At 39.2% G+C, this 121,563-nt stretch overlaps 5 protein-coding genes across 5 annotated transcripts; 2 read left to right on the top strand and 3 right to left on the bottom strand.

Annotated features, from left to right (window-relative positions):
• Positions 1-6,500: 6,500 nt before the first annotated feature.
• LOC137258459 (sodium- and chloride-dependent glycine transporter 2-like) lies at positions 6,501-21,248 on the top strand. The gene is made up of 13 exons (XM_067796145.1): positions 6,501-6,760; positions 6,913-7,044; positions 8,316-8,589; positions 9,346-9,478; positions 9,968-10,102; positions 12,077-12,180; positions 12,342-12,466; positions 12,650-12,762; positions 13,588-13,716; positions 14,711-14,810; positions 17,411-17,511; positions 17,734-17,901; positions 18,792-21,248. The coding sequence occupies exons 1-13, from the start codon at positions 6,625-6,627 to the stop codon at positions 18,909-18,911; spliced, it is 1,770 nt and encodes a 589-aa protein (XP_067652246.1). The 5' UTR covers positions 6,501-6,624; the 3' UTR covers positions 18,912-21,248.
• A 5,870-nt stretch (positions 21,249-27,118) lies between these two features.
• Positions 27,119-47,423, top strand: LOC137258075 (sodium- and chloride-dependent glycine transporter 1-like). The gene is made up of 13 exons (XM_067795628.1): positions 27,119-27,367; positions 28,207-28,338; positions 30,487-30,760; positions 31,271-31,403; positions 31,636-31,770; positions 31,958-32,061; positions 32,807-32,931; positions 34,687-34,799; positions 35,996-36,127; positions 36,641-36,740; positions 41,449-41,549; positions 43,055-43,222; positions 44,299-47,423. The coding sequence occupies exons 1-13, from the start codon at positions 27,196-27,198 to the stop codon at positions 44,443-44,445; spliced, it is 1,836 nt and encodes a 611-aa protein (XP_067651729.1). The 5' UTR covers positions 27,119-27,195; the 3' UTR covers positions 44,446-47,423.
• A 3,824-nt stretch (positions 47,424-51,247) lies between these two features.
• Positions 51,248-58,888, bottom strand: LOC137257627 (sodium- and chloride-dependent betaine transporter-like). The gene is made up of 4 exons (XM_067794956.1): positions 58,569-58,888; positions 58,284-58,415; positions 56,553-56,826; positions 51,248-53,428 (listed from the first exon to the last, which is right to left on the bottom strand). The coding sequence occupies exons 1-4, from the start codon at positions 58,702-58,704 to the stop codon at positions 53,419-53,421; spliced, it is 552 nt and encodes a 183-aa protein (XP_067651057.1). The 5' UTR covers positions 58,705-58,888; the 3' UTR covers positions 51,248-53,418.
• Positions 58,889-63,175: 4,287 nt separating this feature from the next.
• Positions 63,176-87,640, bottom strand: LOC137257624 (sodium- and chloride-dependent glycine transporter 2-like). Its single transcript, XM_067794953.1, has 13 exons — positions 87,449-87,640; positions 74,514-74,645; positions 73,830-74,109; positions 72,214-72,346; positions 71,788-71,922; positions 71,373-71,476; positions 70,898-71,022; positions 67,834-67,946; positions 66,845-66,976; positions 66,045-66,144; positions 65,652-65,752; positions 64,907-65,074; positions 63,176-63,663 (listed from the first exon to the last, which is right to left on the bottom strand). Exons 1-13 carry the CDS (start codon positions 87,630-87,632, stop codon positions 63,487-63,489), a joined length of 1,884 nt encoding a protein of 627 aa, XP_067651054.1. The 5' UTR covers positions 87,633-87,640; the 3' UTR covers positions 63,176-63,486.
• A 10,849-nt stretch (positions 87,641-98,489) lies between these two features.
• LOC137258321 (tubulin alpha-1A chain-like) lies at positions 98,490-100,854 on the bottom strand. Its single transcript, XM_067795956.1, has 3 exons — positions 100,557-100,854; positions 100,171-100,393; positions 98,490-99,735 (listed from the first exon to the last, which is right to left on the bottom strand). Exons 1-3 carry the CDS (start codon positions 100,557-100,559, stop codon positions 98,606-98,608), a joined length of 1,356 nt encoding a protein of 451 aa, XP_067652057.1. The 5' UTR covers positions 100,560-100,854; the 3' UTR covers positions 98,490-98,605.
• Positions 100,855-121,563: the final 20,709 nt, after the last annotated feature.

The raw sequence follows: 121,563 nt of genomic DNA, 5'->3' as shown, positions 1-121,563 counted from the left end.
TACAGTAAAGTATTTTTACCTTGTGTTGGGTAAAATTATTGTAAAAGGCATGTTTTGAATTGCCGCTCCAACATGGGACAACTGTGTACACTATCCACAGAGGACAACACTGACCGGCAGCCAAACATACAGTATATTCAACAAAATGGCCACAGCTCTGTAACAGGCACATTGATTGATGGCATGAATCATGTATACCCGTGAAATAATTGATAAAGTTTCCCTTTGCTGTTGTACATTATATAAATGTAGACATGAGTTATATACCAAAACACCCAGTATTACATAACAAATACATAAATAGGACTTGTACATTAGAGAGAATATCCATACAACTGAGTGACAGATGCTGTTTATCAATATTGGTAATTGTGCAATCCCAATATTGGTGAAAAAAAAGAGTAAATAATGGCTGAAATATAAATGAGATATATGACACACATGTAATATGCAATTGTGTGAGTGTACACACATACATAACATACAATGGGGAAATGAGGATGTAATTACTGTCTCTGTAAGATACGTAACCATAAAAACCTTGCCTCAAAGTCAAACACACCGAGCTGTACTGGATCATTTGCCCTATTTGCATGTATGCTATGGCCAATGATAATTCTTTTCCATCTAAGTGCATAAAATGTAACGAGGTTCTAGTACTACAAATATGTTCCAACATGAAATGTAACGTGGTTCTAGTACTACAAATATGTCTCACCACGAAATATATTGAGGTTCTAGTACTAAATTTGTGACGCAGCAGGAACTATAACGAGGTTCTAGTACTACATGTGTCCACACATGAAAAGTATCAAGGTACTGGAAGTAAATATGTAACCCCACATGAAATATAACTGATAACCTGAGATGAAATGTAACGAGTCGTGAGTAAATATGTAACACAATACATTTAAACAGAGATTACACTTAACCATTTCTTTCTTCAAAGACTGGCAGAGGTTAGGAACCGTTCTTAAAATATGGCAGTGGGAGGGGATATGACCACCCCAAAACATAAAAGGTGTCCACCCCTAGCATAAATTGTGTAAGGTTCCTCAGACTGCCAACACCTAGGTGCCTGTGACATGCCTCTTACAAAGACTTTGAAGAACAGTTACTGCCATCGGTATTTTGACGGAAATGTTATGTCTTTGCTGGCGGACTTACGTTTCTCTGATACTGTACGCTGATGCAGGGAAAGTAAGGGTCCCTGGTTATTGACTCCCGTTCAAAGCGTTACGCGGTCCAAGTTTCTATCAACCTATGTGGTTGACATGAACACCTTGAAAGAAGAGGTGTCGCCAGCCCATAGACACTTTAACTCAGAGGATGAGTGGAACGAAGATCCTCGGTAGTGTGAGCAGACCAAGTAGACCAGTGAGTCTGTCAGTTTATATCAATCACAATAGTTCAGCCATGTGGTGACAAGAACCTATTGTACATTGATAAGGAATATGTGTACAACATAAAACAGCCAGAGTATCACAGTTAGATTTAAAACGAGCGTTAATTGTTCAAATTATACACTATACTGACTATACACACAATACAAACAGGATAAATAATGAACACCTTCATAAGATGGCAAGACGGCATAAAAATGGGCTGTTGATTGCCAACAACTGAAGGTAGATCACCATACTAGGGATCACGGGAACTTACCGTACATTTGCTCCTTGCAATGGGCCGAAGCTGGATTTACACCACCCCTTCAAATGTTATCAATTTAGACACATCTAGCCTATCCATACATTGCAAATACACATGTGCTACAATTAAAAATGGTGGAAAGCTTTGATGTACTTTGATTTTTTGGGACACATGTACCCTCTCAGGAGGACAATATTTCAACAGTACTTTAAACCCCCTCGAGGATACAGCCACTAGCATTTAATTACTAATTCAATCACAAACATTACTTACAAATCAGTTAACAAATTTAATTCTTTTTAAAATGTTGTAATTAAATGAGAACTAACGTTATTAAAAGATCCTTCATAGTTCGTGATGTAAAATAACTATCCCTGTGATTGAAGGACTGTATGTGTGCACAGACACATACATAGGCAGACACAGAGAGGTACCAATATCATCTGGAAAAGATTCTACATTGTCATAAGAAGGCCAAATAGTGATGAAAAGAGTATTGTCGTCAAGAGTTTCCTATACGTAGCATGTCGAGAATGGTTGTTTTTTGTATCCAAATGCGAGCTGAAGAGCCTGCAATATGCCGTGGATATATCCCATCAAAACACCACAGCGCCTGTGAACATCCGGGTTAAGATTCATCTTCAGCGACTCGTGCTTGTCGTAAGAGGCGACTAATGGGATCGGATGGTCAACCTTGCTGCTTGACACATGTCATCATGTTGATCATTGAATTGTCTGATCCAGATTCCTCCATTATTTCCAGACCGCTGGAATAGTGCTGAGCGGCGCAAAACAATAAAACCAACCAAACCAAACATTATACAATTCAGTTTTTAAAACTATGATATGATTCCTGGGTCTAACATGATGCTTATACAGTTTAAATCCTGACCGTGGACAATCTGTTGTTATGTCTTGTAAACGCTTCCCATCAAAATGCTAAAGAGAGAGCATATTGTGTAGGCAATTTCTACAACATCTGTTTCCAAATGCAATAACATGAATGTGAATATATAGAGTTGATAAACAATGGATTGATAGCGATACCAGTTATTTAACTGCTTCTCTGCCCGACGCATGACTAACTCTTCCTCTTTCAGATACAACACAAAGTATTCCCTCTACTGAAGCTGAACTCTTTTGAGGATTTTTTAATATCATCACAGATCAAAGAAAGTTCAAAAGTACAGCATGTAAATATGGAGATGGTTCTTCAAGGAAGTTCGGAAAGAAATACTCTGCATCATCTTTAAGTTGCCCATAAAATCGACATACATAATGAAGGTGCTGTATACTTTGTAATGATAAATATAGCATACCTGATATGAACAGACTATGCAAGTCCACCGTGTTACTTTGTAATGATAAACATAGCATACCTGATATGAACAGAATATGCAAGTCCACCGTGTTACTTTGTAGTGATAAACATAGCATACCTGATATGAACAGAATATGCAAGTCCACCGTGTTAGACTAACAAGAGTCAAAAGGCAGTTAAAGTGGGCTGATATCATGCAAACATAAAAACAACTTACCGTGAAAATATATTTGCATTATCGTACAGGCTAACAACTGAGGAATGTAACATTTCAAAAATGCTGGGCTGTCCAATGAAACAAGGCAGTATTTAATTAGGAGATAAACATCTTGTGTTGGCCAATTTCCGGGTGTTATTGAGTATTTGAAGCACGGGAATGCATGTGGAACCGACGGAGTGAGTCGGAGGTTTCAAATAAAAATCCCCGTGCTTCAAATATTCAATAACATCCGGAATTGGCCAACACAAGATATTGATCGACATTGTAAACACAAAAGTAAACCAAAGGGTTTTACTGTCTGCACTCGTTTACATCGGGTAGGGGTAGAGCAGTGAAGTGTCATCAGCAGGCCGTTTCAGCCGGTTCCCATGGTAGCATCTGGAGCTGCTCATTTGTGACGTCATTCTAACTTTACATCACAATATGATTTGAATAACGTCACCACTGTTGATGACTCAACAAAGCAATTGTTTGCGAGGTTTCTACGTGTCAATACGCAGTGATAGTCTTACAGTTTCCGGGAATCTAATCCCATTTGATCAAGTTTTTCAGCCAATCAGATTACAGATCACAGTGACTTTTGGTTTACAATAGATATGGAACGGTTCACGTACAAGACAATGTTTGAAACATATCCAGAACTTAATTAATCATCACTGTATTTTTTTAAAGATGGGTTTCGACACTTACACAAACCTTGGGCAATGGTGACCTCGAAGGAAGGACATGAGTTTTTATAGCTCGTTTAAATCTTTGAAGCATAAAAAGCGACAAAAGCGGAAACCATGTTGAATTTATTATGTTAAATGCTCTTTGAGAAAAAGCATATCTGTACAAATATGGCCGTGGAACGGTTAATGCTCTATTAACTGGTGAATGGTGAAACGAACCACTGGCATGTTATGCTTACAGGGTTATAGAATACAAAAGATAAACGACATTTATCTAAGAAAAAATTAATGCACTCAGGGATCAAAATCACAGATACTTTGTACATATGCATAATTGTTAAGCAGTTATGATAATTTCCGTTGCATTCCAGGATTATTTCGTTTACGCCGATAACAAAATAGAAACTTCACAAAACGTAATTTTTAAAAATAATGAATATTTTTTTTTTCTGATGATACATCTATGTATCCGAAATGGGATCCCTATCTTTTGACTCCAGAAAGCGTTAGCAAACCCCCTCATTCGTCGTGCCAACGACGTTACTGCCAAATCAGGTTTTACACGTGCAGCGGATCACGTGATCTTCGCATCGAAGTTTTCTTCATTTGCACGTGGTTGCACTGGCCTCAAGAATTGCAAAAAACACTTTTAAGCCACAGTTCTAACTTTAAATGCCACGATTGTCAAATGTGCAACGTGAAAGTGCCGTTGGCATGTTGCAAGCGGGAAGATCAAATACTGACGTAGCAAGAGCAATGGGATGCAGCCGTCCTACTGTGGCTGACTTGCGAGGTCATCTACAACAAACTGGCACCACTTCTCATAGCCCAAGGTCGGGTCGTCCACATGTGACGTCACGTGTGCTTTCTGTGGGAAAAACCGTTCCCCACTTCTGGTCATCCGTGAAAACCTCAGGGCTGCTGCTCACCGCGACTAGGTGCTCACCCCTGATGGAACTGATTGTGGCACTGTCAGTGCATCGAGTACATCGCACAGACCTCAGCAATAAAATAATAACAATTTAACCATCTTACCATCTCTTGTTCTTTAATAGTGCCGTGAAGAAAGAATGTGGTGTTTCTTTTTTGACTCAGTATATTATGCTTAGCCGCTGTGTTATATTGAGCAAATCTCCCGAGTTCTCCATAGACCGTAAAATTAGAGGTTGAATTTCGTAAAGCGCTTGCCAATTTTAGAAATTGCAAATGGATGTTTTTAGTTGTTTACATTTGCATATGCCCAAGTTTCACAGCCATACAAAAGAATTGGGGATATCATAACATCAAATGCCTTAATTAAACAGCCAGACGGGATTTGTATATTTTGTTTTGAAAGACAAAGCATTACTTTGTATGCTCTTGCTGCAAGGTGTTTGATTGACAGATTAAATTTCCAACTGCTACTAAATGTAAAGCGCCCAACCAGTCAGAAAACGACATATTCGTGCGAGGTACGAATACACACACACGCACACACACACACACACAAACCGTATGCTTAAAACATCCTCAGCATCGCCATCATGAGTTAGTTGCTAAAATTCTTTTGGTACCATGCTCATGATCCGGCTGGTCAGAGTGCTGAGGGGAATCTCTATCAGGTTTTTGGTTCTTTTCATAATCCTCGCAGGTCCTTTCAAACTGATAATTTCAGTCTTTTGCAGAAGGCTTTCAGCTTATCTGTGTTTTGCATGACTCCACATCCAGCAAGGCAAGTAAGTAACCCTACCCCATACATCTTGCTTTGGCTTCACCGTTACGTGCGACCGCACCTGCCGAATAAAATGTGGACACCTATACTATCCCAAAATAGAAACGCATAGGAGATTTGTATTTTAAAAAAATCTATTAATTACCGTTTGGGTTCAAACAATCGTCAAAATATGTAATAAAAGTGTTGATAGCATGTTTGTAGACGATTGCATATGTAAACAATCGATGTTACCGGAAAATGTTGATTTTGATGAGATTTAGAAATGCATCGCCACAACGCAACAGAAATCGCCCTTCAGTTGAAACTGTGCAGCAAAGAACATTCACTTTCTGGCAATAAAATTCCAGATTACTTTCAGAAATTCGTTTTCGTTTTGAAGGAGTTTTAAGGTCAGATCACAGCGTCACGTCTTGACTCTGCGACACAGAATATCGTCATTGAAAGAACGCATGCTGGAGATTACCAGGCGTCTGAGCAGCAGCTCATTGCAGCCAAACAAGTACGTCAACCAGGTAAGGTCACAGGTAACAGACCTGGTGAAATACTTCAAAGTTTACAATGGTTTATAAGGATTATCCGCTGAAATGTTAATAGACGGATGTTGGAACGATAGGTAGTGAGATAATAGTTATCAGCCATCACTTTCTCAAATCTTCTCATTCTGTCAATTAATTAATGAGTCTTACTAAATGTACCACCTGTTCTATTGATTTACATCGTATTACCTATGCATGATTTGTATTGAAAAATAACAATCTAATTCATTGTTTCTTTGTAACGCTGTGTGTTAAAACGACCAGCTTTGTCCACTCGTGTTAGAAGCAAACGTTAATATATGAATATGTATTTATTCATTGTATATTACAAAGATTCATATGGCTCAACTATTTCACATAAATGAATATATGACGAGTATACCATTTCAGTGTTTCTGGCCGACCAAACGATCAGACCGAACTTTAAGCTGAAGGGCATACGATCGAAAGAGCAACCCACATAGCTGCCCTTTCATATCTCAGGGGTTTGAGCCGAGTTCACTCGTTTCACGATGCCTGAGGAAAGACTGGGATCAAAGAAAGAAACTTGGGCTCAGAAGAGAGAGGGCATCTTGTCTATGCTTGGTTTCTGTGTTGGATATGGGTCGCTATTGAGGTTCCCTTATCTTTGTAATAGAAATGGTGGCGGTAAGTGTATTACTAGCTGAAACGCAACTGTCTACAAATATAACACGAAGATGATATCATTAAAGAATGATTAATGCATGAATGCAATTCTCTTACGGATGCATTAAATGTTTTACCTGTAGAACTGTTGTTATCAGAGACACATATTGCAGGTGCCTTCCTCATTCCATATTTCTCTGCTATCATCGCGTGCAGTGTTCCGTTGTTTTTCCTGGAGGTTTCCATGGGACAGTTCACCAGCAGAAGTGTCACTCATGTCTGGGTTGTGTGTCCTCTTCTCAAAGGTGACCACTTTCATTTTTTATGCACCACGTAAGCTCACGAGTGTCACAAAATGTACAAAAATGAGAATTAAACGCGTCGAATCATTATATTGCGAGAGCATGCAAACGAATGTTTTGTGTGTGTGTGTGTGTGTGTGTGTGTGTGTGTGTGTGTGTGTGTGTTTATCTTACCCACATATAAATGTCGCTGTCTGATTAGCTGGCTGATTATAGCTCTTCCATTATTTTCAATGCACACAGTGTACAAGCAAGGTGTATTGCAATACACCCCACTGCCAATAGCAAGTCTTTCGGTACTTCGTGGTAGTTATCTTGAATAACAGTGCGTCAGGCATCAGGCGGAATTACATTGCAGCGACTTTACTGAGACAATAACTACGGGAACAAAACAGCAAGATGTAAGATTCGAATAGTTTGATTCACACAGGTTGGCTGAAGTGTACGATCCCATACTCATGCTTCAAGTAGTTCAAAATTCGGGGACCATGGGTTGAGGTACCCTCGATGTTCTTTTTTCTTTTTCTTTGTTTTGTTTTTTTTATTGTTTGTTATTTTTTTGGGGGAGGGTGTTTGTGTTTCTGTGCTCCTTGCCCTCGATGTTCCTTCTTGTCCGCCCTCCGGCTCAGGGAACATAAACATCGAAGGTACCTCAACCCATGGTCCCCGAATTTTTAACTCTCTCTCTGTGTCTGTGTCTGTGTCTGTCTGTCTCTCTCTGTGTGTGTGTGTGTGTGTGTGTAATCAATAGAAACCATATTACATAAGCAGTAAAGTTCATATTGTTTGAAACTAAAGAACGACAATACACTTACAAGTGACAACGTGAGACAAAATACCCGTAGTAGTGACAGCAAAACTAGCACCTAGCAGCAGTTGTGTTTCCAAATATCCATATATCTGATTTTAATATTAATGCAAGATGATTGAGCCTTCCGTTTGTTGAAGAGCATATTCTAAAGCACTTTCTAAAAAGTAGGTAGCAACAGCACTATAAGTCCCCATCGTCCCTCATATGGTATTCTACCTTCAGTTGCTGGCGATCTATAGCCCATTTACATGTTTAAGTGATGAAATATTACCAAAGTGGTGACTTAAATCTTAACACACTCACTCCATCCAGTGCTGAATATGTCTTCGTTATTCTGGAAGCTTCTATATTACCCTTGCCTCCATAGGTAACGTAACGTACCAAATTCCCCAGCACATTCGTCCACTGAATCTTCACAATGCATCTACAATATTACAATATACATGAACCCCTATCGTTCCAGGAATCGGAATCTCCCAACTGTTTACACTCATCGTCGGGCTCATGCCCTACACATTAATCATGGCCTGGGCAATGTTCTATCTAAGCCAGTCGTTCAGGTCTTCCTTGCCGTGGACAACCTGTAACAATAGGTGGAATACCCCTATGTGTACCAACAAGGTAGCCAATGGTTCATCCGAAGTCTACTTCAACAGTACTGTGGAGCACCAACTTCTGCGAACCGCCGTTTGGAGAAAGCCGAACTCAACTCTGACTGCAGCTGAGGAATTCTGGCAGTATGTTTTGATCGGTCTTGTTCAAGCTTCTGATGCTTATCTCTAAATTAGGTAGGGCGTGCAATTTAAAAATATATATTAACATACAGTTGATGTAAAACTTAACGTCTCATATTGATTGTTCATAGTGAGTGAATGAGTTAACATTTAACGTCACATCGGCAGTATTGCAGCCATATCGTGATTGTTCATAACTAAACAGATCATGGTGAATAATTTCCATTGCCCTCACCTTTAGAACAATCGTTAATGTGTTTGTTTTTATCATTTCTGAAAGGTCCATTTCACCAGTAGGAATGATTTCTCGCCATAACGTAACGTTATCCATTATCATATGAAATGAGCAAACTGAGGGTCGTTTCGGCCGTAAGCAATTGCGTCATTTCGTTGTTTGTTGTTTTACACCACCCTCAGGAATATTCTGGCTATACGGTGGCGGTCTGTAAATAATCGAGTCTGGACCTGGCAATCCACAGATGAGCAGCATAAATATCGCTCTATGCAATTACGACGTGTCCTGCGACTAGCATGTATTGCTGTTTCTTCCCCAGGTCCATAAAATATCGACAGACAAGATTGAGTCAGAATAACTAACTCGAAACTACGAAGGATAATGTGCACATCCAGAATTAATGTTACGAGTCCATTGCCAAGACTCAGTGCACCAAATATTTGACCATTATGCCAGGTTTAGATCAGTACTGTTCATCTCTCTGTATACGTCCACAAATCCCAAGGAAACGTTAATGTTGAAAGGTTCAAAGCCCTTGGGGTGTCAACTGGGATCGACAACTTTGGGTCTGTGCAGCCCCACCTTATGCTGTGTCTCCTTTGTTGCTGGACCATTTTGTTCCTGTGTTTGATGAAAGGTGTGAAGTCGGTAGGGAAGGTAGGCTGCTAAAAGTATGCTGTTTTATCGCTACCTCTGACTAAGGTGCTTCTATAGTGTTGATGGTATCAGTATCAAGAGAAGTGTAGAGACGGATACGTGTATCATTAAGGAGTCGCTTACATCTGCGACACGTGTACAAGTGGGATAACGTTCTCTTTCACTAGTTCCGTACATACTCGTAGGTCAATACCCGAATTCTCAAGCTGGCACCGGCTGTCAAAATAGCGATAAACGTAGCCGCAACACGAGCTGCTATGCGTGATGTGTAGTTTTACAAACAAACACACCACCTGCAAACAAAGAATGACGTTCACCAGTTAAATCATAGCCTGCCTATCGAACTAAGATTTGGTTCAAGGACCGGAGACGGCTTCGAAATTCTGTATTCCAGTACAAACTACAAGATGTAATGTTGTGTTTTTTTCGGAAATGGAGGGAATGATTTTCGTATTCCATTTAAAGTTAGCCGTAACATGTGAGTTCTAGGTTGCTCACGTGACTGCACTGACGCCGTACGTTCTCCTGACGGCGCTGCTGATCAGGTCGTGCATGATGCCTGGATCTGTCGATGGGCTTCGATATTTCATCAGCCCCGACTTCTCGCAACTTGGTTCAGTTAAGGTGAGATAAGACGCGTAAGAAATGAATTCTCACCGCAAGTGAATTATGAGAACAGGTGTGTGTACAACATCACACCTCGTGCATATTGCCCATACCCCTACTATTAAATTCAACTTCCTTTCTTACAATGGCAATTTGACGTTTGTAATATCAGTTATTTTTACTTGGGATCGTTTCTTTTGCCGGTTAGGTAAAATGTAGTGGTTGTTCAGACAACATTCCCTTCAAAAACAAACTGTACAGAATTTCACATTGCCTTCTTCGCACGCATTTCGGTACCACTATAAAACCCCATGTTATGATTACAGTTGAAAACTTGTTCCCACCATCGAGTCTACTAGCTTTAAGAGAGTGAATGATCCACATCGGCAATATTTCATCCATATCCTGGCGAGAACATATTTGACACTGAAATAGAACATGTGTATAATATAAACCTGTCTTTAGAGGGCAGTAAAACAACTAGGATCACAATGACAACTAAAACCAGTATATAAAGTTAAAACTAATAGCATTATTTGGGCAGTACAATATAAAACCTGGCCATAACTCACCATCACCTGATCATTGATCCTCATACTAGGGACCATGGAGACTTACTGTACTTTTGATACCTACATGGACCCTAGTTTGATTTATATCAACTATTCAGCCGCATGCGATTATGATCAAAATGAGTCCAAATTAAAATTAGTACTGCTGGTAAATTTAAATTTCTTTTGAATGTTTCGGGACTTAAGTACCTCCTTTACGAGAAGATCATAAAACATATAACGTTTGGAATAGTGCAAAATAAAATGCTGACTTAAAAGAGAGTCCACGTCTAATTATATTAGTTATAGGTCAATATCATCAAAAGAAGAAAGAGGTAGGGCGGTAGGATATGCTGTGAAACATGATTTATCGTATGAATGTGACAATTCCCTGAATTTAGTTTTGTCATCTACAAAAGAAATCACGGGTGCAGCACTTGCAGGTACTTGTGGTTTTGGAGAGTGTTCACATCTGAACTCAACATTTTCTTACCTCTACATTTGTATTCTGCCCAAGTTTGTTTCGTGGGCATTCTGGACTTTGACCTGTAAAGTTACGCATGAGCCCTCCGTTTCCATGAGTCAATCATATCATTATATTGATGCGCTCGTACAATATCGAGATACGTAACCGTGTCGGGTTGTGGTCTCCGTCCTAGTGAGATAGTTTTGGAGTGAATGAGTTTAGATTTAGACCGCTTTTAGCAATATTCCTGCAATACCCCGGCCAAAGACACCAGAAATGCGTTTCACACGTACCCACGTGGGGTATCGAACCCGGGTATTCAGCGGGACGAGCGAACGCTGAAATCACTAGGCTACCCCACCCGTACAGTCTCAGAGTGAACGTCACAACAGCAGGTCTGACAGAAGTATGGCATATTCTTGGAGATATCTGATTGAAATATGAGTAAGACAATTACATTTCTAAAACATGGAACTCCTTCAATAAAACAACAGCATCAAAACATTACCAATGTATATCCACAGATTACATTTTCCTTGAGCAGATACAGTGTGATACATGATAGTCTACCTTCTTCTACCCCGAGCAATAAAATTATCGCACAGTTTCTGACGTATTCGAATTACAATGGTCATATCTGGACGAGACCGCTAATGACACTCCACCAGACATTTAACCCATTATATTTATACATTGAAATATTGGCAAAATATAATTTGATTCAAGGTTATTTTCATAGTATACTATGAAAGCATAGATCTATGTAATAACTATGATACATGGTAAACGTCTTATGTAATTAAATGCGGATTAGGAAGCAAGAACTGAAACGTATCGAAGTGAACATATGAACCAGATGTTTTTTTCAAAGAAATGTAAATTAGACGTTTTGCACAGGAATAGTTAAAGTTCCTCGAGTCAGAAAGTTCAAGCCTGATGTTTCATCACATTTACTAGTGTATATTTCCATTACAGGTATGGTTAGAAGCTCTTCTCCAAGCCTTTTATTCCATGGGTACAACGTTTGGCACACTGATCACTTTAAGCAGCTACAACAAATTCAACAACAATTACATCAGGTGATTCCACATTGTACGCTATTTTAGTTGAAACTTTCATCATTGTACAACTTAATAATCAATATATATATATATATATGTGTGTGTGTGTGTGTGTGTGTGTTACTGGCATCCCTTATCCCTTATTCATTATCATAGATTATTTTGTATTCATGGTTTAGAGACGTGGCACTGCTGACACTCGTGGGAGAGGCGACCAGTATATTCTGTGGATTGGTAATGTTCTCTACTCTTGGTTTTATGGCTCACGGGGCAAAGATACCTTTGTCGGAGGTAGTATCTTCAGGTAAGCCATCCATAACGAAACTTTAGATGTAAGTCTACATTTCATTCTCGCGATATAGTGACGTCCCAATTACAACGTTTGCAAGGACAACGTGGGGTTTCCTAAAACCTGTTGATTTTAGATTCAACGAGAAAGTATTTAATTGTGTTGTCGTTCCATTGATTTATATTGTTCCGTTGACAGGAATAGGGCTTGGTTTCATCATCTACCCTGAAGCTTTAGCCCAGCTACCTTTGCCACAACTGTGGTCAGTCCTGTTCTTCCTTACGCTGCTATCTTTGGGAATCGACACAGTGGTAAATACATTATTCACAGTTCTTGATTAGTATATTTTCGAGTTAATAATAAAATATCGACATGTACATATGTAACGTCATTTCTTTGGACACACGCTACATATATATTATATTGTCCTCTATAGATAAACTGTTTTAGGTCTAATTACTAGTGTTACATTCTTTTCTGTTATATTCTAGTTGTTTTACTGTCCTTTGTCGACAGGTTTTTATAATGCACATATATTCCATTTCGGTGTTATGTTCCCGTCACGATATGGCAGAGACATTGCCGATGTGACGTTAAATATTAACTCACTCAATCACTACATTAGTGGATTCGTTGTCATTGTTAGTCCCACAATTTCTGAAAGAGGAGAAGACCCGTCCTTCAACTTGGGAGTATCTGTCACTTGGGGAGGGATGGATTGGGGAAATACGAATTATCTTGTAAGTTACTACTTGCCTTACCACTTGATAATTCTACTTACATTGCATCGTATCCATCACAGACACTTTCCTTGATTTCACGCAAAAGCTACATAACACATCACCGGTTACATTGTTTTGGCTCATATCAATGACATTGTTGACAGTGCCGTGACCGAATCTCCCGTATAATCCAACCTTTATATATTTGTTATTTGGATACGGTTTTTAGGTACAGATATACAGAAACAGTTTTCATGTTCTTTTTTACAACAGTTCCATTATATTCCATTACAGTAATGAAGGTACTGTAAGTACTCATGGACCTTAGTACGGTGATCAACCCTCAGTTGCTGGTTATCTATAACCCGCTCTTAGATTATACATATAGTAACATATATTTTGCTTTTTTGACAGTTTGGATCACTTGAGTCATTGATAGCAGTACTTTCAGAAGCGTTCCCACGACAGAAGTTCAGAAGAGTTCATATCACAGCAGGAATATGTGTTTTTTTCTCCCTTCTTTCTATTCCGTACACAACGAGGGTAGGCTGTTCATCCAATTGTATATTTAAAGACAATCCCTCCAAAGAAAACCTTATTTCATATATGAAATATTAATCATGTTAAGAATATTATTACAATCACAGTGTTAAATGAGTTTCTGAAACATGTTTCATCTCAACCCGGTCAAGTTATTGTTCAAAATTGAGACCTAATTATAATTGGATGAAGATAAACTGTTACGGTTAATATATTGCCATGATAAAGTTATAAGACTCTCCTCTGAACCAGCAAACTCTAAAACTAGACAAGTCTAAAATATTCAGTAATACAGTATAATATATATAATATTGAGCAAACAATGACCAAATGACAATAAATCACAATACAGATTTCTAAAACAATGCAGTTGAGTCACAAATCTAATTAATGGGTCACAAATATCAAATATTAGTTCACCAGAGTCTTGCCATTTACAGTGAGAGCAGAAATACTAAATGGGGCTTGATTACAATGAGAGCAGTACGGCATGACCTTAAACGACGAGCAAACAGATGTATCCAGTGAAAGTTCGTGTGTGCCCGTCAACACAACCAGCCTTTATGTATACTGACACAGATTCTTGAACACGCCAGCAAAGCGTGACTGTAACAGTTTTTCCCCAGAATCTTCTCGATCGGCCTCGTGTTAAACTTCAGTCAAACTACATACTTTTAAAAAAGATTAAATCAAGGGAGACAACTCTAAGCACTACTTAAAATGTGTACCTCTAAAATACTGTTGCCATTGAACATACATGAAGCAAAATGTGACCCATAATAACCATCACCTAATAAATGATTATACAAATTAAAAACAAAACACACCCTCGTAACAAAACTAACAGGCAAACGAAACGATACCAATCCAAAATCATTGATATTACTTAGCGAAAATCCAAAGAAAAAGAAAAGGAGAGTGAATTTTAATAAGATGTGTATGGACAACATGCAGTTATGTTGTCCGCCATTATATATTCCTGCTCCCTTTCTTTAAGGGTGGAGTCTACCTCTTCCAACTGTTAGACTGGTACGCTTCCTCCTTCAGTGTGCTGCTGATTGGTTGTCTTGAGTGTGTGGTAATCAGCTGGGTCTATGGTAATGAATATTCAGGTTATTTGGTTTCCCGTTTCTAATGATGCAGCCGCTGCATTGTGCACAATACTAGCTAAAACAATAAACCCAACTGTTAATTTATCAACATGGTTGCCCTGAAATGTCATGTTGTTTTGAAACGTGATCTCCACTGATGACAGGCCGCAATGAATGAAGTCAAACAATCATGTTCAAGCCCAAATGAATGCTAGTGAGTACTAGTACCAACCGTGACGAAGTAAAGGACGCCTGTATATGTTGGGAAGTTTAACAGTCAGTTTTCTGACAAGTTTTGCTGTCCTTTTGACGTTGAATGCTGCATGGCAGCTAACATCAGACGTACAATCATGTCCTATCACTACCAGCTACAAATCGTCGGGGCTATCACACACCTTCCCTCAAACACGGCCCATGCTTTTGTGTGCTCGTTGGTGTTATTGCGAATGAATTACTGCAACAGTCTCTTGACCGGTATATCAAACGATAAGTTCAAGAGGCTGCAACGTGTTGAAAATACAACAGCCAGTGTTATAACGAGGTGCAGGAAATCACCCAACTTTACTCCTCTCCTGAGTCTAACAAACCTTAGAAGGAGGTGACGTGTGATAACCTTTGAGATTGACCAATCAGAACATACCTTACCAAATCGTGCCCCTCTGGAAGGATTTCGTATTGGCTAAGGACATACAACAGGAATGATAACTACTCTATGCCTGTTTGATTCCAGTGGCACTTAATATCACCGAAGTTCTCATACAGTATATTGCTGTTTTTGATTGTTTCGTTATGTTTTCTGGTTTGTTTTCTTTTGAGTTTTTTGTTTCCTTTTTGTTTCTTTTTTTTTCTTCTTTTTTTTTTTTGAAGATTTAAACCTCCTTGACATAACAGAAAAAAGAGAAAATCATATCTGTTAAAGACATATTAATACCAGAGGTTCACGTTATATGTCCAGTTATATTCCTGAATAAGGTTTTATGATCACAAAGAGATTTGTCTTATTGAATATGCAAACAGTTTATAAGGTAAACAAAACAGTCACATTAAATCCACAGGAGATAACAGAAAAGATATGAATGACAGATAAAATATTCCTAGAGATAAGAAATATATGTCAAGTGTGACAGATGAAATTGATTAGTTACATACAGATATAATATTATTGACTTGAAACTGGTAGCGATTTATGATTACATTTCCTAAAACTGTTAGAAGCGCACGCACAGTGACCATAATTAGCCCGTACGATTGCCAGAAATACACTCACTTGGAACAGTGAGAGCCGTTACATCAACACGAGTGTGTATTTGAATTTCCCATCGTCAGTCGCATTCTTCTTATCAAAAAGTTCGCCTTAGACAGCACAGCAATGTTAGCTTTGTTCGTAGTACTTTCAGTATGACGATATATGATATTTTTTATTTTTTTATTTCTAAGCCATAACATAAAGTCATAAACGATTTAAGTAGTCGGGATTGCTTTTTGCAAAGAGTTGTGATCATTACGCGAGTGCTGACTGGTTTGTCATATTTTGGCAAAAGAAGCATCGAGTGGGGGACGAGTGATCTTGCAAGTTACGGAAAATGGAGAGTGCTGACCAGTCATCCCGACAGTGGACATTCGCACACACCTTTTGAACTTTTACCTCAAGAAGGTTTGAACCCGAACGATTGAGAATGCTATTGTCGGTACGATCGCTAATTGGTGGTGCATATGGAATACAGTCACTGAAAAAAGTGTTGATTTTTTCAATATTAAAGGATGCCAGAAATATCGGCTAATGGTCACCATGTCATCAGAGAACCATAAGCGTATATACTGTAGGTCAAATATCTTTGTTACATGCAGGTTGTGTTTGTTGAGGGATCAGTGACTGGTGAATTTTGTATGTCCCGCCACACCCAAAACAGTAGCCGTTGTAGGACTGAGTAAATCCGTTCGGCCGTCTCGCGTTTGATTGGACAGTCATAGGTCGCTCAAAGGTTCCCTGACGATACCTCCTCCTGGTCTTTGTTAGATCTAGTAGAGCAGTGTAACAAGCGATGTTGAGACGGTTTAGCGTTATGAGCGCTATATCACCTACTGAATGGAGTTTGGCGCATTATAAATGTACTTGTTATCAATATTGATTATAGTCTGACTTTTCATATGGCGTGTTATTCCATACAGACGGTGATAAGAAAGTCTATTTATAACTTGTCACCTACGATCGTACAAGTATGTGCGTTGTGACATTTCAAAACAAACAGAAATACTCGAGAGAACCATTTACCGTCCAGCCTCCTTAAAATACATTCCCTTTACATATACCGGTTACGTATACAGAATTCACTAAGAGATGTAAAGGTACCTTTTCCACAATCCCCAAGGTTATTTTTGTTTGTTTGATCGGCATTCCAAACGTTGATGAGTCAATAACGAAGCACAGAATGTAATGAATAGATCATTCTTGTATAGATCAGCGTTTCCATGACAATTAGGAATTTATCTACATCGAAACGTCGCTCAGATGTGCGATAAACAAAAAGTGACCATCCCTACGATTCGTTACAGATTCGTCATGTGTAACATAACGAATTCTGTGTAACACTGGACGTTCACTTTAGGTTCCAAGCGGTTCAGTTTGGACGTGGAAATGATGCTTGGGCGAAGAACCCCTGTGGTGCTGAACATTTTGCTATCGTACATCACCCCTGTCATCATGTTTGTAAGTAAACCTAGTCTGTCTTCAGGAACTCCCCGCCTTATCAGTTTCGTTAGGTTAAGTCTCGGATCTCTTGATGTTCGACACGCCCACCGACAGCTATTGACATCTCCATACTGTTCTCCTATCACTTTCTGTGAACTACCCTCCGTTTCTCGGAAGACTCTGATCGCTTTTCTCTTGTTATCGTGTCGCCCATGATGTTAATTCCTATATGTTTCTCAGGCAGGTCTGATCCTGTCTCTCTTCAAATACGACCCACCTAGTTACGGAGCCTACGTATATCCTGTTTCCGCCAAGATAGCTGGAATCCTCATGGCAGTCTTCATGGCTGCACCGGTACTGGTGGTGCTGATCTACGAGGTTGTTCAGAAGGATGGGACGATCATGCAAGTATGTTTCTTGAGTGGTGTGCAGTAAGTTTCATAGAGTGAGATACGATTTCCAAAAAGTCAGAACTAGTGAACACATTTATCAGTCAAAGTTCATGTCTAAATGTTTGTGGTGGTTTGATTTAGATATTAATGTAAATTATTTAAATTGAGATTGCAGATTGTATCTAACTGATTATATACCCTCATTTATTAGACAATGTTGTCAGTTTTGACTTTTGTAGCCCCCGTTTCGGCCATACTCTCTTTCTTCACGTGTTAATCTCGCCATGTGTGTTTGACCAATGGTTCACTCTCACACAGCCTTCCCAAAAGGGTATTGTTAAGACAAGATTACACCATGGGTTGGTGATATATACGAGCCAGGTAATTAGCAGTAGCTTATGAAGCGTCGGCCTTTCTTCATGGGTTGTAGTCTGTAGTATTTTATTACCATTTTAACATTTTTAGCCACTATTTTCTAATATATTTACAATTTAGCCACAGTTTTCGAAATGCAATCTTTTTGCTTCAAGTGTGAATTTATTTACATTTTGCTGAACCACTTTCTTTGTTGTGTAACATATCACTAAGTGATTTTGTATTTCCTACTGTGGAAAATGGGAAATGTTACTCAAGCTGAGGCTTATAATTACTTATAATTACTTCCTTTGTCATATCACCCCATAGTTGAACAGGTAATTAAATGCCTGGTTCCTCTGTGTATATCGGTGAATGATGTAAGATCATTGTTTCGCGACTAACAATATGTTTCCAAATTAGTGGTGTGACTGACCAATACATTTTCAACAACTTTACAACAATCACTTTCGCTAGCGGCAAGAGAATTCAGAGAAGAGTATGCTTGGAAGTCAGTCGAACGTTCACGATTGCCCTTTTAATGTTTTACAGCGTCTGAAGGTAGCAAGTCAACCGTCCCCTGACTGGGGCCCCGCTCGGACAGAACACAGGATAATCTATCTTGAAGGAGAGCTTTCTCAACGAAGGATATATATTAATGACACCAACTGAAGGGCCTGGTTAGGCTGCATAAAAAAATAAATGTTTCTCTTTTTCGAAAAAAAAACGAGGGCGGTAAGACTTTTTAAAATTTTTGATGGGAAAAAAGTGACGACGGAGGAACACATTTGTAGTTTTTCTCACAGAAATACAGCTTGGGAAGTTTAGCACGTTTCAATGCGTTGTAGATTCAGCCACACTCGTTCTTACATATACACTGTTTCTTCAAATGGATGATCACACAGAAACATTTGAGATACATGTGGTGTCACCTTAGACCAGCGAGTTTGTTCACAATTGCCCCTCTTCACACAGAAAGGAATGGGTGCCGAATGGGATATGTCATGTGGCTATAACCTTCTTGCGTCTAGCAGGCAGCTTGTGTTATCGGGGGTAATACTGATACAAATTTGCAGCGCTTTGAACATGCACTAGTGCATGGAGTCTGGCGCTCTACATATACACTGTATTATTATTCATATGTTTTACAGATTAAAGATAATATGCGGCAGAGAGTGTTCTGATGATCCTGGCACAGTCAGGCTGGTAAGGTTCATCATCAGCCGAGGACCCTTGCCCTCCGGCTCTGTTCTCCGCCAAGACAGCGAATGGGACTTCTCCCAGGAAACGCTGGTCAGTCGAACCCACCAAGGACTTTCCGAAGAATATGCGGACTCCCCAACACTGCAGCCTCCTGCATTACCCAGAGTGTCAGAAGGGCACAGAGAACAATGGGGAGTCTCACGACAGTGTGCTTGTGGTGCAAGCGAGACATTTCAAATGCGAGGTCCGCATATTTAGCATACTTTTCCTGTATCTTGCCAAACTCATTGCTGTCAAAAGGGACAGAAATTCAGTGATATATAGTAAATTCACTGACTTTATTAAACAGGACAAGGTTTTCTGAGGCTGTATATGGACCTGTTCCACGGAAACATTTTCCATAACGCCATGGAACATGTTCAGGGTCGTACAATGGATGGATCTCGGAGCCAGTCATGGCGGAGACGGTAGTAAAAGGCCATGCCATCATGTCTTTTAAGATATGCTCTTTGTGCCAAGGAAGGGTATCCACTGGCATGGTGTTGAAAAGTCTCTGTAAATCCATTACACAGTCGACATTTCATGTTAATATTTTGTTTAAGGCCACTTCACTCATATTTCAAATTGACAGGAATCAAGGAGAATTAGGCTGAAAATATATTTCCAAAATTCGAACTGCAATCGGAAGGGAATGCCAACATATACAGTTTTTTCAAGCTTTATAAGAATGAGACTCCCAAATGTTATCAGTCGTTTCAGTGACAGGTGTTCACGTTTTTGTGTGATTCGGCGGCGTTCTGATGACGTCAGAGATCATTTGAGGAGTATTCGGGACGTTCTGACTGTATTCCAGGTTACAATCGAGCTGTATTTCAACTTCAGTCGAAATATTCAGATACATTTGAAGAAATGTACCTGAAGTCCAGCACTAATCGAGATACATTGCAACTCATTCGAGGTGCGTTTGAGCCATTCTGACAGCATTTGGAAGTGGTTGTCTTCTCTATTATTCCTCGAATGTATTCAGAATGCTTAGAATGCAGTAAGAATACACAGAATGCAGTTCGAATCCACCTCATATGCCGTTCGATATTTTTCCACTTCAAATGTACCTCGAAAATTTTGAACATGTTCAAAACACTCGGGCATGTTACCATAAGACATGACACAATTAGTTACATACTCCCGGAATCCAGTAAGAAGTTTTAGAATTCTGTTCGAATTTCCAGGAATGTCCAGAAATTTTCATTCCGACAGCATTCCGGCACATTCCGGTTCATTCCGCCTCAGATGTGTAAAGGGGTTATTAAGAATCACATTTTGGCAATTGCGAGTTGGAAGCTACTGGTATTCAAATACTGAACATATAAACAGCGTGATTCTTTGTCAAAGCCAACGTGTACACATTTACACATGCAGTATTAAGAAAACGCACCCAAACCTAACTTTCACTCTGAAAGAAATATTCTTTGTGGAAAATCATATATGCTAAATGATGAAGCGTTTCAATCATAAGTGAGGCCTTCTCTTTCCAGTACTCCAATGACTTTAGAATGCATTCATAATTAATTGCGTCCCTTGTCTGGTGATCTACCCTCTGTTGTTGGCAATGTACAGCCTGTTTTCATATTGTATTGTCTAAATAGAGATATTAGGTTTAACGTTTATGAAGTTTATTTATTTGATACTGGCTTAATACCTGTATATCAAGTATATCCTATGTACCACAGTTTTGTACGTATGACATTGGAACCTTGGGAACCAGCAATAAAATTAAGAATATTTTATGATTATGTGTAAATGCCACTATGCGTTTTATTTACATGATGAAATACATATAGATATGCAATTGTAAGCCACAGTTCCATACGTTGCAACATTCCTTTCATTGCCTAAGGTGTTACCCGAAACAGTATCAATGAAGTGATGATATCTGTGCACGGTATTACCGTTATATCGTGTATCGTATTGAAGTGATGATATCTGTGCACGGTATTACCGTTATATCGTGTATCGCATTGAAGTGATGATATCTGTGCACAGCATTACCGTTATATCGTGTATCGCATTGACGTGATGATATCTGTGCACGGTATTACCGTTATATCGTGTATCGCATTGACGTGATGATATCTGTGCACGGTATTACCGTTATATCGTGTATCGCATTGAAGTGATGATATCTGTGCACGGTATTACCGTTATATCGCAATACGTTTTACAAACGACACATATTGCAATACTATTTCTGAGAACCGGTATATTTGAGGTTATCTTTATGTTTTAAATTAAAATTTCATTCACAACAAAATTTTCACTTCTTTATTCAATGACAAAACGGCATAATGTAATGCTAAAAAGAAAATAGAATCCCTGACTATGCAACTTAGTTTTGATATTGCTGTTTTCAGAGCCATATATAAGACATATGTTAAGGGACTAATGGAGAAAATAGGATCGGTATGTATAGTTAGTGGTACTTACTGTCAAACACTTAAGTTCAGAATGTATCGCAATACGGGTGCCTGAATATGTTGCAATAGAATTTTTCCGCCAATACACAGACATACTGCGCGATCAAATCATTACTGGCACTTGCTTACATCGTGAGGGCTAGCACAGATTAACGTCGCCTTAACATGGCTAGCTCTCACAGACACCATATTCTGATATGGCCCATATTGTAAGTGGATTGAGTTCATGGTACCTAACTCGGCTTATGTTGTATACGATCTCCAAGACAATAGTTTTCAATTATTTTTAATTATATTTAAGAAACAGACTGGTCAGGGTCATAGTGTTTGTGACGGGGAATATTGTAAGACTCAGTGAGGCCATGGTGTTGCTCAAGACAACCGTATGTATAACGTCGGCTCTAAAACTGAGTCATCTCGCTAATTCTGCCTCGTGGACAAACACCAAACACCAGATAACAGTTTTCCACTCAGATCAGACATCCTAAAAGTACTAATACATGCCCATGTTCAGAGCATTATGAGGCAGAGAAGATTTTAGACAATAAACATAAAACATGTATCGCTTCAGAACTAAAAATATGGGTTATGTTTCCTAGTAAAAGAATGCTCCCACCATCAGTAACATTTCAAATTGCTTCGATCTCTGACGTTGCGTACTGGATAAGGAGGTCCTACAAGGCATCTTTTTCCATTTTCACAGTAGCAAAGTAGTGTGTGTGTGTCGGGGGGGTTCTTTGTTTTGTTTTGTGTGTGTGTGTGTGTGTGTGTGTGTGTGTGTGTGTGTTTTGAGCATTTCCCCTAACCTTCAAAATCTTGCATTAGCCACTGTGATGCACATATCTTACGTGGTAGGACACTTTGTCACAGAGAGCGACAAGTACTTTGCATTGAAATGGTATCATATCAATAGTAAACTAACAAACTATACAAAGCACATTGTTGCCTATTCTGCTTCTAATTTCCGTTATAATTCATTCCAAGCACATAACATTAAGTACCAAAATTGCATTTTTCGTTTAACATCAGTGTTATTAGATGTACCATGCACATCTAATTCGGCGGCATAATTTGTTCAGCAAGCTTTTTTATGATTTTTTAAATACTCTTACTGACATGTTTCCAAAACGATATCACTGTTTTATAGAACAAATCCAATGCCATACAAACGGTAGAATCTAGCTCATGTCTGTAAATATATCAGTAATAAGATATCTATCCAAACCGTACAACATCCCACCAAATTACAGCCAAAACTTTAGGCTGAAACAATTAACAATTACAAATATTACAAAACGTTGAAAGGCTGACAAACAAATCACAGAAACCGGTTGTTCGTTGTTTAACGCCGTCTTCAGATTCCAGCAATATGACGGCGGTCTGTAAACAGTCGAGTCTGATCCAGACAATCCAATGATTAATAGCATGAGTGTCGTCCTACGCAACTTGGATACGATGACATGTCAACCAATTCAGCGAGTCTAACCACCCTATCATCTCATTAGTCGCCTCTAACGACAAGCATGGTTACTGAAGAGAAATTCTAAACCGGATCTTCACTACTCTGCGTACTAGAGATTATAAGCACAACTTGGTTATAACATATCCCCATTTCACACTTAATATTTTTATCATTCCGTCCTTGCGTCCGTCCGCCAGTGCGACCATGCACATTTCTCTTTTTCCGGAACAGAACTTCAAAACCGTTCACTTTTTCTTCTCCAAACCTGGTACATAGATAGATCTGCTGGTATACTGGTGCGTTTGGGTAGTTTTTGAATTCTGAATAAATTATTTTGCGTTTCCATGGCAACAAGTTTGACTTTGACTGAATTTGGTGGTAGTGTTCTTTTCTGGAAGAGAACTATAAAACCTTTCAATATTTCTTCTTCATAGATTTGTCTGGTTGTGCATTGTGGCCTTTTAGTAGTTTTGGAATTCTAAATAAAGTACTTTTTCGTTTCCATGGCAACAATTTCGACTTTGACTGAAGTTGATAGGTGTGCTCCTTTCCGGACCAGAACATCAAAACTGTCGACTATTTCTAAACCAAACTTAGCACATAGATACATCTGGTGGTGTACTAGTGCCTTATTGTTAGTTGTTACGAGAGTGTATTTTCTGTAAATTTTAATATTGATTAAGTGATAATTATTATTGGGACATATTTCGTATCATAAATGTTTAGTGTTTTACGTACATTGGCAGCAGGCTTCAGGGTAGCACTTTAAAGTTACGTCCCTTTGAGTTTGTTTGTTTTTATTAGTAGAGCGTACTTCCAGGAGACTACGAGTGAATTCTACGTTAATGGCGACGGTCGTATGTGCTCGAACGTTCAGGAAACAGTGACTATGTATATAAAGCCTGGTAGATGTGTTGACATACATACATACATACATACATACATACATACATACATACATACATACATACATACATACATACATACATACATACATACATACATACATACATACATACATACATACATACATACATACATACATACATACATAAAAAAGTCACTGTGTTCTGTAATCTGATTGGTTGAAAAACATGATCAAATGGTATTAGATTCCCGGAAACTGCAAGACTATTCACTGCGTATTTACACGTAAACAATTGTTTTGTTGTGTCATCAACAGTGGGGACGTCATTCAAATCATATTGTGACGTAAAGTTAGAATGACGTCACAAATGAGCAACTCCAGATGCTACCATGGGAACCAGCTGAAACGGCCTGCTGATGACACTTTACTGCTGTACTCATACTCGATGTAAACGAGTGCAGACAGTAAAACCCCTTTGGTTTACTTTTTTGTTTACAATGTCGATAAACATCATGTGTTGGCCAATTTCCGGGTGTTATTGAGTATTTGAAGCACGGGAATATTTCATTTGAAACCTCCGGCTGACGCCGTCGGTTCCAAATGCATTCCCGTGCTTCAAATACTCAATAACACCCGGAAATTGGCCAACACATGATGTTTATCTCCTAAGTAAAACTGTTTCTCTCTCACACAGCAAGACTTCGGTGAGGTGGCATTGACCCATTACTTTAGTTTGACTCAGTTGTATTGTACATGAAACCTCAATTGTGAATCCTTTGTACATTGCCTTTGGTTTAGCTCAATACAAAATTATTGAACATTTCAATTGACTTCTCAGTGTTATATTTTGCTGGTTCTGAGGGGATTTCTTCTACCTTTTGTTTTAACCTAACATATTTTTTGAATTTCGCATAAATACCTTTTGTGTTTTCATGGCAACAAGTGTTACTTTGACCGAATTTGGTGATAGTGCTCTCCTCCGGAAGAGGACTGCCAAACCGTTCACTATTCCTTCACCACACTTGGCACATGGATAGATCTGGTGATGTAGTGATGCCGTTTTGTAGTTTTTTGTAATTCTTCACGGAATAAATTATACGGTAGCTTCTCTAGGTGCTGAGAGAAATGCAATATTGATTTATAGAGAAGGGTGGCGTGATACTGTGCGTTAAACATGAACCTTCGATGAACATATACAATTTAGAATAGATACTGAAAAGCATATACGCCCCGCGCTTGGATTCAAATCTTTCGGAAACTCCTCCGGTTGTCTATAAATGCAGACGTTCTAGTGCATACTAACATTGTTCGAATCACAACGTTCGATGTTTTGATGAGTTAGGATTAACGTATATTTCAAATTTGAAATAGGCGAATTGTAGAAATCTATATTTCTACGCACGTAACAATTATGTACGATTGCTATAGTCTAGATTTCTATTTTTAAAATCATTGTCAAAACAGTGTATCGAAACCCTGTAAACTGAACAGGTCCACATTGTTTGCTGAGATTAGTTAACGTTGCATCAGTGACCTTACCACCAATGCTGACACCTTACAGTTTCCTAAGCCTTGTCTCAGCCCTACGTGTCATTTTCATCTGCGAAGCCACCTGCCGTTCACATTCAAAGCTTCTTGCGGTCAACTTTTTGTATTTAAGGTAAGCAGACAATGTATTTTCAGAACAAAACAGGAATGCCATCTGTTGACTAATATTTCAAACTGAACACCATTTCCAAACAAAATATAGCAACCAACGGATTGTGATCTTTTACAGTAAAGGAGTGAGTGAAGTTCGTTTTGCCGACATAGTTGCTGGGGGCTTATTCTACCCTGGACCTTCACGGCCCACCAGCCGATCCCGTTAGTCGCCTCTAACGACCAACATGGGTCGCAGCTGCGGAAGACCATTTCTAACCCTGGGCCTACATTGTCGAAGCTCTCTTTGCGCTAAGATAGTCGTAAGTGTCATATATTTACATTGTAAACCAAAAGTTACTGTGTTCTGTAATCTGATTGGTTGAAAAACATGATTAAATGGTATTAGATTCCCGGAAACTGAAAGACTATTCACCGCGTATTGACACGTAAACAATTGTTTTGTTGTGTCATCAACAGTGGTGACGTCATTCAAATCATCGCCGTCGGTTCCAAATGCATTCCCGTGCTTCAAATACTCAATAACACCCGGAAATTGGCCAACACATGATGTTTATCTCCTAATTAGCATACGACTCTCTTAGCGCTAAGAGAGCTTCAAAATCTAGGCCCTGATGTCAACGGGTGCATTTATCTATAGATACATGTAAGTTTCGTGTAAGATGAATAATCCATAAAATATGTCAACAGATATATATTTACATCCTTATCTAAACAAAGAAATGATCTGTTATATAAAACCAAAGGGACCGTTGGTATAGTTGCATAGGAAGCTGGACACATCACCATTTATTTATTTATTTATTTATTTTTCTATTAACTGATCTTTAGTGTCCTGACGGTAGTTTGTCTTTATTTTTGTCTGATGGTGGAACATGCTTTACACAGTTATGAATGATGTTCCCAAGTGCTTAAAGCACCTGCTATTTATGGATGACCGATGTCGCACAGAACCGTGCGTTCATCAATAAATGCGTTTAAGATCTATCCTATAGAGCCCTATGGTATAGTTACACAGGCAGGTGGACACACAACCATGTATGTATATTTCTATTTACTGATCTTTGGTGTCTTCAATTTCGTCTGATGGTGGAACACGCATGAAACAGCTACGAATGATGTTTCCCAGTGTTTAAAGCGCCTGCTATTTATGGAGGAACAGTGTCTCACAGAACCGTGAAATCAGGTTGATTTGACAGCTGCGCGCCTGGTCATGTTTGACAATATATGGTTGTGTGCGGCGAACAGTAAAGCATTCGTTATTGCAGAGTAAACTTTACTCATTCGACAATGTCAAAGTCTGAGGGATTGGCCAAGGGAAATAGCACGGAAGAGGAGAATGAAGGTCCAAAAAGGGACACGTGGGGGCAGAAAAGAGAGTATATTTTGTCTATGCTGGGCTACAGTGTTGGATTTGGGTCGCTGTGGAGATTTCCCTACCTTTGCAACAGAAACGGAGGCGGTGAGTGATATTATGCTTTTGGCGTTGAATAGCATGCAAAGCACAAAGACCTGTTTCCGTAAATTAAGTTCTTTATATAATAAATAAAACATAATTAATAAAATACCTTTATTGGTTGACAAGATACATGACTTGGATGCTAATATGAAGGAGTTGAACATGTATATGCTACAGGTTAGTCGTAAAATGACTAAGACATTCAATTATATCGTGAAATGACTAAGGGGGTGAGCCATTCGTCATTTCGTGTAACAACAATCAATATACTTCAGTCATTTCATGAAATTTCATTTCATCTGCTTGTGGTGGACATGAGGTTAATGAGGTGTAGCTGCTCTGGAGACAACAAGTATCAAACAAACAGGTGTAATTGCTTCGAAGTCAAACTGAAGTTCAACAGTCGCTTCCAATACAGTTTTACAGGTTGTGATAATAAGTAATGTTGAAATTGTATAGATTACGCTATCAGCTGAAATTTCATGACATTATGTCGAGTATTCTTACACAAAACGATGCGAAATGGCTGACACTCTTCGTCATTTCACGATATGACTTAACATATATATATATATATATAAACCATGGGTAGAGAGGCCGCACTTCTTCCTCATCACGTTTTCAAACAAGATATGGGCCGGACGGGCGGATTGTACTCTCACGTTTTATTTTACTTTACGTCGAAAACCCATTGATTTCTGTGGAACTTTACACCTTTTCTAAAAATGTTCATTTTGATACTCAAATCGCGCTTTCACTTGTGTAAAGTATAATCTCGGGTTGAATTTTTGTGTTATGCGGTTATTAGAAGAGTAACTAGGGTATACTTATCATTCCAATAGGTGCCTTCCTCATCCCATATTTCACTGCTATCATCGTATGTGGCATTCCTTTATTCTTCCTGGAGGTTACCATCAGCCAGTTCTCCAGCAGGAGTGCTACCCATGTCTGGGTTCTGTGTCCACTGTTTAAAGGTAAGCTTTGTCGGTTGATATATAACAACACTATATATAGACACTATTTCCTAAATTTATACTCGCAGGTTTGAGTGAGTGAATTTAGTTTTACGTTGCATTCAGCAATATTCCAATACAGTATATCGCGGCGGTCTGTAAAGAGTCGAATCTGAACCAGACAATCAAGGGATGAAGAAACCGAGTATCGATCTGCACAAGTGAGAACCGACAATATGTGTCAACCAAGTAAGCGAACGTGACCACCCGACCCCGTTAGTCGCCTTTTGTGGCAGGTATGGGTTGCTGTAGACCTATTCTTCAACTATACGCACGAAAGGTTAATGGGGGTAAGAGGGAAATGCACAAACATCTGAATCGTAAGGATGCAGTGTTCCAGTAATATAGTCTATTCATTCATGGACACGTAATTTGTGTCCATATCCTCGTATTATCATATAACATAATATTCATTTATGTAATATACACACACCAAAAAGCATATACTGACGGGAAGGTTTCTGCCCAAGTGTGTACATCATAAATTCACAATAGAGAGCTATTACTTTCAGGCTCCCTATCCTCATTGTCTATTGCTGTAAACCAATGGTAATATATTATAAAATAATGCAGGAACCTAATGTGGAATAGAACAAAAACATGATTTAGATGAACTACTTGAGCTCGAACTCTAAGGTGACCTCCAATAATTCAGATCCTTGACTTGAAAGTCAATATACAGTCCTACAAACATTTTAAGACTTAGGCCTTTATGATAAATTGATAACATATGTCCCATTATGAAACAATCAATAATAAATTTTAAATAATGTGAATTGTGAAATGGTTTTTCAGATCCAGGGGCTGTACTAATAAGTCCAAATTGGTTCGTTTGAGGCCACATAACTTGAGCATTTGGTAGCATATTTGGCACTTTTCGAGACACTTATAGAGATACCTCCTCTTGTATAACGCTACATGAAACCAATTGAAAATGGTGTATTTGGCACTTTAAGAACATTTTGTGGCTATGGAAATTAAGGGCAGATAATTCAAGGGGAGCTAACTCCGGATGACCAAATATATTGTGGAATCTGAACCATCTGAACCGTGAGATACTGCACCTGTATATACCGGTTTACTGTTATACTACATACCTTGTGTGTGTGTCTGTGTGTGTCTGTGCGTGCGTGCGCGCGCGCTCTAAATATCATATCGGAAAATATGTTGACATGTTGAGTTGACATGTTGACATTACTGCAAGCATGTAAAAACACATCATAATGACATTGATTACACAACGTTTCTAACCCCGTTTATACATAGGTCATGATGATGTGGTGTCGGACGCTTGTAGTTGTGGCAACGTCCATAATGTAACGCACGATAATTAACTGGAGTAGGCTTTGAGTATCCATTAAAACCTTCCTATTCAATCCTGACGGAAAAATCAGACAGTGCTGTACATAAAGTGGAATACAAATCTTTCATTCATAAAGAAATCCCACTGACTTACAATTCAGTTTGCACATGCATGTTCCTTCGGAATTGAAGTGATAGTTTAACTTGCAAATATATAATATAACATATTTTCTTAACGGTCAATGTATACTGCAAACAGGATTAGATCATAACAAAGTTCCCAGTTATTTTCAATTAATCTCATTTCTTCGGACCGCTACCAACAGAAGGTCAACACATGATTGCCATAGGTCAGTTGTGTAAACGCTTCAGCGACAGTTTGGGGTGAAAGTGGGAGCAACGCTTTACCCCTATATTTTACAATTTGTAAATAAATATATGGCGTGACTGTCGCTGACATGCGTGTAACTGCAGGTTGTCCAGCTTGAGCTGATCATGTGAATACTAATGCAATGCTTGACCGTGTCACAACTGGTTTATTATTGTGGAGGGGTGCACCTTTATCAGAGAATTTTTCAATATGTACGAACGGCCGAGACAAGGTCGCTGTTTGATATCTAAGTGTCGAGAAATCGTTAGCAATGTCCTAACTTTCTTTAAACAATTAGCTCCCCTATTTAACGAAGTTACCTCGACCAGCCGTTTGTGCCATTTAACCTCCCGGGTCATGTATATGTAGAGTAGCTCAGGTAAAGCTAAACAACCTGTAAATGCATGCTTATGATTATTAATTCAATTTAAATTCAGGAATTGGCACCACCCAGCTGATCAGTAGCATTATCGGATCCATGCCCTACGCTGTCATCACTGCCTGGGCAAGTTATTATTTGAGCCAATCCTTCAGATCGTTATTGCCCTGGACAACCTGTGATAACTGGTGGAACACACCTGTCTGTATTGATATGCTCACCAACGACTCAAATGAAGTCATCTTCAACAATACCGTGGAACAACAACTCCTCCGCAGCGCTGTATGGAGAAAGCCAAACTCGACCATGACGGCGTCCGAAGAGTTTTGGCAGTAGGTTCTCCTGTATCATATATTGTCCATATTTATTAATATATTGTGCATTCAACATTTGGCAGGAGGCAAATACATGTATTTTTGTGGGATGTAAAGCATTTGCTACAAGATAATTGCAGTGTTGTGAACTCCCCAAAATTTCAGCCAGGTTGGAAAGTTGCCAGTTCAGAATTTTCTGGATTAAGAAAAATAACTGGAAGGTAAATAACAGGAGAGAAACTACTTAATGTTTTCAATTCCGTTTCAATCAAGGTTTCAGTCATCATACTCAAAGTCATATTCGCCCAAGACCATCTGGCATGCACCGTCTTAAAAGTCACCGTCCGGTCGCTAAACAGGCAACGCTGTGAATTGTCTATGCTTGTTAAAATGCCCCATATTCCCTTTTACCATTGCAACGTCCTGGTTTGTGAATGACACATTGCTAAACACCTATCGTCCAAATTAACCCAGTACTTTTCCAAGCATACATTGCGATGTTGTAACTTCACCTCCTTGTGTTTGAAGGTTCAACACCCTCCGTGTGTCATCTGGAATAGATGAGTTGGGATCTGTAGAGCTCCACATGCTTCTCAGCCTCTTATTTTCCTGGATTTTAGTGTTTCTGTGCGTGATGAAAGGAGTGCGGTCTCTCGGGAAGGTAAATATGAGCGAGAAAATCGGTAGTCCAATGTATCATAAGGAACCGTTCATAGTTCATGGCTGGGTGGGGGTGAGGGGTGTGGAATGTTAATTTATATATGGAGTTGCATGTATAATGCGAATAAAATTAATGTAAAAAGAAACTGTAAATAGAATATTGCTAAAAGCGGCGTAAAACCAAACACATTCACTCACTTTAACAATTAATCCGCATCAACAACTTGATTCAGGTAGTATACGTGACTGCTGTGATGCCATACATCCTCTTGACGGTGTTGCTGATCAGGTCATGCATGATGCCAGGATCTGCCGACGGACTTCTGTATTTCCTTCGTCCAGACTTCACACGACTTGGTTCAGTGCAGGTATTCTGTATTGGATTGTTTCTGTCAACTACATGCTTGTTGTCTTCAGATTGTGGGATTTATTCTTGACTTATCCATTTCGGGTTCGCTTGTTGTATGTATGTGAGGAATTAGCCTGTTTGCCACACCAATGAACCATCGATCCTATTAAATATAATCACATAATTAGTGTATATGTTCATTACAGGTATGGCTTGAGGCTCTCCTCCAAGCTTTCTATTCCATGGGTCCAACGTTTGGAACACTCATCACCATCAGCAGCTACAACGAATTCCATAACAACTGTCTCAGGTAATTCCAGTCAGTTGTCATATACAATATACCCAGGTTATAATGCACCGTTTGTCCAGGGTAAAGTATGACATTATATCCAAGGGTGACATTATAATAGGGTAGGGCAGTTAGAGTACCTTTGGCTTCAAAGACAAGTCGTTACTTTGTTGTTCGATTTTCTTCTCTTCTTTTCAGTTTCTAAGACAGACAGTGTAATTTATAAAAAAATGACTTTTGTTCCAAATACTGTTGGCGAATTGTGTCTAGGATGGCACCATAAGCAGGTTATGATTAGGACAGTAAATTCGTTCTGTGATAAACACGGCATTATATCCGGGGGCACTATATCCAGGGTGGACTGTATCTTGTACCAACGGCGTGCTATATGTATAATTAGTAAATATGTGAGCGAGTGAGTGAGTGAGTTGAGTTTTACGCCGAACTCAGCACTATTCCAGCTATACTGCGGCGATCTGTAAATAATCGAGTCTGGACCAGACAATCCAGTGATCAACAACATCGACCTGCTCAACTGGGAAGAGCAAGTCTGACCACCCGATCCCGTTAGTCGACAAACATAGTCGCCTTTTATGGCAAGCATGGGTTGCTGAAGGTCTATTCTACCCCGGGACCTTCACGGGTCCTTAGTAAATATGTGATCAAGGCATCGCGATATGATTAAAATATTCAGTATACCATTGTCTTCACGTACAGTGTATATACAATTTCTTGCTTGTATTTATTCTTTTGTTCCGCATTTAAGAGACGTGGCGCTGCTGACGATCATCGGTGAAGCCAGCAGCATTTTCTGTGGATTGGTTGTGTTCTCTACCATGGGATTCATGGCTTACGAGGCTAAGATCCCTATATCGGAGGTAGTCTCCTCAGGTAGCCCTGCGTAACTATATGTCATCCTTTGTGTCGGTTACAGTGTACAGTGGAACAATGGAACATATAAATAGGATATAGAGAGTGTAAAAGCCGTTTGTGGGGTTTTCTGGAACTGTTCCAAGCAGACTTCACGTAGGATCGCCGACTTGGTTGATTGCATGTCAGCGTGCATGGACATTTGCTCATCTTATCACTGAAGTTTCTAGTCTAGTTGAATTAGTTAGAGTGAGTGAGTGAGTGAGTTAAACGTTAACGTCATCTCAGCAATATTTCAGACATATAGTGACGTGAAACGTTGTACATATACAAAACGTCGTTAAATAATCAGGCATTGAAGGACCATATAATAACCAGAGTATCACAGATGGCGTTTAAAACCGGAACGTAACTCCAAAAGTATTCTTACGAAGGCAATAAAACGGGCTACGCCGATTAGTTAGAGGCCGTCCGTCTTAAAGTATACAAAGTGTCGGGTCCGGTATTACACTATTTCTTATGTTGGCGTACCTTGCACGAATTATCCGTCCTTTAAGTGTAGGATGACCCGCGGGCACTATTGAAAAGTAAACCCGCTTCCTGCGTGCAATGCCCAAGGGCCGAAGGCATTTACCAAGAGAAGAGGGCTTACTTTTCAATAATGCAGGTCATGTATACCTAAGATATAACCCTAACGTGTGCTTCTCACTATATATATGGTCATCTCTTGTTTTCCCAATAATAACAGCATTTGAGGTTTTTGTTTTGGGGGGACAGGTGTCACCTTAGTAAAACCCCTCCCAGGGTTTACCTTTCCTAACTTTATATGAACATCAACATTCAAATGATACACAAGTGTTTGAAATCAACTGAAAATTGTCATTCAAGATTAAAGTCACTATACAAAGGTGTTCCGAAACGGGTTTGGAACAGAAATTCTCTCAACCGTAGGCAGTTGCTCTGCCACACCGCCACCGGGCCGACGAAGGTGGAAAGTTTAAATTATCTACTTATAGTTGTTGTCATTAAATTGATTTTACGCGCGCTTCAGTTATTGTTAAGTAGGTTCATTAAATGATAATCTACATTGTAACTACCCATCATTGACGGTATATATGTTAGAGAAAACACTTCCCGGTTTTGGTAGACAATGTAAAACTTCGGAGACGAGTTTTCTCCTATACGTATAACTTAAATATTTGGCATTCAATGATGAATTCAACTAGGATAAGACTGGCAGCTGACGGCTCGCCTTGCACCCACAATACATGCGGTAAGCCGTCTTGAAACACATGGTTCGTACCGAAATTCTAATTTTCATACTTAATTCTTCACAGCTATCCTTCGTAGCCTAGTGGATAAAACCGCCAAGTCAGTAAGCGCGAAGGGTTACGGGGTCAGCACTACATGTTGCAAGCTGTCAATTAGGTCATATTTTAGGATTCTGTTCAGTGATGACAAGACAAGGTCGTGTCAATCTTCAAAACATGAGATAAATCAAAGTTCCGGAGCAGAGGAACGTTATCCAGACAATGCTCAGGTCAGAGGGACAGTATTCAGATAATTGTCCGTGGAAGCGAGATTGTATCAAATTTCAGAGACATTACGAAACAAGTGTCCAGCGAGAATAACAGTGTTACCCCACTGTTGGTTTATAAAATTTAATCTGACCTCTGAGTGCTAAAACAAGGTTAGTTCATTGGGCGTTCTGGGGAGGTTTTCTACATAGATTCTTCACGCCTCCATTGTTACAGTTTCTATTTCCACTTTTTCCAGGTGCGGGACTAGGCTTTATTATCTATCCTGAAGCTATAGCCAAGCTGCCTCTACCTCATATGTGGGCATTTCTGTTCTTCCTCACACTGCTGTCTTTGGGGATAGATACACTGGTAAATGCATTTTCAATGTACAACATTTTAGTATTAAACGGCACATGTGTCAGTCAAATGATACCAGGTGTTCGTGGAATTATTAAGAAACAGTTTACGTTGTATATTCATCATAATGTGCATCCACGGTATACCTGATCTAGCACCCAACCCATTCCCATTCACATGATAATCAAATATCCGACGTATAATTATTGAAATATGCTTAATTCTTTCGATCATATATTGCAACCACAGTGCATTTCAATATTATTTTCTAAAGATACGTTTTTCCTTTAGCAAGGCATCCTCGATATCTCCAGGGTATAGATTCCAATGAACCTCCACTAAACCATAGATGCCTCTACGCCCGATAAATTTATTACCTCCCTTGACTGCCTTTTCATCCAATCTGGTGTCTACGGTGGGAAGTTGAGCGATTAAACTTGACAACACAAACCATCCACAGGTTCTCTGAAAGAGACAAAAAGCATACTTGCAAATATACGTTTTTCTAATTTTTGGACCTATCAGTTTGCCTGTATGATTTCCCGCAAATCTGAGTCGCACTGCGAACACACCTTCGTAGCTGCAACCCCTATCCTTGTTGATCCTGGGAAGCTCGGGTGTAGCGGCAGCATAGCTGAGTGAGAATGCGGAGGCAAAGGGAGGTGATAAAAGTATCGGGGCTCGGAGATGCATGCAGGGTATAGTAGGGACTTAACGGAACGTATACCCAGGACATATCGAGGATGATAGCAAGGAGAATGGACGATTCTTGTGGCAACTGGTCTATATAGTGCTGTCTTGCATTGTGCGTTTGACATTCCCAAAGCAAGGAAGCTGTATATGTGAAAGTACTTTTACTTTCAAATCGGAGACCTTTAAGTTTTGTATTATTAGCGAGTCTTTGTGAATATGAAACAAATTTACGATCATGTTTTTAATTTGTTGTTTGCATATTCAGCTAGTATCTCTTACTCGTGTACGTTTTGGCAAATATCTGTAACTGCCCGGCGTTTTTAACGACGTCTCGAAGGTGACACAGTATTTTTATGTCACTTGTAATTCATACACATGAATGAATGAGTCAAAATGTAAAGTCACGTCTTTCAGCCATATGTTGATCATATACATGAATACGACATATATTTGTGAAAAACAAACACGTAAGCAGATGGTTTATAAACTGCGTGTATCTGGTCATTTTATCTCAGTTTGGGTCAATCGAGACAGTCATAGCTGGAATAGTAGAAGCCTTCCCTCAACATCTCAAGAAGAGAAGAGTGCTACTTTCGGGCGCAGTGTGTCTAGGCACATTTCTACTGTCTATCCCTTACACGACAGAGGTGAGCTATGAAACGAATGTTTTAAAGGGACATGTCTTTCCGTGGTTGATGTGTTATTGCTAGAAAAGTGGAATACACAAGTAATAAGATGACAAAATAACATGGCGTGTTGTAAGATATATTTCTTGAAAACTCCGCGTATCAAATATTTCATGATTCATATAAACGCATTAAACATTGCATGCAGGACAAAGACACCACACGTATCGCATGTCACCATGCAAGTGCCGTTCTTTTTCACAAACTGAAAAGGCTATGCCTGTCATATACATTCTTCGTAATAGGTGAAGAGCGCCCGGTATTTCAGGGTTTTCAGTTTCTTCTTTTAGCAACTGCCAAAAAGGCACCCACCGAGGGGGCAAGGAAAAGCACAGAAACGTTGTGAATGCAATAAAGAATAAGTTGACATCCATAATATTTCACTTATACTTGAATACAAACTTCTATATGTATCTAAAGAACATCAACTGATGTATTTGTTTTACATAAACACATGTATCTTATTCTGCTCAGGGTGGAGTTTATCTCTTTCAACTGCTGGACTGGTATACATCCTCATTTAGCGTCCTGCTGATTGGCTGTTTAGAGTGCCTGATCATCGGCTGGATCTACGGTATGAAAATAATATTCATGTTTCCTGTAGAATTCATTATATTTCAGTAACACCAAACACTGGGTTCTTAGTGCCCGCTGAAACCAACTAGGGGTCCATTCAACGAAAATGTCATTTCAACCGTGTTACTGCAAAAGGTGTACGTGCGTCCCCCTTTTGTGCAATGGTCATGATTTATTTCACATGCAAAGATGCAAGGGAAAAGTGTACTGTTCTTAATTGGCACTGTCAACAAGACGGTAGCTGGAGTTACATTAACGGTTTTTCCATGTATATATTTATTAAAAGTAAACTACAAATACCAAATGAATTGAGTATGGCGACAATCTTGACCAACCCAAACCCTAGCCAGACTGCAGGTAATACCATCTGTCTGTGTTCCTGGATCAAGGATAATATAGCAACGGTCACCAGACACGGATGAAGTGATAGCAATAAAAGCAGTAATTTCAAGTGAAACGGTTGCACAGCTCGTTCTGGTTAGCTGGCAGTTGATGAACTGTATCATTGTGATGAGAACAATAATTAGAAGTATGGATAGTGTGTGTGAGTCTGAAAGAATTCATGTCATGGCTCACTGATTCAAGACAACTATAGGTTTTATTAGTGAAAATGCAATAGTGGACGGTTTCTTGTCATAGCTATACTGTCCTGAATCTGTAGCCATGACAGACTGAAAGCGTCATTGCATGTCTTCTGTTACAAGATTCGTGCTGATAATCTCCCCATCGTTTTGCCCATCATCCAGTATTACATTTGCATATTTTGAAGAATGTAATTGAAGGAAGACCAAGCAATGCCTGCTGGGTCTCGTAAACAAATATGAAATCATTGCAAACCATACGTATCTAGACTTGTGATCACCAAATGAAATGGTTCAGTGGTATCAAATCATAATACGCATGTATACACAAAGAACATACTTAAGCAACTCCTGGCATATCTCACATTGAATGAGCCCCTGTACAAACCTGCCCCAGTTAGGAAGCTACTTTACACGACAAATAGCGGAGACAGCCCTTTCAGAGTATCAGTAGGCTGATAGGGGTATGAGGAGGAAAGCGCTGGCTGTCATACATTCGACCTTGTATCGTATAAGACGCAGAATGACATTTTGAATGTTCACACACACTAAAAATTCAACATGAAACATGGTTTATAATCAGTCATCTTTTTAAAATGAGCAATTATCATAACATCAACATGGAATTGAAAACAAAATGTTTTTATGAGTCACAGGGTCATATGGATCAGAAAACTCAGGTTTTATGTACGTGTTGAAAACCTTTCATTGCGAAAATACAGGGGTGCCTAATTACATTCTTTGTGCACTTGTTTGAAACAGCAGACTACATGGTCGGCACACAGTGGAAGCAAATGTTAATACAACTTCTATCTCAATCATTGTGGATATAATGTTTGTCTTAGATTTCTGTACAAACAATGACTGGTATATTATATAGTTACGTCAGTGATCAAACACTACCGATTTCGTGGCCCCAAGTCTGAAGTTTTGTAAGAATGTAATGTTCGGCACATTTTGTATTGCAACAAAATTCAGGTGGACAGTGTACGTTACACCAGAGCAAATATTTAATGCCGACTGCTACCCATAAGTAACGTGATGAGAAAAATATAAAAGAACCATTCTCTGATTACCTGCAACACGGTTTCAGAGAAAGCAGTAAATTGAAATAATTTTATATAGCTTAAACTTAACCACTGCCTTTTCTAAGATATGGAGCCTGTATATACCAACCCCACCAAAATTATACAAAATCATCAGATCACAGCTGCCGCTTATCTCAATCTTCACTGAGGTGTCTATACGGATGCTTAAGGTATGACTCTTATTTGATGTGATAGAATCTGAAAGAATGACGCGAGACGTCGAAGCAAAAGAGGCTTGGTTAGTTTTCTTTAGGGGTTTATACTTAACTGTGGCTGAGGATTGATATGCTGCACATATTCCATGTCTGTTTTATCTGCGATTGAAATGTATTGGCTTTTAAATTCAAGTTTTAACAAACTTTATCATGGTTATTGATGGTATTTTAAATTCCGATTCATGACGCATGGACAACATTAGAATTGATCAAGCCTTTCGCTCAATATTTTTCCAGACTCCGGATTCTGTTACTATCAAAGAATATTTGTTGAAAACGCCATGGTAGAATGGATTCTAAAATGTGTGTTTTCAGTGTGTGAGCGTGCTCCGTGTCCAAATTCAGTTTACCACTGGACATCACAGTAGATTGAGCTCATAATTCAATGTATTGGTTCACGTGAACGCTCCCTTTACCATATTTGTGATGTAAATTGTGTGTTGAAACAGTTGTTAACATTTAGGAATAATAATTTAAACACTTTACGCCAAACAGTTTCATTTCATATATACATATATATTAATAAATATATTTATTCAAGGCTAAGTAAGCAGTTGCATATTGATAAAGCTTTTCCAGATTGTAATAATTTACATTGTTTTATCATATTGTTGTTGTTTTCGCTTCGTCACGCATCTTTTCGACCTATTATGCACATAGTAATTGGATGTTTTCAGTATTATGAAGAGAGTGTTGTAATTTGAACATGGTGTACCCAACCTGTTGCACCCATGTGAATAGTATTATTTTATCAATCACCGTTTCAGTTTTATTACTCGCCCGTGGAAGATACCAAAGGTTTAATGACAATTAGTTTGGATTAAACGTACTGTTTCACACCATGCCTCTCTAAAAATAAATAAATACCTTTCTCTCAATACATCATCCCACTGGGATTAGATAAGCTACCATATAATTTATTCCAAAATATATTGCGTATTTAGATTGCAATATTGAATTGAAAAGTCCAAATAAATTCATGCAGTGTCGTGATGTTACAAGATAGAACTCAGTCCTATGCAAAATAACGCTAATGTCTGGCGCAGAAAACATACTTGCAACTTGTTTTTGAAACCAGTACGGCTTACATCACCGCCAGTTTTCGCAGCATGGAGTATTGTTTACATTCCATACATGGCAAGTGTTCTGCATCTGGAAAATGCTTGCCTCGAAGTTTCATTTATCGATTTCTGGCAGGCCGTAGGGTATAATAAGTCTTTTATTGCATTAATAGCAAGCTACAGTGAGTGCATATGTCCCAACATATATACCATAGGCCAAAATATCGTCGAAATTGTGCCTTTAAACAATTCATAATACCAAAGTGAGTGCATATGTACGGTGGTAAATATTCTAATAATACGTTTTCATTCATGCTGCATTTATAAATAATATGCAAATATTATAAAACCCAGAGCTCCAGATCAGTTTTCAAGCAGTTGGGTATTTACTTCAATGCCGGTTTATGTATGAGTAGTTGGACTTTTTATTAGTAACTAGCACTTTGTATAATGCTTCTCAATTGACCTGAGTTTTTAGTAATAGTTATTTTGCCTAATAGTTGCAAATCATTTCCTAACGCTAAGATTTAATTTGTATTTTGACTAATCAAACATTTATAAATCAATATGGTCCTTGAAGCAGTCTACAACATTGAAATCACGTGACGACTGCAATAAAGTGACTACGTCTTTAATAGTAACTATTTTGCTACCACTGATGTTCAGACGCCACGACGAATTATCAAACGAAGGCTGTCTAGTTAACTGAGTAACATGCGCATGGTATTGTATAAGTGATTCTTATGTTTTCGGGTTTTTTTTGTTGGTTTTTGTTTTGTTGTGTTTTTGTTTTTGTTTTTGTTTTTTGTGTGTTTTTGTTCTTTTCTGAGTTTTTTTGTTTGTTTTTTGGGGTTTTTTGGGGGGTTTTTTTGGGGGGTGGGGGTGGTTGAAGGGGGGGTTGTTTATGTTTTGTTTTGTTTTTGTATTTTGGGGGGCATGTTTTGGTTTTGTTTTTTTTTATTTGGTTGTGTTTTGTTTTGTACTGTTTGGGTTTTTGGGAGGAGTTTATTTTTGCTTATATTTATTTTTTATTTTGGTTGGTTTTTTGTGTTGTTTTTTGTGGTGTTGTTTTTTTGTTGTTTTGTTTTGTTTGTTTTTTGTTTTTTTTGTGGGGGTATTTATTTTGTTGTTATTTTTTTTTTTCTTCTTCTTTTTTTTTTTTTTTGGGGGGGGGTAATTAATGTATTGAGTAAATGTGGTTTTAAATGGTCGTCAAAGGGCAGTAAAACAACAAGATTATCACAAACAGATCGGATAAGTATCAGATAATTAATAATGAGTTTGTTCAGTATTCTTTGTATACAGTACAGGAAACTGCTGGGTGATTAGAATGATTATACGCAACGTCTGTTGTCCACCCAAGTCACTACCACAACATCCAGAAGAAAATGGATACTTATTGACGCGTCACTGTTGAACCTTGACACCTGCCTAGATCACGCGCATGCTGTTGATCACTGGAGTGTCCGGTCCAGACTCGTTTATTTACAGACCACTATATACCTGGAATATTCGTGCGGCGTCAAATTAAACTCGCTCAATTAAATCAGAATTGGGCTGTACTGCATGACTGCATGATTGTAATGGATCCCTTTTTAAGCATTAACATGTTCTCGGAAAAGAATTGTCTTGAGATGCCTATATGTTTTAGAATTGTAGAACATATGTGGCAAACATATGAGTATTAAAACACTCGTTGAGGCACTGTATTACAGAGAGCATATAACAAGCGATTTGTGTTTAATGTTAAACTTGCTTTAGGTTCCAAGCGGTTCAACCTGGACGTCGAGATGATGCTTGGGCGACGAGCCCCTGTCGTGCTGAGCTTCACGTTATCCTATATCACACCCGTCATCATGTTTGTAAGTAAATCTAGTCTATAGTCTGTTTGCAGTGACAACGTATTGATGAATTTCAGTTTAAACAAGAAAAGGAAATCGAATAAAGTGAAATTAAGAGTTCGTACTCTCATAATTTTACCTTGCCAATTGGACATCTAAATCTCAGAATTTTATTCAACTAAGAATAAAGTTGTTTAATAGTTTCCAGTTGCTTTATTTGTTTGTATTACAAGGGGGTATGCGCATTAAATGAAACATCGAGAACATGTAGGGTTGGTCTGCATTGGTTTCACTGTTCTAACTAGTGCTCTTACTCCCTGTAATACAACCAGTGATAACAATTTGAATTGATGATCATCTTGAACCAGCTCTCTTTTCTCTTCTTCCATGTCAACAAGGGACGTCGTCTGCTCCACAAGGGAGATAACTCTTGTTGTAGTCAAGTTCATTCTTGAACATACAGCCATAGTGGGCACCTTACTGTATTATGTAACACCTGTCTTAAAATTCTATTATCAATTTTTAAAGATTTCTCAGTAATTTCTAGAAAAACTATACCTCTAATGTATACCTGTCAACCATTGTTTCGGTCATTATAGTTGTTGTTTATTTACTTTTGGCTTTAATCTCTTTGTTGTTTACCCACACGCTCACACATATTTCATCTGTGTCACGGGGTCTATAACCGAGTCTTCAACAATCCAGTGATTGATCTAACAAATTTTGATACGATGACATGCATAAATAAAGTCCTGATCACGACCACCTCATCTTAACCACCTGTTGATCGCCTATTACAATATCCATATGCATTAGTGACTGGAGACGAGTTCTAACTTGGGTGTGAACAGTGAAGGAAAGATCTCTGGATAGCTGATTTACGTAGACTTTCGTAAATTCTCTTTGGACTGTGTATGACAATGCTGCTATCACACGAGACCTTCCGGGGCCATTTTAGTGTCGTTTCCCTTGGATCTCCTTGTTGTCTCGAAGTACCGATTCCGCAGAACTATGAGGCAGATATACTAACTGCAAGGAAAACGGACATCTTGAATCACTTATCATCTCTTAAATACATATAAAACACATCTTAAAACACACAAGGAACTTCAAGTAGCATCATTCTATTGTTCTACGAGATCCATCTACTTCATGGAGACCTCCGGGCTGCCGAAGCAGCATCTATAGAAGGTTGTACGGACTTTCTATAGATAGTCACTCGGACCAGATACATTTTCATAAAGCGCCTCTAAAATTCCTCAGAGAGTACCTGTTTCCTAGATATGATGTATTTGAACACATGCAACAAAACACAAACTACCTAAGGAAATGTGACGGGTGTTCTTTTCACAAGACCAGTGAACGAACAAACTGACTAGTTGAAGATCAGATTACTTTTTGAGAATCTGGATTTGTCATCACGCATATTTCAATGTCTGTTCCGTGGAAACATGGGTGTTTAAGTGTAGATATATGATCCATATAAATATCCTCAAACAAGTTAGCTGTAAACGTTTCTTCCACAGGCGGCTCTAATCCTGTCTCTCTTCATGTACGACCCGCCCAGCTACGGGACATACATATATCCTGTCCACGCCAAGGTGATAGGAATTCTTATGGCTGTTTTCATGACTGCACCGATACCCATCACACTAATCTACCAAGTGGCACAGAGGAAGGGGACCATCATGGAGGTATATTTACCCTTATATGCGGTGTGCCATAGTCTATATACAATACCCGCTCGTTACAGAATACCGCAGCTTGTTAGGTTGTTTTATCTACCGATTGATGAGCGTAAACGCAGTTCTTTATAGAACGTTATCAAACGTGAAGGACCTTCATTCATAATAAAATTAGAAACTTGACACCCAAACTTGGTGTAATAATTGTAATACAGGTAATCTCTTTGAGTATTTTATTCTTCAATACACAGGGCAATATTTCTTTTTAACATTGCCGTACTCCTTAGGGGCAACCCGCACCGGGGCCATGTTGGTGGATGCAGGATGTGCATTCTCCGACTGAGGACATTGTACGGATACATACTGAAGGAGACTTAACGGTCCATTCCATTGCTTTGCTTACTTCTACGGGTGAAATCCTCTAATGACGTTTCAAAATTCCTGCTAATAATTCAAACCATCGGAACAACGACCTATTATAACATCGCTGTCAATTGTCAATTCACAAAACCAGAACAGTTCATATGCAATCCCGATTTTATGGTACTTCCGCGCCCATATTGGTAATAGTCTACTACAATGTTTCTGACAGCCGTTAATCATAGGCAAAACCTTGATTCGTCTTTAAACACTGTGTACTCCCTGGCCGTCTAGGATCACATGAGTCTTCAAGCCTTGGTTCAGGTAATATGTTGGGGTTTTTTTTTACTACACAATTCGGCCTGAATAACGGTGGTATATTGTGGAGAACACTTATTGTAAAGATGGGACATTGTGTGGATGTCGATTTGTTTCGGCTAGCTACTCTAACTGCCGAGACTCATTGTACTACACGGGTGCACATACCTCCCCGCCTCCCGTCTCCCTGTCTCCTCCCATGCTCTGCGTGATGCCCATTCTTTGCGTGACATTTCACTGTGATGAAATATTGTGTTGAAATGCTACACCACGGTTCGCTACATTCCAACAACTATGGCTCCAGATGATCATACTTTTTGTTGGTAGGATATATTCACAGATATCGTTTCGACTCGTTGGTTTTAACTAATCTGAATTAATGTAAATACTTTTATTCTGATCTTCAGCGTCTCAAAGTCGCAAGTGTGCCTTCTGTTGAATGGGGCCCTGCTCGAGCCGAACTCAGGAAAGTATATTTGGAAAGAGACAACATGCAACGAGAGAAACTTGTGTTGCCGGTTGTCGTGGAACCCGCTTCCCTGGAAATGGAATAGATTAACTGTAATCGGATAGATAATTTTCTAAGATATAAACTGTTGTACATACACTCATATATCTAAGCTATTTGATGATGTGTAGGACGTTTGTGAGTGAATGAATCATCGCATCGCATCGCATCGCATCGCATCGTAGCGACTTAGATCCCCTGACTTTGTTATTCATACAACCTCAAGGACGCACGCTCCACGCACCCACTCACGCACGCACACACACGTACATTATACAAACCTGACTTGTTTCTAATGAGGAGTTACGGAGTGACTTTTATCAAGCACGAGAACCAGTAATGTTCCAGCCATTTCAATATCAGAAATCAAGTTTCAATGCTCAGAGATCGGTGTGACCAGTTGGTCATGAAACTTCCTTCTTCTAGGGGTATTCATGTCCATATCGCGTATTCCAGAGAGACTAACGCAAGAAATGGAGCCATTCTTCTCTGATCCACCTCTGTTAAGGGATCGAGCTGGCAGTATTCAAATGTGGTTGCTAAGTGTTCTATAAGGGGGATCATGCTGGACAAGCAAGACGTCCCTGAATGTGGGCTGAAGTGGAATGTCATGAAGACGTGCTATGTGGGGCTTTATGTAGTCCTGTTGAAGATAAAACAGGACAACCACTGGACTGATAAGGTGGTCTGTGTTACACTTTCCAGAGAAATTTCCTTCCAAAACCTTGGTCTTGGCCTTGGTCTTAGACTGGGACACGGCACTAAAAGCATCGTGCCGCCACCACTAAACGGTTCAACGTTTGAAACACAACAACGGGACTTTTTGTTCTCTCTGCCAATGTAGACTCGAACACTTTCATGGGCTCTGAAAATCTTGAATCTGCTGTTTGCAAGTTTCTGTTCTACCGGTGTCGGAGTGTTCGAGCCCATAATCTCTGCCGGGTGCCCAATATCGGCTGTACGCTTCGTAGAGATGAGAAAGCATTCGTAGATATGAGAAAGCATTCGTAGAGATGAGAAAGTATTGTGGTTAGAACTCGTATTATATCAATGTTCTCCATAGGTTTACTATAACCCGTGAACATCCGGGTTAGAATTAATCTTCAGCAGCCAATCCTTATGTAAGAGGCGACTAACGGTCAGGCTCGCTGATATGGTTCACACAGTATACCACAGAGAAAATCTAGTAACCAGCCACCATGCATGACTATAGGATGAGCGTAACATTCAGGAAGAAGAAACATTTAAATTAGATCGTTATAAGATCACATTAGATTATGCTTCTCCTACATTTCTTAGAGGAAAATCACGAAAATAATGTTTCCATGAAGCAGTGTATAGTGTTATCGATAACCACACCTGTGAATGTTGTGATAAACTCCCAAGGGACCTTACTGTGTAATCACATATAGAGATGCTTATTGGTACACCACCTGGATTTCTAAACCTTAGTAGCTCATATTTCTCTATGTACCTTTTCTACTCGTATTCTTTAATAAAGGTTTGGATTGTGGTGTATTTCATGATAGCTGGGGCATCGGTATGATATTTCTTTTAAATAAGGGTCAAGAAAAAATCCAAAGAGCAGAGGCATCTCTCTCTTGAACTGCTGTGGTAACGCTTTACATCAAGTATAATGAAAACGTTTCAGAATCTGGTTAGATATTCATGAACTAACTGATGAATCTTGAGCTGGGTTCCCCCCAAGTATTCCACTATAGACCTGGTATCTACTCTATAGACCTTACGCGCAAAATCTGTGAGTGAGCACAAAGGCAGATTTTACTGCGGAGTTTCAAATTTTAAAAAGGACTTTGACCTAACTGACAAGAAAATCGTTGTGTTGTGAACGGTGTATGTCATAAAATCTACTCAAATGCTCATCTGAAAAAGCAAGTGTTAATGGTGTCATTCATATGCCAAACTCTTTCAGGACTCTTTCAGTTAGAGTGAAACAAGGGTGTATTCTAAACCCTGTGTTATTTATATTGTTTCTCGACGATCTTGTACATGAACATTATAAACTCTGTAGTTGTGGTATATTTGTTAGCAAGAGTATTAGCGACATCATGTATCCAGGTAGGAACCACGCAGGCAGCAAAAGTACTGTAAGACCCCATGGTCCCTAGTATGTTGATCTACCTTCAGTTGTTGGCGATCTATAGCACAGTGTTATATTGTATTGTTGCATGTATGATTATTGTTTGATGATACATTGCTAGTTTTAGGCCTTAGTCCGTTATAGACTAGTTATCTTATTGCCCTTTGTCGGCATCGTCACGATATGGCTGAAACATTGCCGATGTGACGTTAAATATTAACTGACTCACTCCCTTTGTCGACATACAATTATATTATCTAATCTTATTTTCTGCATATACAAAAAATATTCTCATAACCACGATGTGCCCGAGATAATGACGACGTTAATTTTAACTCATTCATTCACTTCATGTTGATATTTGTAGATGATGTTATTTTCGTTTTCCACTGTACGCCTATAAAGACAGTTAGATGTCTTATTTGAGCAGATTGTTAGTGGTTATAGCCTCATAGGAGGTTGAAGTACTGTAAAATCATTATTATTTTACAATCGCCATCGGCTGAAGGGATGATGTAAATCCATGCAGGTAGCAAAGGCACTGTACAACCACATGGTCCCTCGTAGGGTAAGCCCGCCGTGATATTGCTGGAATATTGCTAAAGCGGCGTAAAATTAAACTCAGTCACTTACTCGTAGGGTAAGACCTACCTTCATTTGTTGGCGAGCTATAGCTTTTTCTTGTATTATATTGTCGCAAACAATAACATAATTTTAAAGCAAGATGTTAGTAGTTTTAATACCTCAAATGGTGATGCACTACTTGTTTTACTGTCCTTTGTTGACAGATTATATGCTAACGTATAAACTTTTCTAGTTACAATATGGCGGAAACATTGTTGATGTTATGCATACTGAAAAACAATCAAAGCAAAGCTTCCCACTCCAAATGTACCAGCAAACACAATAAATGTTGGCTGTCATTACTCGCATTTTTCCACAAACTGCAGGTGCTTGGCTAGAAATAGTGAGTGAAGGAGTTTAGTTTTAAGCCGCACTCAGCAATATTCCAGCTATAAGGCGGCGGTCTGTAAATAATCGAGTCTGGACCAGACAATCCAGTAATCAACAACATGAGCATCGATCTGCGCAACTGGGAACCGATTTATGCGTCAACCAAGCCACCGAGCCTGACCACCCGATCCCGTTAGTCGCCTCTTACGACAAGCAGAGTCGCTTTTTCTGACAAGCATGGGTAGCTGAAGGCCTATTCTACCCCGGGACCTTCACGGAACAGGCTAGAAATAAGCCAAGAGGTCTGGATATGTTTCAAGTCACCAAAACATATTGATCAAAAACCTAGTAACAACACTTATTTTCCTTTGATACCACGTTTTGTTTCCTTGAGCTCTTTTCTCAAACCATAGGTGCGAATTTCTCAGACGTAGGGTTCACAAATCATACAGACTGAGACATAAATCCTTGTCATGAAAACCTATATATATTTACATGAAGTAAGGGTAGGCCAAGGTAGAGTGCCTCCTGATGTAAGAAGGGCCCACTGAGGGCCCTTGCACGATGTGGCCTAGCCTTGTCGTCCATGAAGAGTACCCTTGTGTATAGACGATGATCGTCGGAATGTAGTACAACAACCCAGTCTGTAGTGTCAGTGATTTTGCCTAGTGATTACAAGGTCATGTTCACAGAGGCATCCAAAGAATATCAATGAGCCCCGCCAAACGGTACTTGCTCCAAGATATTCAGATGCGATTACGCATTCAGCGTTGGAAAACCTTAAGGACCATAAGAAATCAATTTTCGTCCGCCCAACCTCTTCCATTTAACGGAATTGCAATATTTCGAATAATACAGGGGGTATCATAGCATCAAATAATCTCAAAAACCATATTGCATTACATTACTTTAAATAATGCTATGAATAGGTTGATCAAGACCGTTTTGAGCTTCAACTGCAATAACGCTTAAAGCTTGCGTCCATAGTATCTTGATGCTAAAAACAGAGCTAAAAATATAGCCTTGCGTAACTTTTACTCCGTTCTGCTGAAAAATGAGGTTTAGTGTATTCATTTTCGTTTTCACAGCAATGTGTACACAGCAATCATACGTAAACGTCACAGTAATATATATGTTAAATTGCTAAATTACGATAAGATATTGCCCTCATTTTCGTGTTACCTTGCCCAGTTTATTCACATGTGGCGAGTGGACAGTGTCCACTAGCGAAATAGTGGAACGTCTTAGCCAGCAGCCATGTTTGTGCTGTTGCACATATAGAGTTTCACTGCATCAAGCATTTAACAATATTCCAGCAATGTGACACCAGAAATGGCTTCACATATTGCATTCATTTGGAGAATCGAACGCGAGTCTTTCGCGTGACAAGCGAACGCTTTAACCACAAGTCCCACCGGGGTGTACATGAATGTCTGTCAGTTCCGTATATAAAGCGGTGTACCCCACCTGTACCGATACGGTGCAGATATAGAAGTTCATCATGCAATGCCACTAAAACAGTATTTCTTATTATATGCTTAAATATCCCGACACCATTCGTCTACTTACAGAAGCGCATGTAAAAGGATCAAGTCGACTAAATGGTGGCCATGGCTCGGTCTCTCTCAGTATCATAATTTTGTTCGTCGAAATGGTAGTAAATTGTGTGTTGAACTTAATTTTCCCTAAATGTGTTATTTAACCCTACATAACAGCTTACTGTTCCAAAACTTCCACACATTTTCATTGTGTAATATATTTTCATGCGCTGTGTAACAGCGAATATGTTGAACGTGCCGTTGAGCTCGATGCGAAGTCATCTTACTGGAATATGATAATATCATACTGTGACACTGTTTGCAATGCATCCCTTTTTGCCTTCGATGATTATCAGAAGTAGAATGCAGACTCGTTATAATTAGACCCCAGAAATATATTTGCTGACACGCAATATCTTGTTCATGTACGTACAACATTACTTACATATTACCTTTGTTGGAGAAATACAGGCTAAACTGGTCCAAATTGAAACTTTGAAACTGTTTGAATACTTCTATGATGCATCAAGTGCTGTATTTCTAAGTTTTCATGTCCATGGACATCCTTTCGTATAATTATATACAACTTAGTCGGTAAACATGTCGATCCCTATATCATCTATAGTATTAAGCTGTGGTAGAACCAAGCGCATACAGTATGTTTCTTTAAAGTGTGAGAGTGAGTGAGTTACAATTTACCGTCACATCGACAATATTTCAGCCAGAGCGAACATTTAAGTGTTTTACATAGTAAATTAGGGTTAGTCATAAAGACCTGTCATCGAAGGACAGTCAAACAGACTTGAATATCACAATATCAAGAAATACAACTACCAGAAATACAAGCCACAATACAATATAAAAAGACTGTTGATCGTCAACAACTGAAAGTAGACTACCACACTATGGACCATGGGACTGGATCTTCAAAGTGTTCTCAGAAGGGAAAAGGGTCGCCCCTGGTTTGAAGTTGCAATATCTGACTCGGTGATATCAAGACCTACTCAGGTCCTACTCACTGTTCATTTGGTGCTACCGATGTGTATGCCTACACTGCAGTTGAAGCCCCAGTAATAATACAACTGCGTACAGGTCGTCGTCAGGAAAACACACCTACATCAGTCTAGCCATATCTCCAGGTTTCATTTCTCGCCCACCGTTTCTTTTGTCCAAGTTGCATTTGTCGTTACGCAAAGGGCACTCTTTGAAAACATTGTGGACAAAGGGGCGACATAAAGTGTATAGATAGTCTGTGTTCTCTGCATTGTAAAGTGTAACATCGACTAGGACGAAAGTTAAAGTGAAAAGAAACTGGTTATCTGGCGGGATCATTGTGATTCTCAGTACCGTAACTCTAAAGAGCATAGCTATCGGTCCTTCAAACCAAACACAATGTTGATATACAGACTGCGTGATTTCTGAGTCATGTGAGTGAGTGAAAAGAGTCAGTGAAAGAGTTACAGTTTGCAGCCACATCGGCAATATTTCAGCCATATCGTGACTAAAGAGGTATTACATTAGCAATAACTAATATACATCTGGCAACTAAAAACAGTAAAACAACCAGAATATCACAATTTGGGGTATTACAGCCAGAATTAAACATTATGTGATGGTTTGGTACAACACAACAGAAAATACGAGCTACAGATCGCCAACAACTGAAGTAAGATCACTATACTATGAACCATGGTTACTCACAGTACCTTTTCTACCGATATGGAGCCTAGCTGGATTTACGTCACCGTCAGATTTAGCCATAAATTACAAAAAGGTACGTTTCTGATAAATCTGATGTTTGAAGTTACTGCATGCTTGCATCTTAATAGTGGTTTAGAGTTGCCTCCCTTGATTCAATCTTTCGTAAAAGTATGTGGTTTGACTGGAGTTTAACACGGGGCCGATCGAGAAGATTCTGGGGGGAAACTGTTACAGTCACGCTTTGCTGCAGTGTTCGAGAATCTGTGTCAGTATACATAAAGGCTGGTTGTGTTGACGGGCACACACGAACTTTCACTGGATACATCTGTTTGCTCGTCGTTTAAGGTCATGCCGTACTGCTCTCATTGTAATCAAGCCCCATTTAGTATTTCTGCTCTCACTGTAAATGGCAAGACTCAGGTGAGTTAATATTTGATATTTGTGACCCATTGGTCATTGTTTGCTCAATATTATATTTATTATACTGTATTTTTTATACTGTATATTTTAGACTTGTCTATTTTCAGAGTTTGCTGGTTCAGAGGGGACTCTTATAACTTTGTCATGGCAATTTATTAACCGAACAGTTTATCTTCATCCAATTATAATTAGGTCTCAGTTTTGAGTGAGTGTGAGTGAGTTGATATTTAACGTCACATCGGCAATATCTCAGCCATATCGTGACGAGAACATTCAACAATGAAAAAGAGCATATATACATCATAAAACCTGTCGACGAAGGACAGTAAAACAACTAGAATATCACAATTTCAATTAAAACTAGCATGGAACGTTAAAACCAATAGCACTATTTAGACAATACAATATAAAAACAGACTATAGATCGCCAACAACAGAAGGTAGACCACCACACTAGGAACCATGGGGACTTACAGTACCTTTTCTACCTACATGGACCCTAGTTGGATTTACACCATCCCTTCAGCTGCTGGCGATTGTACGAAAAGTTAGCCGAAATTAAAATGACATGAATACTACTATTAAAATCCTGGTAGACTTAAATTTTCTGTGAATGTTCGTGGACTTGCGTACCCTCTCAGGAGGACAATAATTTTACACTCAGTTTTGAACAATAACTTGACCGGGTTAAGATGAAACATTTTTCAGAAATTATTGTTTTTGTAATAATATTCTTAACATGATTAACATTTCATATATGAATTAAGGTTTACTTTGGAGGGGTTGTCTTTAAATATACAATTGGATGAACAGCCTACCCTCGTCGTGTAAGGAATAGAAAGAAGGGAGAAAAAAACACATATTCCTGCTGTGATATGAACTCTTCTGAACTTCTGTCGTGGGAACGCTTCTGAAAGTACTGCTATCAATGACTCAAGTGATCCAAACTGTCAAAATATATTTTGAAATATGTTACTTAATATATACAAACCACAATTCAATATTGCAGTGAGGGATTAGTGAGTGAGGAAGTTAAAATTAAACCTGTAATCAAAGGACTGTGAAACTACTAGAATATCACAGCTCTGAAGTTAAAACTAGTAATCACAAAAGTCTTACGCTTAAAATCCTGATAGTTTTTAATTTACTTTGGGAGTTTGGGGACTTACGTAGATGCGATAGATTGATTAAACGCAAAACACAAAAGGTCCGAAGACATCCTAGGGGTTGTAAATGCATGAGTAGTGAAAAGAAAGAAAACCATTCTTTGCGTTTTGAACATAATGCAACTGTTGTGAAAAAAGAACATGAAAACTGTTTCTGTATATCTGTATCTAAAAGGTGTAACCAAATAGAGGTTGGATTTAACGGGAGATTCGGTCACGGCACTGTCAACAATGTCATTGATATGAGCCAAAACAATGTAACCGGTGATGTGTTATGTAGCTTTTGCATGAAATCAAGGAAAGTGTCTGTGATGGATACGATGCTACGATGCAATGTAAGTAGAATTATCAAGTGGTAAGACAAGTAGTAAGTTACAAGATACATTCGTATTTCCCCAATCCATCCCTCCCCCAGTGACAAATACTCCCAAGTTGAAGGACGGGTCTTCTCCTCGTTCAGAAAATGTGAGACCACGTGTGTTATGAGTTAAAACAGATATATATACACTAACAATGACAACGGCCCCACTAATGTAGTGAGTGAGTGAGTGAGTGAGTTATTATTTAACGTCACATCGGCAATATCTCAGCCATATCGTGACGGGAACATAACACCGAAATGGAATATATGTGCATTATAAAAACCTGTCGACAAAAGGACAGTAAAACAACTAGCATATTACAGAAAAGAGGTAAAACTAGTAATTATACGTAAAACAGTGACCACAGTTGTGGCAAAGGTAGCTGGGCTAAAGTTTCAGCGTAGATGATGAAACCAAGGCCTATTCTGTCAGCGGAACAGTATAAATCAATGGAAGGACAATACAATTACATACTTTCTCGTTGAATCTAAAATGAACAGGTTTTAGGAAACCTCACGTTGTCCTTGCAAACGACGTAATTGGAACGTCACTATATCGCGAGAATGAGGCTTACCTGAAGATACAATCCACAGAAAATATATATACATATATATATATGCATTGATTATTAAGTTGTACAGTGATGAAAGTTTCAACTAAAATAGCGTACAATGTTGAATCACCTGATGTAATTGTTGTTGAATTTATAGTAGCTGCTTAAAGTGATCAGTGTGCCAAACGTTGTACCCATGGAATAAAAGGCTTGGAGAAGAGCTTCTAACCATACCTGTAATGGAAATATACACCAGTAAATGTGATGAAACGTCAAGCTTGAACTTTCTGACTCAAGGAACTTTAACTATTTCTGTGCAAAACGTCTAATTTACATTTCTTTAAAAAAAACATCTCGTTCATATGTTCCCTTCGATACGTTTCAGTTCTTGCTTCCTAATCCGCATTTAATTACATAAGACGTTTACCATGCATCATAGTTATTACATAAATCTATGCTTTCATTGTATACTATAAAAATAGCATTGAATCAATTATATTTTGCCAATATTTCAATGTATAATATAATGGGCTAAATGTCTGGTGGAGTATCATTGGCGGTCTCATTAAGATATGACCATTGTAATTCGGAGACGTCAGAGTGAGTGAGTTTAGTTTAACGCCGCACTCAGCAATATTACAGCTATATGGCGGCGGTCTGTAAATAATCGAGTCTGGACCAGACAATCCAGTGATCAACAACATGAGCATCGATCTGTGCAATTGGGAACCGATGACATGTGTCAACCAAGTCACCGAGCCTGACCACCCGATCCCGTTAGTCGCCTCATACGACAAGCTGAGTCGCCTTTTATGGCAAGCACGGGTTGCTGAAGGCCTATTCTACGCCGAGACCTTCACGGGTCCGGAGACGTCAGAAACTGTGCGACAATTTTAATGCTCGGGGGTAGAAGAAGGTAGACTATCATGTATCATGTATCACACTGTATCTGCCAAAGGAAAATGTAATCTGTGAATATACATTGGTAATGTTTTGATGCTGTTGTTTTATTGAAGGAGTTCCATGTTTTAGAAATGTAATTGTCTTACTCATATTTCAATCATATATCTCCTAGAATATGCCATACTTCTGGCAGACCTGCTGTTGGCCAACGTCACTCTAAGACTGTAGGGGTGGGGTAGCCTAGTGATTTCAGCGTTCGCTCGTCCCGCTGAATACCCGGGTTCGATTCCCCACGTGGGTACGTGTGAAACCCATTTCTGGTGTCCTTGGCCGGGGTATTACGGGAATATTGCTAAAAGCGGTCTAAATCTAAACTGATTCACTCCAAAACTATCACACTAAGACGGAGACTACAAGCCGACACGGTTACGTAGCTCGATATTGTACGAGCGCATCAATATAATGATATGACTGACTCATGGAAATGGCGGGCTCATACGTAACTTTACAGGTCAAAGTCCAGAATGCCCACGAAACAAACTTGGGCAGAATACAAATGTAGAGGTAAGAAAATGTTGAGTTCAGATGTGAACACTCTCCAAAACCACAAGTACCTGCAAGTGCTGCACCCGTGATTTCTTTTGTAGATGACAAAACTAAATTCAGGGAATTGTCACATTCATACGATAAATCATGTTTCACAGCATATCCTACCGCCCTACCTCTTTCATCTTTTGATGATATTGACCTATATTATTTACCAGCAGTATTAATTTTAATTTGCACGAACTTTGATCATAATCGCATGCAGCTGAATAGTTGATATAAATCAAGCTAGGGTCCATGCAGGTATCAAAAGTACAGTAAGTCTCCATGGTCCCTAGTATGAGGATCAATGATCAGGTGATGGTGAGTTATGGCCAGGTTTTATATTGTACTGCCCAAATAATGCTATTAGTTTTAACTTTCCATACTGGTTTTAGTTGTCATTGTGATCCTAGTTGTTTTACTGCCCTTTAAAGACAGGTTTATAGTATACACATGTTCTATTTCAGTGGCAAATATGTTCTCGCCAGGATATGGATGAAGTATTGCCGATGTGGATCATTCACTCTCTTAAGGCAAGTAGACTCGATGGTGGGAACAAGTTTTCAAGTGTAGTAATAACATCGGGTTTTATAGTAGTACCGAAATGCGTGCGAACAAAGCAATGTGCAATTCTCTACAGTTTTGAAGGGAATGTTGTCTGAACAACCACTACATTTTACCTAACCGGCAAAAGAACCGATACCAAGTAAAAATAGCTGATATTACAAACGTCAAATTGCCATTTTGAAAAAGGAAGTTGAGTTTAATAGTAGGGGTATGGGCAATATGCACGAGGCGTCATGTTGCACACACACCTGTTATCATAATTCACTTGCGGTGAGAATTCACTTTTTACGCGTCTTACCTCACCTTAACTGAACCAAGTTGCGAGAAGTCGGGGCTGATGAAATATCGAAGCCCATCGCCAGATCCAGGCATCATGCACGACCTGATCAGCAGCGCCGTCAGGAGAACGTACGGCGTCAGTGCAGACACGTGAGCAACCTAGAACTCACATGTTACGGCTAACTTTAAATGGAATACGAAAATAATTCCGTCCATTTCTGTGTGGCTGCACAGACCCGAAGTTGTCGATCCCAGTTGACACCTCAAGGGCTTTGAACCTTTCAACATTAACGTTTCCTTAGGATTAGTGGACGTATACAGAGAGATGAACAGTACTGATCTAAACCTGGCATAATGGTCAAATATTTGGTGCGAAGAAGCACCGTGTCTTGGCAATGGACTCGTAACATTAATTCAGGATGTACACATTATCCTTCGCAGTTTCGAGTTAGTTATTCTGACTCAATCTTGTCTGTCGATATTTTATGGAGCTAGGGAAGAAACAGCAATGCATGCTACACGTCGTAATTGCTTAGAGTGAAATTTATGGTGCTCATCTGTGGATTGCCTGGTCCAGACTCGATTATTTACAGACCGCCACCGTATAGCCAGAATATTGCTGAGGGTGGTGTAAAACAACAAACAACGAAATAACGCAATTGCTTACGGCCGAAACGACCCTTAGGTTTCAAATGATAATGGATAACGTTACGTTATGGCGAGAAATCATTCCTACTGGTGACATGGACCTTTCAGAAATGATAAAAACAAACACATTAACGATTGTTCTAAAGGTGAGGGCAATGGAAATTATTCACCATGATCTGTTTAGTTATGAACAATCACGATATGGCTGCAATGTGACGTTAAATGTTAACTCACTCACTCACTCACTATGAACAATCAATATGAGACGTTAAGGTTTACATCAACTGTATGTTAATATATATTTTTAAATTGCACGCCCTACCTAATTTAGAGATAACCATGAGAAGCTTGAACAAAACCGATCAAAACATACTGCCAGAATTCTTCAGCTGCAGTCAGAGTTGAGTTCGGCTTTCTCCAAACGGCGGTTCGCAGAAGTTGGTGCTCCACAGTGCTGTTGAAGTCGACTTTGGATGAGCCATTAGTTACCTTGTTGGTACACATAGGGGTATTCCACCTATTGTCACAGGTTGTCCACGGCAAGGAAGACCTGAACGACTGGCTTACATAGAACATTGCCCAAGCCATGATTAATGTGTACGGCATGAGTCCGACGATGAGAGTTAACAGTTGGGAGATTCCGATTCCTGGAACGATAGGTTCATGTATATTGTAATATTGTAGATGCATTGTGAAGATTCAGTGGAAGAATGTGCTGGGGAATTTGGTACGTTACGTTACCTATGGAGGCAAAGGTAATATAGAAGCTTCCAGAACAACGAAGACATATTCAGCACTGGATGGAGTGAGTGTGTTAAGATTTATGTCACCACTTTGGTAATATTTCATCACTTTAACACATAAACGGGCAATAGGCCGCCAGCAACTGAAGGTAGAACACCATATGAGGGACCATGGGGTCTTACAGTGCCGTTGCTACCTAGTTTTTAGAAAGTGCTTTAGAATATGCTTTGCAACAAACGGAAGGCTCAATCATCTTGCATTATTATCAAACTCAGATGTATGGATATTTGGAAACAAAACTGCTGCTATTAGCAGTGCTAGCTTTGCTGTCACTACTACGGGTATTTTATCTCACGCTGTCACTTGTAAGTGTATTGCCATTCTATAGTGCCATCAGAATATCTTTGCAGATTTACTTCGTACTTCGTAAACTTAGTTAATGCTATTAAGTGAATATAATTTCTTTTCTGCCAGTTACTTTCACGCTCAGAAAAGTTATTTTATAGTTCCAAACAATATGAACTTTACTGCTCATATAATATGGTTTCTATTGATTACACAGCGAGAGAGAGAGAGAGAAAGGGAGGGAGAGAGAGAGAAAGGGAGGGAGGGAGAGAGACGTCTGCTAACGATAAAGACACGTTCGGACGAACATTGTGGGATGCCGCTATTGATTACACACACACACAGACAGAGACAGAGAGAGAGAGAGAGAATTCAAAATTCGGGGACCATTGGTTGAGGTACCTTCGATGTTTGTTTATGTTCCCTGAGCCGAAGGGCGGACAAGCAGGAACATCGAAGGCAAGGAGCACAGAAAAAAACAAATACACCCCCCCTCCCCCACCCCAAAAAACAAAAACACAACAAAAAATCCACAAAACAAAACAAACAAAAATAAAATAAAAAAACATCGAGGGTTCCTCAACCCGTGGTCCCCGAATTTTGAACTGCTTGAGGCATGAGTATCGGATCGTACACTTCAGCCAACGTGTGTGAATCAAACGATTCGAATCTTGCATCTTGCTGTTTTGTTCCCGTAGTTATTGTCTTAGTAAAGTCGCCGCGATGTAATGCCGCTTCTTAATATTTGCAGGGACTGCATCTGAACGTTTTGTCAGAATTTATTTATTGGAATGCAAAGCAAATGTTTTCGTAGCCATCGCTAGATATGGCGTACGACAGAAGAAGAAAAAATTAGAGTTATGTCCCTTCCATCGATTTGCTTTCGTGAAATATCGGTAATTTCCGTGCATTCGTTTGCATGCTCTCGCAATATAATGATTCGACGCGTTTAATTCTCATTTTTGTACATTTTACTCCTGAGCTTATGTGATGCATAAAAAATTAAAGTGGTCACCTTTTTGAAGTGGACACACAACCCAGACATGATTGACACTTCTGCTGGTGAACTGTCCCATGGAAACCTCCAGGAAAAACAACGGAACACTGCATGCGATGATAGCAGAGAAATATGGAATGAGGAAGGCACCTGCAATATGTGTCTCTGATAACAACAGTTCTACAGGTAAATCATTTAATGCATCCGTAAGAGAATTGCATTCATGCATTAATCATTTTTTAATGATATCACCTTCGTGTTATATTTGTAGACAGTTGCGTTTCAGAAAAGTAATACACTTACCGCCACCATTTCTATTACAAAGATAAGGGAACCTCAATAGCGACCCATATCCAGTACAGAAACCAAGCATGGACAAGATGCCCTCTCTCTTTTGAGCCCAAGTTTCTTTCTTTGATCCCAGTCTTTCCTCGGGCATCGTGAAACGAGTGAACTCGGCTCAAACCCCTGAGAAATGAAAGGGTAGCTATGTGGGTAGCTCTTTCGATCGTATGCCCTTCAGCTTAAATTTCGGTCTGATCGTTTGGTCCGGATGTTATTGAATATTTGAAGCACGGGAATATTTCATTTGAAACCTCCGACTCACGCCGTCGGTTCCACATGCATTCCCGTCCTTCATATACTCAGTAACACCCGGAAATTGGCCAACACAAGATGTTTATCTCCTAATTAAATACTACCTTGTTTCATTGGACAGCCCAGCATTTTCAAAATGTTACATTCCTCAGTTGTTAACCTGTACGATAATGCAAACATATTTTCACGGTAAGTTGTTTCCATGTTTGCATGATATCAGCCCACTTTAACTCCCTTTTGACTCTCGTTACTCTAACACGGTGGACGTCTTGCATATTCTGTTCATATCAGGTATGCTATGTTTATCATTACAAAGTATACAGCACCTTCATAGTGTATGTCGATTTTATGGGCAAAACTGACAACTTAAAGATGATGCAGAGTTTCTCTTTTCGAACTTCCTTGAAGAACCATCTCCATATTAACATGCTGTACTTTTGAACTTTCTTTGGTCTGTGATGATGTTAAAAAATCCTCAAAAGACTCCCGCTTCAATAGAGGGAATATTTTGTGTTGTATCTGAAAGAAGAAGAGTGGTCATGCGTCGGGCAGAGAAGCAGTTAAATAACTGGTATCGCTATCAATCCATTGTTTATCAACTCGATATATTCACATTCATGTTATTGCATTTGGAAACAGATGTTGTAGAAATTGCCTACACAATATGCTCTCTCTTTAGCATTTTGATGGGAAGCGTTTACAAGACATAACAACAGATTGTCCACGGTCAGGATTTAAACTGTATAAGCATCATGTTACACCAAGGAATCATATCAAAGTTTTAAAAAGTGAATTGTATAATGTTTGGTTTGGTTGGTTTTATTGTTTTACGCCGCCCAGCGGTTTGGAAATAATGCAGGAATCTGAATGAGACAATTCAACGCTCAACATGACGACATGTGTCAAGCAGCAAGGTTGACCATCCGATCCCATTAGTCGCCTCTTACGACAAGCACGAGTTGCTGAAGACCAATCTTAACCTGGATGTTCATAGGCGCTGTGCTGTTGTGATGGGATATTTCCACGGCATATTGCAGGCTCTTCAGCTCGCATTTGGTTACAAAAAAACAACCATTCTCGACATGCTACGTATAGGAAACTCTTGATGACAATACTCCCTTCATCACTATTTGGCCTTCTTATGACAATGTAGAATCTTTTCCAGATGATATTGGTACCTCTCTGTGTCTGCCTATGTATGTGTCTGTGCACATATACAGTCCTTCCATCACAAGGGATAGTTATTTTACATCACGAACTATGAAGGATCTTTTAATAATGTTAGTTCTCATTTAATTACAACATTTTAAAAAGAATTAAATTTGTTAACTGATTTGTAAATAGATAAATGTTTGTGATTGAATCAGTAATTGAATGTTAGTGGCTGTATCCTTGAGGGGGTTTAAAGTACTGTTGAAATATTGTCCTCCTGAGAGGGTACGTATGTCCAAAAAATTCAAAATACATTAAAGCTTTCCACCATTTTTAATTGTATCACATGTGTATTTGCAATGTATTGATAGGCTAGATGTGTCTAAATTGATAACAACTGAAAGGACGGTGTAAATCCAGCTAGGCTCCATTGCAAGGAGCATATGTACAGTAAGTTCAAGTGGTCCCTAGTATGGTGATTTACATTCAGTTGTTGGCAATGAACAGCCTACTTTTATGCCGTCTTGCCATCTTATGAAGTTGTTCATTATTTAGCCTCTTTGTATTGTGTGTATAGTCCGTATAGTGTATAATTTTAACAATTAATGCTAGTTTTAAATCTAACTGTCATTCTCCGGTTGTTTTATGTTATACATATATTCCTTATCAATGCACAGCAGGTTCTCGTCAAGGTACGACTGAACTATTGCCGATGTGACGTTAAATATTAACACACTCACTCACTCTAACTGTGATACTCTGGCTGTTTTATGTTATACATATATTCCTTATCAATGCCCAATATGTTCTCGTCACGATATGGCTGAAATATTGTGATAGATATCAACTGACAGACTCACTGGTCTGGTTGGTCTGCACCACCGAAGATGTTCGTTCCACTCATCCTCTGAGTTCAAGTGTCTGTAGGCTGGCAACCCCCTGTTCTTTCAAGGTGTTCATGTCAGCCACGTAGGTTGGTAGAAGCTTTGAACGCGTAACTCAGTCAATAACCAGGGACCCTTACTTTCTCTGCATCAGCTTACAGTATCAGAGAAACGTAAGTCCGCCAACAAAGACATAACATCTCCGTCACAATACCGATGGCAGAAACTGGTCTGTAAAGTCTTTGTAAGAGGCATGTCACAGGCACCTGTTGGCAGTCTGAGGAACCTTACACAATGTATGCTAGGGGTGGACACCTTTTATGTTCTGGGGTGGTCATATTCCCCTCCCACTGCCATATTGTAAGAACGGCCCCTTAACTCTGCCAGTCTTTGAAGAAAAAAATTGGTTAAGTGTAATCTCTGTTCAGATGTATTGTGTTACATATTTACTCACGACTCGTTACATTTCATCTCAGGTTATCAGTTATATTTCATGTGGGGTTACATATTTACTTCCAGTACCTTGATACTTTTCATGTGTGGACACATGTAGTACTAGAACCTCGTTATAGTTCCTGCTGCGTCACAAATTTAGTACTAGAACCTCAATATATTTCGTGTTAGGACGGGTTTTTTTTGTTGTACTAGAACCTCGTTACATTTGATGTTGGGACATATGTGTAGTACTAGAACCACGTTACATTTCATGCACCTACATGGAAAAGAATTATCACTGGCCATCGAATACATGGAAATAGAGCAAATGATCCAGTACAGCACGGTGTGTTTGATTTTGAGGCAAGGTTTTTATAGTAACGTATCTTACAGAGAAAGTAATTGCATCCTCATTTCCAAATTGTATGTATGTGTAAACACAATTGCATATTACATGTGAGTCATACATCTCATTTATATTTCAGCCATTATTTACTCTATTTTTTACAAATATTGGGATTGCACAATTACCAATACTGATAAATAGTATCCGTGACTCAGTTGTATGAATATTCTCTCTAATGTACAAGTTCTATTTATGTATTTGTTATGTAATACTGGGTGTTTTGGTGTATAACTCATGTCTACATTTATATAATGTACAAAAGCAAAGGGAAACTTTATCAATTATTTCACGGGTATACATGATTCATGCCATCAATGTGTCTATTACGGACATATGGTCATTTTGTTGAATATACTGTATGTTTGGCTGTCGGTCAGTATATAGAGTGTTGTTGTCTGTGGATAGTGAACAACAGTTGTCCCATGTTGGAGCGGCAATTCAAAACATGCCTTTTACAATAATTTTACCCAACACAAGGTAAAATTAATTTACTATAAAAACAGTTAAGGATCTTTTTAACCCTGTTATATTAGTTCTCATTTAATTATTGTGTTTTAAAGGAAATTGGTTTCATGGGGGTGAAGTACTGTAAAATCATTGTTCCCCTGAGAGGGTACGTGAGTCCCCAAACGTCAGTGTAAACATGCCATGATTTTTTAATGAAGAATTCTTGTTATTTTAATTTTGGCTTACATTTCTTACACTCGCCAAGGGATGATGCCAATCCATCTAGGGTCCATTCAGGTAGCAAAGGCATTGTAAGTCCCCATGGTCCCTAGTATGGTGACCTGCCTTTAGTTGTTGGCGATCTATAGCCTATTTTTAAGTTGTGTTGTCCCATATAGTTAAACTATTTTAGATTTAATTACTAGTTTTACATGTATTTCTGTGATATTGTAGTTATTTTACTATCCTTTGTTGACAGGGTTGTAAATCTGTCTTGAATTATTGTTAATCTATATATACTGATGTATTCACGACATGGCTGTAATATGGCCAAAGTGTAAATTTTAACTCACCGATTTTAAATGGACATCTGTGACATTCTCGTGATTTTACTCCTCTTCTTCAGCAGGGTTTAGTTTCTTATTTTCTTGATATCCAGTGTAAGAATTAATTGCTTTCGTCACGATATTGCTGCAACATTGCCGATGTGCTGATAAATATTAACTCACTCACGTACTCACTTAAAGAACGTTACACTGAATTTAATGTATGTTCTAGCACATACGTAGATTTTGCGTTTTCTTCTACTTGGAGTATCTCCGTTTGCCCATAGTCATCACCCACAAAGCAAAACAGGTTGCAACACTTCTTGCACGAGTTGTCCATATAGAATCGGGTACCAGATCTCGAATTAAAGCGGAATGCCTGGGCATTTGTAGTAACAGAGCAGGATTTAGTTCCATTACACAGCAAAGAAAACAATATCACCATCACCACAAGCATGGATATTTTATTGGTTGTTAACCACCACCACCACATACAAATGTATAAAAGAAAGCATGTACAATTCCAGTGGCTAGGAGGATCATACGTTCACTGACTACTTCATAACACAAATGGCAATCAATGATGATGATGAGAAAGAGGAAATGACGTTTTCATACAGGTATACGTGTGTATAAAACTGGTGCCATGCATATCTGAACGACCTACTGTTGCACTATTGCACACAGTGGCACAATACTGTGTTAGAAATACTAAGGAATACTTAAAACATGGTGAATGAGCATACAATGTAAGACTATGCTTCAGTAATAACACATCCCTGGGTTTCCTGTGTGTTTTCGTCGGCGTCATGTGAGTTGCCTGTCAAGATAAGAGGTTCTGCCTGACAGTGCATCTTCTGAAGATACCGTTCTTTGTCCTCAGGCAGGAGTGGACCCCAGTCAGTTGACGGAGAACTTGCGAGGCGGAGACGCTGTTAAATGAACAAAACCCTGTCTCAGCAAAGTAAGCAAATATATACAAAGACCTAAGTTATGTAATACCAACAATCCTCACATATCTCACGACTGAATGAACCACGATCTCAACCCGTTTGAGAATATCTTGGAGATGACTGTCATCGTGTGCAACAAAAGGATTCTTCTGTACAGAACCTAGCGGAAATGGAAGCTGCTTTACACGAAGACTGGAGGCTGACAGGGGTATGTGGAAGGGAGTGCTGGCTGTCATACAGCCATATATAGTTACACTCGGCATTGACCTTGAATCGTGTAACACACGTGAACTGACATTTGACGATAAAGTTGAACTCATAAGTCCACTGCACATTTCCGACAACATGTTACCAGGTATATGTTTATCAACCATTACAAGGGATTTTACAATTTCATCTTTAAAGGATCTTCCTCATTTAAGTTCTCATTAGTTCTTGGTGTTTAACCGGAATCTAATTTGATTAATACATTCTGATGTACTGTAATTAATACGTTCGTTTTAAATTCGGTGGAATGAATTAATAACTTTGTGTGTTGCTGCGCTCTCGAGGTGGTTGAAGTTGCGTAGAATATTTTTCCACCGAAGAGGGTATTTAGGACCACACCAATGCATAGATGTACTTGCCGGAGGTTTACTTGTAGACGTTTGGTTGATTTAATTTATGACAAACGTGTTAAAAAATCACCAACAGCTGAAGCGATGATGTTAATACAGGTAGGGCCCATTCAGACAGCAAAAGTAATCAAAGCCCCTACGTTATCTAGTCTAGTATGGTGATCTTCCTTCAGTTGTTGGCGATCTATAGACTGATTTTATATTGTGTTGCTGGGAAATGATTAAGCATTATACATAAAGCTCAAACTAGTTTAATTAATGTGTTATAATCTAGTTCCTTAGGAAGTATAAATATATTTATTTTCAGTGTATGATTGTTCGTCGATATGGCTGAAATAATGCCGATGTGACGTGAAAGTGTGGCAATATCCTGCCCAACGAAATGAACAAAATACAGGAACATGTCCAAATGGCCAACAATGCACTTCATTGTTCATTAAAGTGGAAATATCCTCATGTCTACGCAAACATTTTGAAGGCTTCGTGACTGCTACGACTGTTTCAACCGTGTAGATATAATATTAATTAATATTAGTACCTAACACGAACTTTTGAAACATACATCATATATGTTTATCCATATCCTGCACACGACGTTTCGTTACCTCAAGAAATGTTCCTTCCTGCTTGATGAACTGGTATACCAACATGACAGGTATTGGCAATGACATCACAACGGCCATTAAGATTCCAATCACCTTTGCGTATTCAGGGTATATGTACTCGCCGTAGCTTGGAGGGTTGTAGACAAACAGGGAAAGAATCAGGGACGCCTGTGAGGGATAAACAGTACATTAAGTAAGCTATGAGTGGTTTGGCCTGAACAGGATAACATATTTCACGGAAAATTTGCAGATGCGAAAATAAAACCGGGGTTGACTGACGATTTGGTAAAACGAAAACAAAAAAAAAACAGATTCAATGCCAACTGGGTTTCGGAGCCAAGATTATACGTTTGTGATCCTTCTGACCAGCACACCTCTGCACAAGGAATCGTGAGCCCCTACATGAAGAGCGCAGCAGTGTTGTCACTCGATTACACGACTTTCCTTGTCAATTGTCTGTAGCCAGTCGACGGAACCTGACATGTAGACCGCCATGTAACCCTCTGTATCTTAGCACTTAGCAATATTTATCTCCGATCTGTATTCCAGATGCTTTTCTATTACATTCACCACAAACGAATCACTTGTGTACTCACATCAGCTGGTACAAGATAACGTATAACTCAATAATGAACAAATGCATCTCAGTGTTGGAGGCATGACGCTTTGGGAGCAATACTTGTGACACTCAGCACTATTGAAAGAAAGCATTACTTAAATGTGATAAATATGAAGTTGAACTTACAAAGAGGATGACAGGGGTGAAGTAGGAAGACAAAACTTTCAGCACCCATGGATAACGTCTTCCCATCATCATCTCAACATCGTTACTAAATCTCTCCGAACCTGTGGAAAGGTTCATCATATGCATGATATGTAATGTTGACATCATAGGGAAATGCAAAACTTTTGAAGTAATTGTTTTTACTACAAAGGCCTCTAGGAATGTTTGTCATTAAAAATACCCCAGAGATATCATCTAGCTACGTCGAAAGCTTTGAAATGTGTCTAAGAACTCACGCACAACCCAGTAATATTGCACTGAAATTAAGTTTGAAATTTCCCTTATCTGTATGTACAGAGCCCGTGGTGATAAATGTGCTATTCTGGGTAACCATCTCCCTAAACTCAGACTTACCATAGATCCAATTAATGGCGACACACTCCAGACATCCAACGATCAGTACGTTGAACGAGGACGCATACCAGTCTAATAGCTGAAACAGGTACACACCGCCCTGCAAGAACAAAGGAAAAACAAATGCCATCGACAAAATTCACTAAACGTCATAACTTATAAACTGATGAGTGTCACAAAATTAAAGCAGTGGTGTTTTTGGAGGAGGTTCAAATCCGATCAAAAGTTACACGAATAGTTCTCATTCGAATGAGGATATGACCTCGAATAATCGAGTACAAAAACACGAAATCCGTACACTAGATCAAGAAAATAATCTGCAACTAAATAGGAAACTGCAAAATACATACATGAAAATCAACATTGTTGTCAAAATATTGGAATAAGACAGTAAATGTATATCAGTGAATACTACGCATACTAACTTATCTCCCATTATGGAAAAAGTAGGAAACGCCTCTCATTCTGATAGTTGTGGTGCGATCTAGCCTGTAATATATCATACCACTTTATTTTCTGGTAATATAGAAATGGAGAACGATATTCCCTACGCTTCACTTGTTCTGAAACAGTTACCTCGTCCACAAGTTTGTATGTTTCCCAACGCCACAGACCTCTGCGTGTTTACAAGTCACAGTGCTCGGTTCCTCGGGTGACATATATTTTTTGGATATACCTTTAGCAAAGGGTTCACTCCAGTGCAAATCCATTTTTTGAAGCCTCGAACTCCCAAATAAACCCTCAGAAAGTGATTTATAAAAGCAATATATAATGCATGTTACTTGTTCAAAGAGCCTTACTTGAGTTGCATAGGGGATGGAAATTGCAAAGTTGAGTAGACATACTCCAGCAGTGACATACACTCTTCTGTGCTGAAGGACTTTTGGGTACGTTTCTATGATAGCAGCTATTACTGTTTCCAAGATCCCAAACTGTAAAAAAATGCATATTTGTAGTCTGTATATATTTACACTGAATACAAGAAGTAAAGATATTATGATGTGAAATCTCTTAGATTGGTTTATACCACCTCGTGTGTCAATAGACAAGTCTTTCTCTGTACGTGTTGTGTAAATAACAATGTCGCACTTCACCACAGGCGCCCACCGCGGGTCTGAAAATGGATAAACTAAGTCCCGATTTACTATCCAACCCTCTTACTATATAACCTGTTAAGGAGCATCACCAAATCACAGCGACGTGATCGAAAACTGGACAATTACGCACTAGTCATTGAATATATCGTATTTTAAAAGTTCCAGGAGTATCAAAAGCTTCTGTCCACATGTCCGATGTGTGTGGGGGGATATACACAGGATAGTCGAGGGGATGCACTTGTTTTTTATTAAATCGCCAAAGACCGAGTTGCTGTGCCGGAAGTATACACAACTAGGTCGTCAGCGACGGGCTTTAGGACCTCTGACAATCTTATTGTTTAATAATGTAAACTACAACTTCACGTGGCTGAAAAAACTGGAGTGTGTTTTGTGCACAAAAGTGCTGGCCAGTCAGATTGCCTGTCAGAAGTAACGACAGCCAACATACTGTACCAACAAATAGCAAGACCTATAACCACATGGGACAAAAGACATACGTTCAAGTAAAGAAATGGTCCAGTTAGTGAGCGAGTAGGTTAATATTTAGCGTCAAGTCGGCAATTTTTCAGCCAAACCGTGACGAACATGTTTGATGAAAAGGTCCAATGACTTTGGCTTGAAATGTTTACTACAACCAAACGTTTGCAAGACACGTTCTACTGGTTAACGCTTATAGTCTAAAGGATATTTACCACGGAATCTATTCCAATTGTCAACAGCATGATGAAGAAGAGCACTGCCCACATCTGAGAGAATGGTAGCTGGGCAATTGCTTCAGGATAGATGATGAACCCTAGCCCAGAACCTGGTACAAACAGTTGCTGATTTAGTAGAGGCTGTATAACATATAGTCATGACATATGCATACGTTGTTTTCATACGACATTCTACGGTCCCTAGTTTGGTGACCTGCCCTCAGCTGCTGTGACCTTTTGCCCATTTTTCATACATTGTACTGATCAAAGAAGTGATTAATTTTACAGTGGCTAGTTTTTTTATTCCCAGTCTAGTTATTTTTCTGTCCCTTGTGGACATTTTTCATACGTTATTTACATGTATTTTTAATTTGTAATTTGTCACGACTTGGCTGAAATATTGCTGACGTGACTATAAATCTTAACTAACTCACTCAGACAATCATAAGGCATTGAGATATTTGTGAATTGATTGAGGTACAATGTTTAGGATTGCTCCATCAATACAACGTCGGGAATATATCCTACTCAGCCATCATCCCCGAGTGATTGAACTGAGTCTTCAATGAACGAACGAACACTTTTGCCATTCAGTCACAGAACATCACCGTGTAGATGCTACCTGATATGAATACAAACCATTGCCCTTTAGCATGTGTGGACGCAGTGTCGAAAGGTGATTGAGTTTAGGCATCTTAGGTTGGACACATAGTACCTACCCAATTCAAAACGTCAACGCTAGAAGATAATCTTGATTGTTGCCAAATAACATTCCCAAGGGTATTATCCTAAGAACGTTATATGAATTGATCACTGTTGTCTTAATAACAACGAAAACGTGTGTTACCTGAAGGCATCCTGATCAATATCCATAGAAGTATCGACGAGACAATGATCAATGAAAATAGCATTATTACTATGGACATATATTAAAGAATAATATACTACAAACAAAAAGTATGGGAACACTCTAAACCTTGATAGTCATGTATAATCAAAATTGTGGTGAGCTGCACTAACTACATTTTTTTAAATCAGAAACTTATGAATTACAATATAAACAGGGATATCTGGAATTAAAGTGTAAATATAATATATACAAATCCATATTTACAGATGGGTACAAGGACGGTGGCGCCGTAGCTTGTGGCACTGTCAGTGGATCCAGGACATTACAGGACACTTCTCTTTTTACAGCGGAAGCTAACGCCAAATTAATAGCTCTTGAATATATTCAAAGGCACCCTAAATATAAATAATACATAATCTATTCAGACTGTTAATACAATGGCCAATTTTACTGGCAAGGCAACACTCAGCAAATCTGTGACAACACTTCTCATTCCACACTTACAACCGTGATCTGATGCAGAAGAAGTGGGACTTCCTAGTGGGTATCAATAAATTACATGTAATAAAACCTTACATTGGTTATACCTACTTCGGTTGTCAGTGCAGATTTGCACATTTGTATTAAAGGTGAAGATCCACCGATTCGTATTCCGTGTGACAGGTCGGTCACGGCCAAGTATATCCTGTTTGACTGTGCTGAATTCTCCATCACAATGGACCAATATTTCAAGGTCAAAACTGTTTAAAATCTTTTCAACGCTGCTAGTTCTCATTTATTTACTGTGTTTAAAAAAATTGATTTCATTGATGAATTATGATCAATATGCCCTGTAGATAGTTGCATTTTAATGATTGGTAGATTAGTTACAGAGATTGTTAGTGCTGTACCATCAAAGGGGGTTGAAGTATTGTAAAAACATTGTCCTGAGAGGGTACGTAAATCCCTACAATCTAAGGTCAATTTACATCTACCATTCTTTAATCGTGGCATATTTGGTATTTTGATATTGGCTTAAACTCAGCACAGTCGCTAGCAACTGAGGCGATGATGTAAATCATTCTTTAATTACCCTGTTTCACATGCTAGTTTTATGTTTACATCTGTGATTCTGTAGTTTTTTACTGTCCATCGTCGACAGGTTTTGATCTTCCAAATATGTTCAGTTTTTACTGAATAAGTTGTTTTCGGTTTTCATTTTCTTATTGTGTAAATTCTTTTTGTCACGTTATGACCGAGATATTGCCGATGCAGCATTAAATATTAACTCACTTACTCACGCTAAGGTAAATACAACTTGCTGTGCACTAAATGGGCACCTCAAACAATATGTTTGAACATCACGTGAAACAAAGGATTCAATGCTTGTTGAGTTTGAGTGAAATAAAACATTATCAAAAACAGCAAGAAGACGGCGAGTAAAAATTCTTACGCATTCACCTCTCTGTAACCATGCAATGACACTGGTTCTGTCGTTCGCGCTTAAAGGTCCCATGTTGAAGAAGTTTGGAAGCTTAAATACTGTCTGCAACTTTTTTTAAAGGAAACGTTGCCACAAGCTGCTTGGGAAGTCTTCCACATGCACTGGTCTCTTGTGTTAGGGCGTTCAGCACCCTTTTTTGTGTCGCTGTTTTGGACAATGTTTCATTTCACTCAAAATCGACGAATATGTAGGTAGTTGATTTACTGCACGTTGTAACATGTTGTTAAATGTGCCCGTTACGCACAACAATATGCATTCACCTTAGAGTATACATGACCAGTCAAGTTTATACATTACTATCACAGTAGAGGGTGTTCCCATATGTTTTGTTTGTAGTATTTATAAGTAAATACGTTAGTTAACGTTTTAACTTTTGACTAATGAATAATGACTTAAATGACAGGCCAGATTTTGTAAAATTCTTTTTCCCCACTGAAAAAACGCACGGACGGACCATAAGACTGAACACATCTTCTTGTTGAATGCATAGGAAAAGCAAGACTTATGGATGTCAACTTCTTTATAGTGACTAACGCGACGTTTCGGAGCGCATGTTTGCTCCTGTATTGCTCCTTCACCTGAAAAAGGAGCAAGCATACGCTCCGAAAGGCCGTGTTATAAAGAAGGGCGGAAATAGGGACTGACAGAGGATACTCAAATACTGCCCCTCTAGTGCACGGGAATAATTATCCACTGCGTGGAGTCCACATTACAACTAAACTCTTTACCCGATGATACAACTTCTGATATATGTATTTGAGCCTGATGTGCCATGAAACCCAGTGTAGAGAAGACCACAAGACCACAAAATATACTGCTGGCTTCACCAATGGCAGTAAGTAGCATTACGTCTCTGAAAAGAAAATAATAGTAACATCATTACGTCAGTGTGATCCATACCTGGAAAAGTTGCAACAAACAAATGTGCTTGCGTTTCCTACCAATGAACAGATCTCAATTAGAAAAAGATGTAAACAGATGTAAACAACTGCTACACGTGTAAGAGATCTGTTAGAATGATTGGTTTTGTTTTCGTGATTATTATCTTCAGACATCTGATAAATAGTACAATGGGAACTAATTGTTCGTAATGTTTCGAATTCAACATGAATAAAGATTATGTAGTTTTCATTTAATAAGACTTTCAAAAACATTTTACAATATCTCATTGTCATTTTCTCCAGTAGAACAAGACCTGTTCACCTGAAGCAATTGTTGTTGAAGTTGTTGTAGCTGCTCATGGTGATGAGGCCTCCGTAGGTTGTACTCATAGAATAAAACCCTTGCAACAAAGCTTCCAGCCAAACCTTTCGATCAATTAAAAACACATTCCATGTTCTGTTGTTACATGAAAAACTGTTATTCTCGTACATTAACAGTATTACATTATAAGCACACAACCGATTCGTATTCAGCACGAAAAAACAACCCAAGAAGAAATAGTATGCTTCCTTTTAATTCAGAAATGCCTCTCTCATCCTTACAATTCACCTTTCTGAGAAATTTGACAGTTCAAGACATTTTATCTTCTCTAAGCTTACATTCCGTTTGATAGTCGAATATGATGGGGAAAACACTTTCCTACTATTATCATATTAATACTACACGAGCATCTAACCTGTGCATTGCCGAGCCGAGAGAAGTCTGGACGGAGGAAATACAGTATACCCTCACCAGCACCGGGCATCATGCACGACTTGACCAGCAAAGCCGTCAGGAGAACGTAGGGAAGAAGGGCAGTCACGTACACAACCTGTCAGTGAAAGCTAAAAGCGTCACAGTACATGCTGACCCCCCACCCCTAATCAACAGCAACAAAAACACAACTTAAATAAACAAACACCCAAAACAAAACAGCACTGATAGAATTCAACCCCACCACTAACGTGGCCATCTGTTGAAAAGGCACCTTTGATTATAACAAATTAAAATCTTCAGAATGGTGTTTTATCTCTTTTCCTGTGTACATCAGTCAGTACTTCTGTTTAATTCTTAAAGGTGTGACGGGAGTATTGGTCTGAAAGGTATAACATTGGTATCCCACCTTTCCAACAGACTTCACACCTTTCATCATACACAGAAATGCAAGAAACCAGGAAATGAGGATGCAAACGACGAGATGAACCTGAACTGTTCCAAAATTGCCAATGCCGCTCGAAACTCGCAGTGTGTTGTACCTGTCAAACCAATATACTTTATCGACACAGATCATATAACACTGGATAAAGCTGCTGTTTGAAATTGTAAGTGTTTTTCGCGCACTTTCAGGGGATTATTGTTTCTCAACTTTGATATCTGTGACATAGTCATGTCAGTGGCAAGTGCAAAGGTAGGTCTGCATGAATATGCACATATACATGAACGCACCGATGAATGTAATGTATTTCGTATGTGTAGGAAACGTAACCATATTGAATTACCTCTGCTGGATCAAGTATCTAGTATTCCCTATTCTTTTTGTTGTATAATATACGGTGGAAAAGTTTTAGATTTCATTACTAGTTTTAAATTGTTAACTAGTTATTTTACTGACACTTCTTCACAAGGTTTTAGAATTAACCTTTATTTTTTATGAAATTAGAATTTATTTTAGTCACGATTTGACTGAAATATTGCCGAAGTGACTTAACTCACTCACTCGCTACTGGATCATCAATAACTATTTAAACGAAATACATTGGAAATACTCGGAACGTATTTCTACATATTTGACTTACATAGGTCCACTATCTCCTGAAGAGCTGATGTATTATCCATCAAAGCAACATGCAGGTACCACATATATAGCTAGTCTCATCGATTCATTGTGTGATCAGCTACCAAAAATAGCTGGCGATCCACAGCACATTCTGCTGTTAGCACACTTGTCTGTTGTAAACTGCACAATTGTAACGGATCGTTCTGGATGAAAGTCTACATTTGCATTATTCTAGTTCCTTTACTGAGTCTTTTTCAACAGGTTTCATAATGCAACTTTATTTGGTGTTAATGCGTATCGTCTTGTAGACAACATATGGCTGAAATGGTGTCAGTGTATGTTTCCATCTGATTTCACTCACTCTTGTGTTCACACAATGTGGAAGAAGCCTGGAAAGTTTGGGGACGAGTAAGTTAAAATTTTACGTCGCATCGGCGATATTACAGCCACATAGCGATGAAAACAAGGTAATCAACTTAAAATATCTGTCGACAAAGAACAGTAAAACTAACTAGACTACCACAGATGTGTATATTTTTAAACTAGTACTGACACATAAAATACTTTAACTATACAAGTCGATACAACATAAGAACTGGCTATCGATCGCAAACAACAGAAGGTAGATCACCACACTATGAACCATGGGGACTTACATTACTTTTGCTTACTGCATGGGCCCCAGCTGGATTTACAACATCCCTTCAGCCGCAGGCGATTGTTGGAAAATTTAGCCAAGAGTTGAAAAAAAAGGTGGTAATTTTCAACTTTACTTTGAAAGTTTTGGGACTTGCGTACAGTTTGGTATGACAGAATGTGTTTGGTATGTGCAAGGGCGTGTCTTTGAATTCAGTTGTGAAAATCAGAAGCATGGGCGTCTGGCACAGTCAAATGGCACATATATGTCTTACACACATGTACTTGTTACCGTTATGAAATGTAACTAAAACCTAAGATCTTACTGCCAAAACTCCTCTGACGCCGTCAACGTTACATTAGGCTTCCGCCATACAGAGTTGAGCAGCCGATGATCCTCTGCACTGTTAGAGAGGTAGGCGTCAGTGGTTGATATGTTGCTGCTGAGCTTAGTGATACACAGGGGCGTGTTCCACCAGTTGCCACACGTTGTCCATGGCAACACTGGCCAGAAGGACTGGTACAAGTAGTATATAGACCAGGCAATGATGAGATTATATGGCAGGACTGAAGTGAAAGAGGCTACAACCTGGGTGATGCCAATACCTGAAAATAGATTATCATATGGCAGTGTTAGTTAATCATGAACGAGGCAGTGATGTAATGGTATTAAATCGTCAAAGTTAGGCTTCAGAATAGAGCAGTCATGTGCAAGTCGCCATGGGTTGACTGCTGATGAAGGAGCTGAAATCGGGAGCTTCTTGAACAGCCGGAAAAATTCAACATAATCTAATCTAGCATGTTACAGAATCCTCTGTCTCGCACTGTATGGAGGCACTGTATGGAGGCAGTGTAAGGGTCCTCACCTCTTACGACAAGCATAGTCACCTTTCATGTCAAGCATAGGGTGCTGACCTCCACGAGTTTCGTGTCATAAGTAGCGATACAGTTGTAATAGTCAAAGACTTTTGTTGACTTGCAGATTTTGTACAGAAAGGTATGTGACTGACCTTTCAGTAAAGGACAAATGGACCATACATGTAATGCACTCCTGCTTGTGAACTGGCCAATGGAAGCCTCAAGGAAGAAAAGTGGAACGGAGCATGTGAAAATCCCAGCAAAATAGGGAATAAGAAACGCACCTGCGAAACAGAACAAACTTTATGAGTATTTATAATATATGCTCAAAGCCATCAAAAATGAAATTTGACGTTCATACTTTCTTTACTCACACAAATACAAACATAGACAGGTGTAAATGGCAGATATGTTTTAAATAAACATCTGTGGATTAATCGGAAAATGTCCAATCAACAACGACAGTGACGGAACAACGACATCAAACAAAGGTGGGGTCACTTGCAATCAGTATCGGGTGTGTTCACCCTGCACTGCAAGTCTCCGGGGGCACAGATTTCTCAGAAACAGCTGTGGAATGGTCTGCCAGTGATGTAGAAGGGCCGGTGTCAATTCAGCACTTGTCTTTGGTCATGGCACTAGCCCTTCCTAAACGACTATGTTCATATACAGTTTGGCGCAGGTCTTTCTTCTCGACGTTATAAATCTGTTGACGTCCATATGCAAAGTGTACGTTAATTCTGCGTTAAGGCGTCTTCGCATCCTTTGGTATCTTGTCCCAGTTGTCCTCTTTGCAGTATTAGCAGGTGCTTAGAAACGATTTCGCAAGTTTGACTCTCGGATATTGCGGTCCCGCCGAGCTGGATGCACGTTACAGTGTCTGACAATCGTCATGTCTGAAGAAACGCCGCTAACCATAGCGAGAAACTGATTTTATTCGTCTTGTGTCAAGCATGACATTTTCTCAACGTCAGTCAGTTTTACAATTCCCTGTGCTTTGAAGGGGCCTAGGTGCAAGTAATGGACGTGCACAACGTGTTTCATGACTGCAGTTCTGTTTACGAGGAATGTCAAAGGTTCAGTTTTAAGCATCGAGTGAGTGAGTGAGTGAGTTAATATTTAACGTCACATCGGCAATATTTCAGCCATATCGTGGCGAGAACATTTAATACTGAAACGGAAGATACGTATTTCATAAATAAACCTGTCATCAAAGGACAGTAGAACAACTAGAATATCACAGTTACAATTTAAAACTAGTGTGGAAAGTTAAAACTAATATCACTATCTGGACAAAACAATATAAAAACAGACTATAGATCTCCAACGACTGGAAGTAGATCACCATACTAGGGACCATGGGGACTTACAGTACCTTAGCTACCTGCATGGACTCTCGTTGGATTCACATCATCCCTTCAGCCTCTGGAGACCGTATGAAATGCTAGTCAAAATTAAAATAGCACAAATACTACGATTAAAAACCTGGTAGACTTAAATTTACATCAAATGTTTTTGGACTTACGTACCCTCTCAGGAGGACAATAATGTTACAATGCTTCAACCTCCTTTGAGGGTACAGCCACTAACAAATCAAGTTACTAATCTAAACTACCATGAATTAAAATATATCTGTCTACAGAAACATATTGCTCAAAATTCAACCATGAAATCGATTTCCTTTTAAAAAAAACAATGATTAAATGACAACGAACAGTGGTAAAAAGGTCCTTGATAGTTTTGACATTGAAAAATGTATCCCTTGTGACGGAGAATTCAACACAGTCAAGCAGGATATGCTTGACCGTGACTCGCTCATCACAAGGGATACAAAACGGAGGATCCTCACCTTTCAGTATATATTCGTGCGTGTATCTTGTGTGGCCAATGCGACATCGTCGCATGATTACCTCTTCAAATCTGGACTGACAACCAAAGTAGGTATACCCAATATAGGGTTTTATTTCATGTAATTTATTTATGCCTACTTGGGTGTCCCACTTCTTTTGCATCAGATCACGGATATAAGATCAAATGGTGGATCAAATGGTGGCTTTATAATCACTGTAAGGAATAAGAAGTGGTGTCACAGATTTGTTGAGTGCTGCTTTAGCAGCAAGTTCAGCATATGTGTTACCAGAGATGTCACACTGGCCAGTAGCAAGATTATTATACAATTCAAAAATTTCAATTAAAAGTGGATGTCCACAAGAAATATTTTAATAGCCTGAAGGCAAGAAAGAAAGTCGGAATAGATTATATACTGTTTACGTTTATGGTGTCTTTGAATATATTTAAGAGCTGTTAATATGGCGTTAGCTTCTGCTGTAAAAATAGAACTATTGTCTGGTAATCTAGAAGAGATTGTTCTGGATCCAATGGCAGTAGCACATGCAACTGCGCCACCATCCTTGGACCCATCTGTAAATAAGGATTTGTAATTGTGATATGTATGTTTCAATTGATTATATTCTTGTTTATACTGCAATTCGTTCGTTTCTCTTTTTTGAAATGTAGTTAATGTTAGGTCAACCTGTGGCCTAACCAACTGCCAAGGGGGAGAGGAAAGAACACGGAAAGGAGCTATATTGTCCAGCTCAATACCAGCAGCAGCAATAAACGGCTTTATTCTGAGCCCAAGTGGCGGAACAAGAGAAGACTTTTTGCTGTACAAATCCTCATGAAGAGGATTGAAACCACAGTTATATGCAGGGATAGATTCGTTAGAATATAGTTTTGTGATCTACTGTAAAGATAATTTGATACGGCGTTGTGCAAGAGATGGTTCATCGGCCTCAACGTAAAGACTGTCAATAGGTGAAGTTCGGAAAGACCCAAGACAAAGTCTTAAACCTTTGTGGTGGACAGAATCAAGAAGTTTAAGGTTGCCTTTGCATGCTCCACCATAAACGATGGAGCCATAATCAAGTTTAGAACGTACGAGTGATCGATACAGATGGAGAAGGGTAGCTTGATCCCCTCCCCATTTAGAATTTGACACCACTTTCATTTAGTTTTTGATTTAGAAAATTTAAAGCCGTTTTCAAGGCACCGTTTATTTATCTTGCTTAAATACAACTGCAATTGCCGTTCAATGGTATGCATATCTTTACCACGACAAGAAATATTAAAATCATCCACATATAACGATCCATCAACTGAATCGTTTAAAACTTTAGATAAACTGTTGATCTTGATGCTAAAAAGGGTGCCTGACAAAATACTGCCTTGTGGAACACCCTGATCCTGATTGTAATGAACAGACAGGGTAGAACCCACACGGACCTGGAATTGTCTTTTATATAAAAACTTGGCAATTAATTCAGGCAAACAACCTCGCAACCCGAAGTCATGTAAATCTCTTAAAATGCCATATTTCCAAGTAGTGTCATATGCCTTCTCAAGATCAAAAAAGATAGACACAGCATGTTGTTTATTAATCAGCGCGCTTTTCACAAAACAAGGCGATTATTTATCATGCATTCCATGGCCTTGCAAACACAGCTAGTTAATGAAATCGGACGATAATTGGATGGATCCGTATGATCACGTCCAGGTTTAGGTATTGGTACTACTATGGCATCACGCCATGAAGAAGGAAATTTCCCGGAAGTCCAAATATCATCACAAATTGATAAGAGCGTCTCTAAACAGTATTCTGGTAAGTGCTTCAGGAGTTGATAATGTATGGTATCAGCTCCTGTAGCAGTATCATGAGCTTGATCAAGAGCAGTATGGAGTTCATGAATAGAAAAAGTTTCCTTATAATCTTCCCCATTATCAGACTTGAAATTAATAGTTTTCTTTTCTTATTGTTTTTTATATTGCTGAAATTTAGGTACATAATTAGAAGAGGAAGACTGTTTAACGAGAGTTTCGCCCCGTTTATTAGCAATATCTGAATTATCAGTAAGTAATTGATCTCCATGTTTAAGATGATGGACAGTAGATTTAGTAGTGGGAGTGAGTGAGTTAATATTTAACGTCACATCGGCAATATCCCAGCCATATTGTGACAAGAACATTTAACAAAGGAAAGGACTGTATGTATATTATAAAATCTGTCGACGAAGGACAGTAAAACAACTAGAATATCACAATTTGAATTAAAACTAGCGTGGAAAGTTAAAACTGATATCACTATCGGGCAATACAGCATACAATCGGGCAATACAACATAAAATCAGGCTATAGATTGCCAACAACTGAAGGTAGATCACCATGCTAGGGACAATGGGGACTTACAGTGCCTTTGCTACCTGCATGGACCCTAGTTGGATTTACATCATCCCTTCAGCTGTTAGCAATTTAGTCACATCTACCCAAACATTAAAAATACACATATGTTACGGTGGAAGTCTAAACGTACACGAAATGTTTTGGGACTTACGTACCCTCTCAGGAGAACAATAATTTTATGGTACTTCAACCCCCTTTGAGGGTACAGCCACTAACAATTCAAGTTACTAATCTAAACTACCATGAATTAAAATGCAGCTATCTACAGAACATAATAATCAAAATTCAATGATGAAATCAATTTCTTTTAAAAATCCAAGAATTACATGAGAACTTACGGTGTTAAAATGGTCCTTAGTTGTTTTTACATTTCCCTTATGATGGAGACTTCAACACAGTGAAGCAGGATATGCTTGACCGTGGTTCTCTCATCACAAGGGATACAAAACGGAGGATCCTCACCTTTCAACGGGTATTCATAAGTATATCTAGTATGGCCAATACGACATCGGCGCATGATTGCCTCTTCAAATCTGGACTGACAACCCAAGTAGGAATAACCAATATAGGGTTTTATTTCATGTAATTTGTTGATGCCTACTTGGGTGTCCCACTTCTTCTGCATCAGATCACGGATGTAAGATCTAATGTTAGCTTTAAAATCAGTGTATGGAATAAGAAGTGGTGTCACAGATTTGTTGAGTGCTGCCTTGGCAGCAAGATCGGCCATTGTGTTACCAGATATGCCTACGTGACTGGGTAACCAACAGAAGACGATGTCGTATTGGCCAGTAGCAAGATCATTATACAATTCAATAATATCAATTAAAAGTGGATGTTTACATGATAATTTTTTAATCGCCTGAAGACAAGAAAGAGAATCTGAATAGATTATATATTGTTTACGTTTATGATGTCTTTGAATATATTTAAGAGCTGTTAATATGACGTTAGCTTCTGCAGTAAAAATAGAACTATTGTCTGGTTATCTAGAAGATATTCTTCCGGATCTAATGACAGTGGCACAAGCCACAGCGCCACCATCCCTGGACCAATCTGTAAATAAGGATTTATAATTGCTATATTTATGTTTTAGTTGATTATATTCTTGTTTATATTGTAATACATTAGTTTCTGATGTTTTAAATGTGGTTAATGTTAGGTCCACTTGGGGCCTAACGAACTGCCAAGGAGGAGAAGAAAGAAGACGGAAGGGAGATATGTTTTCCAGTTGAATGCCAGCCGAAGAAAGAAATGGTTTAATTCTATGTCCTAGAGGCGGGGCAAGAGAAGATTTTTTATTGTATAAATCCTCGTATAGGGGATTGAAAACACAGTTATTGGCAGGGTTAGATTCATTAGAGTATAGTTTAGTAATGTACTGTAAAGCTAACTTAATACGTCGCTGCTCAAGAGATGGTTCATCAGCCTCAACATAGAGACTGTCAATAGGTGAAGTTCTAAAAGAACCAAGACTAAGTCTTAGACCTTGGTGATGGACAGTTTCAGGTTGCTTTTGCAGGCTCCACCATATACGATAGAGCCATAATCAAGTTTTGAGCGGAGGAGTGATCTATACAAGTGAAGGAGGGTAGTCTGATCTCCTCCCCATTTTGAATTAGAAACAACCTTTAATAAATCGAGTGCCTTCAAGCATTTGGCTTTCAGGGATTTAATATGGGGCAAAAAGGTCAAATGTGAATCGAAAATAAGTACCAAGAACCTGGCCTCCTAGACAACTTTGATAGCGGTGCCACTTAGAAATAGTTCTGGGTCTTTATTAGGTTTATATTTACGGCAGAAATGTATACAGTTGGTTCTTGATTTAGAACATCTCTCAAAATGCCATATTTCCAGGTTGTGTCACATGCCTTCTCGAGATCAAAAATGATAGACACAGCTTGTTGTTTATTAATCAGCGCGTTTTTTACAAATGATTCCAAACGCACCAAGTGATCGACAGTACTTCTGTTTTTACGGAATCTGTTATGAGGTTATTTGTTTCAAAGTACCAAACAAGTCGATTTTTTATCATGCGTTCCATGGTCTTGCAAACACAGCTAGTTAATGAAATCAGACGATAATTGGATGGATCCGTATGATCACGTCCAGGTTTAGGTATTGGTACTACTATGGCATCACGCCAGAAGGAAATTTCCCGGAAGTCCAAATATCATCACAAATTGATAAGAGCGTCTCTAAACAGTATTCTGGTAAGTGCTTCAGGAGTTGATAATGTATGTTATCAGCTCCTGTAGCAGTATCATGAACTTGATCAAGAGCAGTATGGAGTTCATGAATAGAAAAAGTTTCCTTATAATCTTCCCCATTATCTGAGTTGAAATTAATAGTTTTCTTTTCTTGTTGTTTTTGATACTGCTGGAATTTAGGTATATAATTAGAAGAGGAAGAGTGTTTAGCAAGGGTTTCGCCGAGTTTATTTCCGATATCTGATTTATCCGTAAGTAATTGATCTCCATGTTTAAGATGATGGACAGTAGATTTAGTACCTTTACCTTTAATTTTTTGGACCATGGTCCATACCTTGGACATGGGTGTCCGAGAATTTATTTTAGATACATAATTTTGCCAAGATTGGCGTTTGTTCTGTTTAAAAGTACGCCGTGCTTTAGCATTTAAAATGTTAAATTTATTTACATTATGCACCATAGGATGGCGACGGAAATAATGTTCTGCTTTTTTCCTTGCCTTCCTAGCTTGTTTGCGAATATGTGGCACTGCAGAGGACTTTGGTATACACTCATCAGCTATGGAGTTCAATTCATCAGAAAAGCATTTAATAGCATCAGGAACGTCAATAAACCGTTCGGGTTTAAGTTTTTCAGAACACAGTGTTTCATATAAAGCCCAGTTAGCCTTTTTAAAATTTCGTCTTGATGATGGAGGAACATCAGATGGAGTTACAGATTTTAGTATAGTAGGAAAATGGTCACTTCCACAGAGGTCATTGCGGACTGACCATTCAAATTCATTGAGTAGTTCTGAATTTGTGAGTGACAAGTCAAGAGCAGAATAGGTCCCTGTACCAGGGTGTAAATATGTGTTGGAACCATCATTATAAATACATAAGTCATTGTCATAACAAACGTCTTCCAACAACGTACCTTTAGTGTTTGTATTTACACCACTCCAGAGTGGGTTGTGTCCATTTAAATCTCCCATTATAATACAGGGCTTCGGGAGTTGGTCATATAGAGCTTGAAGATCAGTTTTAGCAAACGTCGAAGACGGTGAAATATAAAGAGAGCATAGCGTAAATGCTACATGTAATCTAATTCTCACAGCAACATCCTGCATATTAGTAATAAGTAAAATAGGACTTTGAATAACGTTTTGTCTGACTAGAATGGAAGATCCGCCAGTGGCCCTATCACCCGGAGGTGCAAAACAATGATATGCATTAAATTGACGAATGTCAAATGTATCGGTTTGTTTTAAATATATCTCTTGGAGACATATCGCTGAAGGTGTAAAATCTTGGACTAATAGCTGTAATTCATGTAAATTAGTCCTCAATCCTCTGCAGTTCCACTGTGCAATATTATTGGAATAAACTATCTTTTGGGGGGATTTATTGGGGATATACCCCGCACTCTTTTGGAGGGCGACAAGCTATTTGCCCTTGAATGGACGTTTTCAGAAACGTCCATGTCTTCAAGAGACCCGCATTTATTGAACAATTGAATTATGTTCTGTGACCCTTTAGGAGCTCTGCCACTTTGTTGTTTTGAAGCATCAGACTTTGCCTTCGGTTTAGTTTTCACCGTTTGTTGACTATCAGCTGTCGATTGAGACTTTGAGTGTGACTGATATGATGATTTGTGATCAGAAGAAGACTTTGATGTACTAAGAAGTGATTCCTCAGTCTGTGATGATATAGCAGGGTACAAAAGCTGTGGAGAATCACAATTTACCCATGTCAAGGTAGTTTGGCAGCCTGTGCTTGATGTTGTTTCAGAGCTAGACCCCGATGATGTTTTAGCTACTGTAGCATAACTTTCTGGAAGATCAGATCTCTTTACCAGTTTTTCTTTTGCCTCAGAAAAAGAGATATTTTGAGTGAAATTTATTTTATTGATCTCCATTTGCTCTTTCCAAATAGGACACTGTTTAGAAAATAACGTATGGTCGTCTGAGCGATTGGTGCATTTTATAATCACTGTCACAATCTTCTGTTGTGTGTGTCTTCTCACCACAGTGAGCACACACAACAGACAATGTGCAAGTATTTACACCGTGTCCATATTTCTGGCATTTAAAACACCTGGAATGTAGGTATCAACTGGAATGTTACAGTAGCCTGCCTTCACTGATTTGGTTGCATTTGGAGATGAAAAAGTAAACAGGTACGCTTAACATAGAGCACACTTTCATTTCACATCCTATATCAAGGTCCGACATATCAGCAAACAATTGATCCCGATCTCTAACGATACCTTTACTCGTGTTCAAGATTTCGTACGGAGAGAAAGTGACCGGAATGCCCACAAAAGATTTAGTGTTCATCAGGTTGGTAGATTGTTGCTTTTTCACGCATTCAATTAACAGCGCACCCGAACGTAAGCGTCTAATGTTTTTCACATCCCTTGCAATACCTTGAATACCCTTGGATACAGCAAAGGTGTTAAGCTTTATCGGTGTCTTGTCAGGAGTCTCAATTACAATGAAACGCGGCCAATACTCAGTCGATGCAGACGGTCTATGGTCAGTATCAACAGGGTCAATATCAAGTGGACGTTTTGTTTTTTTTGGTTGGAGTTTCATAAGCCATGGTTAGTGCAATATGGTTCATCATCCGAGCTCCCCACCCACTACGGAGTATCACAAGGACAATGCTAAAGCAGCTTGCAGCACCAAGGATATCTGGATGATATACTCCAGCAGAAGAATTAGAAATAATTAATCTACCAGATTGGCCCATGAGCCACCGCCTTCTGGGCATAAGACTCTAGGCAAAAGTTCAGAACTTCAAAAGTGCAATTTACAATTAGAAAAGCTCAATGAACAAATACGCCAAGACCGAAAATGAAAGTCCAAATAAAAATTTGTGCAATGACATATATATATATACTTCATGCACAGGGCTTGGCATGACCAGCCGATTGGTTGAAAAGGGCCCATTCAACCACCCGTCTAGGCGAAGTCAGGGCCAAAGTGGTGTATAGAGCAACAGGGACACGGTTGCAAGCCCCTATTGCCCTCAACCACCAGGATCCCCTCCTCTGCCGACACGGGCCGCAACCCACGGCAAACGGGTTGGTGGACCAAATATTCCCCCGGGTCCACAACGGGGGTGAACGGCGTTACCCAGCACCCACCACGAGGAGGCGGCTCGCCACGGGTGCCTTTAAGCATCGAAGTTCATGAAAGAGGTGAGTGAGTGAGTGAGTTTAGTTTTACGCCGCACTCAGCAATATTACAGCTATATGTCGGCGGTCTGTAAATATTCGAGTCTGGACCAGACAATCCAGTGATCAACAACATGAGCATCGATCTGCGCAATTGGGAACCGATGACATGCGTCAACCAAATCAGCCAGCCTGACCACCCGATCCCGTTAGTCGCCTCTTACGACAAGCTGAGTCGCCTTTTATGGCAAGCATGGGTTGCTGAAGGCCTATTCTACCACGGGACCTTCACGGGTCTCATGAAAGAGGAATGTTCTGGGAGTCAAACTCGAAATGGGCAAGAATATCAGCCTTGTATCCCTACATCATCTGTACCGGAGGAAAGAAATCTTCAATACAAGTTTTGTAAGTTCTAGGATGACAAATACCAATTTAATGGCTTTCAGTATATTAAGCTTGAACGAAATAACGACACAGCGTATTGCAATAAACCCACGTGGTCAACGTGTGGGTAGTTGCATACTCGTTGCATCTCGTACGTCACACTAGTTTCATATCGCTTTGACCTGTGTCGTCACGACTTAACCTGACATTTTAACGACTTGACTGGATTACCGATGACCTCCATATTAGGTCACGTTGAGACGGAACTATTTTTGTCATGCATAACAAACACACTAACACATTCAATCTACAACCTATATGCGCTGTCGGAATGTAAACATTGTGATTCATAATGCGTTCATTCATGTCTATAGCTATACACCAAGCAAGGCCCCACGTGTACATCAGGTTTATTAAGAAATTACAAGAGTGTCTCGAGAGTGGCCTCTAAAACAATGCACTTAAAAACTAAAGTTGGAGCCTGTTGGCCTGAATAAAGTCATGATGTTCTTGGATGCAACAGGGAGGTTAATGTAATGGCTGCACATTAACAATGGGTCAGACAAAATAACCTGGGTGGATCAAAAAGCAGGAACTGAATAGCATGGTTCATTTACTCAGGCTTGTGTGAAAGCATAGCTGACACTATCAATAAGACATTTAATTGCAACGTTAGCCTGAAGCCTACCACACATCAAGAAAACCACTAAGTAGCTGTTGGGAGGCCCAGGACTTCAGTAGAATGTGTGGATTTGAAAAGGTAATCCCAGCATGTGTATCAGTCTGCTGACCGATCTATGGAACTGTCTCAGTAGATCACCATCTCTCAGCCCACTTATCTTCCAATATGCTAATAGTACAGCTTCGCAGGCATACGTAAAGATGCACATCTACCCATACAGCTGTAATCCACCCGTACATCTGTATATCAATCCATACAGCTGTAATCTACCCAAATATGACATATGGTGCACCTATACATCCACCCATACAACTGCACATCTACCCATACACCTGTACACCCACCCATACAGCTGTAAATCCACCCCATACATGTACAGTTGTTCATCCTCCCATACACCTGCACAACCTCTACCATACATCTGCACATCTTCTACCCATTCAACTGTCCATCTACCCATACAGCTGTACATCCACCCCATACAGCTGGATGTCTAACTGTACATCTACCCATACAGATCTCACATTCATGTGAATGATGGCAACTTTTATATTCCTTATCATGGAAAGTGACAGTTCACAACCCCTATTGAGGGTTATTTTCTCATTGTCTGTACTGTAGTACACAGAGTCCTTATCAGCTTAACTACCTTACCATGACTATGACTACCGCCTTTCTCATCATTAGAAAGTGTTTGTACCAGATATATAGTGCACACCTAAACATACTCTTGCAGCGTGACACATGTTCATTAAATGTTTTTAAAAATTGTAATTACTATGTCTGTAATGTTCAGCAATTAATAAAAACCACAAAATCTTTACTACAATGATTATAGATATCTGCCAGACTGCTATTAACCATGAAGGAACAAAACAAACAAACAATGATCACATAGCTGCTTGAGGAATGTCGAGGTCACCCTGACCAGCAAATGCGACACACAACATACTGATTCAGTCCAGTGGCGATCCGTTTGTATACCCGAAAAAATTCATTCCACAAAGGCCATTTGTTCAGCTTGGAGCATAAGAAAAGTTTGTAACCGGTTCGTCAACTCTAGAAATGAGCCACCACGTCCAAAGTAAAATCTTTGTAAATAAAAACTGTGTAATCTCAGACTGCTATTAAACATGAAGGAACAAAACAAACAATGATCACACAGCTGCTTTAGGAATGTCGAGGTCACCCTGACCAGCAGATGCGACACACAACATACTGATTCAGTTCAGTGGCGATCCGTTTGTATACCCGAAAAAATTCATTCCACAAAGGCCATTTGTTCAGCTTGGAGCATGAGAAAAGTTTGTAACCGGTTTGTCAAGTCTAGAAATGAGCCACCACGTCCAAAATAAAATCTTTGTAATCGTGACCGTTAACGAACCAAACATACAACCACCCAGACTGGGTTCCTCTCTCTCTCTCTCTCTCTCTCTCTCTCTCTCTCTCTCTCTCTCTCTCTCTCTCTCTCTCTCTCTCTCTCTCTCTCTCTCTCTCTCTCTCTCTCTCTCTCTCTCTCTCTCTCTCTCTCTCTCACACTCTCTTTAGCTATATTCTTCAGTTTATCAAAGAATACCTGAATCGGATCCAGACTATTGACAAAAACATCATTATTCAAGTTTTCAGTGCAGCGTTAACGAACCAAACATACAACCACCCAGACTGGGTTCCTCCCTCTCTCTCTCCCTCTCTCTCTCTCTCTCTCTCTCTCTCTCTCTGATTTGATACCACTGTATATACTGTCATGGTCGTTTGTACACACGCATGATGCATTCATTTCGTTATGTATGCATGGTCATAACGCTTCATTTCATACTCTTGCCGATCAAATAACGGATGTAATGACCCAAGCCTTACATTATTTTTATTAAATTTAGTTTGTGCGTTCGCGAATCAGTGAAACAGAAATATGTCGCAAGCATGTCCTTTTCATATAGAGTGAATCAGAGCAGAATGTTAATTCTGTATTTTGGGTATTTCAGCCAAATGTACATGGATGATTCAGAACAAAGAGGGGAAATGTCACATGCAAACATCACGTATTCAATTTTATTCTAAATTGATAATAAAAATTGCAAGGCCTAAAATACAATTATTTTTATGCGTAATATATAATTCTATACAAAAGGTGATGTTTGCATGTGACATGTCCCCCTCCCTGTTCTCATTCAGCCATGTACATTTGACTGATACCAAAATTACCGAGCTCCGTTCATTATGAACTGGTTGTCCAGTTCGCCAACCCTGGCCTGACATTCATTCAGTGAAGAAAATGGTGTGACAGACTGAAACAACGTTTGGAATCAATGAAACATGTTGATTTTGATGTCACTCTCTTCATTATTCCATTCCAGATACAAACAAATCAACTCTTCAATTTAATGACATGCTTTACGAATATAGTCACACTTACCACCACCATTTCTTTTACAAAGGTAGGGGAATCTCCAAAGAGAGCCAAGGCCAACGGCAAACCCAAGGAGGGACAGAATGTACTCTCTCTTCCTTGACCATACCTCCCTGGTTCTCACTTGATCATTCTTCCCGTTGGTGGATGCTTGAGAGTCAGCGTTCAGAAACACGTCCGGCTCCGACATGACAGAAAGTCTATGTTAACTTGTGACAGGTGCAACACGACCAATCCTGTAATAAGTGGAAATATGGCGAAGCCTACCATTGGTTGTGAACATGTTACGCCCGCCTAAGTTAACAGTCAATATCCCGACACCATTCGTCTACTTACAGAAGCGCATGTAAAAGGATCAAGTCGACTAAATGGTGGCCATTGCTCGGTCTCTCTCAGTATCATAATTTTGTTCGTCGAAATGGTAGTTAATTGTGTGTTGAACATAATTTTCCCTAAATGTGTTATTTAACCCTACATAACAGCTTACAGTTCCAAAACTTCCACATATTTTCATTGTGTAATATATTTGGATGTGCTGCGTAACGGCGAATATGTTGAACGTGACGTTGAGCTCGATGCGAAGTCATCTTACTGGAATATGATAATATCATACTGTGACACTGTTTGCAATGCACCCCTTTTTGCCTTCGAGGATTATCAGAAGTAGAATGCAGACTCGTTATAATTAGACCCCAGAAATATATTTGCTGACACGCAATATCTTGTTCATGTACGTACAACATTACTTACATATTACCTTTGTTGGAGAAATACAGGCTAAACTGGTCCAAATTGAAACTTTGAAACTGTTTGAATACTTCTATAATGCATCAAGTGCTGTATTTCTAAGTTTTCGTGTCTATGGACTTCCTTTCATATAATTATATACAACTTAGTCGGTCAAACATGTCGATCCCTATATCGTCTATAGTATTACGCTGTGGTAGAACCAAGCGCATACAGTATGTTTCTTTAAAGTGGGAGAGTCAGTGAGTTACAATTTATCGTCACATCGACAATATTTCAGCCACAGCGAACATTTAAGTGTTTTACATAGTAAATTAGGGTTAGTCATAAAGAGTTAGTCAAACAGACTTGAATATCATAATATCAAGAAATACAAGTACCATATATCTCAAAAATAGACTTCAAATTAGGACAACACAATATAAAACGACTGTTGATCGTCAACAACTGAAAGTAGACTACCACTCTATGGACCATGGGACTGGATCTTGAAAGTGTTGTCAGAAGGGAAAAGAGTCGCCCCTGGTTTGAAGTTAATCTTAATAATAAGTTGAGGAATATCTAACTCGGTGATATGAAGAAGTGTACCAAATCATGTCAAATGTTTTCTCGTTTTGAATGATGACAATAATAATAAATATATGTTTGCAATTCGTCTTATTTCACACCATATGGCATGCTCAAAACGCACAGAGAATGTTATTACTACACCGGATAACCCATACTGACTGTGAGACGCTAGGAGGTTAACAATCCCACAGTGTACCCATTACCTGAGGCAAGTTTGAGCAAACTCACTTGTCCAATGTGAGACCACAAGTATCTCACATCCCATTTATGAATTAATGAAACATAGGATCTTAATACTGTTAATTAACGTCTTCACTGGATGAGATTATGGGTGAGTTAGATTATTGTTCCGTGAGACGTATTTCGGGGTAGGCGGGTGGGAAGTTGGGGGGGGGGGTTGACCTACTCAGGTCCTACTCAGTGTTCATTTGGTGCTACCGGTGTTTATGTCTACACTGCAGTTGAAGCCCCAGTAATAATACATCTGCGTACAGGTCGTCGTCAGGAAAACACACCTACATCAGACTAGTCGTATCTCCAGGTTTCAGAGTGCCTCCTGATGTAAGAAATCACTGACGGCCCTTGCACGATGTGGCCTAGCCTTGTCATCCATGAAGAGTACCCTTGTGTATAGACGATGATCGTCGGAATGTGGTAAAACAACCCAGTGTGTAGTGTCAGTCATTTTGCCTAGTGATTACAAGGTCATGTTTACAGAGGCATGCAAAGAATATCAATGAGCCACGCCAAACGGTACTTGTTCCAAGATATTCCGGCGCTATTACGCAGTGTTTATTCGGGGCCAAACACGAGGTTGGAAAACCTTAAGGACCTTAAGAAATCAATTATCATCCGCCCAACCTCTTCCATTTAACGGAATTGCAATATTTCGAATAATACAGGGGATATCATAGCATCAAATAATCTCAAAAGCCATATTGGAGTACATTACTTTAAACAATGCTATGAATAGGTTGATCAATACCGTTTTGAGCTTGAACTGCAATAACGCTTAAAGCTTGCGTCCATAGTATCTTGATGCTAAAACAGAGCTACAAATATAGCCTTGTGTAACTTGTACTCCGTTCTGATAAAAAATGATGTTTAGTGTATTCATTTTCGTTTTCACAGTAATGTGTACACAGCAATTCTACGTAAACGTCACAGTAGTATATGTTAAATTGTTCAATTACGATAAGATATTGCCCTCATTTTTCGTGTTACCTTGCCGAGTGTATTCACATGTGGCGAGTGGACAGTGTCCACTACCAAAATAGTGGAACGTTTTAGCCAGCAGCCATGTTTGTGCTGTTGCACATATAGAGTTACACTGCATCATGCATCGCATTTAGCAATATTCCAGCAATGTGACAGCGGGGGACACCAGAAATGGCTTCACATATTGCATTCATTTGGAGAATCGAACGCGGGTCTTCCGCGTGACAAGCGAACGCTTTAACCACTAGTCCCACCGGGACGTACATGAATGTCAGTCAGTTCCGTATTATAAACCGGTGTACCCCAGCAATGCCCCATGTGCTGGAAAACGCTATAAGAATCTGTACCGATAAGGTGCAGATATAGAAGTTCATCATGCAATGCCACTAAAACAGTATTTCTTATTATATGCTTAAATATCCCGACACCATTCGTCTACTTACAGAAGCGCATGTAAAAGGATCAAGTCGACTAAATGGTGGCCATTGCTCGGTCTCTCTCAGTATCATAATTTTGTTCGTCGAAAAGGTAGTTAATTGTGTGTTGAACATAATTTTCCCTAAATGTGTTATTTAACCCTACATAACAGCTTACAGTTCCAAAACTTCCACACATTTTCATTGTGTAATATATTTTGATGCGCTGTGTAACAGCGAATATGTTGAACGTGACGTTGAGCTCGATGCGAAGTCATCTTACTGGAATATGATAATATCATACTGTGACACTGTTTGCAATGCATCCCTTTTCGCCTTCGATGATTATCAGAAGTAGAATGCAGACTCGTTATAATTAGACCCCAGAAATATATTTGCTGACACGCAATATCTTGTTCATGTACGTACAACATTACTTACATATTACCTTTGTTGGAGAAATACAGGCTAAAATTGTCCAAATTGAAACTTTGAAACTGTTTGAATACTTCTATAATGCATCAAGTGCTGTATTTCTACGTTTTCATGTCCATGGACATCCTTTCGTATAATTATATACAACTTAGTCGGTAAAACATGTCGATCCCTATACCATCTATAGTATTAAACTGTGGTAGAACCAAGTGCATACAGTATGTTTCTTTAAAGTGGGAGAGTGAGTGAGTTACAATTAGTCATAAAGACCTGTCATCGAAGGACAGTCAAACAGACTTGAATATCACAATATCAAGAAATACAAGTACCATATATCTCGAAAATAGACTTCAAATTAGGACAACACAATATAAAACGACTGTTGATCGTCAACAACTGAAAGTAGACTACCACTCTATGAACCATGGGACTGGATCTTGAAAGTGTTGTCAGAAGGGAAAAGGGTCGCCCCTGGTTTGAAGTTGCAATATCTGACTCGGTGATATCAAGACCTACTCAGGTCCTACTCACTGTTCATTTGGTGCTACCGATGTGTATGTCTACACTGCAGTTGAAGCCCCAGTAATAATACAACTGCGTACAGGTCGTCGTCAGGAAAACACACCTACATCAGACTAGTCATATCTCCAGGTTTCATTTCTCGCCCACCGTTTCTTTTGTCCAAGTTGCATTTGTCGTTACGCAAAAGGCACTCTGTGAAAACACTGTGGACAAAGGGGCGACACAAAGTGTATAGATAGTCTGTGGTTCTGCATTGGCCGTCGTTCGTAAAATCGACTAGGACGAAAGTTAAAGTGAAAAGAAACTGGTTATCTGACGGGATCATTGTGATTCTCAGTACCGTAACTCTAAAGAGCATAGCTACCGGTCCTTCAAACCAAACACAATGTTGATATACAGACTGCGTGATTTCTGAGTCATGTGAGTGAGTGAAAGAGTTACAGTTTACAGCCACATCGGCAATATTTCAGCCATATCGTGACTACAGAGGTGTTACATTAGCAATAAATAATATACATCTGGCAACTGAAATCAGTAAAACAACCAGAATATCACAATTTGGGGTATTACAGCCAGAACTTAAAATTATGTGATGGTTTGGTACAACACAACAGAAAATACGAGCTCTAGATCGCCAACAACTGAAGTAAGATCACTATACTATGAACCATGGTTACTTACAGTACCTTTTCTACCTTTATGGAGCCTAGCTGGATTTACGTCACCGTCAGAGCACAGACAAAATATTAAATATATTCCTTTCAGACGTATTCCTGAAAGATTTCACGTGAGAGATTTTTATCGGCACTCACTCACTTCATACATATAAGTGTGTGTGAGAGAGAGAGTGCGTGCATGCCTGCATTTTTACACTGATTTATCACTCGGTTACAACGTGTCTTTTATCTCATGCTACTATATAGTGTCTTGCGATAACTATATGTACAACAATGCATCAGCAATATTACAACCATATAGGGATGAATACAAGGTAATCAATTTAATTACCTGTCGACAAAGGATAGTAAAACTAACTAGACTATCACAGATATGTATACTTTAAAACTAGCACTGTAATCTAAAATACTTTAACTAAAGAGGATGATACAATTTAAAACAGGCTATAGATCGCCAACAACCGAAGGTAGATCACTAGGGACCATGGGGATTTACATTACTTTGGCTACCTGCATGCACCACTGCTGGATTTACACCATCCCTTTAGCCTCTGGCGATGGTTGGACATGTTAAACCAAACATACAAACATACAACATTTTACAAATCTGGTAAGTTTAAATCTACTTTTGGAAGTTTTGGGACTTACATATTCTCTCAGGAGGACAATCATTTTACGATACGTTGACCCCCTTCGAGGATACAGCCATTAACAACATTAGTTACTAATCTAAACTACCAAAAATGAAATGTGTATCTATTTACAAATCATGTAACAAATCTAATTATTTTTAAAATGCAATAATTAAATGAGAAATAACTGAATTTAAAATATCATTCATAGTTCGGAGTTGGAAATATGTATCCCTTGTGATGGAAAATTCAACACAGTCAAGCAAGATATGCTTGACCGGGACTATTTCATCACAAGGGATACGAAACAGAGGATCCTAACCTTTCAATGGGCATTCCCGAGTATATCTTGTGTCGCCAATACGACATGACCTCTTTAAATCTGGACTGACAACTCAAGTAGGTGTAACCGATATTGGGTTTTATTTCAGGTAATTTATTGATGCCTACCTGGGTGTCCCATTTCTTCTGCATTAGATCACGGATGTAGGTTCTAATGCTAGCTTTGCAATCAGCGTATGGAATACGAAGTAGTGTTACAGATTTTGTGAGTGCTGGTCAGCCATTGTGTTCCCAAAAATGCCAACGTGGCTGGGTAATCAGCAAAAGACGATGTCGCATTGGCCAGGACAAAGATCATCATAAAGTTCAATCATTTCTACTAAAAGCGAATGATTACAAGAAAAAGAAACTTTTTTAATAGGCAAGAAAGCGAGTCAGAAAAGATTATATACTGGGTGCTTTTAATATATTTGACAGCTGTTAATATGGCGTTTGCTTCTGCTGTAAAAATAGAACTGTTGTATGGTAAACGAGAAGAGGTTGTTCTGGATTCAGTGACAATAGCACAAGCCACCGCGCCACAATCCTTGGACCCATCTGTAATGTATGTATTATATTTATCATTTTGTATATTTGTGCCATTCTCCAATTACCAATGATATTTACAATTTCATTTCTTCATGACCGATATCTATAATCTTTCCTTTTAAAAAACATATCCGTTGTTCTAATTATGCATTGATACCTGAAAGTTCTGATTAATTTTCTTCTTCGTGTTTTTAATATCCTTTCAATTTCTGATATTATAAAAACTCCCATAGTTTTAAATCGGTAGTTACATTAAACACCGGCCTATTTCAAAATATCCTATGTCTCTGTATTTCTTACACAATATGTGTTTACCAATCTATTTTGCCACATCGTATTTACTAATTTCACAGGATCTCGATTATGTAGAACTATGCTCAGAATATCAATCACTGGATTGTTTGGTCCAAACTCAATTATTTACAGGCCACCGTTATAAGTTGGAATATTGCTGAGTGCGGCATGTAACCTGTTTCAATCTAAGTTTTTCTTAGATCCAAGAAAACCATGTTTTAAGTCTTGTATTTCATTGTGAGATCAAGCAGATGACTTGTCATTCCATTCTAATATGTTTGACATGAATGGGTAGCAGCAGAAATGACGTGATTTGATATGAAAAGGGAACATAAATTATCATGAAAACCTACTTTTATGTTGCAGCTCAAACAGAAGTATGCCTACATTTGAGCATTGACTATCAACCCCAGCAGTAAACATTGTGTATTCATACACTCCTGTTTAATATACAGGCCTTCTTCGATTTTATTCTCGGTCTAGCGCTTGCACTCGATTGACTGTGCGAAATAAAACTAGAGGCGTTCAGATAGCGATAGTGTTATCAACCGTAAAACTATTTCAATACACTTGCAATGTTTGCATTAATCCCATTCAAAGAGCGAATGCATTGCGTTACGTTTACGCCTGGTTACCTGTTGTTGTGAAATAGAAATGTGTCTCCATTCTGTCTGGGTGGTACATTAAATCTAGCCAGGAGAGATCGTTGATAGTTGTCGGAGTCACTTTAGCCGTGTTACATCAGAGTATGGCCAAAGCTGTTATACAGAAAACTTGTACATAAATGTTTAAATCAAAAGTTTCGTGCCAAACAATACCAAATTTTGATATCATTACATTCAGATCTCGCAGACTTGCTTTGTTCATCTTGAATACGTATCTTAAAGGGAAAGGTACTTATTTCACAAAATAAACACTGTGTTTGTCCCGATATTTCAGATTACTTGGAATGTCTCGGTTCATTATGAATATTGCAATTACAAGCAATACAGCAGTCAGTGGGGTTAGTGTTAAGTCGCTTTTAGAAATATCCGAGCAATGTCGCGGTGGGGGACGCCAGAAATGGATTTAACTCTTCAGCGGGCCGAGCGAACGCTGTAACCACTGAACTACCCCAACGCTATAGATACCAAAGAGGACATGGAGGGTGTTTATATATAGTCGAATAATTTGCAAACATCTTATTTCGAATATGCCGTAAAATACGATTATATCGATGAAGAGAGTCGAGTGTTTTAAGTTCGTTATAATCGTTGTTCGTTATTTGCTTTTCGGCTGACAGATGCAACAAGCAAGTCGGGATTATGTCTGCCAGTTCCTTTTAAACAAAGTTTGATTACTGTATCACGATACTCTGTTTTAAAGTCTCTATGTCTGATACGGTCAGCAGATCAAAATATTACTCTGCATCATATTACACCACACAGAATGTACAGTGACTGACTGTAGTTGTACACCACTTTTAGCAATATTACGGCGGGGAACCCCAGAAATGGAGTTTTCAAAGTCTACCCATGTGTGGAATCGAACCCGAACTTTTAGCAATAATACGGGGAACACCAGAAATGGGCTTTTCAAAGCGTACCCATGTGTGGAATCGAACCCGAACTTTTAGCAATATTATTTCAGGGAACACCAGAAATGGGCTTTTCAAAGCGTACCCATGTGTGGAATCGAACCCGAACTTTTAGCAATATTATGGCGGGGAACACCAGAAATGGGCTTTTCAAATCCTACCCATGTGTGGAATCGAACCCGAACTTTTAGCAATATTATGGCGGGGAACACCAGAAATGGATTTTTCAAAGCCTACCCATGTGTGGAATCGAACCCGAACTTTTAGCAATAATACGGGGAACACCAGAAATGGGCTTTTCAAAGCGTACCCATGTGTGGAATCGAACCCGAACTTTTAGCAATATTACTTCAGGGAACACCAGAAATGGGCTTTTCAAAGCGTATCCATGAGTGGAATCGAACCCGAACTTTTAGCAATATTATGGCGGGGAACACCAGAAATGGGCTTTTCAAAGCGTACCCATGTGTGGAATCGAACCCGAACTTTTAGCAATATTACTTCAGGGAACACCAGAAATGTTTTTTTCAAAGACTACCCATGAGTGGAATCGAACCCGAACTTTTAGCAATATTATGGCGGGGAACACCAGAAATGGGCTTTTCAAAGCCTACCCATGTATGGAATCGAACCAGGGTCTACAGCGTGAGGACTAGAGCTTTAAAAGTAAAGCAAGAAGAAGTGAGTGTGTCGTTGTGCCTTTCTTATCAATATTAAGGTAAAATTTACCAGGACGCCATACATTTATAGAAGCCGCTCTCCAATGTGTATGGCGACCCATTAAACTACAGAAGGAAAGACTCGACACGTTGGCAATATAATCCTGTGGGTCAGGTATATCTGTCTGCAAAACCAGCGATGTTCATGTGTCTTAGTAATACAGACACTTCAACCGAGGTTACAATAAACATTTGTACAACATCATACACCCGTAAAACTGTGATCAGCGAAGAACAACGACAAATAATACACTGAAATTTCCAATTCATCGGCATAAAAGAACCTTACTTGATTTCCAAAGTGGCACGTTGTGCATAACATGTAATGCAACGGCCTACGTAGGGACAGTTATGTGAGACATTTAGCTCTTTAGAAACGCCGTCTATCACATGTATTCAGTTACATGAAATGGGTATAGTGTTATGTTCATTGCTCTTCCATACTTGACTATTTGCAGTTCTCAGTGATACATTCTTGAACACTTCTGGTTAGGAGTGAGTGGGTATAGTTTTACGAACTTTGTGGCAACACAAGAAATAAGCTTCATACACTTGAACACGGATCTTTGACGTGACAGATGCTTCAACCACGAGACTACCCCACCGACCGTCGGAACTATAGTCATCCGGGTTCAGGATGATAAGATTGTGTGCTTTGAGCATAATTATTTATTTTAACTAATTACCTAATTTTGTGTCTTAATCATTTAGATTGCTATCCGGTATGAGAGACCTTGTATTAACGCCGTTTTGTACAGCATTTCACTGAATCATCCCAGATAATTCATGTCATGGATGTCACCGGTGAAATCCCTGAGCACGGGAAGCTGCTGTCAAATCACGAATTAAAATCCGGACGAATTCGAAACTTCAACCTTGTTCTTCTGGCATGCCCAGGATCTGATGGTGACCATACAAGTCGAGGATTATGATATAAAGATGACTAGGAGCATTCATATATAACTCAGCTTCTAAAATGCTTATCAAAGACTTATTACTTTAGTTGTGCATTTTTTATCTCCTGGTCGGCTCTGTTTCAGATTTAGACCAATGGGTAGAATGATGACGAGAAAACATTTGTAAAGATTTGTTTGATGTGCATGCATACTGCTTCTACCTACATCAAGAATATGGTGTTGAATATGACATTCAATAACACTCTTTGTCATCAGATTCGTGAAAATCCGGATTAGAACTGATTTTTGGTAATCCAGACTCGTCGTAAGAGGCAACCAACGGGATCGAGTGGTTAGGCTCACTGACCTGGTCGACACATGTCACCGTATCCCAGTTACATGCTGGTGTACGCTACGTCGATGCTACGTCGATGCTACGTCGATGCATGCTACGTCGATGCCCATGCTGTTGACCACTAGATTCTCCGGTCTAGACTCGATTATGTACAGACCGCCGTCATACAGCTTGAATATTGCTGAGTGTGGTATAAAACTAAACTCACTCACACTCATTCGCAAATATTACCGCCATTCCATGACGCTTTAACTGCGACAAAACGCACATCTTCATGTTAAGAATACAAAACCTGCAACGCTAACACTAAAAATGATGACAAAGAATGCTGTCGGATCTTACCACAAGCAGATCAAGTCTAACCCGGATCTTCTCTGGTGATATTTGCGAGTTAATCCGTCGTATGAAAAGACATCACTATTTTTCAAAATATCCCCTCAGTGACATGAATATTGGAGCAATGAGTCCCTAGTATGGTGATCTACCTTCAGTTGTTGGTGACATATAGCCGTATTTATATTGTATTGTCCAAATAGTGATAATAGTTTTAACTTTCCACACTAGTTTTAAATTGTAACTGTGATATTCTAGTTGTTTACAGTCCTTTGACGACAGTCTTTTATACTGAATGCACATTTCATTTTAATATCAAACATGTTCTTGTCACGATATGACTGAAATATTGCCGATGTCACGTTCACTCACTCACTCACTCACTCACTCACTCAATCACTCACTCACTCTGAGCAATGATATGTTCAAATCTTGTCCAGGATTAAATGTTTATTGTTCACCATGATATAAGGGTTAAACAAGATCCTTGAACATATTCGGTTCAGGAAGTCGATTTATCTGTGTTAGCTTAAATCTATCCACCAAAGTGACGGCAAATATGCAACGTAAGTTAATTACGCATACATATTATACAGGGAAATGGGCTGCGGGATAGCCCAGTGGTTAAAGCATCCCTTCGTCAGAAATCGGGCTCGAATCCACACATGGGTGCAATAGATGAAGCCCAGGGTTGGTGTACCCCACCATGATATTGCTGGAATATTGCTAAAGGTGGCGTAAAATCATACTCACTCACCTTTCCAGAAAAAAACAATGAATTACAAAGTTTAATGGTGGTAAGTTTATTGAACAGTGTTTCTTTAGTTTAGATTCACTTGAAAGAAAAGACCTTTAACAATGGCACAAAATCAAATTGCTTTAACGTTCTGCAGTGAAAGTCATTTAATACTCCTCTCCCTCTTCCTCGCCTTCTCCCTCAACAGAGTCCACTCCGACCTCTTCGTAGTCCTTCTCCAGAGCAGCCAAGTCCTCACGGGCCTCGGAGAACTCGCCCTCCTCCATGCCTTCACCCACGTACCAGTGGACGAAGGCACGCTTGGCGTACATCAGATCGAACTTGTGGTCAAGACGCGCCCAAGCCTCTGCGATGGCAGTGGTGTTGCTCAACATGCACACAGCTCTCTGAACCTTGGCCAGGTCACCACCGGGAACAACAGTGGGTGGCTGGTAGTTGATGCCGACCTTGAAACCAGTGGGACACCAGTCGACGAACTGGATGGTTCTCTTGGTCTTGATGGTAGCGATGGCAGCGTTGACGTCCTTGGGGACGACATCACCACGGTACAGCATGCAGCAGGCCATGTACTTGCCGTGACGGGGATCACACTTCACCATCTGGTTGGCAGGTTCGAAGGTGGCATTGGTGATTTCAGCCACCGTCAGTTGCTCGTGGTAGGCCTTCTCTGCAGAGATGACAGGGGAGTAGGTAGCCAGAGGGAAATGGATACGTGGGTAGGGCACCAAGTTGGTCTGGAACTCCGTCAGATCCACGTTCAGAGCACCGTCAAAGCGGAGGGAGGCAGTGATGGAGCTGACGATCTGACCAATCAGACGGTTCAAGTTGGTGTAAGTCGGACGCTCGATGTCGAGGTTACGACGGCAGATGTCGTAGATGGCCTCGTTGTCCACCATGAAGGCGCAGTCCGAGTGCTCCAGAGTGGTATGGGTGGTCAGGATGGAGTTGTAAGGCTCGACCACAGCAGTGGAGACCTGGGGAGCAGGGTAGATGGCAAACTCCAACTTGGACTTCTTGCCATAGTCAACACTCAGACGCTCCATCAAGAGAGAGGTGAAACCAGACCCAGTGCCACCACCGAAGCTGTGGAAGATGAGGAATCCCTGGAGTCCTGTGCATTGGTCAGCCAGTTTCCTGAGTCGGTCAAGGACGAGGTCAACGATCTCCTTTCCGATGGTGTAGTGACCACGGGCGTAGTTGTTGGCAGCGTCCTCCTTACCAGTGATTAGCTGTTCTGGGTGGAACAGCTGACGGTAGGTGCCGGTACGGACCTCGTCTGTAAGAAGGCAAGGATGACGTTAAAACTTTGATAAAGAAAACATCATGTGGCGTGTATCTAAACACTCGCCTGCAGAAGTGATTTTAAGATATATTTTTCACAAGGAATTAAACAGAGTGGACTCTTATTCATTTGACATCACAGGCAAACTTCACATGACCTTAACTCTGCTCTCACGTAGCTACTGTCGTTTGGATGAGAACAAGTGACTTTTAAACAGAATTGACTGATTTGTATTTGAACTAAACGTTAATTTTTAATTGCATCTACAGCCTATAAGTAGAAAATAAAGGTAGCATTATTTTTTTCGCAACGCAACCTGAGCTGTTTATTCGACTTACTTTTTCGGACAGGTTAAGCTGATTCGCGTGAAAGAATTAAAAGGACCATTTTCGATGTAAATAGTGAATTATGTCCAGTGAAAGTTCTTACCAATAACAGTTGGTTCGAGATCAACGAAGACAGCCCTGGGCACGTGTTTTCCTGCGCCAGTCTCACTGAAGAAGGTGTTGAAGGAATCGTCACCACCCCCAATGGTCTTGTCAGAAGGCATCTGGCCATCAGGCTGGATACCGTGCTCCAAACAGTACAACTCCCAGCAAGCATTGCCCATCTGGGCACCGGCTTGACCAACGTGGATGGACACACATTCCCTCTGAAGACCAAAATACATTCATGACCTAACCTAGTTTGTACACGGCGGAGATATTAAGATACAAATAACCGTAATCGATTAAAAACACACAATACGCCCTCAATGTGTTTATATTACTGCGATGTTACAATATTTTGCTGTGACCGATGAAAAGTCAACTTACCATGATGGCTTAGTATTCTGGTGATACTGCACTCTCAAAGACGGTTACGAGTCTGGGGAGAGGAGACGAATGGGTGTGACGATAAACATCAACCTTACATATAGTGTGTCGTTGCCAGTCATGTGACAACAGATACTCGCACACTATTGGTTGCTAGTGACGCTGATCTGATACACATATCACAAATAAAGATTTCAGAGCTTCTGAAAGAGTTTATGCATCGGTTTAAAACGTCTTATTCAAAATTCAGGTGAAATATACACGCATGCTAGTTACACAACAATGTGTGCATTGATAACAGGAGCGTGTTGCTAGCCATGGCACAACAACGAATTGGAAACACACATATCAATAGGTCATGTCAAAGTGACCCGACACCAATAAATGAAACCTCGTTTAAGAAATTCAAAGACTTTTGATATGCTGTTCCCACTTTTATTGCCGCGTTATGACTCCACATAGACACATTTGTTTTGAAGAATGTAATATATGTATGGTGATTTTATAGTATGAAACAGTTCTATACAAAGGTAGATTGCGATAACCGTGCTCCAATGCACGTAATTTGATTGAAATATGTTTCATTCATTCACGAAAAGGATTTCACACAAATTATCCAACTTTGAAAAGCTCTCTTCCAATATTTACACAATTATCTTTCAACAACATACACACGTGACTGACATGGGCTAAGATATGTAAAAGAGAAGTTAACAGAGAAAACGTTTTGTTTGAGAGGTATAAAATATGTACACATTTGGAAACATTCTGATTTTCAGTGAGTGGGAGAGAGACCTGCACTGTCATCTAAGATAAGATTAGTATCATTCAGTGTTCTTTTTAACACTATTTTCTAGTTACTTTAACAGTTTATGTCTTGGACAATATATGATGGACATTCAAAGAAGTAATAAAAAACATTCTCAAATCCATGACCACATCGACATGATGGGTAAATGCACGTATTCATTGCATTCCATTTCATTACCCGATCATTAATTCGCCGGTAACAGTACGCAATATCTACACTGGCGTAATAGGCCAAGAACAATGCAGAACAATTTTTCTAATAACATCCAATATGTTTGACGTCTTATAATCTGCCTCCTCCTGAAAAATATGTTGTATAGATCACTGTAAATATTGTCAACGTTCATATACATTTTGGTGAATGCATACCTGTGACAGTGCTGATAGTTGATTGAGTTCAAATTCGCTTTGACTACAATCTGGAGTTAAGTTTCGTATGCCCAAAATATGTCAAGCTGCATGTTGTTGGTCGAAATAAGAATTACTGGCAAACACGGATAAGCTGAGCACCGACCTGACAATTGACCTGTATTAGCATTTATGAGTGCCTCCCACTGGTTCTTGTGAGCAAAGGGAACACAGGTTGTCCGCGATCAAGCGTGACCACGTGAGATTCTTATGAGCAAGGCGTGTACAGCTAAATCTTGATCGTCATGCATTGCATCTGCTCTAGCCTACATCTACTCTCCCATTCACAAACCAAATGGGCTTGTTAACTGCCTTGTACCACCCACTTATCGTAGGCGGTCTACTGCGCAAGTTCAAATTATCCTTGTTTGCCAGTAATTTGCCTGATTCGAAGTATATGTGGTCACAGAGAGTTCACGATTCCCACAAAGTGACGTAAATGTTCAAGATTATTCACAAGCGTGATGAATAATATATTGGTTGTGTTAATTGTGATGAGTCTTTGATCATTAGATAATTTATTGGGTATTTTGTCAACATTGTCCTCAGTGGTGAACTTTGAATATCATTCTGAAATCAGAATCTGACTTCATCTTTTAAATACCGTTGCTCATCCTGAGCATCACCATCCACTAAAGACACTATGTCTAAATGGATGGTTTTGGAGTTACTATACTTTTTAGCATCCCATCTCATTAATATCATGTTTCATATGGTTGCCCTGTTGTGTCAACTTCTATGTGTTGGTTCAGGCTTAAATACGCCATAGTCACTGCAAGCTGTGGGCTGACATTTACATCTCGCGAAACCGCACCAGGTCCCGTGCCACAATGCGAGAGTAGTGCTAAGGTTACCGTAGCTGCCGTACTTTAACATTCACTTGTGGTGGTCGTACAGCTGTGACAGCTTTGAGGAACGGGACACGGGTTAACTTGGTCATCTGTTCTCTGACCCGTATTTTGTGACCGTGGATTGCAAGGGTCCAATAATTTAGCTTAGATAATGTGTTTCGGCCTTCATACAGATACACTGATTATTCTAATTGTGTTATATTGAATAAATATGTTTTACAGTGTTTAAATTATTTAGAGTGACGTATCGCGACAGGTATATATCATCTATAAGGTTTGAATTACACCACCAGCTGATTATATTTAATATGCAAATAGAGGTAGTTACAAAAGCAGATTATATTTTTCAAAGCAAAAGGGCAGCTTTAATAACTAAATATTAACACATCATATTATAAACATCAGGGGTCATGTGAGAAGGAAATATCAGCATTCGTTGGTGTCACATTAATTTCAGACTCGCTGTGCGCGTGCGCAGGGCGTGTAAAAATATCTACTGGTCAAGTTCCGCTTTGGTCGTACGTTTACTGATAGTGTAAACACACCGTAAAGAAAACGAAAAATCAAATCAAATACATAGTTTTATGTCTGTTACAAATTATTTTATACCGGTATGCACAAAAGACCGGGAGCAGTGAAATAAATAGTTCTTGTATAAACACATCTCACCACCACCGTTCTTCCCGCACATCCCCTTCTCACTACTATCAAAAGACACAGTTCTGTGCAACTAAAATAGGACATCAATACCTTAAAAGCATAGGTAAATCAATATATTTAGTCAGCCATGAAGAGTTGTCACTCGTAAATAATTATTATTTAATCATTTTGTTTTGAGTGTATTTACACTATCGGTAAGCATACGACCAAACCGGAATTTGACCAGTAAATATTTTTACTCGCTGAGCACATGCGCACAGCGAGTCTGAAATTAATGTGAAACCAACGAATGAATCATATTACAAACATCAGGGGTTATGTGAGAAGGAAACATCAGCATGAATCACGGGAATAAGAGAAGCTTGTGATTAACAATGCCGAACGTTACAGCAAAGGTAATAACTAAATATTCATAAGGTCATGGTCTAGCTACAGTTCATTGATGATTGATCATGAATTCGTCTGGAACTTATGTCACATTCGAACATTCGAATACAACCTACATGGTCCCTAGTATGGGGATCTCTAGTAAGCTATTGGTGACCTAAAGCCTAGTTGTTGTGTTGCATTGTCCTGTTTTGTAATAATGTTTAATGCTTACATGCTACATGGTCCCTAGTATGGGGATCTCTAGTAAGCTATTGGTGACCTAAAGCCTAGTTGTTGTGTTGCATTGTCCTGTTTTGTAATAATGTTTAATGCTTACATGCTACATGGTCCCTAGTATGGGGATCTCTAGTAAGCTATTGGTGACCTAAAGCCTAGTTGTTGTGTTGCATTGTCCTGTTTTGTAATAATGTTTAATGCTTACATGCTACATGGTCCCTAGTATAGGGATCTCTAGTAAGCTATTGGTGACCTAAAGCCTAGTTGTTGTGTTGCATTGTCCTGTTTTGTAATAATGTTTAATGCTTACATGCTACATGGTCCCTAATATGGGGATCTCTAGTAAGCTATTGGTGACCTAAAGCCTAGTTGTTGTGTTGCATTGTCCTGTTTTGTAATAATGTTTAATGCTTACATGCTACATGGTCCCTAGTATAGGGATCTCTAGTAAGCTATTGGTGACCTAAAGCCTAGTTGTTGTGTTGCATTGTCCTGTTTTGTAATAATGTTTAATGCTTACATGCTACATGGTCCCTAGTATGGGGATCTCTAGTAAGCTATTGGTGACCTAAAGCCTAGTTGTTGTGTTGCATTGTCCTGTTTTGTAATAATGTTTAATGCTTACATGCTACATGGTCCCTAGTATGGGGATCTCTAGTAAGCTATTGGTGACCTAAAGCCTAGTTGTTGTGTTGCATTGTCCTGTTTTGTAATAATGTTTAATGCTTACATGCTACATGGTCCCTAGTATAGGAATCTCTAGTAAGCTATTGGTGACCTAAAGCCTAGTTGTTGTGTTGCATTGTCCTGTTTTGTAATAATGTTTAATGCTTACATGCTACATGGTCCCTAGTATGGGGATCTCTAGTAAGCTATTGGTGACCTAAAGCCTAGTTGTTGTGTTGCATTGTCCTGTTTTGTAATAATGTTTAATGCTTACATGCTACATGGTCCCTAGTATAGGGATCTCTAGTAAGCTATTGGTGACCTAAAGCCTAGTTGTTGTGTTGCATTGTCCTGTTTTGTAATAATGTTTAATGCTTACATGCTACATGGTCCCTAGTATGGGGATCTCTAGTAAGCTATTGGTGACCTAAAGCCTAGTTGTTGTGTTGCATTGTCCTGTTTTGTAATAATGTTTAATGCTTACATGCTACATGGTCCCTAGTATAGGAATCTCTAGTAAGCTATTGGTGACCTAAAGCCTAGTTGTTGTGTTGCATTGTCCTGTTTTGTAATAATGTTTAATGCTTACATGCTACATGGTCCCTAGTATGGGGATCTCTAGTAAGCTATTGGTGACCTAAAGCCTAGTTGTTGTGTTGCATTGTCCTGTTTTGTAATAATGTTTAATGCTTACATGCTACGTGTAACGTCCTATCTGTAATAACCTAATTGTTTTACTCTCCGAAATAATTTTATGCCTCATTTAAGTATACAGTGTATATTGCTACAATCGCGATATGGCTGCAGTATTGCCGATGTGACTTCAAATCTTAACTCATTCTCTCCAGTACAACTTAAAGTCAGAAAGAGAATTCTATATTGACAAAAATAAACAGTTTGCAGTTCAATTTTGGTTCACAAAGACGTGAAAACAAACCGTAGAATTGGTCTTCAGCAAACCGTGTTTGTGGTCTGCCTCGCTGACTTTGCTGGTATGTCATCGTATCCAACTGCATAAATCAATGCTCATGTTATTGATCACGGGGCTGCTTACATATCGACATGTACTTTAGTTTTGACCAATAAAGCAGTAATGATCCCGAGGCTTTGCTTGTTTAATGAACAACTTCAGTCCTTTTATCTGAAATGTTATCGGCTGTATTAGATGTGCCCTAATACTTGCATATCACTTTTATTTCGGTAGAAAAATTGATTCAGTGAGTGACGTGTGATAGGTATATGTCCATCGATATCTTTAATTAGGATTGCTCAAGATAGCCCCACTATCCCAATAAGTTTCTCAAAGGTATAATTAATCCTTTCTGTATAATGTTTTGGGGAGATTTGTTCATCGGAACGTGTTTGAATACCACTCCCCTCATATTTCACTGCCTCATCAACTACAAGTGCAGTGCACATACATCGGCGCTTCATTGCCCACCACGTGTTAGTGTAAGTGATGAATATGTTTACATGCAACTTCTGGACATTGTAATGCATACGAGGCCTCAATTTTCAATCAGGATCAACGGATTCTGTAACTGATAGTGACACCACTATCAAATACCTGAAAATGGTTTACCAAGTTGTTAGCTGAAGAATCAAATTGAAGCAGAAAGCACGTAAGAAAGAAATAACAGTATAAGAAGCAAAATACACGCCCGGTACATACAGCACAAAGAGATCCCAGGTTTCGTCGACAAATTAATAGGGTAATATAGAATTGTTTACAAAAATTAATTCTAAAGCCGTGAAACGGGCTGAGATATATGAATGAGATGTAAAATAGTTGTGGTAGCATGGTTCCGAGTTTGTAGATATTAATTAAAAGAGAATATGTTTTAGGTGCAGCAAATGATTAGTCCTTCTTCAGTATTGTTTTAACAATGCGACCAAGGCATTTCAGTATCGTAAATATTTATGCGGCAGGTAAGAGGCGACTAACGGGATCGGTTGGTCAGACTCGCTGACTTGGCTGACACGTCATCGGTTCCCAATTGCGCAGATATATGCTTATGTTGTTGATCACTGGATTGTCTGGTCCATACTTGATTATTTACAGACCGCCGCCATATAACTGGAATATTCCTGAGTGCGGTGTAAAACGTAACTCACTAACTCACTAACTCACTCACTCACTTATGCTGCAGGGCGGTAATCATTCAGGATTTGATGATTATTCTGTTTACTCTTTTTAGAAAAAATATTCAAAATAATCATTTATACAACCCCCATTATTTGGGAGATGGGTTATTTATGTATTCTATAGTTATTTGTTATTTTCATTTTCTTCTTCTCTCTGTATATATATAAATATATATCAATCTGTAAACATGTGTCATCAAAAGAGAGAGCAACGGGCTGTTACACCACGCCACAGTACGCCTGCACAGTCTGAAGGTTTTGATCAGGAAATACGCAGTGTCCGAAATAAGCTAGTGTCCGAATATCTTTTTACCCAGCTGTCAAAATGAAGCATCTGGAGATCGTATTCTGGGCTGACAACAACACCCAGTAGCTGAACATCGAGACAGTGACACTGAGCATCTGTTTATATTCAACATCTTGAGACCCTGTTGACCACGGCGCCTGTATCAGGTTGCGACAGACACACATTCATCCATACTCTAAAGATCGTGTTGCCTACTTCGACAACAGACAATGTGCATCTATAGACACTCTTTAACAATCTTAATCCCACACGTTTAATTTTCGTGATTTGGGTTTCTGCTTGTATGAGAATGAATGCGTGAGTAGTAGTTAGTGGTACGAGTCAGCATTATTCCAGAGTAATGAGTATGCACATGTTTCATAACTCATATTCACATATCTGATGGACACCAAAGCTACTTGTCAGAGCGAATTAAACTCTTTAACTTTCGTGAAGGAAAATGTTCGCTATCACAAGAAAGCAAAACTCCTCGCACATGTCTTTGACCAAAATGGGTGAGTTTTAGTAAATATAACCTTTGTTATAAAAACTGAAATTCCATAAACATGGTATTCCTCAACATTTCCAATGTGCAAAATGCAAAACACATTTTCAGGACAAGCCTGGACTAGTGTGATAACGTATTGGTCACAATGTACAAATGTGCAAAGGCTCTTATCGTATTTACGATCAGAACGTTTATTGTAGACTAATCATCCAGGTCACACACAAGTAAAACAGAAGATATATATATGACATTACAAATCGTGCGTACACATCTTGCATGAATCACACATATATCGTATATACATAGGTAAACAAGAGTTTTTGCAAGTGTATAAGCAATGAATATATAAAAGATGAATCCAGATATTTCTTCTTGCCAAACCTATTTTATCTGTACAGGATCATTTCGGTGTTCCAGGAGTCTTCAGGTATACAAAGAAAACTACAATTGCAACATCTTACCACCCGATCTAGCAGTTTTCAAAGAATGTCCCATTCAGTCTAAGATATTTTTGCATACCGCGTGTTTTTAAAGAGCTTTGATACCTTTGTTTGTGTGCATACCGCATGCCAAGGAATGTGACAATACAAGCGCGCATTTATTTTACGCAGTTATTTCCTTTTATCTTGCTTCTAATGATAGTTTATGATATTTTGTCCGCACAAGCATTTATCATGTTCTAAGCCAGAGTTACCCGCCCCCACCCCCTTATGCTGTTCTATTTTTGAATATTAGTCTAGTGTGAATTTACAATATATGAACGTTTTTTATTTTATAAATCTTATGAAAATCTCTTTTTCATTGATGAATCAATATTTTTTAGAAACTCATTAATGTGTCAATTCCTACCGACTGCCTTGAAAGTTGACTTTCCGGTTTTGTTGCATATCCGTACTGAAATATCTTTTATTATATTTTATAAAGTAAGCGAATAAAAATAGGACGAAGTCGCATTGGCCAGCAGCAAAATCATTATACAATTTAATAATGTAAATTAAAAGTGCATGCATGCAAGACAGATTTATAATCGTCAGAAGGCAAGAAAAATAAAGTTAGAAAATATTATGCATTGTTTATGTTTAGGATGTTTTTGAATATATTTAAGAGCTGTCATTGTGGCGTTTGCTTCTGAGGTAAAAACAGAGCTACTATCCGGTAATCTAAAACATATTCTTCTGGATCCAATGACAGTGGCACAAGCTACTGCGCAACCATCCTTCGGGCCATCTGTAAATAAGGATTTGTAATTGTTGTATTCACTTGTTAATAGATTATGGTTCAGTTTATGTTGTAATCCATTAGGTTCTGAGTTTTAATGTAGTCATTGTTCACTTGTATTAAAACGCGTCACAAACAGTCGACCCGTGAAAGTCCCGGGGTAGAATAGGCCTTCAGCAAACCATGCTTGCCATGAAAGGCGACTATGTTTTTCGTAAGAGGCGACTAACGGGATCGGGCTCGCTGACTTGGTTGACACATGTCATCAGTACCCAATTGCGCAGATCGATGCTCATGTTGTTGATCACTGGATTTTCTGGTCCAGACTCGCTTATTTACAGACCGGCACCCGTGGCGAGCCACCTCCTCGTGGTGGGTGCTGGGTAACGCCAAGAGCTCGCCGACACCCCCGTAGTGGACCCGGGGGGATATTTGGTCCACCAACCCGTTTGCCGTGGGTTGCGGCCCTGTGTCGGCGGAGGAGGGGATCCTGGTGGTTGAGGGCAATAGGGGCCTGCAATCGTGTTCCTGTTGCTCAATACACCACTTTGGCCCTGACTTCGCCTAGACGGGTGGTCGAATGGGCCCGATTCGACCAATCGGCTGGTCATGCCAAGCCCTGTGCGTGGATTATTGATGTAATTGCACAGATTTGATGTACTGTTTCAATTTTGGCCTTGGCTTTTTCATTCATATATAACTTTTAGATTTGAAAACTGACGTTATGAACTTTGCCTAGAGTCTTATGCCCAGAAGGCGGTGGCTCATGGGCCAATCTGGTGGATCGATTAAGTTTTAATTAGTCTTCTGCTGGAGTATACCATTCCAGTATCCTTGGTGCTGCCAGTCGGAGAGCCACTGGTATATAGCATTGTCCATGTGATACTCGGTGGAGGGTGGGGAGCTGGGATGGTGAACTTTCTATTATTAACCATGGCTCAACCCAAAAAACACAAACGAGCACTAGATGAGTGTTTGTCCTCGGACGAGGACAGTGCTACAAACAGATTACCGGATACATGGAGCAGATTTTTGGTTGTATCTTCTGCTGACGGTGAACCTCTAAAACTCAATCCATTTGCCACATCAAAAGCAATTTATGGGCTTTTTGGGGATGTCCAAGCTGTTACAAAAATTAGATCTGGGTTTCTCCTCATAGAGTGTAAAACAGCGAAACAATCAGCTACCCTCATAGGTACAAAACAGCTTGCTAATACTGCAGTATCTGTTTCACCCCATAAGTCTTTGAACAGCAGCAAAGGCATCTTGAGAGACAGGGACCGGTGGCTTGCCCACATGAGTGAAACGGAAATCGCCACTGAACTACAAAATCAAGGAGTCACTCATGTCAAACGATTCACTTTTAAGAAAAATGGAGAAACTTTCAATACAAATACTTATTTGATTTCTTTTTCACAACCGAAACATCCAAAGTGTATCAAGGCTGGATATTGTAATATCGAAGTGGAGCAATATATTCCAAATCCACTTCGTTGTTACAAGTGTCAAAAGTTTGGTCACGGTGCCCAATCTTGCAGGAATCGTGCAACATGCTACAGATGTGGTAAAGAAGATCATGAAGGTTCTGACTGTTTGTCTTCTCCAAAATGTGTTAATTGTCTGGGAGACCATATGTCTTCATCAAAGTCATGTGAAATCTGGAAACGTGAATATGAAATTATCAAAATCAAAACTCAAAAGAATGTCACCTATCATGAGGCAAAACGTTTAGTAAATGCAGCCTTGCCTCAGTCATCAAGTATAACATACTCTGCTGTCGTTGCTCGCCCTCATGTTAAATCTGTGCTGTCTGTTTCATGTCAGACAGATATCACCTGGGTCAAAGCTGACAAACAAACTTTAAGCACAACAGATTCTGATGGTGATAAGAATCATGCAACATCAGTTTGCCAGACTGAATCACAAACAATATCTCCTGCAGTGAAAAATCCTTGTCATAAAGTAGATTATAGACAAAAATCTGATCGAGTACAAAAGGGATCACGTGATCCTGTACAAGTCTATAACAAGTTTCAACTTTTAGAAGACATGGACGTCTCTCCTCATCCCCGTGCGCGAAATAGAAGCAGTTCGCCTCGGAAGGGGAAAAGTCGGTCCCCAGTACTACCACCTGCTATTAAATGAACAGTAATTCCTTAATCCAATGGAATTGCAGAGGACTTAGGACCAATTTTAATGAAGTACAACTACTAGCACAGGATTATAAACCATCAGCATTTAGTTTTCAAGAAACATACTTGAAACAAACTGATAAATTCGAATTGCGTAAATACCATTCTTATCATTCTTTTTCACCCCCTGGTGACAAAGCCACTGGTGGATCTTCCATATTGGTGAGACATGGTACTATTCATAGCCCTGTTCCACTTAAAACCAATCTTCAGGCTGTTGCTGTTCGTCTTACTTTACATATAACCCTTACCCTTTGTTCCTTGTATATCTCCCCTTCTTCCATTCTCCATCAGAATGATCTTCAAGATTTGTATGACCAATTACCAAAACCCTGTATCATAATGGGTGATCTCAATGGTCATAACCCATTATGGGGAAGTCCTGATACCAACAGTAAAGGGAAAGTTCTTGAAGAATTTATATCTGATAATAATTTATGTATATTCAATGATGGCTCTGACACATATTTGCATCCTGCAACGGGAACATATTCGTCTTTAGACCTGTCACTCACTGATTCAAACGTTTATAATGAGTTTGAATGGTCAGTCCATAATGATCTTTGTGGTAGTGACCATTTTCCTACAGTACTTACAGCAATTAACCCTTCCGATGATCCGCCTGTAACAAGATGGAATTTTTCAAAGGCTAATTGGCCATTATTTCAGGCCACCTGCCTTATGGAACTTAAACCAGACCTTTTCATGGATGTCCCTGATCCAATTAAAATGTTCTCTGACAAACTAAAACATATAGCTGATGAAACTATTCCTAAGTCCTCTGTAAATCCGCACATCCGTAAACCATGGTTTAATGATGAATGCAAACAGGCTAGGAAGAAGAGGAAGAAAGCAGAGAAATATTTTCGTCTTCATCCCACTGTTCATAACTTAAATAATGTAAAAATCAGTTACGCTAAAGCTCGACGAACGTTTAAACACATTAAACGTCATACTTGGAAAAATTACGTTTCCAAAATAAATTCCCGTACTCCTATGTCAAGGGTATGGAATATGATCCAAAAAATTAAAGGCAAGGGTTTGAAATCCAGCAGTATTCAGCATCTCAAAAATGATAATAACATACTAACTGAAAAATCTGATATTGCAAACAAGTTGGGTGACACTTTGGCTAAACATTCATCCTCCTCAAATTATCATCCAAAATTCCAGACTTTTCAAATACACCAAGAGAAGAAACCAGTAAATTTTAAATCTGATAATGGTGAAGATTATAATGAGGTATTTTCATTACATGAACTTCATACTGCGCTATCACAGGCTCACGATACTGCAACAGGGCCTGATGATATCCATTACCAACTTTTAAAACACTTGCCTGAATCATGTCTCGAAACGTTACTTGGCATTTTTGACCATATTTGGATAACACAACATTTTCCCCCTTCATGGCGAAAAGCCATAGTTGTTCCTATTCCAAAGCCTGGGAGGGATCATACAGATCCATCAAATTCCCGACCTATTTCCTTAACTAGCTGTGTTTGCAAAACCATGGAGCGAATGGTAAATAATCGCTTAGTTTGGTTTTTGGAAACCAACAGTCTGATTACTGATATACAATGTGGTTTTCGTAAAAACCGAAGCACAATTGACCACTTGGTTCGTTTGGAATCATTTGTAAAAAATTCTTTCATTAAAAAACAACATGCAGTATCAATCTTTTTTGATCTCGAAAAAGCATATGATACTACTTGGAAGCATGGTATTTTGAAAGATTTACATTCTTTTGGGTTGAGAGGTCGCTTGCCTCAGTTTATATCCAATTTCTTAAATGACAGACAGTTTCAAGTACGTGTGGGAACAACCCTCTCAGACTACTTTCATCAAGATCAGGGTGTTCCACAAGGCAGTATTTTGTCTGTGACTTTATTTAGTATTAAAATCAATAGTCTTTCTAAGGTTTTAAGTGATTCAGTAGATGGATCACTATTTGTGGATGATTTTAATGTTTCTTGTAGAGGTAGAAATATGCATACAATAGAGAGGCAATTACAAATTTGTCTCAATAAAATTGAAAAATGGTCTCTTGAAAACGGGTTTAAATTTTCGATAACAAAAACAAATTGTTTGCATTTCTGCAGAAAGTATAAACCGCATAAAGATCCAGAACTATTTTTAAATGGCACCCCCATCAAAGTAGTAAAGGAGGCCAGGTTCTTGGGTCTTATTTTCGACTCACATCTAACTTTTCTACCCCACATTAAATCCCTTAAAACTAAATGCCTGAAGGCACTTGATCTGTTAAAAGTTGTTTCCAATTCAAAGTGGGGAGGAGACCAAACTACCCTACTCCACTTATACAGATCTCTCATCCGTTCGAAACTTGATTACGGCTCCATCGTTTATGGTGGAGCCTGTAAAAGCAACCTCAAAATACTTGATTCTATCCACCATCAAGGTCTAAGACTATGTCTTGGGTCATTTAGAACTTCTCCTATTGACAGTCTTTACGTCGAGGCCGATGAGCCATCTCTTACTCAACGACGTATAAAACTCTCCTTACAGTATATAACAAAACTGTATTCTAATGAGGCCAACCCTGCGTTTAACTGTGTTTTTAATCCTCTTTATGTGGATTTATACAATAAAAAGACTTCTCTTGTTCCGCCTCTGGGACTTAGAGTAAAACCTTTTCTGTCTGCTTGCGGCATTGAGCTAGAAAATATATCTCCTTCCCGTCTACTTTCGTCTCCACCTTGGCAGTTAGTTAGACCCGAAGTTGACCTAACACTGACGAGGTTTAAGAAATCAGAAACAAATGAATTACAATATAAACAAGAATATAATCAATTAAAAAGTAACTATAATACATACAAATCTTTATTTACATATGGGTCCAAGGATGGTGGCGCAGTGGCTTGTGCAACTGTCATTGGATCCAGAACAATATCTTTCAGATTACCAGATAATAGTTCTATTTTCACAGCAGAAGCAAACGCCATATTAACGGCTCTTAAATATATTGAAAGACATCCTACACATAAACAGTATATTATCTATTCCGATTCTCTTTCTTGCCTCCAGGCAATTAAAAACCTCTCATGTAAACATCCACTTGTAATTGAAATTATTGAATTGCATAATGATCTTGCCACTGGCCAATACGACATCGTCTTTTGTTGGTTACCCAGCCACGTAGGCATTTCCGGGAACACAATGGCTGATCTTGCTGCCAAGGCAGCTCTCAACAAATCTGTGACACCACTTCTTATTCCATACTCTGATTATAAAGCTACAATTAGATCGTATATCCGAGATCTGATGCAAAAGAGGTGGGACACCCAAATGGGTGTAAATAAATTACATGCAATAAAACCTTATATTGGTTATACCCACTTGGGTTGTCAGTCCAGATTTGAGGAGGTCATTATGAGGCGATGTCGAATTGGCCATACGAGATATACTCATGAATACCTTTTGAAAGGTGAGGATCCTCCATTCTGCATCCCTTGTGATGAAAGAATCACAGTCAAGCATATCTTGCTTGACTGTGTTGAGTATTCCATCACAAGGGATCAGTATTTTAATTCACAAACTATGAAGGATCTTTTTAGCAATATTAGCCCTCATTTAATTATTGCGTTTTTAAAGGAATTAGATTTGTTAATTGAACTGTAAATAGATAAATATTTTAAAATTGGAAGATTAAATTAGAAACTCAAATCGTTCGTGGCTGTACCCTCAAAGGGGGTTGAAGTACCGTAAAACAATTGTCCTCCTGAGAGGGTACATAAGTCCAAAAACATTTGAAGTAAATTTCAGTTTTCCATGTTTTTAATCGTAGAATAAGTGTGTTTTTAGTTTATGGCTAGATTTGTCTACAATTGCTAACAGCTGAGGGGATGATGTAAATCCAACTAGGGTCCATGCAGGAAGCAAATGTACTGTAAGTCCCCATGGTCCCTAGTATGGTGATCTACCTTCAGTTGTTGGCAACCTATAGCTCATTTTTATATTGTACTGTCCTCTATAGATGCATTGTTTTAGGTCTATTCACTAGTTTTACATTCTACTCTGTGATATTCTAGTTAGTTTTACTGTCCTTCGTCGACAGGGTTTTACAATGTAAGTGCTATTAATTCATTTGTATTATCCTAATTACTCATTAAATGCTCTCGTCACGATATGGCTGCAATATTGCCGATGTGACGTTAAATATTAACTCATCATCATCATATTTACAGACCGCCGCCATATAGCTGAAATATTGCTGAGTGCGGCGTAAAACTAAACTCACTCACTCACAAACAGTCAGTAGATTGCAACACAGATTCTGCACAAAAACACACAAAATATCAGTTGCTCAAAATACACCTACTAAAGGACTTTTAGAACAGACATATTTTAGCATTATCAGCCTTCTAATATTTAACTCTCTTGAATACATCTTAAATAACATCTCTGATTGTCATTAAACCATCCTCATATCAACCACTACAGCGTGTCTATTAAACGAATTTTTTTGCATCACAAAATCAGTTAACATGTATGTTTAGTTGTCATTGAACAGAAGTGAACTAAGATTAAGCACAAAACAAAATATTCTAACAATGAGTTAAATCATAAAATAATCACCATACATAGAATACAAGTATGCTCAGGACCCACCACAAAAGGAAAGTAACAAAGCATACTTTGTCAAGAGTATAGACACTATAAGCATGATATCTTCCTTTCGGTGTGACACAGGCTTGGTCTGTACTAGGAGTTATGGCAGCTTCAGCACGAAAGCATCGTCCGCCACACTTGTGTTGTTGCAGGTTCATAATGATCAGAGTTGCTATAATTGAAAGACAGCTCTGACTGAGAACCAGGATCAGATACACGGCCATTTTTGACAAAGCTCCAGACTTGGGCATCACATCGATGATGAAGACCAGAAACACTGAATAAGACAAACATATGGCGATGAGGTATGACATCCTTTCTCCTGAGTCGATTGGCAGTAAGAAGGAGCAGACGTTCAGGAGAGACAGCAGCCACATGGGAAACAAAATGGTGGTCACGTAGAACGTTGACTGACGCTTCATATGAATTGTAAAATATGTCACGCCTAAAAGGTCTGATGATGTGGACACGTTTATAAACTGCCACTCCGACGATGTGTCTGTTACATTATTGGTCAGATTTAATGATGCAGCCGGTAGTATTCGACACAAAGCGGGAGGTATCATGTTCACATTACAAGTCTGACTGTCAAATGGAAATGAAGTGCTATCAACCTTGCAAATGGTTTGAAACGTGCTTATAATGTTTTGGTAAACGGTTCCGTTTTGCACCACCAAGGCATCTTCACTTTCAAGAAATATCTTTGAATTCACACTATTGAGGATAGTAGGTCTTGGGTACCAGATATCCTTTGGAGAGAAGAGAATTATGCCAAGCTGGTCATAGTTATCAATATCCCATATTAAGTCAGGATCTGTCCACTTTGATACAAACACTGCAGAAAACGTGTACACTGAATCGGCAAAGTCAAGCCCGAGAACTGCAAGCGGCCTGAAGAAGAGCGAGATGTTAAGGGGTTCCAGATTTTCAGTAGTGGGCATTACCTCTGCTGAATAGTTGGTGAGAAGCTTGTTTCTCAGTTGTTGGTGAGTTTGACGATGGATAGCATGGGTTGACAGAAAGTAGTTCATCAAAACTAGTAATGTCAGCAGTTGCACAAGCCTTTTCATGGTTCTCACCTTTCAGCACTCGACTACCGGGGCTGGAGACTGCACTTGAAATTATGTGCTGATACCAAGTTCCACTGATCTGTGTACATGCCCCTAGTAACCTCTATCCATCACGTTTAATCATACCAGTATTTCACAAGTTAACATTGTTTGATTAACACTCCATTGACCATAATGGCCTCACATATGACATAAAAGATTAGTACACGCATCAACTCGTGAATAAGTCCATTAACTGACTGTGCAAACAAGACGGGTCTTCTACGCTAATCGCTATTTCTAGGGAATGCAGTACTCTGGCTTTCAATATTTCACAATTTTTGTTGGTACTCAAGCGGTGAAACAAACAGAGTAGTCGAACCTTGCTTTGAAAATACATCCATAATGGAATGGATAATGTGAGCTAAATATTTACATTTACAACTTATACTTTCTTACAGCCGGCATATGTTTATGATCGAGAACACGAAACACGTTCAGGATGTTAAGCAAGGTCAGTTACCACAGGTGAAATAACGCTGGGCAGCAGTACTGAAAGTCTGTTTGCACTTGCTTTCTCACTCTCACTAAAATACGGAGGGCATATGTGTTTGCAATACTGTTGAATATAAAATGTCAGTTCCAGTACATGTCATACGTTATTCCAAAAGTGAAATACTAACAGATCGAATATACTTTTTTAATTCGTCAGTATGAATGAATAGTAAGTAGCACGACTATCATTTGATTATCATCTGTTGGAATGTTCAAATGTATATATCTTTGCATGCTCTGACAAGCTGTTTTGTTATTCTAACTTGTGGGTTTCATTACAATCTGAAGTTTGAATAGATCTTTAGATATTGACAAAAATACACTTACGTGTGTCTGCGATTGTCTTGTTTCCAAGAGTCCCTACAGTCACCAATACTGAGAACGCGTCGAATATACAACAAAGTTAGGTACCGCCGCGTTATTGCTCGGAATATTGCTTGCGATGTAAAACTCAACTCACTCACTCACTCAACAAAATTAGGATTTCTTCATTTGAAGATCACTCATGAGTGACGAACGCAGTGTGTTAAAAAGGGCGTTTTGGAAAAGCAAATGATAATAATGGGATTTAATTCTGAACAAGTAATTAGTTAACACCAACAATTACAAGTAAAGTGAATAATATTACAAGTAAAGTGAATAATATTATAGGCGGAGTCGTGAAACATCATCAGATGCTTCATTCCTGACCACAGTACTTTTGACACCACGCGGCAATAATCATGTAAAATCTTCCAGACTGTGGCATTACTAATTTATTTACGTGCACATCGTGCTCCAGGCAATGACACTAGACCCTTGTTTCCATGCAGCATCTTTGATCCTGTACAAGACACTGACGCTGCTTATCAGTGAACACCGTGTATCTCAATACCATGCCAACAGATTGTCATGCCATGTACTGTAACATCAAGCAGTGAACACGCATCAGTAAACATGTGTATTCTGAACATTTCGATCAGATATAACACATACATAAATACGATTGACTGAAGATCAAAACCGTGTCAAGTATCTGTTTACATTCAACATCTGGAGATTCTGTTCAAGGTTGACGACACATATGTATAGCAAGCTGTGACAATAGTTACCAGTTACCGGTAATGCACATTAACACATACGCTTTAACAACCTTGTTTCCTTGATTACTTTTCAAGTTGGAAAACGTTCATTTATCAACGAAGGAAAAGACGTTTCATATGTGATTGATTCAAACACTAACCACATGTTCTAACAGGTCGGTTTCGTGACTTTTGCTTGTGTCAGCAAAACATTACTGGAAATACTCGCGGTCTTTGGGGCGAGTTGGATAAAGCGCCAGGCTAGTGATCCAGCGAGGGTGAGGTTTCGGGATCGAAGGCACCTGTGTCCGGGCACAAAAATCTTGGGATAAACTTTGTACAGTACACAACACTGTGCACTCACGAATGCGTTGGTGTATGACCAGATGGGGCCACATAAATACGTGCAAACACCTAGTTGCGGGTACAGCTACGTGCAGTAAACACGGACAAAGTACTGTCACTACTGTGACTGTTTCAGTCCAACTGCGAATGGGTACTTCGTTAGGATGAGAAAGCCACAATAAACTCGGTGAGTGAGTTAATATTTAACGTCACCTCCGCACTGTTGCAGCCTTATCGTGACGTGAACAGTTAACAATGAAAAGGACTACATGTATATTACAAAACCTGTCGACGAAGAACAGTAAAACAACTAGAATATCACAATTTGAAATAAAACTGGTGTGGAAGGTTAAGACTAATATCACTATTTAGACAATACAATATGAAAAAAGTATGAGCTGAGATTGATTATACGATGTGCTGTAGGGATTGACATCCAATGATAGAGAGGAAAAATACCAGCACCTTCAGCAAGCACTAGCTACGTGGATATGAGTGCTATATAAATATCCTATAATGAAATCTAGTGTGGTATGTATTCGACAAATAAGAACACGACGAGTGAGCAGGAAACGGGATATCAGAGGGCACTGCCAGACAATATTTACACCAATGATGTTACATTAGTGAAAACATTATTTCCCACCATCATATTGAACCCTCCTCATTTTAAAGCAAAGTCCATTTTACGAGTGTTTTATATCATAAACAATATCGCTATCAAATAGCAACAATAACACGGCGGCTGGTCACGGCAACCATGAAGGCTTAACTGCCTGCAGGATCAAGAACCTTTGAGCTTGAGCACATTAAACGTCCAAAAATTGAATCACTAGATTACAAAACACATACTACAAAATGCTACATATACTTTACATTTCAAATACACACTCACACAGTCACTTTAATATATGTTCTTCTTTCTAATTTTAATGATTTTAATACTCATGAATACCATAGATTAGATCAAGTTTTAATACTTATAAATACCATAGATTAGATCAAGTATAATACCATAGATCAAGTATGATCATTACACAACTATTACAACATTTGTATTACACGAATACTAGTATCCAAAATCGCAAAAAAGCACATATTACATGTCATATGAATGCATTAACAAATACCTTAAAAAGCAATTAAATACTTGTAACGAAGATTAAAGACATACTATTATTTCATTTTTCAACACTGCAGATTTCTTTAAGCTGATATCCTAAAGTAATAGTTATACATAAAATACAAGTATGCTCAGGCCCCAACATATCAAGAAAACAACAAAGCACACTTTATCAAGAATGTAAGTACTATAAACGCGATCTTTGGGTGACTGGCTGGCTTGGTCTGAGGTTGCATTTGTGACACTTCCTTCACGAACACATCGTCCACCACACTTACAGTGTCGTAGGTTCATTGTGATCAGCGTTGTTATGATGGCGAGACAGCTCTGACTGAGAACCAGAATCAAATACAGGGCCATTTTTGACAGAGATCCCGACTTTGGCATCACATCAATGATGAAGACCAGAAACACTGAATACGACAGGCAAATAGAGATCAGATAGGACATCCTTTCTCCTGAGTCGATTGGCAATAGGAAGGAGCAGACGTTCAGGAGAGAAACCAGGCACATGGGAAACAAAATAGTGGTTACATAGAACGTTGACTGACGCTTCATGTGAATTGTAAAATATGTCACGCCATAGTCGTGGGTTGAAGTAGACACACTTATGAATTGCCACTCCGAAGAGGTATCTGTTACATCAGTGGTCAGATCTAATAATGCAAAAGGCAGTATACGACACAAAGCGGGCGGTGCCACATTCAGGTTACAACTCTGGCTGTCAAATGGAAATGAGGTACTGTCAGAATTGCAAACGGTTTCAAACGTGCTTATAACATTTTGGCGCACAGTGCCGTCATTAAGTACCACCAAATCATCTTCACTTTCAAGCAGAGTCTTTGAATTCACGCTGTTAGTTATAGTAGATTTTGGGTACCAAATATCCTTTGGAGAGAGAAGAATCAAGTCAAGCTTGTCATAGTTGTCGACATTCCATGTCAGATCAGGATCTGTCCAATTTAAACTAAACACTGCAGAATACGTGAACACAGAGTCAGCAAAGTTAAGTCCGAGAATCGCAAACGGCCTAAACACGAGAGAGATGTTCAGCTTTTCCATTTTTTCATGTGAGGGCATTAACTCTGCTGAATAATTGGTGAGCAACATTCTTCTCAGCTGTTCGTGAGTTTGACGATTATTAGCACAAGTTGACTGAAAGCTGCTCATTAACGGGAGCAAAATTAGGACTTGCATGAAGATTTTCATTGTTTTCACCTGCTACCTGTCCACTACTGTGGCGGATGACTTCATCAGATTGCAGTTTTATACCAAATGCCACTGTTCTGTGTACATTCCCCCAGAAACACTAATATGTTAGGTTGCATTATTACTGTGTTACGCCAGTGAACATTGTTTGACTGGCACTCTACTGGCACTGATAAAAAAGTCCATTTACCTGACGCTGCAGACATCAGAGGGTGTTCTTCTATATATTGCGCCAATCGCTTATTAATGCTTATCTGGATTTCATTATGCTAAGATACAATTGCAAGACCCACAAATGTCCTAATGTCACCGCGTGTCATTAATCATGTAATCTCAGAGATATTATTCTAGACTGTGACATTGTGATTGTGTTTCCATATAGATTCTGGACATCAACAATGACACGAGCCCCTTGTTTTCAGGTTTAATCTGTAGAATCCCTACAAGACCGTGACAGCCCGCATCAGTAACGTAGTGTATTCCTTTAGCAGATTGTCATGTTATGAATGAGCGACTTTACTTGTGCATTTTTACTTTTTACATTCAGCTTCTGGACATCCTGTTCCACTTTGACGACACGCACCCGCACCAGGCTTTAACTGCAATTATACAAATCCGTCATCTATTGAACAGGTGCAGGGTTTGAGAAAGGTTGGCACCCGTGAACGGCCACCTCCTCGTGCTGG

This window comes from Haliotis asinina, chromosome 12 (genome assembly GCF_037392515.1).
Source record: "Haliotis asinina isolate JCU_RB_2024 chromosome 12, JCU_Hal_asi_v2, whole genome shotgun sequence".
Classification (NCBI taxonomy): Eukaryota; Metazoa; Mollusca; class Gastropoda; order Lepetellida; family Haliotidae; genus Haliotis; species Haliotis asinina.
Note: the sequence above shows the minus strand (reverse complement) of the source record. Positions and strands in the feature narration are given on the sequence as shown.

What these genes read in the sequence shown, in the direction of transcription:
- LOC137257624 (XM_067794953.1), bottom strand. Translation starts at nt 87,632, where the DNA reads ATGTCGGAGCCGGACGTGTTTCTGAACGCTGACTCTCAAGCATCCACC. An exon ending in GTGTGAAGTCTGTTGGAAAG is followed by an intron (nt 71,923 to 72,213) that starts GTGGGATACCAA and finishes TTTCACTGACAG; the next exon opens with GTTGTGTACGTGACTGCCCT. An exon ending in CTCGGCTCGGCAATGCACAG is followed by an intron (nt 71,477 to 71,787) that starts GTTAGATGCTCG and finishes ATTGATCGAAAG; the next exon opens with GTTTGGCTGGAAGCTTTGTT.
- LOC137258321 (XM_067795956.1), bottom strand. An exon ending in TCTCGAACCAACTGTTATTG is followed by an intron (nt 99,736 to 100,170) that starts GTAAGAACTTTC and finishes GCCTTCTTACAG; the next exon opens with ACGAGGTCCGTACCGGCACC.
- LOC137257627 (XM_067794956.1), bottom strand. Translation starts at nt 58,704, where the DNA reads ATGCCCGAGGAAAGACTGGGATCAAAGAAAGAAACTTGGGCTCAAAAG. An exon ending in TTGTAATAGAAATGGTGGCG is followed by an intron (nt 58,416 to 58,568) that starts GTAAGTGTATTA and finishes CACATATTGCAG; the next exon opens with GTGCCTTCCTCATTCCATAT. An exon ending in TGTGTGTCCACTTCAAAAAG is followed by an intron (nt 56,827 to 58,283) that starts GTGACCACTTTA and finishes CTATCGTTCCAG; the next exon opens with GAATCGGAATCTCCCAACTG.
- LOC137258459 (XM_067796145.1), top strand. Translation starts at nt 6,625, where the DNA reads ATGCCTGAGGAAAGACTGGGATCAAAGAAAGAAACTTGGGCTCAGAAG. An exon ending in TTCAACAACAATTACATCAG is followed by an intron (nt 12,181 to 12,341) that starts GTGATTCCACAT and finishes TTCATGGTTTAG; the next exon opens with AGACGTGGCACTGCTGACAC. An exon ending in GGTAATCAGCTGGGTCTATG is followed by an intron (nt 14,811 to 17,410) that starts GTAATGAATATT and finishes CGTTCACTTTAG; the next exon opens with GTTCCAAGCGGTTCAGTTTG.
- LOC137258075 (XM_067795628.1), top strand. Translation starts at nt 27,196, where the DNA reads ATGTCAAAGTCTGAGGGATTGGCCAAGGGAAATAGCACGGAAGAGGAG. An exon ending in TCTGTGTCCACTGTTTAAAG is followed by an intron (nt 28,339 to 30,486) that starts GTAAGCTTTGTC and finishes ATTTAAATTCAG; the next exon opens with GAATTGGCACCACCCAGCTG. An exon ending in ATCGGAGGTAGTCTCCTCAG is followed by an intron (nt 32,932 to 34,686) that starts GTAGCCCTGCGT and finishes CACTTTTTCCAG; the next exon opens with GTGCGGGACTAGGCTTTATT.